The 144,179-nt window shown below is 38.8% G+C and overlaps 2 protein-coding genes and 1 non-coding gene across 3 annotated transcripts; all 3 read left to right on the forward strand.

The window, feature by feature from the left end:
• Window positions 1–18,520: 18,520 nt before the first annotated feature.
• On the forward strand, window positions 18,521–62,732 carry LOC140234240 (uncharacterized). The gene is made up of 10 exons (XM_072314302.1): window positions 18,521–18,825; window positions 24,028–24,138; window positions 48,970–49,068; window positions 51,953–52,051; window positions 53,877–53,975; window positions 55,690–55,788; window positions 57,356–57,454; window positions 59,333–59,428; window positions 60,844–60,942; window positions 62,299–62,732. The coding sequence occupies exons 1-10, from the start codon at window positions 18,814–18,816 to the stop codon at window positions 62,386–62,388; spliced, it is 903 nt and encodes a 300-aa protein (XP_072170403.1). The 5' UTR covers window positions 18,521–18,813; the 3' UTR covers window positions 62,389–62,732.
• Window positions 58,810–58,882, forward strand: Trnas-gga (transfer RNA serine (anticodon GGA)). The gene has a single exon. It is a non-coding gene; the product is annotated as a tRNA-Ser (tRNA).
• A 19,633-nt stretch (window positions 62,733–82,365) lies between the features above and the next one.
• On the forward strand, window positions 82,366–116,685 carry LOC140234309 (protein phosphatase 1G-like). Its single transcript, XM_072314371.1, has 9 exons — window positions 82,366–82,596; window positions 105,740–105,809; window positions 107,069–107,260; window positions 108,136–108,777; window positions 109,921–110,171; window positions 111,565–111,799; window positions 112,563–112,692; window positions 114,081–114,183; window positions 114,986–116,685. Exons 1-9 carry the CDS (start codon window positions 82,486–82,488, stop codon window positions 115,172–115,174), a joined length of 1,923 nt encoding a protein of 640 aa, XP_072170472.1. The 5' UTR covers window positions 82,366–82,485; the 3' UTR covers window positions 115,175–116,685.
• The last annotated feature ends 27,494 nt before the right edge of the window (window positions 116,686–144,179 follow it).

Below are 144,179 nucleotides of genomic sequence, written 5' to 3' on the forward strand. Positions count from 1 at the left end.
GAAATCAAAAGGGGAAATGAGTTACTCCATAGAGTTTGTGAATAATAGATGAAATTTGTGAAGGAATAATTGCCAACAATACTGATGAATAACCACACAAGAAAGAAAAAATCGATTGAAAAATAGACAAACAAACAAAAAGAATCAGCTAGTCTTGATAGCACATGTTTCAGGTCAAATAAAAAATGACCAATGTTTTACAAGATACTTCATCCCTTTATGAATAAAATAATCGTACTGAACCTTGAGATAAGACGCTTTGTACCAACTGATAAAACAATTATTTTGTTTCATGAGTATATGAATATAAGAACGACCCAAGTCCAATTTTTGGCCAAATTCAGTTTGACATGGGAAATTGTAGCTTATGCATGGACTCATCTTGAGTATAAATGATAAATCCTAATTACCCCCGGAAGTGTCTGAAATAAATGAATTAAATCTTAGCATGTAAGAATGAAGGACTTGGGTCATTCTCACATTCATATTATAGCGCCCTCTCTCGTCCTTCTCTCATCTCTATAGCAGAATATCATGTATATGAATCAAAGAACGACCCAAGTCCATCACACAAAATGGCCTCTCCACAATTAATGTTAATGTTAATTGTCATAATAATATATGAAGGGTTTGTTTGTAAAAACCGATAAGTCCATTTTTGAAGATTTTGAAGTACGATCATTGTAAGAAAATACAAAATAATACCTTTTAAATGATATATTGGTCACTACATATAAAGATATATCTTTTAAGTTATGGTCAAAAGAAGCAAACATTTTCTTATTATTCTCTTTATTTTTCTTGACCTTTAATCGCAAATATCTCCATTTGGCAAATATGGACTTATCGGTTTTTGCAAACAAACTCTTCATATGTTCTAATTTGTATATACAATGTTGCCTTCCCATCACAGTTAAATAGAATATTGTTGGACAAACAAAAAAGATATGAAGTTTTTTTTAGTTTACTCGAAATGGTCTTCCATGGACTTGGGTCGTTCTTATATTCATATACTCCTATTCTTATTCAGCATTTAAGATACAGTTGGGTAATGGGAGAAACAGAGTATGAAAAGCGCAGGCAAGATTTTAATAATAATAATAATAATAATACATACAATTTCTATAGCGCCGTTCTCCACTTTGATTAAATGCTCAAGGCGCTTTACAATAGGTACATCAAAGCAAACAGATTGAAAATACAAGTACATCACAGTAATAGAAGAAGATGAAGAAGCAGAAAAAAAAAAGACATGAAAGTCTGTCTTCAAAAGACACTGGTCTTCAAAATGCACTGCTAAACAGATAGGATTTTAAATTACTCCTGAAAGATGTTATAGAGCTTAAGTCTTTCAGCTCACGAGGAAGTGAATTCCACAGTGTTGGTCCAGCGTGAGCGAAAGCACGTTCCCCCCAAGATTTCCTAGAAAACGGAATATGTAAGAGACCTGAAGTTGAGGATCGAAGAGTTCGTGAAGGTTGGTATTGACGAAACAAACAAACATTGTAATCAGGAGCTGTTCCCTCAATAACATGATAAACCAAAAGAAGTATCTTAAACCGAATACGCTCCTGTACAGGCAACCAATGAAGACTCTTCAGGATAGGTGTGATATGACTGCGTTTACTTGACAAAGAAACAATACGTGCAGCGGCATTTTGTAGCTTTTGTAATTGGGCAATTTGTGAGTTTGGTAGATTGAAAAACAAACCATTACCAAAATCAAGGCGTGAAGAAATAAGTGCATGAACAAGTTTTTCCGTGGCAGAGCGAGTCAAATACTTGCGCGAATAAAACCAATATTGCGCAATTGATAACGGACTGATTTAGAAATGTTGGTGATTTGATCGGACATAGCCATGTGAGAGTCAAACATAACACCCAGATTGCGACATGACTTTGACAGAGGAATATCATTACCTACAATCGAAATACAATTAATATCCAACTTATTCAAGTGAGATTTAGAACCAAAAAGGATAAATTCACACTTGCTGTGGTTTAGAAACAATGAGTTAGACCTCATCCAAGCATCAATATCAATGATGCAATTTTCTAGACAGCGCAGTGCATGAGATGCTTGGATTTGATGTGGTGGAAAAGATACAAAAACTTGTATGTCGTCTGCATATAGATGATACCGAACAGAATGCCTTTGAAGTATTTTCCGCAGACCGATCAAATAGATAGAAAAAAGGGTGGGCCCGCCAACAGAGCCTTGAGGTACACCACAGCCTAATGGCTTTGAAGACCATTCAAAAGAACAGACTGTGAATGGTGTGATAGGTATGATTTAAACCATTCGAGAGCTTGTCCCTGGATACCCAAACTTCTAAGTGTATTGACAAGAATTCTGTGATCTACAGTGTCGAATTCTTTTATGAATGAGACATAATGATTGCAACATTCTGGAATAATGTGTACGACGTACCCGGCGGAGAGGTCGTCCTCAGTGGAGTGGTCGTTGCCTCTTTCGTCGTTCTTACAGCGTCCTCTGTAGTTCTTGGGTTGTCAGTTGTCGTTTCAGGAGCGCTTGGCGGCGTCGTTGTTGGTCGCCGTGTTGTCGTCTCCGCATCTGGCGTCTGCGCATCTGGCGTCTGCGTACTGGTGCGGGAAGCCGTGGTTGGGTCAGGGGGAGGTGTGGTCGTAGTTGGGTCGGGTGGTCTGACCGTGGTCGTCTGAGGAGGCGTGGTTCTTCTGGTTGTCGGTGGAGGGGGCGGCTGCGTGGTCGTGGCCCTGGGCGTCGTTTCAGGTCTCACGGTCGTGGTTGGTGGAAGGTCAACTGTGGTGCGTGATTTCAGCGCGATTTCAGTACAGGACAGTTACAACATTGCATGTCATCTTCTTCTACTTCTTCTTCTTCCTGGAAGCACTCTATAGGAGCTTTGTAAACTATTTTCTCGAACTGTGTGAATTGGCCTTGATTTAGATCAATCGTGGTTCGTAACTATTTAAATGAATTCACAATATAAAAAGCAAACAAAAGAAAGAAAATTGTAAATTTGAGGGCAAATGGATTTTGCCTTGAATTCCTCATCCTGATATTCAGTTTCTTGTTTCAAAATTCTCAGCCAATTTGTTTAGACTGAAAGCAAGGCTACGCAAAGAAAGGAGTTCATGAAGTGGAGTACATCTTGGTATGATATGAATATGTTGTTGGAATGATATGTTCAATGGAAATGATAAATAATTATGCATGTCATATATAAACTTAAATTTGAAGAGTTTTATCGCAAAACGAGCTAAACCTATCCTTGTTAAGTTGAGATATTTGTGAATAGAACAGCTAAAAAACAAAGAAAATAATAAGAAAATACATGATATTAGATCTAATCATAATTTCTAGAATATTCCTTGTTACGTTACAAGTAAGGTATTACTGGAAAGATCTAATTTTGCTCTATTTGACGAGGAACTTACTTTGAATTGTTTAAAAAATGGCGCTTAGCTCATTTTGCAATAAACTCTTCGTTTATATACATAATATATGATATAATGGAGAGAAAGAGTAAGAGAGAGGGAGAGAGAGAGAGAGAGAGAGAGAGGAGGGAAAGCGGGAGAGTGGTATTTTAAAGTCAATACCTTGATAGTTGAGGATAAATCCATTCCCGGCTGTTGACCCTGACCGGAAGTAAACAGTGAAGCCTGACACAGGAGCCTGAGTGACCCATGTCCTACCGGAAGTAAAAGTCTCGTTGACGGCATTAATCGAGATGACCACTTCGTCGCCGGCCTCGAGGTCGAACACGGGGAAGGAGAATACCATCGTCTGCGGAGAGGTCAATGACACCGTCCACTCCTCCTCAGAGTTGGTGTCGTACTGGTAGGGGTAGTTTGGTGACGTAATTGACCCCCTGTCGTCTGACGGGTTGGTTACGGAGAATCCTTCGGCTCCAAGAAGGGCTGTTCATTCATAATATGTAACAACATCAAATTAGATTTGAAATCCCGCAATATTCATGTAGAATTTAGACAATATCGGCTGTACTAACATTTTCTAAAAGGTTATCAAGTTGCCCAATTCATCATTCATCTCTACAGCTTATAATGAAAGAATCATAACTGCTCTTCAACATTCATTTCTGGCGGTGTCATTTTCCGTATCAAGGCGACTACCTCCGAGGATAGTCCCCCCCCCCCCCTTCCCGGCTAAATACTGGTTAGTGAAAAGGTTAAAGTAAAGATTAGGGTTAGGGTTAGGTTTTAGAATTGGGTTCAGGGCTAAGATTAGGTTCAGGATTATGATTATGGTTAGGGTGAGGAGAAGGGTCTGGGGTAATTGCCCAGGGGGTAATTGCCCTGGACCTGCCATTTTCATCTTGCAACTTTCATGAAAACCTGTTGCTGGAAGAGCTGGCGGACTTATGTAATTACTCGTAATACTCATTGCTAACTATACAATTCAAAACAGCATAATTATGTCTAATAAATACAATGTTTTCTGAGAAGTACCAGATTTAGCAGTGTGATTCTTACTCGAATACACGGCTCGGTTACTGCCCGTGCCACCGCATAGCTGGTTCGGGTCGGACGGACAGACTTCGGCGCAGAGCGAGTCGGCCACTCGGGAGCCGAAGGGCGCCCGAGTCCCGTAGCATCGGCCGTTGCTCCCACCGTCACCCAAGAAAGCGGCGAAGTTGAAATTAAAGGCTCTGCAGAATTTTAGCAACTCTCCCAACATACCACTACTCTCCGAGACGTATTGAACGTCTGCACTCGACGATGGATCGCCATCGTAACAACCTTCGTAGAACGGTACTGTGACAATGAATAGGTAGTATTGGATTTTATTAGTTATTCGATATCACAATGCATTTTTTTTTTTCGATATAAAGGCACTACGAGATTGATTATAGAGATATTAAAGCAAGTCGGCACGTCGATGACATTTGCGTTTACTGTTATTCATTTGGCTGCAGATATTCATATTATTGTTATGCATCAGATCACATTCCACAACATTCTTTTCAACATAGCAACTGGCAACCCCCCCCCCCAAAAAAAAAAAAATCCTATCTGATGTAGAAAGTACATTAACTTCTATCACTATTCTCTAATTATGAAGAGAAATGTGAAACAAGATATGTTAATTCATGACATCAAAATGCACTATGTAATTGAACGTCAAAATTCACACTAGTGGAAGATGCCACAGAAGAAGACGAAGTAGTAACTTAACAATAAATTTTGCTGAACGTTGTGATTAACATAATGATGAAAAAATAATGCAAAAACGGGTATTCTCGTAAATGTTCCATCTTTCCATCTCATCTAGTCATTCAAATTGGTCTGGTTTGCCAAACTCACGGGCGCAGTACACTGCAGCGTCCTTGGTGTGGCCACAAGCACTAATCCACGTGACCCCCGGACATGACGTCAGAGAGCTTTCGGTTCCCGCGCAGTCCACGCTGTTGAGATTCACGGGAATGCTCATGCTCAAAGTCGCGAAGTTGCTGGCGACGCTCGTACTGACCAGCTTGAGGGCGCCCCCCATAAAACCTTTTATCGATGGGAGAGAGGGAGAGAGAGAGAGAGAGAGAGAGAGAGGGGGGGGGGGGGAGAAAGGGGGAGAGTAAGCAGAAAGAGAGAAAAATCATGATGCGAATAACAAGAATCGCGTAAGGTGCTTGAAGAGATGCGCGTATAGATATTCGTATGTCCATTTCATGACAATTGTGCATAATCCATTACTCAAAAAATATGAATATGAATATACAGCATCAATAACGCACAAACATACAATTAACAATTAATCATAACTATTGCGATCATTATTCCAATTATCAAAAACACTAGGAAAATGTCACAGGAATGATTTATGTGTCCGTGACTGAAGATTATGACCCATTTTATTGAGTGTATTTTTCTCTGAAGGATGTACTAAGCTGTTCCCTTCTTCATGTTCTTGTAAATCCATAATTCCCTTCTTCAGAAATTGAATGACAAGCGTACAACAATCGATGTTCTAGCTCCCACTCAAAGAAGTGATCATCGACGAAAGAATGATATAAAAACTGGAGTGGAAGCTGTGGTTTCTAACCGAGGAGCAAAATCCGCGATGTGAAAGCCTAACAATGTCCAGTTATATCAATGAATGAAACCTGTCATGTATAATACCCGACTGGTACGTACTTGGATGAAAAGAGACCGGGATTACAAGAGCCACGAAGGATAGGGACAATTGCTCTCAAGGAAAGACTTGAGTTTTAAGGTTCTCATGAGAGATAATAGCATTAGGGATTATGCGCTCCGCAATGTATGTCAGAACCACAGATTCAAATCTCAACGTGACATTCCTGAGCCGATATGAGTCACCATTTAATCGATAAAAAAACATATATGTTTGTATGAGAAGAACAAATTATCCATTAAAGGTACTGTCATTACCATTGGGAGCAGTGAATTAGAAAAAAAAAAATGTTCGAGGTATCATATTTGAGGTATGTGTGTAGGTCAGTTGTGTCAAAAAACATCCTACGACGTAAACATTCCGCAATAAAGCCTTAAATATGAAGAGATTATCATTATTTTTCTCACTAAACCATAACTGTAGACCGTTTAGTTTAGAAACATATTTATTATAACCATTGTTCACATTTTATTTATTTAACAATATTGATTACACTGATTCAACGTCTAACTCACATTTTAGAACTATTTTGAAGCACTTAAGATGACTTTTTGTTTCATCTGCAAATGGTAAATTATGCCTTTAACAGTGATTAAAACCCTATTTCCAGTAGTATCAGATACACCGTTTGACACTAGGATGTAATCCTGCCTCGCACCCCATTAATGAAGTCCTGTTTAAGTGACTGGTCTGCATAGCCTCGTGTGACAAAACATACACTTGTAATATCATAACGCTGATGCTGATGATGTTCAAAACAAAATACCAATGGAGGAACATGTGCTATACTTTGACGACATTCATTGTATAGTGCACTATCCCTTGCTAACGGTTTATAATTTTTTTCATCGATAGCATATGTGAAGTGCTAGGGTTTTTGGTCTCAAAGACCACTGTATGTCGCATCCACCGTGGCACACGGGTAGTTTGCGCTGAAATATACAATATAATTTTACGTTCATTGAAGCAGTTCAATCAATGTTTTTGTTCAATTCATAGGAGGGATTAAAAAATAAATCGTACACTATTTCGAGCAAGTAGTGAAGTTGTGTAGTAGTATTTCTATCTGATCAAAAACCGCTATTTTCTTCCGGGCTGTCCTACTCAGAAGCCGGAATCCCTAATTTTAACTGAAGTCTCTCAGGGTATATTACTTTTTCCTTTGCTTGCTATGTCATACCTAGTTGGCGGCAAACTACGTTGGCATCTTCGATGTCGAACCCGTCAATGCACACGGTTCCCCACACGTTGTTGTACTCCACTTCGATGCGGCCGCTGTTTCCCCCACCTCCTCGCAACCTCACGTCGCCATCTGGAATAAGATAATACATGAGCAGTATTTTGTGAAAAATTCAAGAGGACGAAGGAATGTATACAAAGAAGTGACGATGAAAAGAAAGAAAAACAGAACAAAACATAGATCTTCAGTGGCAGGCACTGCTCGCCAGGGAACCCCACTGTCATAATCAAGCCAACACATGCAGGTACGTGTTCGTACCACAGGGTCAAGCATCATGTCTAGGGGCATAAACCCATAGCGAGATTCGAACCACAAAACTTTGGTTTATGAGTCAAGCTCCTCATCCAATATATCACACCATGGAGCCACACTGCATAGTCATGATAGTGCTCAGTTTTTTAGAACTACATTGTATGTGAATGTAGCTGTCCAAACTTCGGACAGAGCACCTACATGTTTGTTTTGCACAGACATCTATCACGTCTAAATTCGCTTCTTTTTTTTTTCTTTTTTGTCCGCACTATAAGCTACAAGAGTGATTCTTCTTCCTGCAATCAGTGATGCTAACAAGTAAAATGGTTAGCATAATTCAACTGGCATACAGGGCTAATCAAAACTATTTTTTGTATTTTTCTTTGAGTTTTGTTCCCCACCCCAACTAAATTACTGATAAACAGACATGGGACTGTCGCTTAAAAGGGATGGTAAAATTTTGTTTGAGATGGGGATTCAGATTTTAACTTTTTACAAGAAAATTAGAAACCACTTATGATATATTAAAAATCATAGAATTCTCATAGCTATTCAAAGTTTATTTGATGAAAAACGGGTTTGAAATGGCTTAAATATCAAAAAACAAAGAGAAGCAAAGATTATGATAAAATATGGGTCCTACCTTTTATCAGGACCTGATTATTCTTTAAAAAGTTAGATATCTCACGGATTTCAAAATCAATTTTTTTTTTCAAATAAATTCTGAATTCCTCTTAAAATAAACACATTTCATGAATAGGTTTCTCATTAGAAAGTTGGAAACCTGAAGCCCATCTCACCCAAAACTTTACCACCACTTCAATAGTATCTATCCTCAACTGATCATTTCATTTTAGGTAGGAAATATTGTTATCTGCCGATATGCATCAGGAGTGTCTTCCTATCATAGATAAACGTGAGAACTGCCATAGAGCAAAGACCACTGTAACTGATCATATAACAGAGTTGACCAAGAAATGCACCTTTATCATTGATTAAAGAGAACAAAGTATATAGTAAAGGAAAGAAAGAAAGAGATAAGTTTTAAATTTTAACCTCTTGTTCCCATTAGAGTGATAATCCCTATATACAATGTAGGTCCTCGTCTATAGGTTTTCCCCCTCTTCACGTCTCTCTTCCCCTCCCTTCAATCTCTCTCTCTCTCTCTCTCTCTCTCTCTCTCTCTCTGTCTCCCTTCTATCTATCTATCTATCTATCTATCTATCTATCTATCTATCTATTTATCTATCTATCTATCTATCTATCTATCTATCTATCTATCTATCTATATATCTATCTATCTATCTATTTACATCTATATTTCCGTCTGTTTCTTTCTCTCCTTAGCGTCAATCTGCTTTCTTAATCCCATTTTTTTCAGGTAGCCGGATATCTGTTTGGCACGCATTATCGCCTAAATCCCTTGCTCATCCCATCATGAATACAATGTAGATCAGTGTTAGCAATTATTATTATTGTGCGAGTAATTAAAACATGTGAACTGACACCGCTACCATTATTCAAAAATAAAATCTACATAACCATACATATTGGAATGTTAACATTGGCCATATCATATAAAGCAAAGTCACATTTATGATTAGGGTGAGAAAAATAAGTCAAATAATCAAACAATGAAACAATGTTTGTGGTTACGATTTAGTGATTTAGACCATCACCATTATCACTATCCTCTCTGTTATCGGTTTCAACTTTTCCATTATCAACAAGCAATCGATAATCATTATGACGTAAAATTCATGTTGTGTTCCAGACGCAAACCCATCTCATTTTATTTCATAGCTGTTTGATCGAAAAAAGGCCAAAAGACTCTTGCACTTTGGTGTTTTGAAAGTACTGCGCGATCCTACCAATCAGTAAGTACATACAAAATTGTATAGTCTGTTGAGATTCAATCCAAACCCTCTTCAGCACTTTAGCAGACATAACAATCTAAAGAGCTTTCCAGGACAGATATAACTTTGACATAAGAGGGTTAAGGAATTAGGCAACATTGACGAGAAAAAAAAAACACCACAACAACACCAACACCTTAGAATAAAAGAGAGACACAAAGAGGTAGAGATAGACAAAAGTTCGGTAACCTGGGATCGTGTACTTTGATTCCGTAAACATCCCAAGCATTTCAAAAGAACACTGCCCCGTGGAAAGAATGTCATGCAAAATAGATAAAAGAGAAAAACATCTCCACTGCAGCAGCGCAGTTTTTCTTGTACTTCCCCTAATCAGAAATCCTGTGTTTTTCTCACTTTGCTTTGTTCGATTTCGACAATATTCTAAAAGATAATTTCAAGAAAGTGTGAGGACCGTTGTACCTGGTTTGTTAAATTGGTAATGATATCATACGTGACAATATCATATTGTAGTACATAATACCGAGATATTTGTAATTGTGTCAAGAAGACGTATACATGTAAATTTAAAGACATGAAAACAAATACTATAGTAAAAGTGCTGAAAACCCTTCAATTTAAAGGGTACCAAAACAAAAATTATGTTAATTTGTATACATACAAACTAAATTATGTTCATGATTTCAAGCAAACAAACAAACAAACAAACAAACAAACACATGATTTTGTTTCAAATTAAATCGCTGAGTTGCTTTCTAAAGCAGCGACAATGTTTATCATTCTACATGCAGCGGGTGCCGTTTGGCGAATGTGTTTTCACAAAATATTTAATGTACATGTACGGTTCTTTTGATAAATGCAATTTCCATAGGGCAAATGCTTCACAAATGCACACATCCGTCCAAAGTCATAGATATTCGCATCTTACGCAGTGCCTATCATAATTATAGTTACACATAACCATTGGCGTTGTGTGATGATCGGGTCATGACTGTGATGTCACGGTTCATTGAAGTAAGGCCACAAGGAAGAAAAAATGGTTATCATGATTGCGATTTCTCAACAAATTCGCATTCCATAACTGCTCCCATGCATGTCATCCGGTGTGTGTGCATACTATACATATTGTACATGTGTGTGTACCTATTGAAGGCTTTTTGAGGAACACAGTACACGCCAGCGACAAAATGACAAAGAAAACAGAAATAACAAGCCAAGAGTGAAATATTCGGCCCTCCCACTACTGTGATGATACCTAACGCATCCTGCACGTATAGTGTAAAGAGTATTGTGAACCACAGATTGATGAAATGGGGTTGTAGAATTATTGGTCACGCAGGAGGGGTAGCCAGCAAACGCCTCCGTGTTAGTAACTGTGAGATGTTCTCCTTGCCTCATCTCTCCAGCCTCCTCCCCCTCCTCCTCCAATCCCTCCCCTCTCCTTCTCTTCTCCCTCTCTTTCTTTATCTGTCTGTCTGTATGTCTGTATGTATGTATGTATGTATGTCTGTCTGTATGTCTATCTCATCCGTTCTTTTCGTTATTCTCACACTTAAGAGAGTTCGGAAGCTATTTTCCAGGTACACCTGTAGACGTCTTTGGATATTTCACAACATCTTCATCCGAATTATGTATAGGGAATTGTTTTCGATGGTTTTTTCTTTTATTCTTAAATTTTTTATGCAATAGTTTGGTTGATTCTTTAAGTATCAATAACATGGACACCAACAAAACATGCTGAATACGAATGCATTGTCGTTCATTGCAAAACAGAGGAAAACAGTTCAAAGAATAAGGGATAATGATCATTATTATCAAATGTTGCTTCTGATGGTGATGATACGATATTGATATCCCTTTATCCTATATACAAACCACCTTTGATACCACACTAATAGCAGGAGATAGACAGAAAAAGAACAAGAAAAAAAAAATACACAACATAATAATGCAGCGGTTGAAGCAGGCTTACCAGTAGCAAAGGCAACAGTAGTAGAAGTAACGTTGAAGGAATTATTAGTGGAAATAGTAATACTAGAAATAGTGGTATAGAAGCAGTAGGAAAATTGGTAATGCTATAACAATTGTATCAATAGTAGTAATAGTAGTAGTAGTAGTAGTAGTAGTAGTAGTAGTAGTAGTAGTAGTAGTAGTAGCAGTAGCAGTAGAAATTGAAGTAGTAGTAATAGTAGTAGTTGTAGTAGTAGCAGTAGAAGCAGTAATATAGTAGTAAGTATAGTACATTTTAGTAGTAGTAGTAGTAGTATTAGTAGTAGTACATTAGTAGTAGAAGTACAATTGTAGTAATAGTGGCAGTAGTAGAAGTAGTAGTAGCACTAGTACTAGCTAGTATAAAGATTCTGATGCTACTTAACAGTAGCTCAATATAATCTATCAAATCTTATAGTATGGTAATATTGGTAGTAGTAGTATTAAGTCCTAACGAGTAGTAGTAGTAGTAGTAGTAGTAGTAGTAGTAGTAGTAGTAGTAGTAGTAGTAGTAGTAGTAGTAGTGTAGTAGTGCTTCTAGTTACGTTGCTGCTATCACTCTGAATGTAACGTCGAGGGGTAGTACAATACTAGTAGTTAAATTTTTAACAGTATAAGAAGATGAAATGTGAATGGTTGTGGTGGTGGTGGTGGTGGGGGCTGGGTAATGTTGGTGGCAGTATTTCATTCCAGAGGTAGCTGAAGTGCAGACACGTGTAGGAACAGTCGGATCGTAATAGAAATATCAGCTATCTTTCATGTTGGTACTAGCTTATCTATCATAAAAGTATATTGATGGTCTTACCTGCGGCGTATGTGAAAGCAAAACACCCAACCAGTGCACAAATGACAGATATCCACAACATCATGTCAGCCGATACGCAGGGTTTTTCTTTTCACGGCGACTTCTATTCTTATGGTATAGTCTATCTCTCCTTTCTGTGAGAATCCTCGAACGTGTTTACGTCGATGCTGCGATGAACATTGCAAATTACCGTCACTTTCTTTTCCTTCTGGTATACTTTGTAGATGAGACAGCAATGAGACACTCTTCTACCTGTACGCCATCGCAGTGTTCTTGATCCAGTCTCGGTGTTCAATTAGTTTTGGTTAATAACACCAGTCCGTTGTCAGCAGCGGATCGTTGACGAAACTTGAGCTTGAGCGCCGTCCCACCTGTTTTGAAAATAATTATGTATACCGTACTCGCTTCGGTCGTGGGTGTTGGTCCTCGCGCCGCGAACGCACCTCTCTGCAGCAGTTTACTCGTTCTGCCCTCTTTCTCATCCACTTCCCTCGTCTCTTAGCCACTCTCCTCGTCTTCTCCGCTCTCTCTATTTCTGTATGTTATTTTCTTGGACTACCACATTGGGCGGGACGACCCCCCTTTTGTGCTTGTCCACCGAACCACACCCGTGCTTTTAAAATGAGAACTTGTTTAGCATGACAATCGAACGACGAATTTTCCTCCACTCGAGTCATACAGTCATTGTCAGTGTTCAGTCAGGCAATTTGTGGACCAAGATCCTTGGGTATACGAACCGCACTGTGTCCCACTAGGGTTCATGATATAATTTCTCTTACACCTTTTCCTTCAAAAGAAACTAATCTGAATTCAATCTCCCCTCTGGGAAACGCCCATTTTTCCTCGATGAATTGTAATATTTCCTTTGGTATGAGGGGTTTCTGATGTTTGCAAAGATATAACTGATCAGTACTAATCACCGAATTATTGATTTGGAACTTTGCATGAGACCCAACACAGTTCATTCACCGGCGACATGGCTTTTGTGTATTTGTTTGTTTGATTGTGTGTTTGCGTGTGTATGTGTGTGTGTATGTGTATGTATGTATGATAGATAGATAGATAGATAGATAGATAGATAGATAGATAGATAGATAGATAGATAGATAGATAGATAGATAGATAAAGAGACAAGGATAGAAGGAGAGAGCGAGAAACAGACAGAAAGGTGAAGTACTTGAGCTTTCATTCATTTGAGCATTTATCATTCAGGAAAATGCAATATAGCAGAGGTTGTTTATTAGAGATTGTAGGATATTTTATTTGATTATCACACCCTTAATATTGATTGCTATCTTTCATACTAACAAACAAATAATTACTGCAAACATGAGGCATACTATTTGTTTCACAGCATTATACATTTCAAAAACAAACTTTGAAAACAAAGTGAAACAGCGGAGGTTAGAGCACGATCTTCACTGATCTTGTTTCTGCCGATACTCAACGTGCCTTAAGACAACAACAAAAATCAGTGGAAAAACATTAAAAAACAATCATCATTTTACTGCAAAATTAGTCCTACTGAACAGCTGATGCCATCTTCTTGCGCTAAATTTACTAAGCTGAGCAACATAATTATTATGAAGGGTTTAAATGCAAAAAACAAAACAAACAAAAACAAAACAAAACAACAACAAACAACCGGATATATCCATTTGTATCAATTTGAGATATTTGATATCAAAAATGCTGAGAAAAACAAAAACCAATAAAACAATGAAATATAAATTATGTGATGTTTATAAAATATGTTCAGGACTATTTTATTACGAAAAGAGTGTGAATATCATTGAATAGATTATATTTTTCTCTTTTTGATGATGATCTAACCATGCTAACTGTAAAATTTTGAGAAATTTGAAAATGGCGTTTGTCTGTTTTTACAACCAAACTTTTCATATTATGTCGCGCATATTGCTGTCACGTCATAACAAGCATGTTGTGCTTTTTTTTTTTAGGAAAATAGTTGCTTAGTCATCAGATAACTCTTTAACTTTCGTACATTATGGGTATGAGTGTTGACGAATTATGGATATATGAATGAGTAATACATTCTCAGAATATAAATTGATAACTTGCTGCTTAATGTCATCAGTAACATTCATCACGATTACCAAGACATGTATTTATTATCTAAATCATTTTCTTCATCGTTAACTCATACTATACACCATTATTATGAGAGTTTACTGTAATGGTACAATGAAATGGATAAAAAAAAATGCAAAAGTTTTATCGGAATCGGCACAAAAAAAAAGGAAAACTAAAATTCATGATTTACATGTTTTTATCTAATGGTGATAATGGTCACATATAGAAGAAATGACATCACCATAGCCTAACAGCTCTTACATTGGTCAATGAAACACACAAAAATATGACTTTCATGTTTTAGGTCAAAAAAAATTGCAGAACTTTTTTTTTTCAAATTTCTTACATGAATTGTTTCATAGGTTAATGAAAGGCATTTTGTGTGATTACACTATCCAGGGGCGGATCCAGGAATTTCGTAAAGGGGAGGGGGGGGGGGCGCAACTAATATTTCTAGTGCCACTTCCGGGGTTTTTTTTTTCTTTTGTTTTTAACTGGAAAAAAAAAAAGGCGTGCGCCGATTGCGCCCTCTGGGTCCGCCGCTGCTATCAACTTTTACAACTTGTACGTGCTGTTGAGACGAATAATATTGGTGAAACGCTCAAATTCCAGAGCTTTTCTATCTTAGGTCAGATTTTGATATTTCTACAATTCTGTTTGCCTGTATTATTATTCTTTTGGTCATTGCTAACTTGAAACGGTGTTGAATTACAAAGAAACTTTAAAAACGAACCCTTCAGGTAAAAATGAAATAGAGGCTAGTAATAAAAACTTAAACACACCAGGGTCCTGTTTCATAAAGCTGTTCGTAAAGTTATGAACGACTTAAGAACGACTGGTGATCAGTTCTGATGTGCTATACTTATCAGCATGATCAGAATTTCCACAACTGATCGCCAGTCGTTCTTAAGTCGTTCGCAACTTTACGAACGGCTTTATGAAACACCACCGGGTCATTGCGTCCTTATTGATGGATCCTATCCGTTCAGTGTCTGTGTCAGTCTGTTTTTACCTTTATATATATACTCTGAATTTGTAATGTTGTATTTTGTTGTTACATGTATATCCATGTTTTGGGATATCTACTCAATCATACTTCCAGGCGTATATGCAATACACAGGATAACGAGGTGAAGCTACGGAGCTACGGAGAAGCAAATAGGAGAATTTGCATGTCATTCGAGGTGACGATGTTCTCATGTTATAACAGTCAATTATTATCTCTGTGGATTTAGGATGGAATACAGAAGTATATAATGTAGAGTGGTAATGAACAACACTACTATATAGGTAGCTGAGGTATATTGTACAACAAACTGGACGAAAAGGAAATATTGGTTAGGTTGATTTCAGTTATTTTAATTTTTCAATTTCAATTTTATTTTCGTATTTCTCGATGAAGAATACATGATATAACAAAATATGATAATACAGAATGTCCAGCTTGGATACATACATAAAGAAATAGGAATACAAACATAATGCATAGCGGTCGATGTGTCATTTTGAATCAAAGTAAAGGATGCAAAGAGAAATACGATGGAACCTACTAAAAAGCAAAGCTTGTTGAGTGTAGGTCCCAACAAAAGCCTAGTGTGGGGTACAGGATGAGGAGCACGGGAAAAAATTAAAGACCAAAAGTAAGGATAAACAAAAGAGAATGACTATTGATATTCGGGGGTACAGAAGATTCTACATATATATTATATGTATGTGTGTGATAAAATGAGAACAAGTAACCACATGCTGCACACTATAGCAGTTGCTCTAATAGCAATTTTGACATGGGAGTGATATTGTGAATACGACATAATGTTAGGGTTTAAACATTCCGGCTTCCGTAGACACGGAATTGATATGAATTCAGAGATATAAATAATGCTGACTCACACGAGATGTAACCGACATGTGTAATGATGTATCGAATTGTTGCTTCTTTCTGTTTGACAGGGCTCTTTTCTCTGCTTCAGTATTCATCAAAATGAGCAGCAATTACAATTCACCATTGCCTGAATAAAGACTCTGATTGTTCCCACCCACGACAATGTTGTCAGCCTTTCTCTTTATTTTTTCTCTATTTCCATTTCTCTCTGTTCTCTCTCCCAATGTTATTGCATTTTCCACTAACATTTTCAACTGATGGCATATTCCGCTTTTTGAGCTGAATTCATGAATCATGGATCTATTCGCAATAAGCTTCCATACAAAGCCTAAGTCGGCGTGCCGAGTATTGTCTAGGAAAGGCGGAACTTCACCCAAATTATAATGTATGTCCCATTATAATCTTACCGTATGCAAGTGAAGGTGAAGCCTCGTTCTAGGGTTGATTCAAAGCTTGTTTCTAACGTGAAAACGTCATGTCCAACCAAGTATTAAACACATACAATTGGCACTGGGCTATCTTTGATCCATCAGACGGTCAAATTTCTGCATATAGGGTGGTTTTATTTCCCACCCTATTGTAACAGTTTCCGACGTTGGACCAAGAATTTGATGCCCGCCCTTTCATGCTTCAAACGATCAAGTTAGTGTGCTTAGCATTCGACAGTAGAAATATTGTGCTCGCTAGATGGCGCTGTTGATTTCGGTCCATCAGTGGTAACATGTCAAAGCAAGCTCGCCATCATTAAACTAATACTCCAAAGTGTCCATGTAGACTACTCTGTTCACTTATCCGTAAAACAATATATAGATGATGACTGGCGGGGGAGGGAACATACCGAATGTTCCACCCGAAGGGTTTGAAATGCTATTGAGGGAGGTTACAAGTCCCGAGACGAAGTCGAGGGACTTACAGCCTCCCGAAACAGCATTTCAAACCCTGATGGTAGAACATGTATGGTACATGTTCCCGACAACAAAAGTCATCATCATTCTGTTATATTACAAGGGTTAGTCAAATCACCAGCGTTTCACACCTCACATTGTATGGAAAAGGCAAATCCTATCGATTGCGTGAAAAATATGATCGTTCAATCGTTTTGGTATCGTTTGTCATTTGTTACGTGAAAATGTTTTCCCATGGGAGAACTTAACAAAATGTTCTGCCCATGGGCAAACATAGCCAAGGTGTCTCCATCACGTGACTGTGTTTAGCCAATCACTAAACGGTATTTGACTAACCCATTTGATATTAACAAATGTCGCTGTTTAATAAATAGGCCTGTGAACTACGCCGTCCAATTTCATCATCATTGCATTGTGTGAATTTCTCCCTTATAAAAAAGCAAAATACAGCTCCATGTTGACGATTAATTACGTAATAATCACTGTGTGATTATTCACCTTCTCTTCCTCTTGTTATTTCTACCCATAGCTTCTTTCTTTTCTTCTCGTTCCTTCCCTGCCATGTCTTCATCATCATTATTACTTTATTTACAGTCATTCTCTGTTAATTTCTTCACATTCACTCGATGTGGCATTTACATAGGCACACTGACTCACTGTGACCTTGCACCACACTAACATCAAACAGTCACAAGGTAAGAATTTGTGCATAAAATCATATTCTGAACGAGGAGATTTTCCACTGAAAACTTTCTCATCTCATTAGAATCGATGATGAGAAATCTGGTATCATGTAGGAATACTGCTTTTGTTTAAAGGGATCTATTCAAGTCCACCGAGTCCCCCTTTATTGAATGAAAAAAATAAATAAAGAAAGAAAGATTCAAAACTCCATGGGAACCATTGACAGTAGAGTCTATCGACCACTAAAATAATCTAAAATAATCTAATACTTGGCACATTCATTATAATTGTGACAATATGACTGCGGCAAAGTATCTAAGCTAGGACAGTTTTTATGATGTCTGTACCATTTTCACGCAAACTTCAACACACCATATAGGCCTAAATGAAAAACTTAAATTTTTCCTTTTTTTTAAGGAGGGGGGGGGGGGGGTCACGTTTAGTCGTAATGACTATGTAAAAGAAGCCAATCAATCAAATTCACATTTCAGTCTAGCCCCACCAACGGTAAGAGACACGACAGCCGCTATCCCGATCAATATTTATTTTCCCAGCGCCACAATGAGACGTTTGACCTCTGCGCTCGCATTTCATCACGCCGGTAGGTGCGGGCGAGGCGAAGCATAGGCGACGGCTGGATGTCATTCGGGCCAGAGCACGGAGAGCGCTGGAATACATACTTGAAATTCCGTCCTGAATTCCTCGACGCTTGCCAAAATAAGATGCTGCTCCTCCCTACCTCGTAACAAACTGTCAGGGCGGCCATGATGTAGACACCAGACATCACTGTGCGACTGGCCTAGGTAGAAGGGACTTGCCTTCAACAGCAAACCGATACCTTTGGATCTTACTTCTCACCAGCTTTGCGAATTGCACTGGGTGCCGCCGCGCTGCTGGATACGAGAGCCTCTTATCCGTCTCGCCGAAACTCTCCGCCCGAATCGCACCGGCAAGCATCATGTCATTGAAGGTACGTGCACGATTTTCGTTTACCCCTGGGACCTGAGCTTGTAATATCACCGTCATAATATACAATATAGATTAGTTTGTATGCATACAGTAAATAATCATGCAATGCTTACTGACAAGTTTTAAGATAAGACCAGATAAGACAAGACCGGCCTGCCCTGGGCTTTGCATCCCAGTGCTGCACTGAGCAGTACCATGATCGTCGGGCCCGGGGTCAACGGTGTGGTACAGTGCTAGTGGTATCTGCATTTATTTATTTATTTTTTTTTTTACGTAGCATGCACTCATGCTGTCAAGCTCTCGCTCAACTTGCCGTTCGTACGGAAACCCCTCTCGGCCTCGCCACTTATCTCTTTCGCGGCGACTTTCGACCATGCTTTCTGTCTGATGATGAGTCATGTCTCACTGACGGTGATGGCGAGCGAGGTTCGATATCGGGTTGTACATAATTAGCAGACGATAAATGCACAACGACTCAACGTGTTTTCCACTGGCGATTCTCACGGGTCGTCGGTCGTATTGAATTGACTGTGGCGGGAAAGGCAGCCGAAACTTTACCGCGTAGTCAGTGCAGTACCTCCTTTGCATTCAATCTGGTAGTACTGGGTCGGATGCAGTCGTCTGCTCGGTGTCAGATGTGTCAACGTTGAAGTGCATTCTCCCTTGAAATTCGCACGGTACCGATAATCAGGGTATCGTGATTTCTTTTGGTTTTGTTGTTACAAATGCTGGGATTGATCACCCAAGGTCACGTCTTGAAACCACCACTAGCCACCATCCATGCTGCATTCCGCTATCGGACAAACACCCCCACGACGCCACTGTCACCATGGCCACCACTAACGACAATGAAACAACGAGATTTGTCCCTATTTCATATCTAATCGATATCAGAGTGCGATGATATTGGTTTTATAAATTGCAATTGTAGCAAAGAGTATAAAGCAGAAAACTGATGGTTTCTCCTTAAATTGACGCCGTAAACATTTCTCGGAGATATGCGAAAAAAAATGTGTAGGGTGAGGCAAATGTTATGCGTGCTTAAGAATCGGGAGCCCCTTGGTACAACAGATAAACCTCTAAACTTGTTAAAAGAAAGAAGAAAAAGGCCATTTGGGGAATGATGATGACACGTTCCATTGGGTAAACATTACTCATACTGAAGAGGCTACATCGAATTAATCAAGGAGGTCAGTCAGGCGTGATGAAGGGCCTATTTGCATTTTGATGAGTTACAATATTCTGCAACCCTCCTAATCCTTCACCAAAAACAAAAGCTGCGCAAACACTACTAGACGTTGTAATGATAGTACAATATCTGCACCTCATATGATTTTCGGCCTTTTATTTGGGGGCTGGCTTGCGTTACAGACAGAAAAGATTAAATTCGTGCGTAGTGGTCATGTTTACCTAGACCGTAGCTAGACGTGGGATCGAGCTCTATCTCTTTTGTCGAATACTGAATAGTGCGTGGAATCGTCTTGCCGTGTGAATAAATATTGATAATGGAGTCAAAATAGTGCCACCATTTGCAATGTCCTCACTGAACATAATAGCAAGAATACGATGCGTGAGACTGTTGCGTGAAACATGTGTGCTGTGCATGTGATGATACCACAGGTCGTTTCAACTCCCTCCCATTCATGAGTTTGCAGAGCAAATTTTTGTCAATATGCGGTCGTTTTCAGCGTTTTTTCCCCGTATTTTTTCTTTCCGAGGGTAGTCTCGTACTCTTTTATGTCAGTAGCGAAGGAAGGTTACTTGTAGCTGAATGTTCACGCTCACGAAGGCTAGCAAAGTTTGTGTAGGTGTCGAAGTGTAACGACTCTACAACACTCTGTTTGATTACTTATCCGACGACACATCCGTGACGTCAGAAGGGTTGTACTAAAATGATGTCTGTGCGTGTCGGCACGCTTACATTGATCAGTCTCTTAAAGCAGATAGTAACTGCACTGAGGAATCGAATGCTGTTAGGCCCACACAAAGTACATTTTGAACCTTAATGCTGCAGCTATTACTGTCCCCCCTTTAAAGTGTCGTACCTTTTAAAAGTGAGATATTAAGAAAGCAAACACCGAAATAGGTAACTCATTCACTGTAATCATGTGTTAATTCCCGGGAACTAATCATGTGTTAATTCCCGGGAATTAATCATGTGCTAATTCCCGGGAACCAAACCTCGTGAGGTTTTCATTGTATGACATTTTGTTCCCGATGTTACTCGTACTCATCCTATCATTTCTGTTTATATGTTAGTAGGGGCTAGTAGGTGCGAATCATTTCTATTAGTCCTATCACTGTCATTGCTGTTCTTATAATCATGAAGTACTATCAATATACTATCTGTATTGTTATTATCATTAATTCCCATTTGACATTACCATTACTTTTTGACGGAGGGTTTATACAGCTGAGGGCTTATGACGATTTAACGACGATTACGTTGTTGAATTATGTGCTGGTATTTCATCGCAGTCTAGTGACAAACGGAACAGATATTTATATAGTCTTTATATGGTCTTAATATAGATCCTACGGCCCCGTCACAGACATGGGAGTCGCAATAGCTTACCTGAATGTATATACAGTACCGTCTAGGTTGTCGAAGAAATCTATACGCACACACAGAGAATGTAGCAAACTGAAAGTTAAGCACAGAAAGCTAGAAATTATTAATAAGATTAATAATAGGCGTCCGACTGGTAAGACTTGCCCCCCCCCCCACACACACACACACATGGGGGGGGGGGGTACCACAGACTAAGGTCAAAGTGATAAATTCCTTTCGTGCAGGTAATCAGAAATAAGTATTCTCTTGCATTAAGGAGACATACGTATTAGTAGAATGTCACTGGGAATACCTGAAGAAGTCTCCCTGTATATTACCAGAGGCATAAATGATACACAGCATGTTGGAATTTGACCCTTGTGCCACTTTTTTTCCTTCCGTCTCAATCCCAAGCCCATTATTATGTTTGTTCAATGAACGGGTGCTATGTTGATTCTTGTGGAACACACTGGAAGGGACCGTTCTTAATCCTTTCGCGTGGGCGTTTTTTTTTTTTTTAACGTCAAGTCTAGGATTCCAGAGTCATTAATGCATCGTTCGCTGCAGCATGAGGTTTTTCAAGTTCTCTCGAAAATGAGCGCATGAAATTTGATGAAAGGTGTGAAACGTAGCGGAGGTTTGACACACACTCGCAAACCCTCCTCGTTCTACACGTTCAGGGCGCATTGAAGCGTGCTGTTGTATGATATGGGTATTTTTTTTTTTGAGCACTTTTTAGCACTTCCCTAATTGTAAAGCTGAACGTCAATGAAAAAGCAATTTCAAGTGTGTGTTTTTCTTTGTTCTTTTTTTTTTTGTACTTCACTTCTGCATGTCTTTGTTATGATTCAGTCACATTTTGTCCATGTATTTCTTCAACTAGTATGTTTATTGATTCATGTAAACAAATGACGTATATCTAAATTTCATTTGGAAATGTAAAAGTTACAATGTACTTAATTTATTTATATGATATTGTCATATTATATGCTTTGGCCGGAAATGAAATAAAAATGAAATGAAAAATGAAATGTCAATTTTACTGCTACAAAAGTGGGTGCATGGTAATGCGAAGTCAGGTGGATTCCTTATTTCTTTCCCCTATCATGCCTAGCAACAAGATGCTGATCTCTTTTATTCAATGCTTGGGGTTTTTCTTTTTGTTTCCTCAAAGACATTAACGTCCGCAATTTTATTTTTTTTTTTAAATTCAAAGAAACATATCGTAGCTTTAATTCAGTTTTGCATTCTGTTATTCCTGTCATGGTGGTATAGAAGCGGCTTGACAGGCGGGCATTGGAGAAATGCCTTGATGCCCAATGACATTTGTGAATGTCATTTGCGATTTGTGAGAGAAGGATTACAATGGACACAATGGGCGAGAGAACAGTATGATCCATGGAATATACCACGCTATCGAGTTTTATGGAACTAATTATACCCGGCACGCCGAAGGCGTGTTGTCATTCTTTCGTTTCTTTGAGATGCATACTGCGTGATATTTTTTCCTTATTCCTTCCCTTTTGTTTTCTCTTTGTTCGTAATTCAGTATGCCTGTCCCACGTTTCCGTGATTTCTTTTGTCGCTTTCACATTACATATCAACCTGTCACGCTGTGTGTGTGTTTATTTTTTCCTCATTTGTTTTCTTTCTTCTCTTTGTGACGTTTGTTCCTCTTCACGTAGCGAGGGGTTTCCATTATTGAACACTTGTAGATTAGTCCTTTAACAATTGGAAGTGTCTGATATTTCAACATCTTTCTAGAATGAGAGTATAAGTTGCCCATATTTCTTTTTCAGCATACTGCTATCAAAAGTCAGTCGAAAGTTTAAAAGTTGCTTGGAAACATTATAAACGATCAAAATGCTGTCAATAGTGCCTAAATGAATAGGAACCTCCCCTTCTTTCCACCTCTGAGAGAGTTGGCGTTAATTCCCATCATACAGGACGCAGCTGGTACATATGAAAAACAAAAACAAAACAAAACAAAATTGATAATATGGCCTTCTTTATTCAGGTAGCCTATCAGTGTTGACATTGTTCTACCTGAGGGCCCTGCCATTATTATTACCCTAGCGTTGCCAGGTACCCATTTATACACCTCGGTCGAGAGGGACATGGTGGGTAAAAACATATTGTCCAAGGGTGTATGGACTCGACTGGACTCCAACTCGGGTCCTCCGATTTAAAGTCGGGAGTCTTATCCATTTTGTCACAGACCCCCCCCCCCTCCGCGATATTAATGGAAAAGGTTCAAGTGGTATTAACAATGATTATATTTATGTTATTGAATGAAATTAAGCTATTTTTTATGCCAAAAATATGAGGATATTCGTTAATTATTCCGTTTACAGTCCGGGTGTTTGCGTCTCAATTATGTTGTGAAGGACTCATAAGTTTGTTTTGTTGTTGTTGTTGTTGTTGTTGTTGTTGTTGTTGCTTGCACCTTTTGTAAATAGGGCACTCAGCACTCTACTTCCTTTGTGACACACACACACACACACACACACACACACACAAACACACACACTTGATCTGAAAGAATCTTCAGGAGTGAAGGAGCCAGATTTAGAAGAAGAAGAAGAAGAAGAAGAAGAAGGTGAAGGAGATATTTTTAATCATAAAACGCATGTTTTATTCTGATCTCCGCAGAAGGAGTCGATGACGGACCATCAGCTGCATCTGGCTGCTCTCCAGGGAGATCTCAACAAACTCAGACTCATCCTCGACTCGGGCAAGGTGCACGTCGACTGCAAGGACAAGGTAGGCCTGACAGCTAAGGTTGTCTCATCATGAGTACAGATATCACCTCACTCAAAGGAGATATCTCCCTCTTCATATCTCCCTCTCTCTTTCTATATGATTATGTTATATAATATACGATATGTATATATATATATATATATATATATATATATAGAGAGAGAGAGAGAGAGAGAGAGAGAGATAGAGAGATAAATGTATTATATATATATATATATATATATATATATATATATTTATATACAGGGCTTCACACTAAATTTTATTTTTGGTGGCCCAAAGGCAACCATCCGACCTTTTTTTGGTGGCCCGACGTGTGTTTTTGGTGGCCCCGGGCCACCGGGCCGCCGTTAATGTCGAGCCCTGATATATATATATATATATATATATATATATATATATATATATATATATATATATATATATATATATAATTCTCTCTCTTTCTCATAGTATATATCTCCCTTCCTTCGTCAATCTGTTTGTCTCGTCAGGAGTAGAGACACCATGCAGTCAGACGAGATATGTTTCTCTATTCTTCATATCTTCCTCTCTCTTTCTCTTCGTATACTTTTATCTCTCTCCCTTCGTCACCCTGTTTGTTTGTGTGTCCATCTGTCTGTTTAATTCTTTTTCTTACTTTTCTCGATGCATGCTTTACTTGACCTCGTATGGGAGGTCATCATGTCATCCAGTGGGTCACAACGCCTCCTCCGGGAGCAGAAGTTTAAAAAGCGCGACGCGCGAGCCTTAGTGATGCAGACCCGTAAACGGCTTGGTTGGGGTGCGCCAAGATTCATCCAAATAGACCTTCAAGTGGTGGCGAATCCACTTGATGAGGAAGGTGATTGGATATACACGTATTGTAACCTGTATACATCATGAGCGCTGTTTGTGAAGTACCGATGAGTATGTTGTGCTGTCAAACCAAGGGGTACCTTCCCAGTACCTCCGTGCTCACTCAGAGCCAGTGAGTCCTGCGGCGTCGTCAAACTAGATTCTGATGGGTATATAATCGTAAACCATGGAGCTACTAAAACAGGTAGCTCCAGACTGTGCCTCACAATTAAAGTATGTAGGTCACGGAACATAAACTTCGAGTCCGTGACGCGCTCACGACTACATGAAGATCTACAGCGTCGTGAAAGTAGTTCATAGTAGGCATGAAACTTATTCCTTTGCAATAAAAAGTAGATCACGCGCGGACCATTAAACTCTATGTCTGAACCACCAACGCACCCATGTCTCGATGTAGAAGACGATAAATCAACGATCACACCGTCGTTCAGTCCGTTACAGCTTGCAAAATGCCATTCCCTCTACTCAAGAATTCAATCAAATGTATAGAATTGTAACTCAAAGATGAGATTGGTTCTCCTTTAGACATTCATACAGCCACATATACTCGACACACACGCATACAAACACACACACGCACGCACACACACAGATACTTATTATATACTTATACACAATCATTTTTGCGATTTAGAGCAAAGCAACATTAGCATTAACAGGGTAACTATTCAGCCCATCTGTAGTCAACGGGTCGTGAAATAATATTCGTGTGAGCAGCATTGTTCCCGCTTTGTATTAAGCATTTTGTCAGGGGTGTACAGAGTCACATTTTGATGGCGCCTATATTAGCCTAGATGACTGTGTAAATGTCCTTTCTTATCACCACGGCGTTCTGTTTGATGTATTGGCGGCGAAAATGAGAGCAAGTGCTCACGGAATTTCCGGATAGCCGCCATGTCTTGGGAGCTAATTACGCAGATGTTGACGATGACACCGAATTTGCGATGAGTTACTTAAACTGGCATAACCTTCTCGTACAGCGGCCGTGGACTGGGCGAGGCATAACAGGCGCCGTTTATACTCCGTAGATTGGTGGTTATCAGCAGGACGTAGAAAGAGGGTCTTGTAGTTAGCCTCCGACCAAGGCGTTTCTCGGCAACACACTAAGCAGGGAAACGGAAACGAGCCCCCTTCACGCGTCAAGGAGAATGTGGCGGTCAGAAGACCAAGCTAGAAGGGATGAAACAAAAGCTTCTTTTCAAAGACTACCATCTCGGTATCCTGTAATTTGTGATGCCCACCCTTCTTGATGAACATCTGCTAACGCGTACAGATGGACCTCTTGATAATTCATTTGAAAAGGAAATTAAGTTATCAAATTAGGCGTTTATTCTCTTAGGGTTTTTTTTTTCTTTTAAAGCAGGAGACGCTACTGGATATTATTATCAGTTTCTTGATTAATACAATCTTGTAGATAAGAGAAGGGAAGATAAAATATATTTTTGTAAGACTGTCATTGCAAGCTATTGGGAACAGGGAAAAGGGAAGAGCATTGGTTTTTTTTTTTCCTAGGGCATTTCAAATGAATAGACACACACAAAAAAAGACCCAAGCAAAACAGAAGAATGTTTATGATGCTGAAATCGTAGGAAAGTATAATAAACATCTGGTTTGTCAAAAAATACGAATACCGTAGTACTATAAACAGGAGCCACACCCAAGCTTGTTGAGACACAGCCGCAAACATTATAATACTATGGTATTTCCCTCTACAGACATCAATACCGTGAATACTTTTCTACGTACTGTGATTTGTGGAAACGAGAAACATTCCTGCCATGAACATCCGTAGAGTTAGGTCGTGTATTGCTTTTTCACTGTCTGTCCGTTCGAGCGTAAATTTTTCTGGAAATCACTGTAGCCTTCGATTCATGCTAGGTCATTCGTAATGCGGAAGGGCATAATTTCATCTTGATGTAAACGTTATTCCTATAAGAATGTGACTTGACTTTGTTTTTTTTTTTCAGTCATCACTCTGAGAGCTAATCGCGTCGTATTGCTCGCGTGCGCGTGTTTTAACTGCCTTGGTCTGCACGTTGTGTTCCGTTTAGTGATCTTTGCGGATTGTGAAACACGTTGCGCATTCGCCCGCTTGTGCCAGGGTAGTTATTACAAACCTGCCAAGTTATATGTGACAAGAATGCTGGGTTTTCATAGTACTATCTGTTTATTTATCCCTCCCTAAATACACATGCTCATTCTCATATTATATATTATGCATTCTTGTATAGTGTGATCTTACATTCTTCCCTGTAGTCCATAAACTTATACATTACTTATAATGTTTTCATGTGTGTGTTTTTGTTTGTGTGTGCGTGTGCGTGTGTGGCTCGTTTCTATTTCTTCCCCCCCCCTCTCTATACTAAATAGCATTAACTTTGGAGAATCCGCAGAAATCATATCATGCACATGATATACTGTAATTGATTTTTGATGACTTGAGTGTATGGCCTTGAAATTCTCTAATAACGGTTGTATGCGTTTCCTGGAAGAGTGTGACATTTATATAACCTCGGAGAGAAATACGAATCAATTCTAGCTCTACAGAAGATGTGTGTACAAGCAGAAACATAATCAAATTGATTCCTTTAGCACATTGCCTGTAAAAGAAGGTCTCTGTATGGAGATTGCTAGAATACTGAGCAACCTGCCCTTTTCACATCCAGATAAGATAACGAGATACTGGGGTAGATATGCATGCCTACGGTCCAGAGTCCATGTCGGAAAACGAAGAATAACTGTCGCGCGGAAATGACGAATGATGAGTCGCTAAATGACTCCAGGCCTGTCGGGCTACCCATCATATTTTAAATTATGGACACGCACACACAGATGCCCCATATTATTATACTAACGTGCAAACACGTAAACACACAGGCACACCATACACAAACACACACACACACACATATATGCTTGCACTGAGGCTTATATGCACACAGGAACATGCGGGCTCACATGGATAATGCCCCACGTTGCGTCCCCCATACATGCACATGGCCATTAGTCAACCCACTCTTCCAAAAATCTCTCCTAGTCACGCATCGAGTATCGTAGAGACATCATTGTGGAACATTCAAAGTCGCACGCGACCAACGCCTCCGTAATCTTGTATCCACACAGAGTGACTCATGCCGTGTAGGCGGGACGTCTTCAGGCGCAGTTAACGGTCGGTCATTCACTACCACGTGCTTTGCAAAGACCTTAAACTCATAATTTTATTGCTAAATTTCCATTTTACCAGAACTTACGAAGCCGAAATCTTCCAATCTCTTAAGTCGCCCAATTATAATTTTCCCTGATAGCGTTTGAAATAATGATGTGGAGGGAAGTGGAGTATTTGTTGATGTCCCCGCTATTTATTAGCAGAGAAATTTTCCACAAACTTGACATCAACTACATGCTCATAGATTGCTTTACAATCTATGCTTTGAAAGACCGTCCACAAATAACATTATTGATTTGAAAAGACCAAGAAGGGTATAGTCTCTCATTATTTCGTTCTCCCTCTAACGACTGCTGGTATATAGTTAGAATCTTACCCCCTCAACGTCATTATCCATTACTCTTTTTAAAGCACACTGCTCAGTTTGAAAGTAGGGCCTGATAGTAGAGCTTTGTGACTCAGATTTACAATAAATCCGTGAGTATACTTGTGTAGATATCAATGACCTTGACAAAGACCGATTTGGCAAAGTATCCAGAAAATAACAGTTCTTTATGGATACTACCAATGCGCGCGTGTATGATTAAGTGTGTGTATGTGTGTGTGCGTGCGCGCTCGTGTGTATGACGCCCGCAATGTATACTAGATTTATGTACAGAAAGACAGGTAAATCTTGTAATTCTTAATACCTTTACTATGTTTGTGCTCGTGTTCGTGTAGTTGATTCCACGCACGAAATGAGCCACGCATCTATTCACTTAGTGTTTATATTTTTGCTTTTGTTTTGTTTTTATTTTGCTTTTTAATGATAATCGTTTCACATCTTGGTCGTTCGTTCCTCTCCAGTCATCAAACAAATAAGACGAGAAGGCCATACCTCTTTGGCGGAGGAGTCTCATAGCGATTTCCCGAGATAAGAGCTGCGGGTAAAGTGTCCTCGTAGCGCCACCATTGTTCGCGATTTTCTAACGCCTCGTTAAGCACAATCCAGCGAGCCGAGATTAACTCTGTAGCAGCAATCATCTGCCATTTCCTCCCATATTTTACTAATTAGTCTCATTAACCGTAATGACATGGTTAAAGGAAGTACAGTGAAGGCGGAGGAAATTATTTAGAGTTGTACAACACAGAGGGTGATGAAAACCAATAAATATTATAACTATTCCGGGTGTCGCATTTTAATGCTCGCTATAGTCTTGATTTACATTTAAATTCTGGTATGGGGCTCACTTGGTACATAATAAACTTTTATGTGTGTTGAATTCATCTTTGACTATCTAGCAGTTTATCACTCTTTTCGAGTGATCGTCCGATTAGGGGAAATCTCATTGTGTATTAATGCACGGAATCGAACTTCGCAGAGAGTAATGATAGCTTCATCAGGATTTTATACTGTTACACGGTTTGTTCCGATGGTTCGTAAATATAAAGGTTCACAATTATTCGCAAGTAATCGTTATTCCGAAGGTTTGTAATCCGAAATGATTAAGGGTCGTAATTCCGAGATGCCATAAATAAGAAAATGACAATAAAAAAGGTTCGTTATTCCAAAGATTTATAGCCTTATTTCACTTTCAGATACCCGATATAACGAACATTATGGTACTTCATTTCCGGAGTAAGGAACCTTCAGAATATGGCACAAGTAATGTTCGGACTAACGAACCTTTTTTCAACTTCGGACAAAAGAACATCTTTTCTGTACAAAGTACTCGGAATTTTTTCGAAATAACGAACGCTCCGGGATAACGAACGTCACCCATCTTTACTATCTGCACCGTATGGGACTTTACTGAACGGGAGGTATATTAATAAACATTGCTGCTATTATTGTTAGCCCCTGAGTCCGTTGACGGCTGAATGCAATGAGATGCTATAGACGAATGCCCAGACAAGGGCCATACCATTCAACAGAGACAGGCGGATGATACATTACATTTTGTTTGTACTATAGAATATGATCATATCCCAGCAGAAAATGAAATAGAGGTGCCTGGTTCTCCCATCACATTTTTTGACAGACAGGCTTTTGTCAAGAGATTGAGCTGTTTACGATTACGGTAATTCTTGGTATGAGAGTAATGGAGTATGACCGTAATGGATTCAGCGCATTAAATTATGGGACTGCGTCCCTCGCCCGTATATTAGTCTTCCCTGAAGTCCATCTATGGTTTTTGTCAAAGTGAGTGACACGAGGAGTCCATGTAGCAATAAGGGAAAATATATGAGACAAAACATTTTTTTTTTTTTTTAACGAAACTCCTGTAAGTAAGTCTAGAATAATTATATGATAGCTGCAAATGAAATGTCACGCGAATCCTCAGAGAGACATTACTAGTATTTTGAAAATTCCTCGTATAAGCGCTGGAGTCCGTCTTCCTAATATTATAGGATAGTCCAAATGATTATTCTTCTCATTTGAACATTTTTATATGTTCAAACCGTCATTACGTACTCCATATTCTCAGACTATGCTCAGGTATAGGTCGATACGTTTTAACATTATATTCCTCTTTTTGTTTTCATTTTTCATTCTTTCTTCAAGCCTGTGAGATCCCTGAAGAAGGGATGTCTTAAATAATTCCGCGAATCACAAAGAATACCAAGGAGAACAAAGAAAGGAAGAATGTATTTACCGCGATATTGGGATTTGTTTCCCTCTGTTAGTCAAGTCAATGTATAAATTAATTATCCATGTACAAAGCCGGGCAGCTTTGTCAGTTCGTATGCTCAGTGAAAAAAAAAAAAATCCATCATAAAGCCGTTCATTCGCTGGGGAAAATTATGATTTCTATCGTCGCAGGTTAACTGCTCTAGAAATCAAATGACTCTAATAGCACTAACAAGGATAATTGCTTATCTGATTTTCAATGAAGTTTCTTTTCCCGCACTAATATATGTGACCCTGTACCACAAAACCAACAAGAAGTCGCCAGATATGGATTCTTTGTGAAGGGTAGATTCTGAAAAGGCAAACGTTCAGTTCTAAATTGATATGCATCTCAATTCAAACGGACTCTGCTTACCTATGTAAACATGGTAAATATAGAAAGAAAGCACACACTCATGAAAAGTGGGGAGTGTAAAATATAGTCTGCTCAAGCGACTTTATCACGCAGGCCGTGTTCTGTGCAATAAATATGGGTTAAACAAAAAAGAGAAAAAAACCAGGTTGTAAATCTCCAGAGCAACAACAATAAAAGCATTATCATACTAATCTGAAGTTGATTATGCTCTATTAACATGATTAAAATATCATATCCCTGACTAATACCAACTTTCAGAGCAGAAGTATATTATCTTTAAAAAAAAAAGTTATTAGAGTTGAAAGTGAAGAATGTGTGAAGGTGTTTTAGAAATGAATGAGGGCCTCTAAGACATACCTTATCACACCATTCTACCCCCCAAAAAAAAGTGTTCAAGAAAAACTTTTTAAAAATCACAATTTCCCATTTGTTTTATGATTATAAACATTAGAATAATGCAGAAGAAGAATCGCTCTTTCAGAAAATGTGAAATGGTGAAGATTGACTAAGTTAACCCATTTCATCTATTTTGAATCCTCACATACAATCAGGGTAACACTTTGCGACTTTTCGTTGTGTGGGGCCCGATCATCAATTCGTGTGTAATATATCATAATTCTATGTACATATATTTATGTTTCTTGCCATCACCGTACCCTAGCCAAATTATACCGTAAGCCGCGTTTCTCTTCACCTACAGTAGAAAGTTTCGACATGCAGTTCGTATAGTTTACAGTACACCAGTGGTCTCTTCTCTTCCAAAGTTCCTTCTTCTTTTCGTCCTGTTCCTTCTTCTCCGTTCATTCTCATATTCCTTTTCCCAATTCTTTTTATCTGTGTGTGTCATCCTCCATTTTGGTTTATGATTCAAACAGTCGACGACGTCGTGCTGACATGACCTTTTACGTCCGAAGAATATTATTTTGATACACTTATTATACCCTTGTCCGATTTGCTTGTCTGACAGAATTGCGTATATCCTCACCATCGCGTGGGTACAAATGCTCGCATTATGCGCGCTGCTCGATGGCTACAATTACCTCAGATTTGTCACCGTTGTCGTGTCTCATTCCTCCGGAATCTGTTCCGTTCTCCGTTGATCGCTTCCTCCACCAAAGTAACCACATGATGAAAAACGAGAGGTCAGAATGGTCTATGTGTGTACTTCTGTGATATGTGTGTTTGTGTTTTGTGTGTCTGATCAAGGGGTTATCACAGAATACTGGTAACTTCTTAGTCTGATATAGTGTGTGAAGGTTTATATAAAGCGCGTATTTTGTGTCTATTCGTGAACCCCACCCGATTTGTTTTGCTTGTTTATTTGGGTTTTTTATGCTGATTTCAAGTATCTCTTCATGTTTGCGTTAATCTCTGCCTTTCCAGACGGTTGACCTTTTCTTGAATGCATGCACTGAAAAATGTTTAGATCAGAAAAGACTCCACCCTTTTCTTTTCCTCACCATTTTTTTTTTCCCTGCAGCTATAGAATAATGAGAGTACAGATTCATGAACACATTCATTCCACATTGGAGACGATTTCATGATAGAGCGCAAACAAAGAGAGGGAGGGGTCCACCGTATCGTATTCTCTTTCAAGATTGGCACAAGGACTTACAGCTGATTGGTAGTCTTCTTTACACGGAGGAGACTGCAATTAGGAAAAGTGTGCGTTTCTGTTTACAAACCACTTGTGTGACGTCATAAAGCAATTCATTGAGAGCGTGTTCCTATTTCGCGCCTATTAATCCCGCTCAAAATTAGATTTACCAACTATCTCTTTAGTACTATATACCTTTTTCGTGATAATGCGTGATTCCAAAGTCGCCTTTCCCATAATCTGTGATGTCGTTATCATCAGTCATGTCATCATCCTCACCGACTCCATCATCATTCAATTGCGTAAATTCTCTTACATTCTTAATGATATTCTCTTTTTGTTTTTCTTTTGCCCTCGCCCTGTCTTTTTCTCCATTTTCCTCGTCTTCACTCTCAATCTGAATGCAGCCCATTTTTTCCTTCTCCTTCTGGTCCTTGTTTTTATCAGTCATGACCTCATCGTTATTCTCCTCCTCTTCTTTTATCCCTTTCCTCTTGACTATATCTACTCCTCCTTATTTCCACCTATTAGAACTATCCATACTACTACTACTACTACTACTGCTGCTGCTGCTGCTGCTGCTACTACTACTACTACTGCTACTACTACTACTACTACTGCTACTACTGCTACTACTACTACTACTACTACTGCTACTACTACTACTACTACTACTACTACTACTACTACTACTACTACATTGTACTACTACTACTACTACTACTACTACTGCTACTACTACTACTTCTACTACTACTACTACTACTACTACTACTACTACTACTACTACTACTACTACTACTACCACCACCACTACTACTACTATACCTCTACTAGTACTATACTACTGCTGCTGCTGCTACTACTACTACTACTACTACTACTACTACTACTACTACTACTACTACTACTACGTATTAGTACTGCCATTATATCTAGAACTATATTATATAAGTGCAACTATACTACAATATGCTAATTGTCCTTCTTATCGACAGTGGATCATACCTTTCGGTTTTCCGTCCCCCCCCCCCTCGCTGTATCTGTGATTCCGTTGATCTGTCTCGATATGCAGGGAAAACGTTCATATTATATCACCAGTTATGTCCATTCTCTGGTATCTCACTTAAGGCTCACATCGACGACCGTGAAAGAAATCGAGCGGTCAAGTGCAAATGCAAATATCACTGACCCGCCTGATTAAATAGGCACCTCGTGGTGCAGTCAAGCAAGACCTAATCCAGAAAAGTGCGCCGCGCGACAATACGAAGATAAATGTGTAAATGATGGTGAGCGGTACTCCTTGAAAGAGAGAGAGAGAGAGAGAGAGAGAGAGAGGGGGGGGGGCAGACAGACAGATAGAGAGGGAGAGAGGGAGAAATCTTCAAGGGAAGAGAGAAAGAGCGGGGATAAGGAGAGATATATACACGGTGAGATAGATAGATAGATAGATAGATAGATAGATAGATAGATAGATAGATAGATAGATAGATTAGATAGATAGATAGACATGAAAGATAGATAGACAGACAGATAGATAGATAGATAGATAGATAGACATGATAGATAGATAGATAGATAGATAGATAGATAGATAGATAGATAGATAGATAGACAGATATATATTATTATGTAGACGGCGAGATGGGGGGGGGGGGGGGATAATTATGCATAACATATCAATCGAAACGCTTTTAACGCCCTGCGATATCTTACACATTTTTTTCCAGAATATTGTTGTATAATATTGTGATATGTTAATATTTCTGCGTACTGTTATGTGCTCATGTAGAAAAAAGAAATATGGAAAAAAAAAGCAGGAAATCTTTAGCCAGATTCAAAGTGACTCCGATATACCTCATCCATACATCGATGTTTGTTTGTTTGTTTGTTTGTTTGTTTGTTTATTTATTTTTGTTTTATTGTGCTCGGGTTAAATTTATGTCTATTAATGTCTCCGCAATATAACTTTCACAACTGCAATTTCGGAGTCTTTGGTAGATACAATCATCATGTGTGATGCTCCGAATACACTTCCTAATTTTACAAAATGTTCATGTTTATTTTGGTTCACAAACATACTTTGCGTTGGCACTTGGCAGTCAATAAACAAGAAAATGTGATAAACTGTAATAAAAATATGAAACGCTAAACAAGAATAGGATTAAGACGTGTTGCCTAGGAAAATTGATTCGTCGTCACCGGATTAACAAACACTTGATGGAACAAAAACTCCTCTGTTCATTGGGAAATCGTGTTGGTATATAAGCTATCATATGTCGTGTAATCACAGTTTTGTTAAAACGAATGGGTTTGATTTGAGTATTGATACGATACCGTCTTACGTTTAGAGGCTTTTTCCCATCTGAAAAATAAGCAGAAAAGTTAATACCTGAAAGCTCTTCGATTATGAAACAAAAAAAGAGTGTGCTGCGAGTGTAATGATACAGCAGCTCTGATTTCATATTATTGTTCGATTGCACTTATATTTTTAACGTAATCTGTAGTGGTTGCTAAATTGGTTTGTGGGGATATATTGATTGCTTTTGTGTGTTCTTGTGTGTCTTTGTGTACTTGTGTGTATGTATATGAGTGTTTTTGTGTTGTGTGAGAGAGCAATTGTTACACAGTACATACGCACATGTTACTGTTAATTGCGAACATTCAACGTCAGAACTGTGTTAACACGAAAGAGGTGAAACGAATGTTCTGAAAACAAAGGCCGGATGTACGACACGGAACACTTCTGGATTTTAATCGTTTCCATTTTTAGACTTCCGAACAAACATTATTCATATAGAAGGGGGTAGCGTATCCCTTGCCAAGTTATTCCCAGACTTTCCATCCGGTACATAAAAGTTCATTACAATTTTGAATTGATTTTAAAGCCCGTAATCAGAGCTCTGTTGTTTAACCTCCTCCAAATCTCATGATGACTTGACAGTCTTTTATGGGGTGATGTTTGCTGTTCCGAAGGTTCGTTAATCCGAAAATGAAATAAGGTTCGGTTTTCAAATAGTGTTTGTTGTTCCGAAAATGAAACATTATTCCCTAATGCAAACATTTGTCGCGTTTATCCAAAGGTTCGTCGTCCCGAAGGTGGGTTAATCTGAGAATGAAAAAAGGTTTGTTATTCCGAAAGTCATTAATCTTGAAATGAAATAATGTTCGTTATTTTCATGTTTGTTAATCTGAAAATGGAAAAAAAAAAGTGCGTGCTGACGAACCTTCTACAAACCTCATTCGTTTCCGGATTAACAAACCTGCGGAATAACGAACCTTTGGAATAACGAACTGCAACTTATTTTGTTGCGCCTCTAATGTTTAGTGTCAATTCAAGTTTTTGACCTCACAGAGACTCAGCAGATTTCCGCTGTCATTCATATAGTCCCCGTATTTTTGTTGTTGTTGTTGTTGTTGTAAGGATTCGGAAGATATTCCTTATTCTCTGCATGACGGAGTCACTGGAGTCGTTTTCGGGTATCAATACCGACTAGCAAAGACGGCAAAGCAAACGAGTTGATGTTCTGATCAGCAGGGAGAGAGTCCAGGAAGACCTATAGCCTATAGCACTAGAATTGATGAAAGATTTCTGTTTGATTTAACTGCAGCTGCATAATGGTTGTTTTCATTTTTCTTCACTCTGTGAAATGCAACATTCTCTAGAGTTTTCCAACCCCTCTGACTCGTTTCAAACAGAAAGAAAAACTTATTCAGTTGACTGGACTGTTGTCATGACGGCACAATGTGAAATTCTATTCCAAGATGACCTCACAGATTGATGGGAAGTGTAATGTTTTCTCTCGAACAGAGTAGCATATATTTGCGTACATTGGTCGTAGTGAGTGCAAAGCTTGACAACAGGACCTGGAATATGCAAGCCATTACTTTGTGTATAATCAAGAAAAAAGAAAGAAGAGCGACAGAAACAAAGTCGTACATATTATTACTACGTGAGAGAGAAAGAGAGAGGAAGAGAAAGGGAGAAAGAGAGAGAGGGAAAGAGAGATAGATAGATAGATAGATAGAGAGATAGAGAGAAAATAGATAGATTGGGGGTGGGTAGAGGTAGATCCATCTTCACTGTTCTAGACAAAGATCCTCCGGGTGTGTATGTGCTTTCTCTTTTTCGCGGCTTGAACGCAATCTGGGCGTCGACGATCCCGTTGGAGATAATGTTATTTTCACTCCGCTTGTCAGCACATTACAATCTGTTGCCACCAGCGGAGAAACATCCAAGGGACAAAACAGCCTTACGTCAATGCTGATGTTTGTTTATTTCACTGCAGGGGCTTCTTTGTCTTTATTATCTTCCTGTGTCCTTGCTTCTATCATCGGTTTTTGTTTTTTTTCTGTGCGTTCAAGTTTTTCCCTCTGAACAGTATTTCCACCTATACTCTTATCAGTCAATCAGATCTGGTCATTCATTCTTGTCGTCGATACTTTGGTTAACTCTTTCAGTCAAGTCAACAATCCCTTATGTTCAGAATCAATAAGACTTTAGATGGTGGTTCTGGAAGGGTTTAAGTCTGTCTCCTATTGACCGGCTTGACTGCAGCCGCCGAGTGAAAATCATAGCGAATGATGTTCGGTTTTTAAACAGCTGTCTACACGACTTTGACACTCAAACAGATTCTGTGAAAAAAAAAAAAACAAAACAAAACAAAACAAAAACAAACAAACAAACAAACAAAAAAACAACAACCTGAATGTACGTTTTGCCAATGACAGTTGTAGAAGAAGTTCTATGAGGCAAGAAATTTTTGATAATTTGCAAGATGATCCGATACATTCTTCAAGAATACTCGAAACGTGGTATCGCCAAACCAAAACAAAATAAAACAAAACAGCCAAAGACGATGATACATAAAATGACTATATCATTCGTGCTGCGCTGTTTTTGGGTCACTCCAGCTTAATTTCTGCATTCCATTGCCAATATAGTGATACAAAAGCTTACAAAGTGTAGGCATTAATGTCTACAACAATAAGAATTACATATAGAGCATTTAGTATATTCCTGAGAAAACTTTGAAGTGAAAATATAAAAAAGTGCGATATTGAATGTACACTCAACAAAGGGAATACTTCAGAGTGAAGTGTAAAAGAAAAAAAAAATCCATTAATCCACACCTCGTCACTTCACTTTACTTGTATATAGTATACTCTTCGACTCACCCGTCACGTTGGAATATCAAGTGTCTTGCTATCCATACGAACCATCATTATCATCCCTACCAACCTGGTTTTCCTCGCTCCGTTATCTTGTCATGAAAACTCCATGTGGCATGAAATTCAAGATCTGTGCCGGAAATGTATACAGACGTGCATATATGCCCGGGTAAGAGCAAGTCCCTGGAATTCGTTTCTGCAGTTAATGGTATGTCGTCTTGTTTGCCTGGATATGTGATCCCTTCGGAAGAGACGCAGCTCATCGCGGTCTAGAAACAGCTTTCTTCACTTTGATGAGGTTTTGAGAGTTGGCCTGGAATCCTGGTTAATCTCCATCTGGGAGCATCCCTTCCTCCTCCTCCTCCTCCTCCCTTGTCTTTCGTCTTCTGCTTCCTTCTCCTCCTCCTCCTCCTCCATTATTATCATCATCACTGACATCACCATTATCGTCATCAACGACATCAGCATCATCATATTTTCCGTATCCTTTCTTCTCCTTTCCAGCACTTCATCATCATTATTATTATCACCATTACTAACATCACCACCACCACTATCATCATCATCATCATCATCATCATCATCACCATCATAATCATCATCATCATCATCATCATCAACATCAGTATAATTATATTTTCCTTATCTTATTTCCTCCTTTCCGGCACTTCTTCTTCTTCATAATCATCATCATCATCATCACCACCATTATGTATGCAATCATCATATTTTTTTATTTTCCTCACTATCTCTGTTCTACTACCGCCTCATTCAGCAAAATGATGAGCTCGTCTGGCTTCATTACAGTGAATTATTAATTGGTATCAGAGGTAACTCTTAGCAGGGTTATTCTGCTCCCGTATACCGTTCTCTTCCTCAATCACCCACCCACTCTCTCCTTTACACTGACCAGACAGACAGACGGACAGCAAAAAAAAAAAAACAAACAAAAAAAAAACAGTAAGACATTATAATGGTATGTATTCCGCAATCAAGTGCGAGCAAGTAGTGGAAAGTGGTGTGGCGGAGAAAAATCGTTATTTTCTTGATCTCTGCCTTCGAATATCAGCAATACCGGTGGGGTTAGCGTAATTCGTTGGATGCAAACTATAACCTATCACCCAAGTCTTTTTCTTACTAAGATGTTTTGCAAGACAGTATTCTTTCTGTCTTCGTGGCTGCCGTCGCCTTACAGTTACATGAACGACGTTCGTATATAGATCATTTGTTGCTTCTTTTTAGAGCACCTACTGCTAAAATGCGATCTCGTAAAATACTTTCAAATCAAAACTAAAAGTGAACCTATTTATTTAAATGTATTTTCCAGCACCGCGGCATATTGGAAGTTATTGCAGCGCAGAACAGTGCATCATGTCTTCTTAGATTCCTGCTCTTTGTTAAAAAAAATCTACTGAAACGCTGAATATTTGCGTCGATGAAAAGAAATTTGTCAATCACTTGCAAAGAATTTTACTGTTATTCTCATTTATTACCAGAATCGTTACAATTGACTTTGAAGTTTATACTGTATACCATAAGTTGTACTTCTTGTCCTTTTCTCTTGTAAATTGGCCAGCACGCTTTCACGTGAGGAATATAAGCTTCGATTGTACAACTTACAGACTTAGTTGCCGTTGGCTTTGCGTATAAACAGTGTGTTGTGTATTTTCCCGCTTTGAATTTACCCATGTCACTGAAATGAATATAGGTAACAAAATAATCCCCTGAATGTCGATTTCTCGCTCCCTCTCGATTTTTGTATGATTTCTTTTCTTATAACTCTCTCTCTCTCTCTCTCCCACATGGAACACACATGCATACACACACACACACGCACGCACGCTTACACACTCTCTTTCTCTCTTTCTGTTGATTTCCATAATCTAATTCATTCAGCCACGTTTAATATTATATTTTTGAAGGTGCGTAAATCAGCCCTTTTGCAGAGAATTCAAATTGTTCAATGGCAAGTCCAGTGATAGTTAAAGTGGAAAATTCAGTGGATTTTGAAATTGAATAATGACGTCTGATATCTGTTTGTTTGTTTGTTTTTTTGGAATTGTATTCTATTCTGGAAAAGGTACGAGTGAGATTTTCTTGTCTGATGAGTGAGAGTTACGATAGTCCTGGGTTTGGAGAAAAATGAATCCTGTCGGGACATTCCTATATTTGACGAGATATTTTACTGTGTATGTCTCAAAAACCCACAAAACTGATACAACACTGAGGTTTGAAAAGTGGCGGATCCCCCAAGGTAGCAAAATGACCATATGGTTACGATTACCATTTTCATATTACTTCCATGACTCGTAGTAATATATTCCTATTGTTACGATTATTGTTGCTGCCAGTATTGCCACCACCGTACTAATATTTTAGTAGTAATAGTTGAGTAGCAGCAGCAGGGCGTTCATCATCACGTTCACTTGACTCCACGGACACGGAGGAGACATGTTTCACCTTAATACACTCGAAAATCGTCTGCGGCCGCGTTGGTTTTGCCACCATGTGTGTCCAAGATGCGTTTCGCGGCTTCCGCCCTGTATGACAGCTGTGATTAGCATTTTGCGACACGTTGACTTCCGTTTCACGCATCGGTGATGAAGCGTGACCGCTGACGCGCTCTGAGCGTGGGCGAGTCGCCCCTTCAATCTACGGTAGACGTGAAAATCTCGGAAGCAAAAAATCGTATCCACTCACTTTTCTCCTTCCTGTTTTTGCGTCTTAGCTTTTCCTTTCTCGATCGCCTTTCCAGCATGGATTCCACGGTCTTTATGATTCCAGAATGTCTGTCCGTCGTTCTGTTGATATTAGACTGCCTCTATAATAATTATTACAACAGCTATCGAGTACACTCTGCATCAAATTTGGCAAACGAGTTAGGAATGGCGTGGTTTAACATACGCTCTATAGGGGAAAAAACAACTGATCGTTTACTAACTGATGTGTTGAAGAATGAATGAATGTGATTGAATGTGTTTTTTTTTTGTTGTTGTCAGATTCGAGCAATCTAATAGTGTTAATCAAGGAGGTATCACACACACACACACACACACACACACATAATTTCATAGGATTATTTACCAATATTTTGTAATACAATATAATGTGGTAATGGAATGAAGGCACACACATATCTTTTCTCCTTTGAATTATCTATATATTGATGTTTTCTAAAGTATTACTGCAGTAAAAGAAAGAATTCTGATCCATATATGAAATTATGTTGGAAAAAATAAATCAAACAAACAAACACATACAGCACCTCCTTGCTGATATTAACGTATTACACTCACAACGAGTTTGCAACAAATTTGAATCATAATGATTATTTGAGTAGGTTTTAGATTAAGCTGTCAATGCATGCAAGCCGAGACAAGTGTTCAGACAACATTCGGCGTGAAGCTTTGCAAATATTACTAAATGTGAAATTGTCTCAATTTTCACTGCGGAGTATCTGATATGATTTTATACTTTCATGGTAAGTTACTGGTGGTATGATTTCACCGAAGCTGTTGATCTAATTCTCGCTACCCGGGGCATGCCTTACATTTGACGGGAAACGTTGTCCTTGTGTTTTGTTTTCGTAGATAAGTCACTCGCAACTCTGGTGACATCTTGACCAAGAACCCCCCCCCCCCCCACTAACATTGACAAACAAACAACACAAAGAACCAAAGGTGTGATTGTGTTCGCACCGGCGACGTTCTCACCTCACGATCTGATTGACCCGTGTCTCACGTTAGCGTATTTATAGCGTTGATCAAAACAAAAACTAATATTTTCCGACGTGTTGTCCGCCTTTTATCATAAAAGCACCCCCGGTCTTCGCGATCGATCGTCCTTCCGTCTCAATATTGTTTTCCCCTAGCCCTTTCAATTGGCGCGCTTGCTTGTAAGTTTAGTTGTACATGACTTTGTTCTTACATAGGAGCTTGGATTTTTCCAGGTCCAGGTTGTGCAACGAACGAATATTGCGATTGCTATTTTGTACAACGCCAGGCGCCCCAGTGGGGGATATTACACGCCATTTTACTCACAGGAGTGTGTTGGGGGGAAATTGTTCCATTTAGTCTAGATTGATTTCAACGAATGAAGGTTGACAGCCAGCACTACGCTCTCCAACAGAGACGAGGAAGAAATTGATTGAAATTCTGGGACAACAGCAATTTAGAGAGTAGGCCTATAGATAAGAGAGAGAGAGAGTGTGTGTGTGTGAGTGTGTGTGTGAGTGTGTGTGTGTGTGAGAGAGAGAGAAAGAGAGAGAGAGAGAGAGGGAGGGAGAGAGAATGAGATGGTGCGAGAGAGACAGATATATATATATATATATATATATATATATATATATATATATAATTTTATAATGTATGTGAGTGTGTGTGTGTGTGAGCGTTTTTAAGTGGTAGAAGGACGAAAAGTTGAGAAGAGTTTGGGTATTGAATTTGTCGGGTTTACATAAATGCAGAGATACACGCTTATTTCGAGTGCAGCAATATTACGATGTTTCCTTAAATTGTAGCATAAACTCGCAAATACGAAAGTAAAGTAAAGTAAAGTTTACACTGCCTCATGTTTGTATGCGTGTAATATAATTATACTTATGTTGATAGGCACAAACATGTCTATATACTATAGAAATGTACATGTAAATGTACAAAAGCCCTAGCCTCTATTAAAATTGAAACAAGTTTTCCCTTGACGTACGTTAAAATCAGCCAGCTTAATACTGGTGAGGACTCGCGCACAGGAATAGTTTACGCGTAATACGTGCATGTCATCAAATATTTAGAGCAGCCTGTGCTGTGCTACGAGTTTTAATTGCGTTTCCACGTTGGCTTTCTTTTACCTCATGAATAAATGAATCAGTGAAACAAATGCATCACAATGGAAGGCATAATTGCTGAAATATATGTTAATTAATGACGCAATTATTGTTCTCTCTCTCTATTCGTGTCTGTCTGTTTGCCTGTATCTTCATTTTCATGTTTTTTCTTGATGTTTTTGGTTCCAAGTTTAATACAACTTGCTTGTCAGTATCAACGAATGGGTAAGCCAATCGTAATCTTAGTTGATATTATTGTGATGTGGTACAATATTCAGCTATTTCCGTGCTGCTTCAAAGTGTGGTATACTTAATTCCGGTGTCACTGCGTCTTCTGCAACTGGTGAGTAAATAGTATTACTAAATAAAAGTATACCGTGCCTTTTGGTGAGGTTGCACGGTGTTACAGCTCCAACTGCTTTCATGGTTTGTGGCATTTATAAGCTCTTGATCTGAGAACATGCTTGCTCAAGAATTAATATTATCTCACTCCGAGTTGGCCCTTTAAAGGACGCATAGGTTGTATGGCACTGCGCCACGACGTATACGAGCGGAAGCTATAGTAATGAGCACGCCACTAACTATATGCATTCCATTAGTGGACTGAATTATGAGCAAGGCCCACGATCCCCCCTTGCTCTATTTTACCCCTCGCTTGCGCCACTGTGTAACAGGTCAGCAACCGTCGCCTCTTCCCCCAACTACAGGTCACCCGTCATGAATACCTTATTACAACCGATGTAGGGTAAAGACGCGGAGAAGAGATACGGGAGAGCAGATGAATTAAGAGAGACAAATAAATAGATAGATTGATAAACAGATAGATAGGTAGATAGGTAGAGAGATAGATAGATAGATAGATAGATAGATAGATAGATAGATAGATAGATAGATAGATAGGTAGATAGGTAGAGAGATAGATAGATGGATAGATAGATAGATTATATAGATAGGTAGATAGGTAGGGAGATAGATAGATAGGTATAGATAGATAGGTAGGTAGAGAGAGATAGATAGATATATAGATTAGATAGATAGGTAGATCGATATGTATATAGATAAATAAATAAATAGATTGATAGAGAGGGAGATAGAGAAAGAGATAGAGTGAGATATGGGAAGGATGAAAGCAGACAAGGAAGAAAAATCACGATAGACATAGTCTGTAATTCACAAGTATATATTAGTATGTTTATATGATACATAGTTATAGATACACCTATATGAAATGACATTTGATTACTGGACCTCGTTGGGAAACCTCGTGATTTCGACGCGTCGTCATTCTTGAAAACAAAGAAACACCTTGATATGTCACGTGATCAGGTGTCATTTACATAAACAGTCAGACGTCAGGAGGGTGTGGCATCCTTATTCATGTTATCATTGAGTTTTTAGCAGTGTAGAACCGTCAATTAGTCTTTATCATAGCTTTTCGTTTATCATGGGGTTGAGATGATTATTACTTAAAACTTTTATGCTTTACTAAGAATGTTTTATTTGTGTGTGTGTGTGTGTGTGTGTATGTGTGTGTGTGTGTGTGTGTGTCAAAATGTCAAAATGTCAAAATGTCAAAAGGAGAAGAAGGGAACGAGTATGATGTACAAAAACAAGGTTTTACTGTATGACAGTATTATATGTTGATCTGTGTATAGTACGAGATTTTTTCATAATATTTATCCAATATTAGTTACATAAACATCATGTTTCTGAAATGTTGTAAAATTATTTGACATTTTAAAAGGTTAAGAAATATAGATGCATTTTTTTTTTTTTACATAGATCAGAAGCATAACAATTTTACATACGTATACACAAAATTCCCCACACAATCAGATATAGGCTCTCTGCATCGTCAACCAAATAAAAAAAAAAAATGCAGTCGAGTTTTCACATGCGATGATAGGAAAATAATGTACAAGAGAGATGCAATCGATCACTCCCATTTGATCGAACGAACAGTGGGTGAATTATAGTGATGAGACTACATTCATGTTTGCAAATGGGATAAATGCACTCCCGTTACTGAATGGCATCTGATGATGTTGCGTTTATTGTGGCGTATCAGTCACGTGACATTGATAAATAATTGATGATGAATGATCATTCATCATGAAACAGGTGCATCACGCGTGCCACGATCCCATGATGGTGGTCGTATAGTCTGTTGAGAGATGATTCACCCATCTTCTCACAGACATGAATCTGGCTCGCACGAGCCGGGTTTCACCTTCCTTTGCTCACTCCACTGATACGATACTCCAAGAAATCAGATGCACGTCTACCTTTAATAGTTCTATAGAACATTAACTTATTTTACTTTCTAAGGCTCGGGAGAGTAAGATATTATATGTATTTATATTCAATATTTATACTGCAGTTATATGGGACATTTCTCGACATGGAGTCGAAATTTTGCAGGGTATATTGTATTTTCCAATGTTCATCTCTCCCTCTCTTTCTTTTTTGCTCGCTCGCTCTCTCTCCTCATTTAATGTATATAATAGCACAAACAAGAATTGTCCATGACAGCCATAGCCGTCTTTATCATGTGTGTGTGTGTGTGTGTGTGTGTGTGTGTGTGTGTGTGTGTGTGTGTGAGTGTGTTGTGTGTGTGTGTGTTGCGTGTGTGTGTTGTGTGTGTGTGTGTTCTCTGTCCTTGGGACACTGAAAAATCCCTCTACCAAAAGGTCAACACTTCCGTTCCGGTCTCTTCGCTGACATATCCGATTATACGACGCCACACAATGATGACGTTACTCTGAGCATACATGATTAATAGTAATTAGAAGATTGTAAGCTGATACACTGTTTGGGATGGTGGTTACAGTAGGTGTGCAGCGGATCATACACACACAGAAGGGTTATGGCACGGTTAGAAAAAGGAAAGTTTAATGGAAAGTCTTTAGAATATTTCGTCAATGACTGTTCGTAGCGTGCACAGATGATTTCCTATGTGTTTTTTCACAATCTAGTCACTCATAGATTTTCACTGTGATAATGCTCTAGAAGATGATGGATTTTTTTGAAAGTCCATCTTTTTTTTGGGTCGTTTTTTTTTCGACGTCTTATAACTATTAGTCATTGTTTCCTGGCATTGTATTAGGTTACAAACAATCCGTCAGCTTCGGTGCACGCTTGATATTTTGTTGGAGATGGACACAAAAATGGAGGGGAATTCATTTTTCTTGCTTTGAATATTCATTATTGCGAGTATGAAAGGGAGCAGTGTTGGTTATTTCATCGACGAGATTTTACAAAAACCTTCGTGTGTGCACACGCACACACACACACACACACACGCAACACGCACACAGAACACACGCACACGCGCGCGCACACACACACACACAGAATGTTTGTTTGAATCTTGTAAGATATGCCAGTGTGGAATGGGTGTTCGTTTAATCCATGTCTATGTATTCCCTTTGTGGCATATGAGTGCCATAGTGAAACACTACAGCGCCTAATGCATTGATGGCTAGCACATTATTCCATATTGTGGATTCCCTTTCGATGCACCAGCTTTTGACATCTCACATATTTGTTTGTAGCACAAGACATGCACTTTGTGTCTGGATGGTCAATGATCATGATAAAAAAAAGAAAAGAACAGCGACTGGAAAAAAAAAAACTGGACATAAAAGCCTAATGGAGTCTCGCGATATGCCATAGCACACAGAACATACTATTTTCTAAAAGGCATGTTATGTAGTCAAACCATTTGTGTGCCTCTGTGAGTATTATTTTCCAAACAAAGAAAGGGAGAGAGACGGGGGGGGGGGGGGCTTTTGAGTACACATACACAAACAGACACACGCACAAAAAGACACACACACAAGCACAATGTATACTGCAATGGTCTTCATGATTTGCAGTGAAAGAAGAAGAAGAAGAAGAAGAGAGAGAGGGGGGGGGGGGGGGAGGGAGAGAAGAGGTATACACAAAGTGAAAATCATAAACAATGATAATTATATGCTTTTTTCTGACTTCGTTATACACCGTAAGAAGTGCAGTGATTTAAGTTTTTAGCATGAACATAATGAACGGAGGTGGAAATTATGATATAACCAACGTCAATGACGCCAACCCACATACATACATTTTACATACTTGTACGCAGTGATATCTCATGCAGATGTGAAATTACTCAAAGGATCCAACGGGCGATTTAAGGGCAGAAGGTGGAAAATTGATGAAAATCGAAAGCCGACTAAAGACGTTACCAAATGAAATATCGTGGATAACGATGAGAATGAGCGACAATATTTCACTTTTATAGTGTATATTTTTTGTCATATGTTAACACAGAATTTTATTGATGCCCAGAAATCGACAAGAATGTGCATTGTGTGTGTGTGTTTGCGCTCGTCAATGTTTGGATTAAGTATATCGAGGTGCTAATGTGACTCGCCTTATACTCAGCGCCGTAGTAGATAAATGCAACATTCAGATGTGTGTGTAGACATGATTTTATCTCCAACATTGCGCATGTGGTGAGTCTGAATAAAACACAGCTACATGTATAATATACTGATTGAGTTTGACTTCGCAAACGTTATGTATAATGCTTACCATATTCAATAGGAGACGTATACATGTTTCACTTGACATATTCGTCAACGCGAAGAGATGTGATTTCAAGAAGACATTCGATGCGTCCGTGATTTTCCTGAAATCTATTTTCCCACGGGCTATCAATTTTGGATGCGAAACATCACGCATGCCAAGACGCTGACTGTAGTTTCCACAACCTTTCCACAACCCGGACATCGCGTGCGGTACAGTAACTAGCATCGATATACTAGTAATCTAATGTTGCGAGGGCGCTGTTTTGAGCATGTGCGCTTTCGCAGGTTTTGATTGGCAGATGACGTTATTGGGGATGTGGCTATAATGCATTTAAAGTATGTCAACTGGCGCGTGGTTTTTAGATCATGGGTATTACACGCCATTTGATGGTGAATTATCTGCCAATGAAGTGAATGCTGAAAGGCACAGTGGCCTTTTGCGTTTTCTGACTCGGCCACAACATGTGATACAAATTTTATGTTAATTTTAAACTCACCGATTGAACAAAGTCTCTGACATAATTCAATCAAGTGGATCCAGAAGCCAATAACCATAAAGTTGAACACCTTTTCGTTGCTTCCCAAAGTGACGACATAAAAGAACACGATTTTTTAAAGCAGTTCATAAACTTTAATTTTTAACAATGCCTTGTGAGCTGTATGTGCTTGTAGAAAGACAAACAATTAAATCAAAAGTAATTGATTTGAATTGAACTTCTTAAAAGTAAAAAAAAAAAATTAAAGAGTCTTATTCACAGTGCGTGTCCGCCCTTAAGGATGGAGCTCGAAGGTGGCTTCGCGCTTTGAATATTTGCACACCCTTCTGCAGAATCGCCGAGGGAACGTTAAAAAAAGTCGTGTACCGTATACCAACAGGTGAATTAGAATTCTCTATGACTCATTTCGCATGCCGCTTGTTCTCGAATTTTTACTTTTCCGCTGATGGCTCATTTGCATACGCCAAATTATACAACAGCCATTCTAAAATATATTGTTTCCTCACACACGCCGGAATTTGTCTCCTCACATGCCTACGCACTGCATGTATTGACCCCAATTTCTTCTTTGTAAAGAACATCGTTACCCAGTGAATTTCAAGAACCTGTTCGATTCAGTACAAAGTATACGGTAATTTCAGAATTCAGGAGTCATCAGAATAAGTTATAAATAATGATTGGACGATAATAATAATATTGCCAGTTAAGTTGTGAGTGCGCACCGTATTTATTCACTGCATTCATAAATGTTTTGATAATGTTACGATATGTTTTTAGACGGTTTAATTTTCTTCCTTTAATCAATGAAGTCAGTTTTAGTTTCATGTTCAAACCGTTTTATTTCATGATAGGTAATCAATAGTACATGTATTTGTGATTTGCAGATGCAAAACACTGATGCTGGTTATGCAATTATTCCTTTTCCTGTTTTCTTTAATGTTTGTACTTGTCTCTGTCCGAGGTTCCGAACATCTCGTGCTTTTGTCTCTTGTTTGTACAATATTAAAAACGTCATTGAATATAGATGGGAGGAAAATCGCCTAATTTTGTGGCCATAGACTCCTCGATACCAATTCTCAATATTTCGATGTTCTCTCTTCTCCGATCCCTTACCGCACTTAGGATGGAACGACGCCTTTGATCTTGGCAGCAGCGAACAACCATTTAGACTGTGTACGGGAGCTGCTCACTGAGGGTGCTGACCCGAACGAGAGGAGGATTGTAAGTTTCCCGCGGCATGTGCCGGCTTCATAGCTTATGCCCCAGTCACATAGACATCCCGGATCACCCCGGACCACCCCAGATCTGATCCGGGGTGATCCGGGGAGAGATCCGTGTTGACGCCTTGGACATCCTTGGACATCCGTGTATGTCCGTGTAGATCCGGGGACATCCGGGAGGGCAACACGGCAACTTTTGGAGGTCAAAAACATCCAGCGTCATCCGGGGATTGCCGTGTTGGTAGAGAAATCCGGGATGGTCCGTGTGCCTGCCGTGTAGCTTCTGTGTTGATCTGTGTAGATGCCGTGTTTGTCCGTGTAGACGCCACGCTCTTCCGGCCTTATCCATGTAGCTGCCGTGTTGATACCGTGTGTACAGTCATACCAACGCTCGTCGACACTCCATCGAGGTCGAAACTATCCCGGATCTCCCCCGGAACTTCCCGGACCTCCCCGGACCTCCCCGGATCTCCCCGGATCACCGTGTAGATCCTTGAGCATCCGTGTTTATATGTGACTGGGGCATTACCCTGCACTGTCACTCGGCAGTTATACAAGCTAAAGATACACGTTTTTGCCATATCAGACGGAATTTAGTGGTAAAGTGTATCTTGAGATACACCATTTTGGCCATTATATAACTAGTGCAGTACTCCCTGGATTCTTTTGGCAAAAGGTGTATCTATAGATACACATTTTGCCATATATGGATAGCTGCCGAGAGAAGAAATTTGCATAGTGTATCTTTAGATACATCATTCTGCATGTGAATACTGTCGCGGCTCTGGCAAAATTCTTTTGGCATACGGATGTATCTATATAGATTGAAATGTCTCTATTTCTGCTGATAAAGACTTTGAAAATAATTATAAGAAATGTCAGAAATTAATATTTGAAGTATATAGCAATGCCTAGGGCAAACTCCATCAGCAAGTGTCTATTTTTATGTCTCCTAACAGAGCAAGAGTGAATGCCCAAACTTTAGAGAGATTTTTCTCGACTTTATTTCTTCCCGTATGGAGCAAAGATGCACCCTTTCGCCATATGACGGCCGCCCAGTCTTGACATGAATTTGAATATATTTTCAAGCCAGCGTATACATTGGCAGAAAATCAGTTTTGAGGGCATCTCAAGTTTCAATTTATATGTTTGATTGCTTACTTCTTGTATGTCACATTAAAAGTAACAAACCTTTCTTTGCTAATCTGTTAACGCTTCACGCGAAGTATGAATCATGATTCATTCAAAATATGACTGGCAGAGCTGCACTGCGAGGAAAGTCATATTTCGTTGTGCTTGCTTGATGTCAACACTGATATTCTTACTATAACGATATTACTCCGATGAAAATCATCGCGAAAATATACAATGATTATTTCCATCGCAGATTAAAAGTTCGATAAAGGTTAAGCTTTTTGAAGATTTGAAGAATCACCAAAGGTTGTATTATTGTACTGCAGATTTGACACCCTTCAGTTTTGTCGACAGTGTAGCACCCAACACTATGCATATATTATCTGTATTCAGTGTGTCAATATTCAAGGCGTAAACAGTTTTATTTCTACATTGCTTTAAGTCCTTTTATCTCGAAGTTGGTGGTCCGGCAAAGTGGTTAATGTATAGACAGTAAGATAAGCAGAAGGATGACTTTTGCCCCATGGAAATTCTTGTGTGTGTTCGGGCGCTTTAAAACGATGTCCCCAGAGCTATCAGGAACAACGAGGACTATGATCGGTGGACCTTAACCTCACGACCACCACTTCAAAATGCTAAACAATTTTCTTGCATACACGAGTCACCGATGCTAAAGAAAGAGGTAAAATCAATACGAGATGACTCTATAGCAAAACATGTTGGCCTAATTGTGATTCGAGCCCGTGGCAAGCACGTATAGGTGTGTGATGTAGGGTCACCTTAGATCAATATCCGGATTAAGACACTACTGTCTCAGGTGAGTTTACTTTACACGCACTGCTCCTCTTGTATATCTATATAAAGCGTGTTCGCATGTACGTGCAGTCATGTACAAGCCGTGATGTGTGAATGTTCTTGACTTTGCCCATACACATGGGTAGCTAATGCTACTGTGCACGCGGTGTGAAAAATCAATACAGTCAAACCTGCCTTAGCGGCCACCTGTCTATAGCGGCCACTGAAAAATCCCCCCGAGAGAAAAGCCCTGTTAAAGACCCTGTGTATAGCGGCCACCTGTCTAACGCGGCCAGCGGCCACAAATTTTGTTTCCCGCGGTAGATTTTAACCTGTCTATAGCGGCCACAGAGCCGGTAATTCAGCGTGTTTTTCTGACATGTGGCCGTGCCAGACATTCATGGGCAACTTTCAGTGATCGCCACCGCTGCAATCGTCACTTATTCAGTCATAATAATGCACTAGTGTTAAGCTTTCTTCACGACTGTACAACATGCTACTATAATGTATATGCAACAATTCATGAACACCGGCATTGTTCAATGCATGAAACACACGTGTGCATACGAACGCATGTACATGTACACTAAGTACATTATACCTATGCGATGTATACAGCGATGATACATGTACATGCATAGGCAATGCACACATATAGTTGGATAACCTGTCTATAGCGGCCACCTGTCTATAACGGCCACTTTTTTCGTTTCCCTTGGGTGGCCGCTATAGACAGGTTTGACTGTATACTCAATCATTATGCAGACGCGCCGGTCAGGGAATCGGTGGAAAACGAGGTTAAGTCGTGGACGCATGAATCAAGGCTATTACTTAAGACTATTATAGTGGATAACATCCTTGGCTTGAACTGCTGCTAACTTCAAATGCTGCTATTGCTGTTGATGAGGATGATGTTAATGTCGATGTCGTTCTTTTTTCATCTTATCTCATCGCAGACCGGTACTACGGCCCTGTTCTTCGCTGCCCAGGGAGGCTTCCTCGATATCACGCAGGAGCTGCTGGAGCACGATGCACAAATTGATCTTCCCAGCCAGGTATACACAAATTCTGCAAGGAACACCAAGCAAATGAATGAATGACTGAATGAATAAATGAATAACTTAATAAATGAGTAAATGAACAAATAAATGAATAAATAAATAAATAAATAAATAAATAAATGAAAAAAATAAATGAATGAATGAATAAAATAAATAAATAAATAAATAAATAAGTGAATAAATGAATAAATGAATGAATGAATAAATAAATAAATAAGTGAATAAATGAATAAATGAATGAATAAATAAATGAATAAGTGAATAAATGAATAAATGAATGAATGAATGAATAAATAAATGAAGAAATGAATAAATGAATAAATGAATAAATAAACTAACAACCCCAGAAAACCACCACCTTCAACTACAAAACAAAACAAAGCAAACAAGACAATTAAATTATTAGTCTAGATCAAGACGCTGATGAGTCGGTCACATTTCAACTCGATGTCAATACGAAAGCAAATATAATTGTATTGTCGGGTAGAAGGAGAAAGTTGGCGCTGATTGAATGAAGGTTGATCGCACGTTGTTTTTATAGTTTGGTACATAAAAAGGAAGAGAAGACGTATATTTTCAAATTCCGAGGAGTATAATCTATGGGCATACATCTACGTACTGATTAATGTGCCAAAGCTGAAGGTACTGATATGATTCAAAGTAACCTAAATTCAAGTTGTTGTGTGGTCGGCTGTTAGAAAACAAAAACCAAACAAACAAACAAAAAGAGAATGATGAAACTTAATGTTCTTGAACCCAAAATGTTTAGAAGCTTGCAGATGAAAGGATACAGAAAATAGAGAGAATATGGTAATGAGGATAAGATCAGGAACAGCAGTCAAATTATATGCGTGTGTTGTCATGCAGTTCCACCAAGCGATTACATGACATGTACTGACAACGAAGTCGACGAGTGGTCGATTCGAACAGTGATTTGTTCGCAATCACGTTTATGACACTTTGACCTTCTAAAGACATTACCAGCCCGCCTGTCAGATCCAGAGAGAGAAAATATTCCTCACAGGGATTCTTACTGGCTACGGGTGCTGACAGCGCAGTTGAACCTGAATACACAAGTCAATGGAAAAGAAAGGAAATAACCAAACAGACAAACAAGATAATGTAACATCTGTATAAACAAATCCACGTTTTACATGACAGAGTACATTCACGGGTTGTATACCATGAACACGAATGGTACCGCTCTGTTTATAATCAGAATAACGGACGAGATCACGGAAAAATGTTCCATGATAAAAAGTCGCCTTTTTTATCGCCTTGGCTTTTTTTAAAGTTTTCATGTATTTAAATTTAATTTTCCGTCATCCATGAATCAAACGCAACACAGAGGATATAGTAATGAATATAAGGAGCATTCTTTTAAACTAGCGATCATTCAGGTCCCGTCAAGCAAGAAAAAGATAAAAACAGATTAAACGCATGTCATGTGTAAATTATCGTGAAATTTTCCTATGCCGTTTTCCTTTGATCTGTATCCATTCATCTTTTCGTCTCTCTTCTATCTTTAACCGCCTTACTGGCTCACTACCACACACTCTCTCTGTCTGTCTGTCTGACTGTCTATCTATTTCTGTCTATCTATCTATCTATCTATCTATCTATCTTATTTATCTATCTATCTATCTGTCTACCTCTATCTATCTATCAATCTATCTATCTACCTATCTATCTATCTATCTATCTATCTATCTATCTATCTATCTATCTATCTATCTATCTATCTGTCTATCTATATTTATATTTGCCAATGTTTTTCTCTCCTTCCTCCTCTTTTTGTCGTATCTCCAATCATTCACAGGATGGAGGAACCCCGCTGTTCGTGGCGTGTCAGTGCAACCATCTCGATGTTGTGAAAGAGCTGGTGCCCAGGGGCGCGAACATTCACAGAACAATGGAGGTGGGTTATACTCGTCCATTTATGTATCAATAACTAATGTGGAGTCCACCCCTCCGTATGTGATCCCTGATATACGGAGGATGCCTGGATGGGCTTTATAATATACCGTTTTTAGCTACGAGTGGAGAGTTATCCTCCAATATAATATTCACATGCAGTATGAGTCCCTTGCGCATAAAATCAGTTTCTTTTGGAGGAATGAATTGGCGGTTTAATTTTTTTTTTTCGCCTTTACAGGGTGTGATTCGGGGAGCAAAGCAATGTACCCGTTTGAAAAGACAGTAATGGGTCTTGTCTGATCTGTAGTAGGGCCTACTGGTCAATTAAGAAAAAACGAGAAAGAAATGAAATAACACAAAGGAATCATCTCACCATGTTATGTTTATGAATTCAGCTAAGACGGTGTTGCTCCAATTTCAAGCTTCAGTTATGTACCATGCTGTGTCACTCGTGAACAATATTGTATGCTGCCATTCGCGATTGTCTTGTTTAATCTCATATCGGTAGAGCTCATAAATTTATGTCTATCAAATTAGACTATAATAGATATCTCTATGCTGTGTGTTTATAGAGCCTATAGCCGCGACAATAGATTCAATGAACTCTTCATCGGTCTGGAAGGAAAAAAATATGCCTGAAATATAATACTGAATCGTCTGTCACCCGCTTACAAGAACAAAGAACTCGCATGTATCATTCACCATCACACTCCCTTACCCAAACATCCCCACCACCGTGCACACCCTTGGCAGGTCCCTAGGGTTGTGCGTTAGTTTTGATACCGACCAGATTGCATACGAGTATTATCGCTGAGGTGTTGATTAAAATACAGATGGCTTATCAAAAATGTAGAAATGTATCATGCATTGCAACGTAATAACCCCCTATAGCACCTAATATGCAATCACTGAGACGTTTTTGCTTGCCTGCTTGCATACATTAAGGACATACAAAGTGTACTAGTACATCATTGATACATGCAGCAACTTTGAGTCAAAACGCAGAACTTGGAAAAAGTGTGAAAATACAAGAACAATAACGTGCACACTGATGAAAAGAGATAATACTGTACAGATCAAGCAATAGTTGAAGTTGAATTTCATTCAGGGGTTATTTTGTGTATGGACATTGGCAACATAGTTACGAACAAATAATACAATTTAGTCTTGAAAAGATTTGCCGCTTTCTGTGAGTTCTTTTGAGAGTTATGTCTACAAATAGCTGAAATGGAGCATGAATATAAATGTACGAATGGTGTGATGACTTAAGTACTTAATGAGAAAGAACTATGCGTTAAGGGAAATTATGATGGGCACTTTGATCTTTACTTTCTGTTAATGAAGGTATGTACAAATTAGATGATGCTTTGTCCTATACTACACGCTTTTCTTCTGTAATATCCTCACACCCCTGTTTCATTCGGTACTCTGTGGTAAAGAAATCCCGGATTTCCCAGCAGCAATAAAGGGATAAATTTTGACTGGCTCCAATGCGCCAATGCATTATGAGTTTTAAGTCCATTAAACCGCGCAAGAATCCGTCGTGCGCTGCTCCGTAGCTCCATGTATTTTTGTGTGTTTGTGTTTCGTGTGTGTTTGTGTGTGTTTGTTTGTTTTAGTGTTGTTGTTGTTGTTGTTGTTTGTTGTTTGTTGTTTGTTGTTTTTGTTTTTGTTTTTTTGGTCACGGGCTTTCTTGTTTATGTGGTTACACCCAGGATGGAGCCACGCCTCTGTTCATCGCAGCACAAAACGGTCACTACAACATGCTGAAATACCTGATAGGTCAAGGGGCAAAGGCCGACCAGACGAGAAAGGTGAGACCGCTTATTAACGAACTCCCCCGCCGGGAAAACCCTGTTCCGTTTCTCCTCTCAGTCCAGGTGGGGAATAACTTTCCCTGACAGGCTGGGCTACCCAAATAATGACGAGAGGATTTCGCACTTGCCATAAGAAAGTTTAGTAATAACGTTTTGAGACGCGTTTCTAGAGTTTGGAGTTATTGAACGTTCATCAGACTAATTTTACTGGCGTTAACAGTACTGAACCTCTTCGCTGACATTGCATCCCGCAGTATTGTCGTACTGTGTGAAAAAAAAAACAAACAAAAACCGTGGCCTGACAATCAAGCATGTTACTCTGGATACATTCACATGCAAAAGAATGTATGTGTATACATACATAGCCTACTACACGTTTGTCATGTTTGTCGAAATGATTACCAGGTCGACCAAGGCTCAGCATCCTCAATCGGGTTTTAGTGCTCAGATTGTTCAGTCAAACCCAAACTAGGAAAAACTCGGTAGAGAGACATATCCAGACCACGATTTTTCCAAACTTGATTTTGGAAAGATGTTTGTATGAAATGTGAGTCAAGTTTTACATGTCTAACGTACAATCTGCTATGTGATTATAGCATGAATCGTGTTTAAAAAACAAGTTTACAGACGACTTTTTGGTAGGTATGAAAACCGTCAGAGTCTTCGGTGCTTCAATAATAATGTAAGTGCCTGTCAATTAGCTCGCTGAAATCATAACTCCAAGCAATGAAAACAGTCAACCCCTCTCTCCTTCAGCACATTTACAATAACAACGATAAGGCTGAAACTTTTCACATTTTCCCTCGTTTTCGACGAGTCTAATATTGACCATGTGTTTACAGTGGATGAAACAGTACAGCGTTGCGCTGCCAATGGCTGCGTATTTCGCAGTGTTTGAATGGATGATTATTTTGAATGTATTATTTTATGGTGTTAAAGGTAGTGGTCTATTCTGGTCTAAAATACCTCACTCATACATCTGTGCCTATCTTGGATGACCTCCTGCTATCAAAAAAAAAAAAAATGAAATCAATCAGACAAAAGATAGTTAGGAAATAATGGAAAAATAACAATTGCTTGAAATTATGGTTACAGCTCGTTATTCCGAAGGTTCGTTATTCCGAAGGCTCTGTATTCCTAAGATTCGTTATTCCGAAGGTTCATTGTTCCGAATTCCATTTTCGGATTAACCAATCTTCGGAGTGACGAACCTTCGGAATAACGCCACAAATTTTCGGATTAACGAACCCTTTTTCATTTTCGGATTAACGAACTTCTAGGTATAGGAAATTTGCGTGTTTCGGATTAACGACCCTTCGGAATAATGAACCTTCGGAATAGCGAACCTTCGGAATAACGAACAACGCCCGAAATGGTTTATTGTATATTGTTAAATAAAGAAGAAAAAAGTGATATCGGTGACACAAATAGTATTAAGTATATGACAGAAGTGAATCGAAATGAGGTATGGAATGAAATATGATCAAAACAAGATGAAAAGACATGAAATGAAATGATAATGCTTCATCGTGTACTGTTGTGTAATAATCTTCGTTGTCTACAGGACAAAGCGTCACCCCTCTGGATAGCCGCTCAGATGGGACACAGTGAGATCATCCGGGAACTTCTGGCGGCGGGGGCAAAGGTCGACGAGGCGCGGGAGGTGAGGCACCGACATGGTAGTGTAACTTTAGAAAACCAGAGTTTGATTCCCCTTAATTTGGAAATGGCCTTATGTCCAATGCTGTCATATCTAATCCAAAGATAACACAATACGTGATAGAAAGTGAAGTCATTAGACCGTAATTTTGAAAGGCACTTGTGATATAAGATTATAATAGGTGAGAATTTACCGCACGAGAGTTGCAGCTGTATAAACACAATAACACCATAATAAGTCATTGTTTTGGGTGGGGTAATTATTTCACCTAATAATCTTCAATTTGATGTGCCATATTATACTTCAATCTCTTCATTTGTCTTAATTTCTTACCCCATATTGGCCTATCTTTATTGTGTTTCGTCGTATCGCGGCATTCACCATCACACATTCAATTTTATCTGCAATTTGAACTTTGCATGTTTTAGGCCTACTATTTAAAAGTTGAAACTGAAGCGCGACTTTTTGATATGAGACTGAAGAGAACAAATGCGACTTTTATCAAGAAATCTATGATGAATTGATGAATGAGACAGCTGCGGCATGGAGTTAAAATCTGTTTTCCTTAATGCTGATATAATAGAGAATACGTGAAATACATGCTGTGTTGATATATGTAATGCTCACCTCGTGTGTGTGTGTGTGTTATCTTGGTTACATTGTTCAGTCACATGTTGATGGGTCTGGTAACGCACTACATTAATTCGTTACTGCTTCACGTTTTCTCATGTTGTGCATGTTTCTGGTTTAAGTTGTGTGATTTACTTATCATTGCCAGGGCATGTTGTTGACTGGGGGTAAATTATCACTCTTGATAATCTTTATAGGCAATAAACATGAAGAATGGTATAAATAGATGTCACCAAAGAGAAACCTGTGAATTTTGCGGCTTTCTATATCTTTCTTAGTTCTCTGTTTTATTGAAAGCGTAAAGTATATGCCAAAGAACCCCTCATTTATAAGAAATATGCATGATTAGAAAAGAAAAAATTGTCAATTTTTTAGTAGAAGTACTATTTTAGTATGTAAATTGATTGACGACGTGTGACCTATACCAGTCCATATAATTGGAAGATTTGTAAGGTCTTCACCTTGTAAAAGTAAATAAACAAACAGTGAAACAAGCCCCGCCCCAAAACAAAACAAAACAAAACAAAACAAAACAAAACAAACAAACAAAAAGGACAGTATCAAAATACAATGTATGTTATGAAAGATAAACAAGAATGAAATAGCAAACAAAACCGTATAAATTCAAATTCATGAAATTCTACCGTCGAGATGTTTTCATTGCAACTGATCGACAAATTGCCCTACATCGACATAAGGATTGGAACCAACGCTTGCTGTCGGGCGGGAGCTCGGTGGTCTAGTGGAGATGACGCCTGTCCGGAGATCAGGAGGTCGTAGGTTCGAATCCTGCTCGAGTATGCACGCCCATGATTTTTTTATTATGGCTACTACTATAACACTGAACAATTCAGTGCTTATTTACGTCGATGTAGGGCAGCTTGTCAATCAGTTGGAATAAAACTGTATAAACCAGTGCTGAAATAGAAGCAAAGCTCAACGCTGTGCCAAATTCACGTATTAATAGAGAGTTTAATCGCTGGTATGGATATGATGTGCGTTTATTTTGTTCATCATGTTTGCTATGCATTGCATGAGTTTGGAGTTTGGAGTTTGTTTTGTTTTTATGATTTTACCTGTCCTGCACGAAGTGAAAAACAAAGAATGGAAGAAAGGCAGAGACTGAGAGAGAGAGAGAGAGAGAGAGAGAGAGAGAGAGAGAGAAAAGCAATTCCCGCCTTTTTGTTTTTTGTGTGCTGCATGTCCTATTTATCGTCTGCACTCTCACGTTGCCTCTACTTCCCCAAGCAGGACGGAGCGACCCCGCTCTTCAAGGCGGCGCACAAGGGCTATGTGGAATGCGTCGCGGATCTCATCGCGAAGGGGGCTTCGCTGGGGCTGCTCGAGGTTGGTTTCTGCATCTGCTGCACTACGCATTTCTCATTTCGATTCGAATTCGATTCGACGGGCTCGTTCCAGTAATATTAGGATGGTGTTGTCCTCTTAAATACCTCTCTTACGTCTGCTATAACATGCAAACAAACGGAAGCAGACAAACACAAAGTAAACACAAGTGCAGTTACAGTGACGGCAAATGCATTTTTATCCATTTTTTCTATTCATTTCTATTCAATGCCCATTTATGTTCTGTGTGAGTATTCTGTGTTTTCCCCAAATATCTCATTGCAATGAACAAGCTTATGCCAGAACACTGTCGGAATCTGCTGCTATGATAGGCACTTCTCAATTCGATTCGAGTTCGATTCGACGGGCTCGTTCCAATACTACAGGCCTAATACCGTGGACTGTGTTGGTCCTCTGTATAATACCCCTCATACATTTGCCAGACAAGAAAACAAACTGAAAAAGACCAACACATTCGTACTAAACGCGATGGCAGATACAATGACGGCGAACACATGTTTACCTCGTAGCGGGAAGAGTAGAGTGCCCTTGGCATGAAGTTGTGTTTGGATTTTCTGTTTTCTCAAATATTTCGATGCAAAATAATAACAGATTTATGTCTGGACACTGATGGGAGAGTTCCCTACAAGCAGGGCGTCGAAATCGTGTCTGGCATGCATTTGTCTGCCGTTAACAGTGACTGTCAGTAAAACTTTGTGACTTGTGGAGAAAACCAAGCAACAACCAAACAAACGTCCCAGGTTATCAACTTTAAAAATGGAGGACAGTGCAGTTTGATCCGTACGATTTAGCATGCAACGGTAGAGGTACAATGCTCGCACACCACTATCCATCTCGACATTGGCACTTAAGACAGTGTCATCAACGCCGTGCACAGTTTAAAATGGAGGAGCAAAATTGACTCTCTGTAAATCTTTATTTCATGCATCTTACCAGCAAATCTACTGGTGTTTTGGCCACAATGTACTTTTCTTTGTTTGTTTCTTTGTATTATTTATTTCTTTCTTTATTTATTTATGTGTTTTTAGGGGGTGATTTTGACAAAATGCAGTGACACAGCAACGTACCGGTATAATGTGTTCCATTTGTATCTTGGTGGTATCTGTAGTTAGACAATGTCAGTCTTACCACAAAGTATCACCTGGACCCAGTTTCATAAAAGATGTTAGGATGGCAACTCTTGCTGGAATGACAACTTCCAATAGCAACAGCCAATCAGGAAGCTGGATTCTTGTCGTTACCATGACAATTGTCATTCCAGCAAGAGTTGTCATCGTATCAACCTTTTATGAAATGGAGCCCTGGACGGTATGCACAATCCAGTAGTTATCCATTTATTCATAGCACTGTTTTTACCTGTCAATACTTTCATTCTTTTATTCCACTTCACTGTGCAGAACGGGGAGAGCGCCCTCCACGCTGCTGCCCTCTTCGGTCATCTGAAAGTAGTGAAACAGCTGATTTCGGCGGGTTCGGATGTGACGTTAAAGAACAAGGTACACTGATTGAACTTTATTCTTACAAAATTTGCTAACGAAATCTGGGCCATGGTTTTAGGCATTAGGTCATTCCACGAGCTAGCTAGACAGCCTCCAGTCATGCAACACTTGAGCTGGACACCAAGTAAAATCACTAGCGCCATGGTAAAACAGACCCATATCCTATAATAGACACTACTGTAAAACGGGCTTAGAAGCTAGACACTATTCAAACAGTGTTTAGCCTGTGGATGATTATGCTCGAGGGCATATTTTACGTGATATGGTCGGGCTCCTGGGCTGTGTGATTTGCGAGCCATATGACTCGTGGACTGTATGACTCGTGAACAATAATTATGACTTGTGACCTGTATAACTCGTGGATAATATAACCCCAGGACTGTATGACTAGGCGGTGTGTAACTTTCGACTTGCCCCCATTGCCACCGCATGTGTGTAATTTAATAGTCTATCTCTCTTTCTGATTCTCATCCCGTTTTCATTCCTATAACAAGCTACTATCTCTGTGATGTTTTATCACATTTCATTAAATTCCCTTGAGTTCAGATTTCTTCAATGAGATGGCTAAAAAAACAAAAACAAAATGCAATACGACTAAAACTGTTATCAGCATGTGTGGACAAAATGTCCACTAAAGCAATCAAGTTGGAGTATTAGAGGGATTAAAGGGACTGTACAGTACTGGTTGAGGTGGGGATTCATGTTTTGAACATTCCTAAGTGAGATAATAAAAAGCCGCTTATGAAATATGAAGGAGCATGTAATTTTAAGAAGGATTCAATGTTTATTTGATGAAATTTGGTTTTCAAATGGCTGAGATATCAAAAAAAGTGCTGATAATAAAAGGCGACATGCCACTTTGTTTCACCTTGTTTTTGGATATCTCAGCCATTTCAAAACCGATTTTAATCGAATAAACTTTTGATACCCCTTAGAACTGCATGCTCTTTGGCATCTCATAGAGTGATTTCTGAATATCTCGCAAAACGTTAAAAGCTAAATCATCACCTCGACCAGAACTGTACACACATTTTAAGCGAGAATGATGGGGCCTGTCAGAGAGAAAAATCAAGCATGCGTGAAGAGAAAATCATTTGATATATTGTGTACTTCCAGTTGAAAGTTAATTATCCACCTGCCTGCTAATTAGTGGGTATTTGTACATAGTAAGAAAGATTCATTCATAAAACTGTCTTTCAGTCCGTTTGTATCACTTCTCACCTTTGGAATCAGTACACTACGCCATTAATCTGATTCAGTGGCTCATTTTCTTCAGAACAACTCGACATCATCACTTTGAATGTTTAAGTAAAAAAAAAAATGTCATTTTTCCCCCCTTACCCGCTCTTGCAGGACAACGTGACTGCGGCAGAGATGGCTAAAGACGCCGGTTTCGACGTAATCGCCGAATTTCTGACGAAATCAGCAACAGTTGCAAAATAGAAAAAAAAAGAAAAAAGAAAGACAAACCTTTCGTGTCCAGACTATTGATGACAGTGCGCCAAAGTACTGACCTGGCTTGCATGAGGCGTCACCCTGTCCAGCCAGGAATCGAGAGAGGGCGCTTTCCGACGAATGTTGCATAGTGTCCCTTTGTACAGGGACACAAAATGTTGCGTATAAGAGAGTTGCCGTTCGTAACTTGTCCTGTACTACGGTGAGCGCAAGACATGCTGTACTGATGCTGTGGCTAGAGCTTATACATGGGAGATGGAACTAGGTTGCTGTATATTATGAATATACTGGATACACATTCAATTTTAAAAGGCTGTTCTCCTATAAGGTTCATCGTGGACGTTGGGGCACTGTTTTGTTTTTGCCCTTTTCTCCCCTCATGTAGGGCGGAGTGTGCAAATTCTGCACAATAAGAAAACATTAACTTACATTATTATGAATCTTTAATCGCCTTGTAGGAATTGAAGATTCGGAAACAATCACATTTTGATTTTAACTTTCATATACCCATTAGTGACCCCTTGAAGTAATCTAAAAACGATTTTGATATACAAATATAAGCACATTGGCGACATGAACGGCTGGATTTTTGACTGACGTCACAGGGTCTTCCACCAATGAGAAGCCCAGAGGTTTACACGCCTACTTTGAGCAGCCAATGAGCTTGCTTCCCTGCTAATCTGTGGCATGATTACCGTGTGTGTGTGCGGGTTGACCACTTATCATCCATGTATTATCCATGGTGCCCGTAATGTTTGGTAAGAAAGACTTCACTAAGGCTGTTCATTCATGCCACTGTGAGCGAGTAAAGGGAGTCGAGTTAAGGGAATCTGTAGCATAATTTATACTTGTATCAATGATATTTTTGTCATAGTTTTGTTTTATGAGTATTAGTTTATTTACAGTAATGCCATTTCTTGTGTATTTGGTCATCAATATATTACCTCCTTTGAAGCCCTTTGAAATGAACAAAGCGAGCCAGAGAAAGGTGAAGATGTAAAAGAAAACAAAACACAAAGGCTATTTAGAGAAAAATCATCATTGCTTGTGAGATATTGTAGAATTCTAAAGCTGGTAGATAAGCCCTTTATGCCGAACATCAGAGAAAACGGGTGCTATGCAAAAACCCATCCAAATTATGCATTTTCCTGATATGGTGATTGTAATGTGTATACTAGACAATAATGTTTTGCTTTTCGTTTTTTGATCACTATAATTTTCCTAATTACTATTTCTCGATTTTGGTCTTATTATCTCGCTTTTCTCTGTTATCATTTCTCTCTCTCTCTCTCTCTTTCTCTTTGTGATTCTTTCTCTTTCTTTTGCTTTTCTTTTTCTCTCCGTCTTTTTCTTCTCTTTTTTGTTGTATTTTCTTGTTTTATTATTCTTCGTTTTCTCCCTTGTTTTACACTCAGTCCATTCTATAGGCCCAGTTTAGATCTACTAGTACACGTTCCGGATCAATACATAATGAATTATCTGATATATTTGCAATTTATGTCATACGCACATGTAGGACTACTAATACTATATCCGTTTCTTACTCTACCGGTCAATACGAGGAAGAGGAATAGGTAAATCACACTGTATTTTGTAAGAGCCTAAGTTGTACATGTACTATTATAAACTAGGGATACATGGTAATTTTCACAATCTAGTATGCACATGTGTGTTGCCAAATGCTCCTTAGCATTCATATCTCATCGATGTGCGTCGTTGTACAATATTGTATGAAAACATGCAGATTTATATCGCCATGAAATTTTCTTTAAATTAATATGCAACAATATAATTTATTCTTGATTGATTGTTTTGTGTGAATGCGCGATTTGAAGTGCCGTGCGTGGACAAAGGTGATGGAATTAAGGTACAATATTTCAGCTGAAAGCTGCGTAGATTGCTGTACTATCAGTGTGTCAATAGTGATATGTAACTCTATATTTTCTTCTACTGAAATTTTAATCAATGCATTTCTCGAAAATGTTTGGACCTTAAGCTGAAAAAAGATGACTTTATACTCCTCTTGAAATGAAGCGGAGAAAAAAATAGTCTTGCTTGGTTTGAATGAATCTTTGTGATAGCTAGAGTATATAAATCTTGTCAGTGGAGCTTCTTTCATTCTCATTTTGTCGTATTGACTTTGCTTTTCGTCTTTTTTTATTTTTTATTCTTTGCTACCTTTCAATAACGAATCGCAATAAATGCACGTTGATGGATGTATACCACCTCAGCCATTCTTGCCTGAGAATATCGAATTTCAAGCGAAAAAAAAGTACTCATTTTTTTTTTGTGTGTGTAAATAAGTTTTAATAGAAGATGGAGAAAATACTATTTTAAAAGTTGTCATGGGGACAATCAAAGAACGTATTCGCATATTCGAACGTTAGAAAAGATGCAGTAAATAATTATTCTTGTATCTATGATGGTGACAATGTTGTCATCTTGTGCTGTGTAATGTTTTTTTTCTTTTCAAACTAACGTATAAAACGTGCATACGTACGACCCTTAGCACTCTTTGTGTTTGTATGTGGTATGTTGCTTTAATGACGCATTTTCATGCCATGAGCAAATCGAATTCTTTTATCATTTTGATAATAGGAAATTCAGATTCATACTGTCCAAACGTCAATTACATGTACTATTTTAATATTAAATGTTTCAAACAGGCGAAATTGATTTTCGTCTTATTTGGTAGTAATGACCGCTATATGTTAAGGAAAAAAAAAAAAAAAAAGGAAGCGGGGGGGGGGGGGTCGGACATCAGACACGATCTGTCGGTGTGTCTTGTTATTAATTTTTCAGAATCGGCGATATGCTACAGTAAGATTGCTTCCTTGACTGTTCAGTGTCGCGCGATTTTGTACTTGTATGGCGCGGAGCGATCAAGTTCACTCGCCAAAACCATTTTAAAACATACTATGTAATATTATTTCAGAACCACTTCTTTGTACTGATCAATGACTCACAAATTTAGTGTTACCTATCACTGCTCACAGACGGTTGCCTACTTATTTTAGCAGTAATATTTCTTACATGCATGAATGTATTACCACAGTGGAACGATTAAAAACAATTTAGATTGTCGTGGTGGATGTATCTGAGCTATAACCTACCGCACTGCAATACAACATTATGTTTAGAAAACAGAACAGTAAAAGATTTTCAGTATTACCGTACAATACAATACAATACAATACAATACAATACAATACAATACAATACAATACATTGTAACAGAAGACAAACACCAGTTTGGAAGAGACAACAGTTCATATACAGTAACTACACAATCTGTCAAAGCAAAATGTTAACTTTTTTATATTCAAAATATTCATGTATTTTTTTTAAAGATGAAAATGGGATTTACATAAAACGGCCGATAAAGCAAAGTTGGAAAAAATCATGAAAGTTTCACTGTGCTACGCATGCATGAATAAGCATCTTGATAGCAAAATGTAAATGGAATATAACCTGCAGTTAATGTATTGTGTACGAATGAAAGACATTTCGATTTCACATAATGTCAAGCCGTAGTACAATCTGTGCCCATGATTGATTTTGTATGGGATGTTTCAGTATCACCGTGTGCAGTCTAACTGTTTTGTATTTATTTAACGAAAAAAGTGGAAATGGGATACTATTTTTTATGTTTTAACATTGTTGACCAATTATTGATTTGCCAAATTGTACCAGAGTTTGTTTGTTGTTTACGTCATAATACTGCGGTATTCTCTTAACGATGAAGATAAACTTACTCTTTCATTGCCTTGCAAATCATGTGATCATGTCAAAAATGTATTATAATGAATGATATTTAATGTGCTTTTGAAATGCGAAGGAAAATATTTTGATTGCTCGTGACCATTATTATTTTTTAGCATTTTGTGAGATGAATCATCCAAGATATCACGACTCTTTTTGTACTTCAGAGAGAAAGAGAAACCACCCGAAGTGGAAGTTTGCTTATCAGTTATATCAAAGTCTGATTGTTTTTGGAATTCACTTCCATCTTATAGTTGGTTAGAATAATAACCATCTTGTTAGTAATGCTGGTATGAAAAGCGTTAATTTCCCGGTTCTGTCATCAGTAATGTGAATGCAATCAATTATAATGCATAAATTACGTACAGAGTCTCACAATGTCAAAGAAATGTGTATGATCCTGCCGAATATAAAAGCTGGTATATGAGTATAATTATAGAGTTTGACATAGAAATTGCAAGAAAGATATTATTACTCCCTCTGGCCCTATATGAAAATTCATAGAATAACCGTATGTGTAGGAGTCCAGCTGCGTCTTTTATCAGAGTTGCAACAAATCGCTATCATACAACCGATCTTAAATAATATTTTGTTAGAAATTCAGACTTCAAAACACAATATTTACGCTAGAAACGAAGAATTCTATCAATTCACTTATTTAAAATCTATCCAGTGTTTTTCAAAAGCCTCTGATTTCGTTCATATGCAAAATACTGCTATATAAGAGGATACTTCACAAGCCTGACGTATAATGTATATGGATGTGTTCCCAGGCAGTCATACAGCGCGTATCAATATCTCTACTCTCGAAACAGATATCAGCTTTGTACCTTTGAATTGAGATAAATGTGGATGCACATTGTACATGCTTTTTTTATTTTTATTCAAAGCGATGGATTTTGTTTTATATTGGAAGAACGATTTTGCTTCCGTTCGTTTTCATGGTTATAAACACTTTTTGAGAAGTGCAGTCGTGCCGTTGTGCTGCATTAAGTAAACAGAAGCTCAAAATTCTAAACTAAGAATTTAGATACTGGTAGCTTTCGACATAATTATTTTTCTTGCATCTAATTTGATAATTTGAATGAGATAGGGAGCGATCTAATAAAATATTCGTTAGAAAAATAAAAATGGCCGTTCTTACAGTTCTTTCTGTCATTCATTTTCGTGAACTCACAAACCGCAAATTGTTTGACATAATATCTTCTGCATGTAAATGCAATTATTTTGTTCCTGTAAGTCTGTGGGAGCAGAGTCGCAGTGGGAAAGCTTAAAGGGATAGTTTAGTATCGGTGGAGATGAGAATTTGGCTTTTAACTTTTTTTTTTCGAGATACCAGGTAACCACTTATGAAATAGTACAGAGGGTATACCATTCTGGGTGCTGTTCGTTATTCCGAAGGTTCGCTGTTCCGAAGGTTCGTAATTCCGAAGGGTCGTTAATCCGAAACACGCAAATTCCCTATACCTAGAGGTTCGTTAATCCGAAAATAAAAAAGGGTTCGTTAATCCGAAAAATTGTGACGTTATTCTGAAGGTTCGTTATTCCGAAGATTGGTTAATCCGAAAATGAATTTCGGAACAATGAACCTTCGGAATAACGAATCTTAGGAATAAAGAGCCTTCGGAATAACGAACCTTCGGAATAACGAGCTGTAACCTACCATTCTAGGAGGAATTGAAAGTTTATTTGATGAAAATCGGTTTTGGAATGGCTGAGGCACCCAAAAAGAAAGTAAAACAAAGCGATCGTAATAAAAGCTAGGTCCCAATTTTTGTTAGGATCGCTCTTTTTTGGATATCTCGGCCATTTCAAAACCAAACCTCATCAAATAAACGCTGAATTCCTCATAAAATTACATGCTCTTTCATATTTCATAAAAAAAGTTTCTCATTATCTCACCAAAAGATGTTAGAAATCTGAAGTTAGGTCTCAACCGAAACTGTACAATCCCTTTAAGAGAAAGATGAATAGAGAAGGTGAAGGAAAAATGTGGAAAAGGAACGGGAGAGAGAGAGAGTAAGAGGGAGAGACAGGAAGAAAGAAATAGATAGATAGATGTTAATGAGAGAGAGAGAGAGAGAGAAAAAAAAAAAGAAAGAACGGGGTGGAGAGTAAGAAAGATTGTGACCAAGACCAAGTTATGTGAAGAATAGGCTTATACTTTCCAGAGGCGTAAAGATTCAGGTCTCATTGCTGAGCGTTTTTTTTCTTTTCCTTTTGTTTTTATAAATCGACTTCAAATTTGCAAACATCCCATGACTGAGGATATGCAACTTTTACCTCATCTCTGTAGCGATTTCTTGGAGATCAGACACACGATTGCGAATGCATTTCAATACTTTAGATCTTCATTCTTATGATAAAAATTCCACACACAAAAAAAAGAAATGAAGAAAGTGATGATTCGTATGGTGAAATCCGCAAAGATGTGCTGTGCTTGGAATATCGATTGTATTTAAAGGGGGCCCAAACCCAAAGAGCAATGTGGATTGAGTGAAAGCAGCAACATTAGTAGAACACATCAGTGAAAGTTTGAGGAAAATTGGACAATCGATGCAAAAGTTATGAATTTTTAAAGTTTTGTTGTCGGAACCGTTGGATGAAGAGACTATTATAGAGGTTATGACGTGTGCGAGGACCAGAATATAAAGAAAATATAAAGAGAATTCCACAAGAATTCATTTTTTTTTTAATGAAAATTACACATTCCATCATAGTTGGGGGCCTAAAGGCTCAAAATGGGTCGTTTGGTTCAGATTCTTCCAAAAGCACCAAATTTGGCTCATAGGTCCCTTGTACCATACTCTTTCGATTTTTAATGGGCGCCAAGACTAAAAACCCGTGGGGCCGCCATATTGGTGGAATCCAATATGGCCGCCATCCGGGTTAAAGGTCAACTGCAGTTACAAATTGAAAAGGTTGATTAATGTCATGAATCCCATGTGGAAGATTTTACGGGGTTACAGAATGTGATTCTAAACATTATTTCTGCAATTCAAGGTCACTATCACCTCTCAAGGTCACATTAAAGGTCAAATAAGGGTCAAATCAGGCATTTTGTGTATTTTTCGAAATGGCGTCTGTGAGCATTCAACTGCAATTCACTGATACCCCTATTTTGTACCATTTGTCATCTCTTCCATACTCCTTCAATGGTCAATTAGGGCCAAGAGGGGTTCCATATCAATAATGATTATGACAAATAAATGAAAAAAAAAATTATTTCAAAGATATATATATATATATATATATATATATATACATAATTATGTTGAAATTTTGATCACAGAAGATGGTCATCCATCGGTTTCGTTTTCTTTTCTCATTTTCTTTGCTCAAAGTTTTCACTATTTATCAATTGTTTCTGGTCAGTCTTTCCTTTCTTTGTTTATATATATATATATATATATATATATATATATATATATACATATACCTGCTTAAATACGGCCACCATCCTATTCCAAGGTACCGAATCAGGGTGCAATGGCAAAGAGGGTAATAAACATGCACGCCTAATCTTATTTTGTATTCGTTTTTCCTTCTGACGAGATAGCTGGATAGCCCGTATGCAACTAGCTGGTCAGTTGTATGTACTTCGGGTGGACCACTTTACCGGTTTATGCACCATGAGTTTTCCGATAACGGAATGCCAATTCGGGATCTTTTCATGTGTATGGGTTTGTGATTCTTTCACACAAGGGACTTCCACTTTTTATATCCAAGTGATGAGGTGCGAAGTGTTGTGCCTCTACTAGAGGGGACGGTATGACAACACACACCATTGCTCAGCTAGACTTGAGATAAGTGGGATTCGAACCCGCGCCGAACACAAGTCTTTAGACCGCAAGCCATACGCTACCGACTGAGCCACCTCGTCACCTTTCATGGTCAATTATATAACTTTCCAGCTGGCAAGCGATATGATTCTCCTCCTGCTGAAATTGATGTATGCCTTTTCTCCCTTGCTTACGGGGAATCGAGCTCCTCAATCCAGGTCAGACCAGTATTCTAGGGGCAGTTAACTAAATTCGATCATAAAAGTCCTTTAATGGCAGTATCGTATCAGAGTAGGTGAAGACAATTCAGCTGAAGGTTTTTTCTTATCTTTTTTAATTCTCTTTTTGTCAAACGAATCCGTTTCTTTACTGAAAGCGCAAATGACTAGGGAAACTGAACACCTATTGATGTTGTATGGGATACTGATCTTAAAGAAAATAATCTTAACATTTTTGCGCAGCAACACTGTGAAGTCCTCTGACAAGAGATGGTGATGGCACCACTCATATCTAAAATTATGATTGGGAGAGCGTAGCGGCTTCCTAAAAATTAAGATTGAAAAATAAAGAACTGCCCTCATTTATCAGCGCACAGATATCCAAGAATAAATGAGCACCTGATTCGAGACGGAAATATCCAACAGGAATTGTGATCTCACAACCCTTCAGCTTTCCAACAACTTAGATGCGATCTAAGCAAAGATATCCTTACAAAGGATGACATGATGTTTTCTGAAAGCATTTTCTGAAAACAGTATACAATCGCACGGATGAGCATAACATCACATTTTCGGTAGTGTGCTTTTTTTAATCCCTTTGATCTGAGGAAGTTACGGGTGGGTCGTGGTATTGAAAAGATAAAGGCCTTTTCAGTTCTTTCCTGTATAGCATACCTCTCTTCCAGAGCCCAACATCAGGCACTGACAGGGTGCGACATTACTTCAGACTTGCTTTGATGTGGCATGCAAAATGCCTAAGTAGTATGGGTCAGCAAAACAGAGCTCACTGACACATTAACTACTTAAATAATCGTGCTCATGTCCAGGAAGGACTGATGAGCAACAAGGTTTATAGGGCAGCCTGCGTCAACGAGGGTAGGCATTATCTCGTCATAACGTGGGAGCAGATCATCAGAAACCACCCTATCTGATGTGATCCCTGACTTTAGGGAGTGGAGTTGGAGGAAAGATGGCACAGGTACATGGCAATTACTAGTACTATCACCCACTCTCCGCAATGCTTCAGTAGCAAATTTCATTCTTCTGCACCACAGCTGTTTTAAGGCATGCATTGGGGGGGGGGGTGGAAAACATGGAAATGGAAAAAAATTAATGAAATGAATGAATGAATGAACGAATGAATGAAGCAATTAAAGTGAAAATGCACAATGTACAGCAGGTGTCAGACGAGCCATGGTCAGTAGTTTGATATTGCTGCAAACTTAAAGTAGGGGGGGGGGGGGGATTGAGGGCCTATCTGACGGGAGGAGACATTGTCGCAATGCCAGCGTCTCGAAGAAATTATTTTCGCTGTCACAACTAACGCGATTTCCAGGGTGACGTCCAAGATGTCTTCAAACAAAGGCACAACTTATTTTTGCTTGGAAGTCACGGGGATGTTGGCGCAGCTTTGGCAGTCGCAGGGACTTATCAGAGACGTCTTATCTCAGCGATTTCTCCCTTTCGTCGCCATTATGTTATTACGGTCTCCACAAGATGCTGGGACAAAGATGTTGCAGACAAATTTAATCCCCACGACATGGCCACAGTGATGGAGACTTCGCAGAGCCGTCTCGGAGACATGCTGGGAGACGGAAATAGTCTCTGCAAAATCGGAAATGTTCGATTCTCCTGCGAATCCTGGAGATTGGGCTCGTCTCCAGTACATGTGCGTCGTAGAGATGTTGCTGAGAGTAGAATTGCAACCTATAGTCTTCAGACTAACGAGATACCAACTTATAAAGTCTTGTGATATCATACCAATTTGCGTCCAAGCACTTTGGATAGAATCTTGATAGACCCTAGAAGGTGTCATGAAAGTTGTACTATAACATATCTAATCTGAACCCTGTTAATGGTGTCACTGTGGCACTGTGACTTGTTCCCTACATGACGTCACCAGGACCGTCATGTTCTCTGAACGGCATATTTAGCTGTGGAGGCACATAAATTTCCTATCGAAGGACTTTAGAATCGAACTTTCTTACACAAGTTCGAAAATAGCAAATTGATGCCAACCTGATGTACTAAAAACTCTCTTAAACACGACAGATTTTTTTTTTTTTCATCCAGATTAGGAGTGATCTTCATAATTATTATTCCATTGAATTTAAATCTGAATTATGAATATCTATTGTGATTGAGGATCCCTGAACTGCAACAGAGAAATAAAAACACTTCTCTTTTAAATTGCAACGTCAAGGACGCTGGTAATAATTCTAGAGAGTAGCCCCCCCCCCCCCCTTATTGCTAAACGATTAGTATATTAGGTAGCGATAGGATTCTATTTCTCATATATGTATGTTTTTATTGCATTCCTTGCAGATGAAGATGAAAATACTAATCTAATAATCAAATCTTGAAAAGTCTTTTAAATGGCATTACCCATAATTCTAACTAGCTCTTTTGGCTGTCAGTAAAGCAAATGCAAATATATTGAATTACGTAAATATGACCAGTCGGTGAGGACATTTCCTCTTAGCGCCTGTAATGTAAAAATGATTAATGGAATGATTGTGACACGAACTATGATATTCAATAGCTTTGTTCAGAACCTCACTTAAAAACTTGTGTAACCATATTATAACAGGCCATAATTTAAATGATGCAGAGAAAAAAAAAATTACCGTAAGTAACAATTAAAAATGAAATTGAAGGGTTACCAAGTCTTCAAATTTGATTGTGAAATAAGGATCTGAGTAAGATCCCTTAAACCTAATTACTCTCAGAAAGGGGTTCTTATTGATTCATGAGTGTATACCTAGTGTTTGAAAGCAGATATATTGATATTACTCGTGAGAAAGCCCACCTCTCCCTCTCCCATAGCCCTCAACAACTGTAATGATGTTAGCAGGGCTGACATTCCTCCTATATTGACTATAGGCAAGCTATTTTCTAAATTACCTATTGTGAATATAATGGTTTGACCCCAAATGACCTATAGGGAGACCTTATACGGAAAAGTTGACATCAGACCATAAAAACAACTTCAGAATCGAATTCCTTGACCCATAAAACCTCTAAAGCTGACTTTTCAAATTATTGTAACACTTTAAAGGTTTTTTGTTATGGACTGGCCTTTAAACGTAGGTGGCAGCCATATTGGATTTTGCAAATATGCCGCCCCGGAGGGCGCCCTTCACAAGAAATACGCCTTTTTTCAGCCGTCGACAACTGCAATTCTATTACTAAGGCTAGCATTCCAGGAATATTGACCATGGGCAAGCCATTTTTTCAATAAACTGTTATGAATATAATAGCTTGACCCCTAAATGACCTTTAGGTGACCTTATAAGGAAAATTGACTTGAGACCATAAAAACAACTTCAGATTCGAATTCCTTGACCCGGAAAACCTCTTTACCTGACTTTTCAAATGATTGTAACCCTTTTATGTTTTCAAATGCAAGTGACCTTTAAACCTATATGGCGGCCATATTGGATTTTGCCAATATGGCCGCCCCAGAGGGCGCCCTTCTTGGCGCCCATCAAATATCGAAATAGTATGGTTTGGGCTACATGTGTGCCAAATTTTGGTGCTTTTGGAAAATTTTGAACCAAAAATCCCTTGCGCCCCCCACTATCAACTTGATACTGACATAATACATTAAGGGTAGCAATTATTCCCTCTGCTTTCTGAAAGCGGTTAGTCAAGTGCTCTTTCATTATTCTAGAAAAGTGTATTTTTGTGGAATTTTCTTTATATATATTTTTTTTAAATTGTTGTCCACACATACGTCATAACCTCTAGCAGTATCCTCATCCAGCGGTTCCAACACCAAAACTTTAAAAATTCGTAACTTCTGCATCAATTGTCCGATTTTCCTCAAACTTTCATTGATGTGTTCTACTGATGTTGCTGATTTCACTTAATCCACATTACTCTTTGGGTTTGGGTTCCCCTTGAAATTGCTGAAAAAACAACGCAATTGGATTGCAAATGAGTGCAGAAATAAATGAATAATTGATGAATAGATAGATAGATAGATGAATGAATGGATAGATAGATAGATAGATAGATAGATAGATAGATAGATAGATAAATGAATAAAGAGATAAAGAAATAAGTAGATAAATACATGTAATTCCGGATAAATAAAAGCAATGTTTTTATAATGCAGCGTACTGTTGAGTAAGGTTTTCATTAAAATAATAATTTATGTCTGCAACATTAAACCATTTAAGTTGTCTTTCTCCTATCACAAAAGAAACAATAGTCAGTTTAAAAGTCACATTTTTGTCAAAAATGGCATTATGTAATATATTCCACAGTGGGAAAGAGTTTAAATTTCAACAATGCTCAGGTCCCTTAGCCATGTCAGCATAATCTATAGATCTTGTCGAAACAGTTAAAAGTTCTGTTTGAGCTCATAAGAGTGGTAGAGGAGCGGTATAGTCCATCGATCAATGAGTATGCCCCACGACTAGATCCTAAATACGCACCTATACGATACGGTGGATTAGAGAAACAAAACTACTGATTTATATCACAAATAAAATTAATAAAGTTGTATAGAAAGTAAAGGGAAAACAGAATGGAAATGACAGACAAGCATGCTCTGCAAATGCATGATATAATTTCAAGTTTCTAACATTTTTTTTTTTGTGAGATAATGAGAAAAATGAAAGAACATGTAATTCCATGAGGAATTCAACGGTTATTTGATGAAAATTGGTTTTGAAATGGCTGAGATGTCGAAAACAGAGAGATTCTAATAAAGTGTGGGACCCACACTTTATTACGATAGCTCTGTTTTACTATGTTTTTGGATGTTTCAGTCATTCCAAACCCGATTTTAATCAAATGAACTTTGATTTCCTCTTAAAATGGTATATGCTCTGAACTATTTTATAAGTGTTGTCTTGGTATCTTGCAAAAAGTTAAAAGCCCAATTCTGATCTCCACCAATACTGTACCATCCCTTTAAGCTGCTAAAAAACCAACAAAACACAACAAAGAAGATAAGTGAATTCAGTTGTCTATGTGACGTTTCATTAATATATTTATGTATATTTCTCTCTATATAACGAGTGCGATAAGACTGTAATGATATTCTCTATGATGCTGAATTTATTAAAAATGATTAAAACGGTGTTTTTCTGTTTTTTCCGTTCCAATAATTCTTCATGAGAGTGTTATGCTTATCTTGTTTACCTTCATTCGTCCGTATGGAATGAGATTCAAGGGGAAATAAAACACAATCATATTTTGACTGCTGTCATGTATGAAACATTGATACACATTCGAAATTCTTTCGCCAGCAATGAATTAGGTGATCCGAGTATCCTCTCGGATCACCTTCTGTATCTGTACTGATTCTTTGTTTTTCTTCTTCTTTTTCTTTTTTCTCCTCAAAAGTTGTGCAGAGGTTAGCTAAGAAAGTCCTCTTCCTATCAATGTCAAAATTATACCATGTATGTATCATGTCCCAAAGACGACAGCGCAAGTAAAATTATTGTGATCAGTCGACCGTGACGTCACTATGACGTCATTATATGAAAACATATTCTCATTCATATCTCATTGATGGAATGGAATTATTCAGTGAAATTTACATCACATATATTTCAAGTCAAGTGCATTCTACTCATATTCTCAAAATTCATATTTATCCTTAAAGCGTGCGCGTACGCGCGCGTTGAAATATTTGTATGCTCAAATCGAGCTCAAAATTTTTTTGCATACGTTTCAGACAATTTGGAGCATTTTTTGAAAAATTGAAAAAAATGGACGGACGCGTACGTGCGCGCACATATACGCACGCACAGCTCTTATGCAATAGAAATTTCCCATTTTTTCACACTTATCGGATGCCTGAAATGTCAAGGAATATTTCTACCAAGTTTCAAGTCAATCCGACTCAATATGACGTCATACGGGCCCGTCAAAGTTGAAATTCCGCGCGCGCGTCAATGGCGATATACAGTGCAACTATGCCAAAAAACCGCCAATTTTGATTCCGATTTTACTCGTCAGAATGGACGGTGACCCCCCATTTTCGTTACATATTCTGAAAGCTGATGAGTTGTAAATATCATTTCATGGGTTGACGATGCTGGAAAAGTGATTAAAAGATATCAAATCTCTTAATAAAATAAAAGAAGTAAATTTTCAAAATTACGTCATCAAATTTCAAGGTCACTCGAGCGTATCTCACTTATCCTTTGCCAAATTGTACCCAAATTTCAGTATGTTGTAGCTTACTAAATGCTCTTTCATTAATATAATAACAACATTTTGATTAGATGACGGCATCACCTCGTAAAAATGGATTGAAAGTAATCTTGTCAAATTTGACCAGTTTACGTGTTATCTCTATGGAAGTGCAGTTTTTCTGGAAATGAAAATTGACATGACTATCTTTTTCGAGCACTAGCTCACTTATGCTTCCGTGAATTTCTCCCAGATTTTAGTATGTTGTAGCTGAGACTGTGAGCTATCTTAAGTGTGACCTCCATTTTTTCATACGACGTCGGTATCACGTCGAAAAACTTGGTTGAAAATGACACGAGGCTTCGATGCAGCGTCATTTTGCTTAATACACAGGGCCTATGGAGAATGAAATAGGTCATTGCGTAGCGCATCCGACTCGTAATCCTAAGGTCCCTGGTTCGAGGCTCACCCCTGCCAATATTTTTTTTTATTTTTCTTAACACTTTTTTTCTTCTTTTTCTTTAGTTAATCTTAATCTCCCTTTCCTTACTTTATCTTTTTCTGATTTTTTTATGCTTCTCCTTCAAATTTCTATAAAATAACATGATTTTTTTCTTTATTTTTCTTTCTTTCTACTACTTTCTGTGCAATAGATGAACAACAACAATGGCTATCAGTCCCATATTTTGCACATGTTTAGTACATGTCACGTACATTATTTCATAATATAACAACTACTTGATCGGACACCATCTTGGGTATGTAAATTAGGGTCAAAGGTCATAAATGTTTCATCCTGTATCTTGGTGAATACATGCCCTATCTTTCCAATATTTTGCACACGCAAAGACCATGTTACAAGAATCATTTCATAAAATAATCACTTTTTGCTTAGACGCCATCTTAGGTGTGCAAAGTGAGGTCAAAGGTCAAACATACTTCATTCTGTATTTCCGTTAGTGTATACGGAATTCGGTACCAAAGATGGCAGGTCTCATTCCCTTTTCTAAATGAGAATCCAAACATCACACAGCCAATGTCCCGTCAACACAGATGAAACCTGTATGGTCATGAAGATTTGGATCAGGACTCAAATCATTGATTTTCGAAGAGATCGGATCACCTAATTTGTCAGTCTTGACAAATTCCGAGTCTAGTTTGTTTTGAATTTGGCGATTCTGACGTCACCTATAACATTTTTGGGGTCACTTTGCTTGACCCTTATTATTTTTAGCATGCCCCCTGTTGCTCGCGCGACAAACCCGAAGTTCGTGGTGGCGTTGTAAACGTCTGCAAAACTGCGACATGATTAGGTGATCCGAGTATCCTCTCGGATCACCTTCTGTATCTGTACTGATTCTTTGTTCTTCTTTTTAATCTTCTTTATTTCTGGACAAAATTTGTGCAGAGGTTAGCTCAGAAAGTGCATTGCCTCTCAATGTCAAACTTATACCATATATGTATCATGTCGCAAAGACGACAGCGCAAGTAAAATCATAGTGATCAGTCGACCGTGACGTCACTATGACGTCATTATATGAAAACACATTTTCATGCATATCTCATTAATAGAATGGAATTCTTCAATGAAATTTACGTCACACATATTTCAAGTCAAGTGAATTCTACTCATATTCTCAAAATTCATTTTTATCTCAAAACGCGCGCGTACGCGCGCGTTGAAATATTTGTATGCTCAAATCGAGCTCAAATTTTTTTTGCACACGTTTCAGACCATTTGGAGCATTTTTTGAAAAATTGAAAAAATTCGACGGACGCGTACGCGCGCGCACATATTCGCACACACAGCTCATATGCAATAGAAATTTCCCGTTTTTTTACATTTATCGGATGCCTGAAATGTCAAGGAATATTTCTACCAAGTTTCAAGTCAATCCGACTTAATATGACGTCATACGGGCCCGTCAAAGTTGAAATTCCGCGCGCGCGTCAATGGCGATATACAGTGCAACGATGCCAAAAAAACGCCAATTTTAAATCCGATTTTACTCGTCAGGATGGACGGTGACCCCCCATTTTCTTTACATATTCTGAAAGCTGATGAGTTGAATATGTTTTTTCATGAGTTGGCGATGCTGGAAAAATGATTAAAAGATATCAAATATCTTAATAAAGTAAAAAAAGTAAATTTTCAAAATGACGTCATTAAATTTCAAGTTCACTCAAGCGTATCTCACTCATCCTTTGCCAATTTACACCCAGATTTCAGTATGTTGTAGCTTATTATATGATCTTTCATTAATATAATTACAACATTTTGATTGGATGACGGCATCACCTCGTAAAAATGGATTGAAAGTAATATTGCCAAATTTGACCAGTTTACGTGTTATCTCTATGGGAGAGCAGTTTTTCTGGCAGTGAAAATTGACATGACTCTCTTTTTCGAGCACTAGCTCACTTATGCTTCGGTGAATTTCTCCCAGATTTTAGTATGTTGTAGCTGAGACTTTGGGCTATCGTAAGTGTGTCCTCCATTTTTTCATACGATGTCGGCATCACGTCAAAAAACTTGGTTGAAAATGGCAGGAGGCTTCGATGCAGCGTCATTTTGCTTAATACACAGGGCCTATGGAGAATGAAATAGGTCATTGCGTAGCGCATCCGACTCGTAATCCTAAGGTCCCTGGTTCGAGGCTCACCCCTGCCAATATTTTTTTAAATTTTTTTAACACTTTTTTTCTTCTTTTTCTTTAGTTAATCTCAATCTCCCTTTCCTTACTTTATCTTTTTCTGATTTTTTTATGCTTCTCCTTCAAATTTCTATAAAATAACAATTTTTTCTTTATTTTTCTTTCTTTCTACTTTCTGTGCAATAGATGAACAACAACAATGGCTATCAATCCCATATTTTGCACATGTTTAGTACATGTCACGTACATTATTTCATAAAATAACAACTACTTGATCGGACACCATCTTGGATATGTAAATTAGGGTCAAAGGTCATAAATGTTTCATCCAGTATCTTGGTGAATACATGTCCTATCTTTCCCATATTTTGCACACGCAAAGACCATGTTACAAGAATCATTTCATAAAATAATCACTTTTTGCTTAGACGCCATTTTGGGTGTGCAAAGTGAGGTCAAAGGTCAAATATACTTCATTCTGTATTTACGTTAGTGTATACGGAATTCGGTACCAAAGATGGCAGGTCTCACTCCCTTTTCTAAATGAGAATCCAAATATCACACGGCCAATGTCTCTAAACAAGGATGAAACCTTATGGTCATGCCTATTGTGATCAGGACTCGAGTCATTGATTAAAAAAAAAAAATCGGATCACCTAATTTGTCAGTCTTGACAAATTCCGGGTCTAGTTAGGTGATCCGAGTATCCTTCGGATCACCTTCTGTATCTGTACTGATTCTTTATTTCTGGACAAAAGTTGTGCAGAGGTTAACTCAGAAAGTCCTCTGCCTATCAATTTCAAAATTATACCATATATGTATCATGTCACAAAGACGACAGATTTTGTAAAATCATTGTGATCAATGGACCGTGACGTCACTATGACGTCATTATATGAAAGCACATTTTCATTAATATCTCATTAATGGAATGGAATTTTTCTATGAAATTTACGTCACACATAGTTCAAATCAGGCGCACTCTACACATTTTCTCAAATTTCAGTTTACACTTAAACCGTGCGCGTACGCGCACGTTAAAATGTTGACATGCTCCAATCGAGCTCAATTTTTTTTTGCACACGTTTCAGATCATTTGGAGCATTTTTTGAAAAATTGAAAAAATTGGACGGACGCGTACGCGCGCGCACATATACGCACGCACAGCTCATATGCAATAGAAATTTCCCGTTTTTTTACACTCATCGGATGACTGAAATGTCAAGGAATATTTCTACCAAGTTTCAAGTCAATCCGACTCAATATGACGTCATACGGGCCCGTCAAAGTTGAAATTCCGCGCGCGCGTCAATGGCGATATACAGTGCAACTATGCCAAAAAACTGCCAATTTTAAATCCGATTTTACTTGTCAGGATGGACGGTGACCCCCCATTTTCTGTACATATTTTGAAAGCTGATGAGTTGTACATGTCATTTCATGGGGTGGCAATGCTGACAAAATGATTAAAAGATATCAAATTTCTTAATAAAGTAAAAAAAGTAAATTTTCAAAATGACGTCATCAAATTTCAAGTTCATTCGAGCGTATCTCACTAATCCTTTGTCAATTTTCACCAAGATTTCAGTATGTTGTAGCTTATTAAATGCTCTTTCATTAACGTAATAACGGTATTTTGATTAGATGACGGCATCACCTCGTAAAAATGGATTGAATGTAATCTTGTCAAATTTGACCAGTTTACGTGTTAACTCTATGGGAGTGCAGTTTTTATGGAAATGAAAAATGACATGACTATCTTTATCGAGCACTAGCTCACTTATGCTTCGGTGAATTTCTCCCAGATTTTAATATGTTGTAGCTGAGACTTTGTGCTATCGTAAGTGTGCCCTTCGTTTTTTCATACGATGTCTGCATCACGTCAAAACACTTGGTTGAAATTAAAGCTTATCTTCGATGTATTGAAGTATTTCTTTCTTTCTGCAACTTTCTTTGCAATAACTCAAGAAAGACGGCCTCTATCACTTCCATATTTTGCACATGTTTAGTTCATGTGACGTGAATTATTTCATAAAATAACAACTACTTGATCGGACACCATCTTGGGTATGTAAATTAGGGTCAAAGGTCATAAGTGTTTCACCCAGTATCTTAGTGAATACATGTCCTATCTTTCCCATATTTTGCACACGCAAAGACCATGTTACAAGGATCGTTTCACAAAATAACTACTTTTTACTCAGATGCCATCTTGTCTGTACAAATTGAGGTCAAAGGTCATATGTACTTCTTTTTGTATCTTCGTTATGACGTGTTATCTCTATGGGAGGGAATTTTTTTTAATGTGAAAATTGACATGATTGTCTTTATCGAGCACTAGCTCACTTACCCTTCCGTGAATTTCTCCCAGATTTTAATATGTTGCTGCTGAGACTTTGCGCTATCGTTTTGTTTACTTCGTCTTTTCATACGATGTCGGGATTACGATAAAAACTTGGTTGAAATTAAAGCTTATCTTCTATGTATTGAGATATTTCTTTCTTTCTGCAACTTTCTTTGCAATAACTCAAGAAAAACACGCCCTATCACCCCCATATTTTGCACATGTTTAGTTCATGTCTCGTACATTATTTCATAAAATAACAACTACTAGATCGGACAACATCTTGGGTATGTAAATTAGGGTCAAAGGTCATAAATGTTTCATCATGTATCTTAGTAAATACCTGTCCTACCTTTCCCATATTTTTCACACGTATAGACGATGTCGCGAGAATCATTTCACAAAATAAACCACTATTTCATCAGATGCAATCTTGGGAGTGCAAAGGTGGGTCAAAGGTCATATGTACTTGTTGCTGTTTCTTCGTTATAGTGTATACAGAATTTGGTACCTAACATGGCAGATATGACTCCCTTTGCTAAATGAGAATGCAAACATCACACGGCCAATGTCTCTAAACACAGATGAAACTTGTATGGTCATGCCTATTGCGATCAGGACTCGAATCATTGATAAAAAAAAATCGGATCACCTTAATTTGTCAGTGATGACAAATTACAATCTCTAGTTTCTGAATGAGTCCGTAGTGGTGCAGCATGCTTCCTGCGAACACAAATGGACTGCCCAATGTGATACACATGCGTCCACGTACGACACGCGCACTATAATCATCTCCTCTCCGTAAACATCACACGTCGGGCTACGCGGCGATCTGCGATCGCGACCGACCGCAGCTGATACGGAGTAGTGCATAGTGTGTGGCGTGGACATGTACCATACGTACTTACGTACGTACGTTAACGTACGTGTCGCCGCTTTAGAAGCCACATACAAGTACACAGTTGTACATGTGCATGTGGAAATTGTACAAATTGGAAATCTACTGCACTCTACTCGTGCATACTTTGTGTGTACCGTACCCACGTGAAGAAATAGGGACCAAAGACGCACGTCGGTACTACAACTGCTAAAAATACCGGAACTTCAGTTTGATCCATTGTCTAACCGACTGCTTCTGTCGACAGCACGCTTCGTCTACCACCAGAAGTAAAATGGGGGCATATTTATCTGAACCAAACGTGGAAACGACCTCCGAAGATGGAAGTACCGATTGTCTGTCGTACGGGGCATCAGCCATGCAGGGTTGGCGAGTCGGAATGGAGGTTGGTTGAATGAAACGCCGCATTGCGTTGGTCTGTCCTTGCTAAGTGGTTGACGCGCGCTGCGTTTACACTGAAACCATTCTGGGGGCTAGCTCCGCTAACACGAATTAAACTTCAAGCGGTTTAAAACTTAGTGCATGATTACCAAGTTATCAATGGTCATGAGTAGTAGGAACACGGCTCAGGTACAGTCGGGAGGTCATCGTAAGGAGTGAGCCAGAACTGAGAAAAAGAGAAAGGGAGGGGAAAGGGTGATAATGCCAAATGCAATGCACATATTCTTACTAAAGAAAGTAATAGTTCCCGCGTGCAGGCAAGTGCTCGCCACTCCTTGACCTCAAACACAATAGAATCTAGGCAATCCAGGGCAGGGTCAGGCCAAGGGCCCAACAAGGCCAGGGTTTAGATCTGGGGGCCCACACACGACACAGTTTTGATCTCAAAATGATGCCAATTTTTATTGATGGTTTGGGTTTATACACAAATAGTTTCTTCTGTTATTAGTAGCTTCATGAGTCAACCTGATTGACAATAGTCAGGAGGGAGCTTTTAACAATTAGAAAGTTTAGATTTTCGTGACGGGGATGTTCAGAGGGGAAAAAAAACCTGTTCTGAGCATGCGCAATAATATCAAACTCGATCTTTATACAGTGTACAGCACTGTCCGCTGTAGCTTGCCTCGTCTGAGTTTCTCTATTTCTACGTGTTCTGGGTTATGACATAACTTATGTCTGCTTAATTCACGACACAGAGAGCTGTGTGGATCTAGGCCTACTTGATCCATGCACCATTCATACGAGGGCGCCATTTTATTTTTTTACAGGTTGCGTCTACGCATAATCTAAAAAGCTAAAAAGCTACTTTTCAGCATGATGCAGGGAGAGAAGTGAGGGTACTCATCTGATTGGACCTTTTCATCAACGAATGAAACGGCCCTTGCTGCAAATATACATGTAATTCTCGGTATCGCCACTACCTAGTTGCCGTGCACAGAGCAGCGTTTTACATGTAGATGCATTATGGGATAGCTCACAGGACAAACTTGCCTGGGTTTTGGCTGCACATACACTCGGATCATGCAGTCTTTATCCGGAGTAGCCCGACCAGACACTGTTACGCTATGCGAAAACAGCGTCTGACGCGCACGGCATGCAGCCTCGAAGTGAGGAACCTCAACACAACTACAAAACTTAGGAACATGTATACTTTTCTCCTTTAAACAAAATACTTTACTCACGTTAAATGCATGTTTCTATTACAGAAGAATAGTTCGCCACACTGGGTCCATGGAGACCACTTGCGATAAGTCCGTGGAACAAATAAATGACACTTTCTAGCGCAATTCCTGACCGTCGGGCTTCGTCGTTGCAGGATTCAAAATGGCGCCTTTACTTATGCGCATGCGTGACCGGATGTGCTCCAGAGCGAGCGCGTGTGCGTTGAAAGTGTCGAACAAACCAGTACAGTTTATAGCTGTATACTAGTAACCGTGCGTACGCTGCTTGAAAGGGCATTCACATCACGTGACCACCCGATATCTAAGCTTGGCCTGGCGTGAAAGATTGTGTACGGTGTGGACATGCTGGATATGATGATCAATTTCGGTAAGTTTCATTACGTACATTTGAATATATAGCATCAGATGTAGAGTAAATATTGAAGAGTATACTCGATGAGTTTGAGGTGACAAAAATGATCGTAAGTATCAAAAGTCAAAGCTATCGTGATACGATTACGTCGCTCTCCTAGTGATTGGTGGTCGCGCGCGTACAGCTCTGTCGCGACGTACCATGTACAGCGACTGGGCTGTGTATAGTTATATCCGGAGGTACTATTTTTTGTTGGAAGATTTCTTCGCTTTCCATCATGTGACCAGCACATTAAAGCCTTGTGCACATTAGTGAATGACTCTCGCGACCACAAATCAGTAAAACCTAGAAACTTTCAATTCTTTTAAGCTGAATTATAGCCAAGAAAAAAAAAAAAAAGGTTAACAATGGAAAAGCAGACGGATAATTCCATTGAATCCTATGGGAATTGCGACTCGCACGAGACAATCGGAAGCGAACAAGGGCACCGGGGAATCCCACAGTGCATCTGTGACAGAGCTCTTCAGCGCGCGCAGAAATTTTCTGCACATTGGCGATACCGAGAATTGTAGGCACCCTGCCACAAACAGGGATGATTACCAGTTTGAGACTCGCTCGCTCGCTACTCATCGCACATTAGTTTTCCTGGCAGAGAGGAGCATGTTCTGCTAAGACTAGCAATCAAATACTGTAGTTTAAAAGTGGATATTTTCGCGCGACTAATTTTCCGGGCGGGTTATTAGAGTTTTGCGTGTTTTTTAATTCCACGGAATCAAGACATCAACTACATGTAATGGAACTTATGGCAAGCCAAAATATTTGTGTGCTTTGTTTGATTTTAGCAGTAGTTTCTGGTTGCGTGAAATGCGCGAAAATTTCAACAATGCAAAAATGTCCACTTTCACAGTATTTCATGAATTGTTGGGGTATGCTGTATCTAATGTACAGTATGCTGGCTTCTGTAACTCTACTTGACCCCATTAATAGACACCGTGCACACTTTCGTTTCAGCTGCGAAATGTTGTAATCATCTTCGTGTTAACCTCGCTTCGTGAGACAATAGATTAGCTTAATTCTTTCAGTTTTACTACCACGATGATGAACATCTTCCATACTATTTTAATACACTGTCCGTCTGTACACATTGTATACATTTACATCTGTACACTGCACAATTTAAGTCATTGGAGAACTAGGGCTAGGGTAAAAATGTCAGACAATTGGTTAAATGCCAAAACATCAGGGTGAACAGCCAGTTTGTTGAAGTACACTGTACAAAGCAGGAAAGGCAAGAACAATATTTACTGTAAAGCCAGAAATATTCGTAGCATTAAATTTTTGCAAAGTGGAGCTGACGGCCTTTTTCGTGGCATGAAGTTTTTGCGAAGTGCCACTGGCATTCAGTGCAGTAGAGTGAAGACAAGAGCTTTTGCAAGCATTTTAATTTATTTGTATTTCTCTATCAAAGTACACATACATGTATGTTCATGTATTAAGAGAGAAAGGATACACAAGTTATTCCTGAACAGAATAGCCTTGGTCACATTGGCAAGACTTCTCAAAGTTGAACTCCATGAACTTTTGTGATGTTTGCTCCTCAGTTCACACCGGTGGCCAAACTTCTGGTAAATATCTGTCAGTTTAATTTCTCGATAGGGTCACTGGAGCGCATGTGCAACAAAGGAGAAAGTGTGTGCTGTCTGACAGTAATGATTGTTTTCATACAGTAGACAACACACGCACAATATACTGTATTAAACATACATCGTAGTGACCACCTGCTTCTGAGGCACCACAAACACCGCTGGTCACATGATAAACTTCGCAAAAGCTCAGCTGCAAGTGTTAAAGGATGGTGAACGAGACATTAAAATCAAGAAAATCATACAAAAGAAGGTGTCAAAGCAGAGGGAAATGTCTGTTAAAACAGATTTTTTATGTGACTTTTTGAAATATATTAGTACCACTGAAAAATCGCGAGTTAAAACTGACTGATTTACTTCACCGATTTTTGCTCCAGAACGGCCGTCTTTTTCGGGGCCCTGAAATATGATGTCACGACATGGACGAACGTACCCTTTACGATCGAGTGTGCAGCGCTAGCTAGCTCTACATCGAGTCCGCCATTCATAAAGCACGTAGTTCTTTGTGAGCGGATGCAATACAATACTGTACCTTGCCTGTCTTTAGTCGCATCTGCTTTATCGGCAGAAACAGCAGGGTAAAATGTACCATTATTTAAAAAAAGAAGAAGAGATGAGTGAATAAATAAATAAATGAATAAATAAATAAATAATAGCCATAATAATACTAATAATATAGTCTGAAGCAACATCAGTAGCGAACCGCCGAGTCCCCGCCGGAGAGCTAGTTTGGTGTGTATGGTAGCCCCACTACATATCGACCACATTCTTTTAAACCGACCGTGTATAATTCGCGCACTGAACACTTAGTACGCACTTCGTCTGCGCGCAAAGCACATAAAAATGGATCGGCTTTGAATGTAGATGAGGATGGTGTGGGAAAACGCGATAATTCACTGTTCATTAATGGTTTTAATCAAGGACAAAATTTCGAATGAATACTTTCACCGAATCGTAATGACAGCACAATGTAATGTCTATGGAAGTTCCTAAAAAGCTTCGTTGACGTTTTCTACAACACGGTGTTCAATACAACTCGGTTTGCGTGCATTGTCAATGCAAAAAACAGCGGTCGATCCTGATAACGCGATTTACCACGGGGAGCTGAAACGAGGCCACGCTAGTTCGTCGGCGACATTTTTGCACTGAAACTTCGAATCGAAAAGGGAACAACGGCATTTGATAGAGCTGGATTTTCTCAATCACGTAGGTCAAGTTTTTTACGTGAATTTCGGTGTTAAATATTCTTATCAAGCAAATAAACATTAGGCGGTCGATGAGTAGTAGGTCCAACCCTACATAGGCTACTCCACAACGTAGATCCTTACGTTAGCTAGGTCAGAGTTCTTGTTCTACCGTAACGTTAGGCTCTACTACTGTACTAACTAGGCCTATTAAACGGTTACTATAAGCCGTTTAAGAGTAGAGACTGAGGCGCGAAAGCGCAAGTAGAAATTTAAAAAGGTATACTTCATGGTAATTCGAAGGAAGATGGATTCAATAAGTGAAATTATAACTCACTTTTGCTTGATAGAGTAAACAAGACACGTACAGATACCTCGGTGCACTCAGGCCATCGCCCGCGGCGGCGTGATACAGAGCGTAGCTTGGGTGCAAAGTTAGCTAGCGGTAGCGTATCACATCAGCGAGCGCAGGGCTGATTCGTCCATGTCATGACGTCATAATTTTGGTCACCAAAATTTCGCCATCAGATCGGGTTCAGGTGGTCTAAAAAGGGCCTCAAAACACCATCTCTCAATCGTTCTAAAGACATTTTCACCTTCTGAAAGTTAACTATTCATATTCCTAGAGACTTAAGCTTTGCAGAAATATATAAATCACTTTGTTTATGAATACTGACATTTTTTTCTTGTTCACAATACTTTCATCGTTAACGATCGCCCCGTCACTGTACAGGCATGCTAACCTGGAAACATTAAACTGCACATTACTTGAATATGAGACCATTCTGAAGCAAATAATTTTCACACAACAATAGACATACATGTATAATGTACTCTTAAATGAATCCCACAAGGATTGGAACAATCATCCCCCAGCATTCCCACTGATTCCCACTGATCAGTTACTAGCCATCCCCTTTAAACTTCGCAAAGTTTTGCCAGTGTGACCGGAGCAGAAAAAAATTGTGTTATATTGCAGTGTACATGTACATTTGTATCTATAATGTACACTTGTGTACTAAAAGTAGTACAAATGTACAGTGTAAAGTCTGCATTGTTTCTGTCTCAAAGCAAAGGCAGGTGCACTTTTTACGTACACCATTGTACATGATAAACTGTCGTAGTTTGCATGCATTATCCCTCTCCCCTTGATCGCCCATCCCCCATCCCTAGAGCTCCCCTGTCCCCCAACCCCCAGCCCTTCATCGACAAAATGACCGCTTCGTTAACGAAATTATCATTTCATGGACGAAATGTTCATTTAGTTACAAAATGTTGCTATTTCGTTACAAAATAATCATTTCATCGACGAAATGACTGAGTTCGTAACGAAATATTCCGTGCGACACCTGGCGTTCCATGGTTTTTGTCCATGGTTTAAACCATGGTTTCATTTGTACCACCTTCGTGAATTCGGGCCAAACTGTGTAGGCCTACACACACACACACACACACACACACATTGTAGAGTATGTTTACAAACCCACTCAGATCTTGTAGCAATGTGCCTCAGTCTAGTTGGAAGGCCATGATGACACAATGGGGATTTTAATACAAAAAGAGGAGTAAAATAATCTCTTACATTGACAATTAGTTTCCAGAAATCTGTACTATCAGTGTGTGAGACAGTCGGTGAACAAAGCGTAGTTAGATTTAAATTCCCATACAATGTGTACAATGTTTGTACAGTACGATGTATAAGTGTACATGTATGCCCCCCCCCCCCCCCAAAAAAAAAAAAAAAAATACAAAAAAAAAAAATACAAAAAAACCAAAAAAAAACAAAACCAAAAAACTTGCAAGTTTAATATTGTGCAAATACATGTATGGTATTCAAAGTGTAGTTTATGAGAGCGAGTTTTTGATAAACATCACTTGAAAATGGAAATTTTGATACATGATATGATGTACATTGTACAAGTATTGTGAGAGTGCAAATGTGAGGAGGTTGTACTTGTACATGTACAAGTATGTGCACAAGTGTATGTGCACAAGTGTACATGTACACATGTGCATTTGTACAGTATGTGTGGGCAGTGGTTACCCTAATGTAATTGTCCAGATTTAATGTATATAATGTACACAATGTATTATAGTGTAGGTTTTGGATGATACAGATAATACATGTACCAGTATACTGTACGTTACAGTATGTACAAGTTTGTACAATGTTGTACATCGTACGTACAGTACAACGTACAAGTGTATGTCAACATGCAAGGGTACTGTACTTTTGTATCGACCTGCATGTGTAAATTGTGCTTTTAATAGCTTATGGCTGATCACTCTATTATAATATTCCTGCAAGGTTTGTGTAATCAAAATATTTGAATACCCTCGCCATGGGGGGGGGGGGGGGGGGGGGAGAGGGAGGAGGAGAAAGGGGGATTCACCAGTGTACACTGTGACTATAAAGGCAACCCTGTCCTTGCTTTTTCATTTTCAATTTTTTATTTTTGTCCCTCGATGCGTGGCAATTACAAGGCGATTGCCTATTTGATGTGTCACTCTGGTGCCTGGTGATGAAAGTAGCATTGTACCTTGGTTGACCTACAGATTACGTTATGTGTTTATAGCCGTTGTCGTGGTAGCAGGAAGTGGCAACGCTGTGAGACTTTTTTTTTCGGGAAAAAAAAAATTGTACGAGACTTCCATGTTTGCGGCTTCTGTCTAGACAGAAATTGGAGTGCCAATTTTAGCATGCATTCCTTTGAGTGTTATGACTCTGTGAAAACCCTTGGCTTCCAATTCCAAAGGACAAAGGAGTGAATGCCAAGGCTAATTCTGTGTATCCATAGAAGCAAGTGAAATGAATACAGTTATTTAATCGGAAAAAAGTTATGGGAAAGTCATAAAGAACTGATGTTTACTGTACAAATTTGTGGATGTTTTGGTATTTAGAGCAGTCTGTCGTATTGTTCAGTGAGCTCCAAAGAAATACAAAGGGGTACACTGTACAAAGATAAAAGCAAAGAGTAATATAGATACAAAGATACGTATAATGAGTACAAGTGTACCTTGAGACTATGTACAGGTGTAATGAAGTGAATAGGGTTATTAACACGTCTGCGAACAAAGAAGCTACATGATGTAGGAAGGCTGAGCTTTTCGAATTAGAGTTACACTGTAACAACATCCAGGTAGCGTCCAGGTATTAAATCTTTTGTACCCTGCCTGGACATGGTAAAACAGTCCCTGCAAATTGTCTTTATGGAGAAGCTCATAATTTCCACTTGTTTTGATACTCAGTATTAAAATTGGCAGGACAGAGGTACTAGAGTGCTGATTTCAAGTGAAAAGTACAATGTACATGGTACATTGTACAGCCACATTGTTCATTTGTACTGTGTGTTGCTCAGTACTTTAATAAACCAGAAACATCAGGTAGGCTGTTTTGAAACAAAGAATTTTCATCTACATTTCTCAGACTTTTACTGTATGAATTTTATGTACTATACGTAATGCAATACATTTCCGTGAATAATCTTGAATAGGCCTACATGTAGTTTCTATTGCCTTTGTATACAGTGTCAGGATATGACATATTTTGTATTTGTCACGTAATAATTTGTCTCACTGTACTACTGTTTATTAGGTAGCTCATGTAAGAAATTGATGTTATCGCAATGGTTACAAAAGAAGTGCAGCTTTAAAGACAAAAGCTTGCATCAAAATAACCATATAAGGAGATGTTGCGATGCACAATCAAAGTAAAAGAGAGTGATTTGGAATTAACTGTTTTGGGGATGAGTAAACCCTACATGACGTCAAAATACGAGGAAAGGGTATCCCTGGTAGTATGCCTCATACTAACTGGTATGTGGACGTCATTCACGACGTCAAACACAAGTTTCTAGCTAGGTCAAAACAGGACCACTTCAAAGAATTTTGGTTTCTGTAGACAGGAAGTGGTGACGTCAAGCAGAGGCTGACCAATGCAAAATGAGATACTCAGGAAAGTTTTGACAGACAGAAAACGCCAACCAATGAGAAAAGGGGGCAGGACTTCTGTGAAAACTTTCTAGGAAGTCACTTCATTTAATTAATTTTACATGGAGACCTATGGTCCAACAAATGTATAAATATGCAGTGTTTGGGCATAAAATTCAGATGCCACATATTTTGCGGAACACTCAGGACCAGGCTACGGTACTTCGAGATTGCGAAGTTAGAGAGTAGCAGAGTGTTATTGGAATCAGTGTGATTCAGGGATTGTTGCATTTCGGCTTGGACAGCCTGACCGTCCAGCAGAGAATCTAGGAGGATTCGAGTGTAAACACCAACAACTGTTGTAAGTACACGATCATTTAATTGAAGTTGTTTATGCCTTGTAAGTTCCTATGTAATTCCCGATATTGTATTGTATGTGTGATGTTTGTATGTCAAACCGAATTTTAATTGCATTGTTAAAATAGAGAATTAGAACAACGCTTAGATTTTAATGGGCTGATTAATCACCCCTATTCAACAATGAAAGATAATGATCCATGGTGAAACATTATTATGGAAATTATGTGTGGCTAATCAATGTTAATATGATGGAATATACAATCATATGTTTTGTTGAAGTTATATGAATAGAATCAGGAATAACCAAAGACCACAAATTATAAGGGAGGTATCATGTTATCAAATTAACAGGGTGTTTAGGGTTCCGGGGAGAGAGCCATCGTTTAGGGTTCCAGCGAGGACCAAGTTTAGGGTTCCACAGAGGACCAGAAGAAAGGGGAGACGACCCGCTACCTCAGGCAGGGCATCGTCGACAACCTAGAGCAACCAAGCACGGGAGCTTCTAGAATAAACCAACGAGCAGAGCAACCAAGCTCAAGATCAAGTGGAATTGGATATCTGTATTCAAGTTTGTACACTGTACTATGTTATTATTGTAAACTACCACAATTTGAGACGAGTATAATAAATCTTATTGCTTGTTACATTGTAAGAACACTGTGTGATTGGCTACTTCTTTCGAGGCACTGTAGTTGCACAAGTCGAAAGAGTTGATTGAGTGAATGGTCTGCTAACAATCTGCTGCATTTAGAGAAAGTCAACCTTTGACTATAGAAAAGATCCCAGTCGCAGGGAGGACTTTCGTTCCCCACATTCAGAGGAAAGTCCCCTGTGACAAGAATTGGTGGAGAATCCGGGCAGCAATTGTTAAAAGTTAATAACTAGACCAGTCAACTAATGTGCAACTGACAACTCGAAACAAGAAGCCAAAGGTTAGACCGCCAGTGGCCACTTGCCTGGCCAGTGAGAGTTAGGCTCAAGGTCCAGCGTCTTAAGGTCAGATTACATTGAGTGATTGTTGCTATAGTAACGTGACTGTACATTGCAATGGATGTGTATTCCCAACTCATAAAACTGGGGAAGGAGGCAGGGCTGACAGGCAGGGAATTGGTCGATTTTGCTAGGGATGAAAAGGAGAAACTAGACTTGAAGGAAGAAAAGCTCAGAGAGGAGCAACAAAAGGAAAGAGAGGAACGACAAAAGGAAAGAGAGGAACGACAAAAGGAAAGAGAACATTTGAAAGAAATGAAAGAGCTGGAGCTGCAAATTGCAGCAGCCAGACCTAGGAATGATTCTCCTTGTAATGGCATGAAAAAGGTGAAATTACCTCTTTTCAATGAGAAAACAGATGACTTAGATTCCTATCTATGCAGATTTGAGAGATACGCTGAGAGTATGGGATGGGCCAGAACTCAGTGGGCCCTACCCCTCAGTACACTGTTGACGGGCAAAGGCCTGGAAGTGTATTCCCGAATGCCGTCAGAACTTGCAAATGATTACGATGAATTAAAGGCCGCCTTACTCCAAAGGTATGAGTTGAACGAAGAGGGATTTAGAGCCAAATTCCGGAGCTCGCAGGTAGAGCCTGGCGAGACTCACAGTCAGTTAGCCGAGAGGCTGAAGCGCTATCTCTTGCGTTGGTTAGAGTTAGCTGGTTTTAGGGCTGAGTTTGATGACCTAATTCAACTGATGATAATGGATCAAATTTATGCCAGGAGCTCGAAAGAGCTAAAGCAGTTTGTCCGCGAGAGACATCCGGCAAACTTAAATGAAATGACGAAGCTAGCGGATCAATACAGTCAGGCCCATCCCCATAAGGAACAAAAGAACCACTCCTACAAAGACCAAAAGCGACCTGACAAGGGCCAAAGTCAGGGTCATTTGGTTTCCAAATTCAGTGGCCCACAAGGAAATAAGGGGTCAAGTGGTTGTTATGTTTGTGGGAAGGCAGGTCATTTGGCTCGAAACTGCCAGGCCAAAACGAATAGTCCGAGACCAAACCGGGCTGCTGCTTTGGATGAAATGAAGGGGTCTGAGGAGAAGACTAGTCGGGACCGAAAGGGGGCTGCCTGTATTGAGGCTAACACCGTTAGATATGAAACGGCAAGACAGCCGGGCTCGTATGTGAAGCTAGCTTCGGGGGATGAAATACCCCTTCTCGAGGCAGGATGCTCTTCGGGAGTCAGACCATCAGGTGTGAACATGCCTGTTCTTCAGGGAAAAGTAGGAGGGCATGTAGTGTCCGTTCTAAGGGACAGTGGCTGTAGTACAGCCGTGGTAAAGTCAGTGTTTGTTAGAACCCCTCAGATTGTTGCAGGGCAGAAGAAGAGGGTGGTTTTGATAGACGGGACTGTCAGAGAATTCCCCATTGCTAGGGTATGGGTAGACACGCCTTTCTACACTGGGGAAGTGGAAGCTCTGGTTATGGAAGACCCAATGTATGAGCTTATTTTGGGGAATATTCCCGGGGTCAGGGACCAAAGTAATCCCGATCCACAGTGGTCACTTGATAGTGACGAGGTAGTGGTAAAGGAGGAAGAGATGGTTGAATCATCCGAGGGAGGGGCGGTAGAGACACGTGGCCAGAAAGCGCAAAGTGCGAAACCCCTCAAACCACTGCCGACAGCAAGTGCACTCTCACTCGCGACGAGTAAAGGTGAGTATGAAGCAGCGCAAAAGGCTGACCCGACGCTTGCGAAGGCTTGGCGAGCAGCAGAGAGTGGTCAGAAAACGACCACAAGCAAAGGAAATGAGAGCAAGTTTCTCGTGCATCGAGGCCTGCTCTATCGCGAATTCCAATCTACAAAATTGGAATATGGCAAGCCAGTTCGACAATTGGCCGTACCGAGCGCATACCGTGATGGATTAATGGCGCTTGCCCATGATGGCATAATGTCTGGGCACCTAAAAACACAGAAAACACTCGACCGATTACAGCAAAGCTTCTATTGGCCAGGTATGGGAGATGACGTCCGGCGATATTGCATATCGTGTGATATCTGTCAGCGCACCGTGAATAAGGGGAGTGTGGGTCGCGTGCCGCTCGCGAGCATGCCGCTCATTGATACTCCGTTCAAGCGCGTGGCGATTGACCTCGTAGGACCTTTTGACCCCAAGACCGATCGTGGGAATCGGTATGTTTTGACGCTGGTCGATTACGCAACTCGCTATCCCGAAGCTATTGCATTACCGAGCATTGAAACCGAGCGAGTGGCTGAGGCGCTTGTCGAGATGTTTAGCCGCTTAGGTTTGCCAGACGAGATTCTCTCTGATAGAGGGGCGCAGTTCACTTCTGAGCTAATGAGGGAGTTAGGGCGTTTGCTGTCCGTAAAGCAGCTTAACACAACTCCGTACCATCCCATGTGCAATGGGTTGGTTGAGAGATTCAATGGAACTCTCAAAGCCATGCTGCGACGAATGAGTGCAGAGCGACCGAAAGATTGGGACCGTTATTTACCGGCATTGTTGTTCGCGTATAGGGAGGTACCACAAGCTAGCCTTAGCTTTAGTCCGTTTGAGCTGCTGTATGGTAGGACTGTACGTGGACCTCTCTCCCTGATTAAGACAATCTGGGAAGCGGAAACAGTCGACGAAGAGGTCAAAACAACATACGAGTATGTTGTGGACCTACGAGCGAGACTCGAGGAGACTTGCAAAGTGGCGCATGAGGAGCTCAAGCGCGCATCGAAAAGATATGCCAAGTACTATGACGCAAAGGCGCGTGACAGGAAGTTTGAGGTTGGCGATAAAGTGCTCATTATGAGGCCAACGAGCGCAAGCAAACTCCTGATGCAATGGCAGGGACCGTATACGGTCACAGGCACACTAGGGCGATGTGATGTGAGAGTGGAGGTCAATGGCAAGGTCAAGACCTACCATGTTAACCTCTTGAAGAAGTATGTTGACCGTGCGCGAAGTAGGGACAATGAAGTCCAAGCGAATGCCATCTCCGTAGTCGAAGAAGAGGTCGAATCCGATCTCGATCGACCGTGCATAGGACTGCCCGCCTTATCGCAGAATGAGAGCGTGGCCGACGTGGTGATAGATGCGGAACTTACTGAGTCACAAGCAGCGCAGGTAGCCGATCTGCTAAATCAGTTCGATGCACAATTAACCGATGTACCAGGGCGAACAAACGCGATGGAATGCTCAGTGACACTCACTACCGCTGACCCCGTGGTAAGCAAGCCGTATCCCCTACCACAATCTATGCAAGCTGCGGTAAAAGCAGAATTGAGCGAAATGCTAAAGATGGGCGGGATAGAGAAATCACGATCCAAGTACGCGTCACCGATCGTACTAGTGAAAAAGAAGGACGGAAGTAACAGATTTTGCGTCGACTACCGCAAATTGAATGCTATAACTGTGTTCGATCCAGAACCTATTCCGATTGCTGACACTCTCCTGGCGAAGCTGTCAAGAGGTAAGTACTTTTCGAAGTTCGACCTCAGCAAGGGGTATTGGCAGATACCCATGGCCGAGTCTGATAAGGAGAAAACAGCATTCGTCACCGCTGAAGGCCTGTTTCACTTCACCGTGCTGCCGTTTGGTATGGTGAATGCACCAGCTACCTTCTCACGGCTGATGCGAGAAGTGCTGTTTGGACTCGACAATGTAGTGAACTACATCGACGATATCCTTGTGTTCTCCGAGACCTGGGAAGAACACTTGGATTCCTTGCAAGCTGTACTCTCGAGGCTTGCAGATGCTGGGTTGACCGCGAAGCCAAGTAAATGTCATGTGGGCTTCAAGACTCTCGACTTTCTAGGGCATGTCGTAGGTGGCGGCACGCTGAAGCCTCACCCTGAGAAAGTAGAGCAGATCTTACAGGCGGAAGTGCCGCAAACAAAGCGGGAGGTACGCGCGTTTCTAGGGCTAGCTGGGTATTACCGCAAGTTCATACCCAACTTCGCAGCTATCGCCGCACCGCTGTCGGACTTAACAAAGAAAGACAGAGCCAACCGCGTAGACTGGGGACCCCTGGAAGAGCAGGCGTTCAACACGCTGAAGTCCCGACTGACTTCATCCCCCATACTCCATCTTCCAGACCATGAATCCCCGTTCATACTGGCGACCGACGCGTCTGACGTAGGCATCGGCGCAGTACTAATGCAGCGCGTAGAGGGAGAGAAGTTCCCTATCGCATACATCAGCCGGAAGTTGTCAGACACAGAGCGACGGTATGCCGTCATAGAGCGAGAGTGCCTCGCAATTGCATGGGCAGTAAAAAAGTTCGATGTTTACCTATATGGGAGAGAGTTTGAACTTGAGGTGGATCATCGTCCCCTCATGTACATTGCCAAGGCTAAGTTGCAAAACAACCGAGTCTTGCGCTGGGCACTTGCCCTCCAATCCTACCGCTACCACGTGACCGCTGTCAAGGGAACAGATAACGTTGGGGCAGACTTCCTTAGCCGATGTCCAGAGTAAGAGGGGCATGTTTACCCATAGCGAGGGGATTATCGAATGTTGATATTGTCATGTGTATGTACGGACAAATTAGTTTCATACGTGAAAATACTATTGTAGATAGCAGTACTATCTTGAAATGGGGGGTCGTGTCAGGATATGACATATTTTGTATTTGTCACGTAATAATTTGTCTCACTGTACTACTGTTTATTAGGTAGCTCATGTAAGAAATTGATGTTATCGCAATGGTTACAAAAGAAGTGCAGCTTTAAAGACAAAAGCTTGCATCAAAATAACCATATAAGGAGATGTTGCGATGCACAATCAAAGTAAAAGAGAGTGATTTGGAATTAACTGTTTTGGGGATGAGTAAACCCTACATGACGTCAAAATACGAGGAAAGGGTATCCCTGGTAGTATGCCTCATACTAACTGGTATGTGGACGTCATTCACGACGTCAAACACAAGTTTCTAGCTAGGTCAAAACAGGACCACTTCAAAGAATTTTGGTTTCTGTAGACAGGAAGTGGTGACGTCAAGCAGAGGCTGACCAATGCAAAATGAGATACTCAGGAAAGTTTTGACAGACAGAAAACGCCAACCAATGAGAAAAGGGGGCAGGACTTCTGTGAAAACTTTCTAGGAAGTCACTTCATTTAATTAATTTTACATGGAGACCTATGGTCCAACAAATGTATAAATATGCAGTGTTTGGGCATAAAATTCAGATGCCACATATTTTGCGGAACACTCAGGACCAGGCTACGGTACTTCGAGATTGCGAAGTTAGAGAGTAGCAGAGTGTTATTGGAATCAGTGTGATTCAGGGATTGTTGCATTTCGGCTTGGACAGCCTGACCGTCCAGCAGAGAATCTAGGAGGATTCGAGTGTAAACACCAACAACTGTTGTAAGTACACGATCATTTAATTGAAGTTGTTTATGCCTTGTAAGTTCCTATGTAATTCCCGATATTGTATTGTATGTGTGATGTTTGTATGTCAAACCGAATTTTAATTGCATTGTTAAAATAGAGAATTAGAACAACGCTTAGATTTTAATGGGCTGATTAATCACCCCTATTCAACAATGAAAGATAATGATCCATGGTGAAACATTATTATGGAAATTATGTGTGGCTAATCAATGTTAATATGATGGAATATACAATCATATGTTTTGTTGAAGTTATATGAATAGAATCAGGAATAACCAAAGACCACAAATTATAAGGGAGGTATCATGTTATCAAATTAACAGGGTGTTTAGGGTTCCGGGGAGAGAGCCATCGTTTAGGGTTCCAGCGAGGACCAAGTTTAGGGTTCCACAGAGGACCAGAAGAAAGGGGAGACGACCCGCTACCTCAGGCAGGGCATCGTCGACAACCTAGAGCAACCAAGCACGGGAGCTTCTAGAATAAACCAACGAGCAGAGCAACCAAGCTCAAGATCAAGTGGAATTGGATATCTGTATTCAAGTTTGTACACTGTACTATGTTATTATTGTAAACTACCACAATTTGAGACGAGTATAATAAATCTTATTGCTTGTTACATTGTAAGAACACTGTGTGATTGGCTACTTCTTTCGAGGCACTGTAGTTGCACAAGTCGAAAGAGTTGATTGAGTGAATGGTCTGCTAACAATCTGCTGCATTTAGAGAAAGTCAACCTTTGACTATAGAAAAGATCCCAGTCGCAGGGAGGACTTTCGTTCCCCACATTCAGAGGAAAGTCCCCTGTGACATACAGTACATGTACAATGTACTTTACATGTACATGTAGTTCATGCATACTCACTTTGGGTGTAAGGTACTGTGTACACGTATGTCTGAATCATGATACATGTATGTACTGTAGGATACAGGTAAGAAAACAAAACAAAACCAATTGTAATTCACACTTTCAATATCTTTCATGTGACATTCATTCCAGACTGGTGTTTGGCCAGTAGTTTGTTCCTGTTTGCCTAGACTAGAAAAAATAATACAACACATATTGTACTGTATCAGTAGAGCTGTGTGTATTGGTAGTGGTACAGCTGTACTATACTATAGGGTAATTATGGTGCATGCTTTTTGACAGCAATATAACAGTTGTATGGGCCTACTGTAAAAGTGAATATCTTCGCGCGACTAATTTTTTTGCGCTCTGTGGGGTTAGAAGATCTTCACGTGTCTTTAATTCCATGGAATCAAGACATCCACTACTGGAACATCATGGCAAGCAAAAATATTTGCGTGCTGTTATTTTCGCACTAGTTTCTGGTTGCGCGAAATGCACGAAAATTTCAACACCGCAAAAATTTATACTTTTATAGTAGGCCTATATCTTTTTTTTTTTACACAATGTACATTTTTTCATGAAGGAAAGAGACACAAGTGGAAGATGTAGAGATGCTCTCTTTTTGCACTCTGCAATGTGATCTTCAAATTGATCTCATTTACAGCTGTAATACCTAAAATACTGTAGTAAAGGAATTTAGAAAGCTGCAACTCTTGTTGATTTTTTCTTTTGTGTCATAGGTTATGAACAGTACTGGTTGTACAATGTGATTTACAACATTTCATCTTGTCTGGAGATGGGCAGTACATTGTAGTATCACTAGCACTGTGTAAAATTCAATTCGTGTGAGCAACTTTGGTAGTGTTGGAAATATTTTATGCTGTGTAAACAATGTCCGTTGCAGGTCTGTCTGTTGACTGTTACAAAGGGAAGGGCCTGAGATGCTGTAGCGTATTTGAGGACAATGTTACCATGGCAACATGTGATGTAATGCACTGCATTCTTTACTGTAACATATGTATGATTTCACATAGAGCTACAATGTATTAAATAAAATTGTGGCTATTTCAGTACAAAGACCTTGGCAATGGCTTGGACAAAAACTAAAACAACAAATCAACAAAACAGACAGAAAAAAAAAACCCCATTAACAAACAAAGATACATTACCTGGTATGTAGGAAAATACACTTTGTACACATTGTATAGACAAGTGACTGACAACTGGGGTCTCAAGTTTATGAAAGTATCCTTCAATGGCAGATGGCTTCAGTGCTACATTTTGTATACTGTACATAAATACACTTTACTGTAGGATGGAAATGGTCCAAATGGGTCACTACATTTACACATGTATAATGGGAGCAGGGGTCAAAGTCTGGCCGTGGAAGGGCAGAGAAGTTTGATGGTTTGCATTGTGTGTTTATATGTTTTGTTCGTTAGCAGTGATGCAGTTTAATAGGAACTGTATTAAGTGAGTTTCAGTACACTGCAGTATTTTTTTTTCTCAGTTTTTGTTGGTGTGTAATTTCTTCTGGGATGGACATTTCAAAGGGCTCTGTTGCAGTTTGCTGGCATGTGTTTTGACTACCCCCTTCATGTTTATTGCTGGATGGAAGTGGGCATGATATCACTGCTTGGCTTGTGCATAGATATTTGAGAGGTGTGAGGTACACATGTACACTGTACCAGTAATTACCTCCACCATGGAGGTTTTGTTTTTGCCGGCATTGGTCTATCTGTCTGTCTGTCTGTGAAATGACTCAAAAAGTTGTGAACAGATTTAGATGAAACTTTCAGGGAAAGTCAATGATGACATACAAAGTACATGTACTGTAAAGGTACTGGTGATTTAATTTTGGTAGTGATCCAGGATTTTTTTTTTTTTTTTTTGTGCCATTTTTGATGGATTCTTTAGCTTTGGCAATACAAGTGTAAGGTCAATGGACTTGGGATTAGAAGCTGCATGTACAATATTGAGGTTTGCATACAACACGCTCACTGAGTGCACGCTCCATGCGCAGAGGCAATTGTACATGTACATTTGTACATGATTGATAGTAATGATACAGGGAGCAGGAAGCTGATGAGAGTAAACAAGACTTCTTTCGCTGGGAAATAGGGCAATTTACAGCATGTGTGAATGGGTGTATCATACTGTGATGCTTTGTGGAGGTCTGCACTCAAAGTGCTTTTCTACGTACAGTGTAGTTCACTGTCTTTTTATACATTGTATCATGATGTGATTGTACATTGATAGCCCGTACAGCAATTATACAGCTGTACATAATATTTATAATGTTTGGTTTTCCAAAACAGCATATAATCTATGTGGAATAGTGTACATCAACATTTGTACACGTACTGCCGGGCAAATCAAGGTACAGATGTACAGTTGTAGGGCAGAAAAGTTACAATATACAGTGTACTACAGGACAACTGTACTGTGCACATGAAAAAGCAATTACATGGTGTACATGTACAGTAGTGTGCATTGAGGCACAAACAAAAGTACAATACCTGTATATTAAAAGTGTAGTTTACAATGTAGTTTTCAGACTGCAAATCTACAAAAAGTGACATTCTCTGCTCATGTACAATGTAAAAGGAAAAATAAAAGATGTCTAGCATTCTTGATTGACGGACAAACGGTGCAATGATGAAATAACACAGGCAAGAAGGAAGTGATGATGTGGTTGTTGCAGCAGAGAATACAGCTGTGAGTGTGGCAGTTAACCTCTTTTTTTTTAATACCCGCCCCTCCCTTCTTTGTGTCTGTGGGCTCGGGGGAGCTTTTGGGAATGAACATGCTCCAGTTCATGGTGGCAGTTGACGGGTCTTTTAATAAAACACCCCCATTCACACTGAATGTATTTGACAGGCAGTTGCAGGTCAAGATGGCAAATTTATTCATGGGATCTGTCTGGTGCTGGGGAAATGGAACATCCATTTGAGCACAGGTGTTGTAGTGAAAATGAGCAAAGGTTTGAAGATCATCAGCCTTGTGGACTTGTAACGGACCGTGACGTTTCCAGGAAGAGAGGACTAAAATTTGTCTGGGGGAGAGGAGGGGTATTAAAAGGAGAAGGGAGATGATATGGGACAGTGTTTGTTTTAATGAGGGTGTCTTCTGTACCTATTCTCCCTATAATAGGGCCCATTTTGTTTTGTTTTTGCACATCAAATCTAATCATATCCGTGTAGGGGGCATACATACTACACATACATGTACAGTACGTGTACACATGTACGGCTGTATGTACAGTACTGATACATGTGTAGACAGAGTTGGTTGACAGTAAATGCAGAAATTTTCACATTGGTGAGCATTTGTACCAGCATTAACATGCAAATACAACTAGTGTGTCATTTGATGCTACAGAACCCAGTAGTTTTTGTGTGGACAAATTTTTAATGCTATTCCTGCTAATTCATTCGGACTTTTATTGTACAGTTGTAACAGTGAACAAAAGTATGAAAAAAAGAAAGAAACAACAATAAGTTTGCCTTTTGAATTCTTGACCAAGCATCAGCAGTCAGTTGTGGGAAAATATCCACTTGACCATGATCTTTCACCTAGCACATGTTGGACTACAGAGTGTGTGGTGTACAATAATGTATTGTTCGTTTTTGAAGTGTTTTGAAAGTACAGTGTATGTGTTCATAGGACTTTGTATTTTTGTTCGGCCCCTCCTAATGCTTTTTATACAGTACATGTACATTGTACTTTATAGTACACAAATATCCTCTCTGTTTAAGTACATTTTGTATGTACATGTACTGTATGAGCACACACACACAAGCATTTACAGTTATTTATACATGTACAAATCTGTACATGTACATTGTACATTGTACATGTGCTGGACTACTGTATGTACAGAGTGTACATGTGACCCGCTACAACAAAAGGATCCGTAAGTCGGTGGAGGACAATTTTCTGAAAATGGCATGACATTATTCCCTTACTCTTCTACTTTAATTTCATATATAGCACAACTCCTAAGAGTACTCGGTTGCAGAGATATCGATGTTTTTATTTGCGCATGTTAAGTGGTTGTGGAAATTAGAGTGTCAAGAAAAACGCCTTCAAAGTTTTCCCTCTGAAGCTATCGTGGTCAAGGGCTGGCGAGACATTTTTCACCGCTTAACAATAGAAGGTATGCTCCTACTAGTCTTAGCACCTCTGCGATGTTCATTCAAGCTTAGCACCAGCGGTCTACACACGACCAATCAGTAATCATGGTGCCACGCATTGACCAATAAGATCACTCCCTCGTTGCTAGGGGCTGAGTCTTGGTACAGCGCTAAATCCAAATCTTCGGACACGTTTCTGTTACATTGAAAGTCCGAAAATCATGGCCCAGAAAAATGCTGATTTCTTGCCTTTCCTTTGATCATTTAGCTTCGAAATTTCGGCAAATGATAGACAGAACATTAGACTACAAAGTTATGCCAAAAACAGAAATCCGATTGTTTTGACCAATTTTGATGATGTGACTTCAAGCTCGATTTTCTCGGCTCAGCCGTCAGCGACTTTAGGATCCTTTTGTTGTAGTGGGTCACATATATTTTTGCTTTGTTTTCAGTGGGACAGGGGGGGGGGGGTAAAGTGTCTTAAATACAATTGTCTGCAGGCTTTTGCATTCAAGATGTTTCTGCAGTGTTGACGACATTACATACACTAGAGTCATGCTCTGTGTGGTATTCAATGGGAGTGTGAGTGAGTGTGTGTGATCATTTTCATGAATAACGTACACGTACTCTACTGTACTCTATTATTGAGACTACTTCAATCATTGTTTATCTCTCTACCTGTGCATTGTGTAGGTTCGTTGAATCTCAAAGACTAAAGAGGATAATGAATCCAACCCAAGGCCAGATCTGTATTAGGAGACAGGATTTACATGCTTTTTAAAGAACCCAGACAAAATTTGTTTGTCCTTTAATTCTCTGTCTCTCTTTTGCTCTCTGTCTATTTCTTCCCCAATCTGTAGATCTGTTTTCTCTGAAATTCTCTCTCCCTCTATACAGTACTGCAGGCCTTTGCGTACCGTGCACGGTAATGGCAACAGTTCAATATTTTTTTTTGCTACCAGGTGCACCAAAAGAAACCATGTCTGGTTCTGTTTCATACAATATCACTTCCCAGCTTTATTATTTTGTTGCAAAATACATCTTGCAACTGGTGGTTTTACTGAGGTTTGATTTTGACATACAAGTAGGAGTAAAATTTTTGGTGATTTTGTGCCAAAATTATTGATATTTTTTGAAAAGCAAACCAGACATGATGCTTCCTTTTGGCATGCCATACACGTAGCAAAAAATAAGGCTGTTTCCATTTTGATACCATGCTTGGTATTCGGAGGCCTTTTAGTGTGTTTTTGTGTGTGTCCACAGCAGTACTACAAAGTGGATATCTCTCTCTCTCTCTGTCTCTCCTCCTCCCTTGCCCCGTCTCCACCCACATCCTTCCCTGCTTAATTTCTCAGTGACACCGTACATCCTTCATTTACAAGCGGTCACACACTGACACAGTTCGCTCTCCCGATCTATGGGCTACAGCTGTACTTACAATACCTCAAAATAGTACAAAACAATGTCCCCAAAGGTGTCATACACAGTGTCATTACATTGTACACTGTATTCATACTATAGATTAGTCTCATCTGTGTAATGAACATTTTTTCACAGGGTTTATTATCACAGATTTTGATAATCAACTGAAATTCCCATGATTAATAACTTGCAAAAATATCGTCTCCATTAAAACAAATGTTCTGAATAAATTGTGTCCAAGAATGAAAAATCGCAGTTTCCTCCCATCAAAGAACAGGCAATGTACGTGTTTCTCATTTTGCCATTGCACGATTACAAATTCAATTGCTTGAACATTATATTGTCTTTTAGTCCCAATTCGTGAAACATAGTATGCAGCGTACTGTAAAATGAGGAATGTTAGCGTGCATTTGAATTTTGCGAATTTCGCGAGAGCCAAGATTCGCGAAAATCAAAATGCATGTGAAAGTTCTTGTCTACACTATACGCATTGAATGTTAGGGGCAACTCGCGAAAATGTCATGCCGCAAAACAGGCAGTCGGCTCCAATTAGCAAAAATTTCATGCCATGAAAATATTGTGTATTACAGTAGACCTGCTTTAACATTGGGATCATTTTGTATGGGAAAACGGCATCCAAAAGCATTCATTCCTGTCCACAAAAAAGTAAAAAACAATACCAACAACAAACAAGGATTACTATTAAATCATTGTTAGCAGAAGAAGGGGAAAGCCAACATTTATGGGATTCACACCAATGTGAATTAGCAGTATAAATCTCAAAGGTTTGCATCACAATCGAAATCTCAAGCTTTTTCCCTTTGTGGACATTAAAATCCCATGGAATAGTGCGCAATCAGTATTGTGATTAAAATCCCAAGAAATCTTGGGATTAGCCCAGAATTGTTGCATCGATTTGAGAAATAGCGCAATAATTCGCACTGCTGTGAGTGTTGTATGAATACTTGAGCAAAAGATCTCAGTATTTTTTTTCTCCCATCAGTCAAAACACACATGACGACAGTGCATGAACACAAGGGCAAAGGGTTATACCATTCCAGTAGATTTTGATCAGCTTGGTTAACACATTATCGCAATCAGCAACTAATGAAACATTCGTTGTATGTTCCTCTGAACGTGCGCAAAATATCTCGGTATTTGGATCACGATTGCTATCCTGCTATTTTGTCGGTGTGACTGCGACTTTTGCATTGTGTGGGATTACTGGAACAAAGAAGGCACTGTGTGTACGCATGGTTCTTTTGATGATAGGCTCAACTTTCTGTCATAGTTTCATGGTGTAAAGTACTTTATATCCCATCATGCACCCACTATGTCCATTGTGATTGGTCTGTGATGGCTATGAATATAGTAAAGGGCAACTGTTAGTGGTGTGTTTTATAGTGTGTTCAAAGAATATGATACCAGTTAATGCATCATTTACCAGGAAGTTCTTGTACAACTTTAATAGTACATTGACTTCAATTACATGTAATTTGGTTTCTGATGACAGCTTGCCGAGTAATAAATTGAAAGTGAATTTGGAACTTGAGAGAAAATCAAACTAAATGAAGCATATCTTTTCCAAGTTTGTCACATCAAATATGTGAATACACTGTAAATCTTGAATTATTTGCCTTGTTGAGATGTTTTCCCTAATAATTTTTCCCCCTTCTGCCACAGGACGCTCACAACTGCATCACAAAATTGGCTGAGGACACATCTCTGTTTGCTGTCTATGATGGGCATGGAGGTGAGTCATCTACAACTATAAAACCCATCATCTCAGTCTTTGGACAAAAAGGCGCTATTATAAACCCATTGAGGATTTAAGCTGATTTTGGTATTCAAAGCACACGTTTCCCATAGACACCTGTCAGAGTATACAGACCTGTATATTGTACTTGAGACTAGTCTTCACTGGGTATAAAAGAAAAAAGATTACATAAAAAGCCACAAGCAGTGTCTCATTATTAGAGTCCAGTACTAGGTGGTACGTTGTACTAATGATAAATGATGAAATCCCACTTTTTGTGCGAAAAACACACAGTGCAGTCAGGGTCAATCTATGTGGAACAGATTCCTGTATCGCCTATATTGAAATGTGTGATGTGGGCTGCAGAAATGGGGGGGGGGGGGGTGGGGATAGCTGCAACCCCCTCCCATGTTTCTACAACAGATGTGCTATACAAATGCTGTTGATCATCATCATCGTCGCATGCACATTTTAGAAAGTCCAAGGAAAAAAGATGTTTGTTTCAATTGCAAGTAATTAGTACAAATTCACTGCACATCTAGACACAAAACTTTTGAGCTGTAGAGTAGGTTAAACCCTACAGGTGTAGATTTCTCCCCAGTGAGAGTGGTATCATTGATTTTCTTGAAATTAATAGTTTGTTTGCTTGTTGGTTTGTGGGTGTGTTTTATGTTGGAGAACTTTGGGTAAAGTAATGTGCTCTCGTCCTTTTTATCATCTTGCTTATATGATTTGAATGTACTGTACAAATTTTGTATTTGGAGAATTTAACCACACATGAGCAACTAAAGCTCTGTCTGAGAAAGGGTTAATGCCACAGTCTTTTTTTACTTTTATAAAAGAAAAATAAAATAGTACAAACCTTGTGTTGTCCCCAACTCAAAAGAGAACAACTGTTTTGAAAGTTTATGCAGGCCTCAACACTTTATCCAGGATGAGATGCTTCATGTAATTTTTTGTTTGTGTATAGAATGTATATTTAAAATGATGCAAACACTTAGAAAGCAAATGTCAAACTGCAAGTCAATGTTCTGGTTATGTAGCATGGTATGACTGTTTGTGGTTTCATGGCCAACAGTTTGTGACATGAAGTTAAGATGAAACACCATTCTCCGTTGCTTTAGTATGCAGACACATTTCCCCTGTGGCATTGATATTTAGACCTGTCATTAATTACCTGATCCCTTGTTGACTTTTTTCCACCCCACCTTGGCATCTACACCCCCTATCTCTGTTGCTTGGTCATCACCCCCAAGGAGCCGAAGTGGCGATCTACACGGCACAGCAGCTGCCTAAGCTACTGACAGACCTGGAGTTGTTCAAAAACGGGGACCACTCGGCGGCTCTGAAGGAGGCCTTTATGCTGTTCGACGCCTCGCTCAAACAGAAGGCCATCGTGGAGAAGCTCCGGAGGATATCGGGAATGGAGGAGGACGAGGAGAAGGAGGGTGAGGAGTGGTGTGGTCAGTCACATGATCATTGCAATGGCTTACAAATCCTTTCAGTGCCAGTGACTTTGGACAGTGTGTACATCGCTGTGGGGTTTTCTGTGCCAATCAACACTCAAAGCACACAGTGGGTTAATCTATCAGGGGAGTCCTGGAGGGTAAAAATTATAAACGCTATTGTCATGGACTCGCTTCCACACTGCAGATCCATCTCTAAAAAAACTAGCCTCGTCATGAACCTCAAAACTTTGGAGACCAGTCATCTGTTTCATTCTTCAAGTTTGATCTGATTTCTGGCTTTTTATTCTGCCCAAACCCCACTTCTCAGACTTGTTTTGTCACTTCAAAGGCAATGAAATGGTCACAGTTGACTGCACTTCAGACCTTTTTTTTTTAACAAGTTTTAGATTTTTAGTCTTTTTACTTTGAAACCCAGGTACTATCACAGCCCTGTAAAAGAGAACAATATGAGATTAATTTTGTAAGAAGTCTTCCCTCTGATCTGTGACATATCATAATTAAGGATAAATATTTTCTATAAAGACAATCTTATTGTCAGACCACTTTGTAGTGATTATATGTGTGTCATTTCCTATCCTTCACTCCAACTCCTGTCACTACAAAGTAAAAAGAACCATGACCAGATAGGTTTGATGGCAGTCTCTCAAACTGTACATGGTTGAGAAATCTTGGAAGCTTTTAAATTTTTGCAAGGTAGTTGAGTATTGACTTGTTTATATCCTTTCATTATTGCCGAGAAGATTATTTGAGCTTGCACTTTATTTCACTCGCTAAAATTTCGCTGGTGTTTGTGATATGCATCAGCAGTGATGCCAATCTTTAATATGAAGACACTGTAAATATTTTTCTTCCAGAGGACAATGAGACAGAAACACTTCTCGAAGAGGCCAACCTTCCGATAGAACAACTGGTTGCCCGCTACTGCTCACATCCGTCTAAGAGCAAACGATCCAAACTGAAACAGTCACACAAAAACGACTTGTTGTCGCCAATGATACAGAAGAAACAACCAAGGTTTCCCCTCACGGCAGTGAATGGAACGCTCCTAGACGGTGAGGGACCAGTGCCAAACAAGACCGTTCCATTCGACGACGAGGTAGATGTTGTGCCAAAGAAGGAAGCAGACTGTAGGGACAGCTCAAATGTCGGGAGCAGGAATGGAACGGGCAGTGACAGCAAGCAAGAGAAGGAGAACGGGATTGACAGTGATGATGGAGAGGGGGAGGAGCCCGGTGGGAAAGAGGCAGTGCCTAGCATTAAAAAGGCGGAGCCAGTGGAGAATGGGGCGGAGTCTGCAGAGGTGATTGCAAAGAGTGATGGGGATGAGAACACTCAGTGCAAAGAGGAGGCAGCAGGTGCTGCTGTAAAGGAAGAGTTAACGAGTAAAACAGAAGAGGAGGAGCCTGTTGAAATGGACCAATCAGAAGCCGGTACTTCTGGAACCTCAGGGAGCTGTAATGGCGATACGGCGGATCACAGGGACACTGAAGCTGGTGGTAAGACATGTAAATCACATGGAAGTGTGTCGTAAAGGAAATTTGCTCTGATATTGGAGAATCGGCAAGATCCTCTTTGTGATTCATAGAAAGCTATCCACTCATATTTGTTCCGTAACTGTAGTCATCAGCTTCATATACTTCAGTAAGTATTTGCTTGTTTGACATTTTCTCCTGCAACAATTGCTCCCAATTGCATGCTGAAGAAAGCCAATCATAATACCTACCCACAAACATAACCCTAACCCTAATCCTAATCCTCACATCATACTAAGCCTAAAACCCTATCACAGCTCTAACCCTAAGTCCTAGGAAGAAATAAGACCGGAGCAATTGTTGCAGGAGCAAATGTCGCATCACCTTCCTTGACATGGTGAAGAGTGCAATAGTCACGTTAGTGCAGTAGTCACAGTATTGTTAAGTTTTCAAAAAGGAAGATAATCTGATGTACATGTACTTCTTTCAAGCACATTTGAAGCGAGCTATCATATGAACATGTTTCTTAACCATCAATTACACTGTATATCGGTATCATGCAGTCTATATTACTGTTTCTATTATGTAATGAACCCCATATGACGTTGTGACAAGCGTGAAGATTTCTGTTAAGTTTTCACTTGGAACAATTCATATTTTGATGCATCAGAAGAAATTTCTGTTCAATGTACACCTTCGTCACATGCGCCGAAAAACAGTGGATTTGGTGAAAGAGAAAGGCGTTAGAGAGAATACATAAAACGTTTTTTGTTATATCTAGATAAGAATGATGTTCTCAAACGTATCCCATAATAGCAGAAGAGGGACATGTCTTGGTTGTTGTTGTTGTTGTTTTTTTTAGACTATTGATGTCAAAAATGTTACAGGATTTGATAGGCTGATTTTTGTAATACTAATCAACATGTAAAGGTATTCCCTACATGTACAGTAGATGTCCGTTGACAAGGCGCACAGAGCGACATATGACTTTTGATGATAAATATTGCTAGTCAGTCGTAAGATGTATTTCCCATTTTGTTGTGTCGCCTCTGCTGGAGTCAAATTCCTTCGTTTCATGCTACAAGTGTGTATGTGACTCCTGAAACTTTTCATCAGAATTATAATAGGAGTCCTGTTGTTTTTCCCACATGTCTCTTTGTTACTTAGGCTCAAGCTCAAGAAGCAGTAGTTCTATCATGCAACACATAAAGATCTTGACACCAGCCTCCGATGACGAAGACGACGACAGTGATGAAGATGATGCTGATTACCAATCTGGGGAGGACGATGAAGAAGATGAGGATGACGACGACGATGATGACGACGACGATGAAGAGGATGATGATGAGGAAGATCGAGGGGATTATGATGAGGAGGAGGAAGACTTTGTATCTCTGCAGCAGAGCGGCAGGGAAGAGGTATAGTCGATTGTGATCGTATTCTGGTCTTTAGCTAGCCAGTATACAGATAGGGACCATTTTTCAGGATGTCGTTGAGAGTGTTGTCCCGCCCCATTTATCTAAACTCCATGCTCTGACCCGAGGAGATTACACCTAGAGTCAAAGCATGAAGTTGAGGTCCTGGGGACAGTAATATTAACCATACCCCAAATAAAAGCAGTCAATATATCTGTTTTATTCACCGAATAGAATTGCATTTAATTTTACTTTTGTCTATCGTTATTGCGCTAGTTAGTTCACATATCAGGTGCTGCCATAGATGTGTGCATTGCCATTTCATCAGACAAGGTTCACCTCCCAAGCTATCGAAGCCAAATGTTTACTGTAAACGCCCAAATTTTCACAGCGCAAAAATTTCACACTACTTTTGGCTAGCACAAATTCTAAAACCCATGAAAATATCTTCACCATTTTCTCTGCACATTTTGTAATGGGTTGACAGTCGTACAGCACAAATTCAAGAACCCTTGAATATGTTTTTGAGCTGCTCAGCGCAAAAATATGGACATTTACAGTATATATAGTACATGTACAATATGGTGTACCTACCAAATGAAGGCAGTTTGATACTTTGGAGTGATTTCAACCAGTTTAAAATAAGGATTCATCAGCTGAAGAATATGATAGATATAGTGCCATCTTTTGTGATGCTTTTGAGGCCTCTCGGGTTCTAAAGTATACAAAATTATGGGAGTTGTGGTTTTTGTAATGAGACTATGGAGAATGAGCTCCACTTCACAGAGATGAGTTTCTAGATTTTGCAATTGTTGGCCAGTATCTGTACGTTTGTGGTTGTTTTTTTGAAGCAGTGGATTACTGTTGTTTTTAAAGGGACATTCCGGTCGATTTTCATAATTTGACATCATGTAGTACATAAATCAACAACTCCATGTATAGATTCGTGGAATTTGTTGTGGTCCTTGAGCAGAGAAGCCAATAAATTGAAAATCTTAAACAAATTACACTGAACAGTGTTGATGACATCAGAGCCTCATATATTTCAGAAATGTAGCAGTGCAATTCCATTACAAGACCACTTGCTCAAGAAGTTCACCTGTGAAGAATCTATGCATGCCTTCTTCTTTTGTTCTGCTTCCGTGAGCCCCGACTCATGCATTCTTATGGTGAGGCTGCCATGTCATCATCCTTGTTCATTGCACTTTGTCATAAATTTTGAAAACATTCTCATTCCTCATCCCAATCACTATAATTTCTGAAACTCTGTACTCAGTTTAGCTGATTTATAGCTGTTCAAATGTAAAAGTCTGAAAATCACCCGGAGGTACCCTTTAAGGACCAAAGAGGGACCATCACCTAAGTTTTCAACTTGTGTATTGCCACTATTTCTCAGCCCGGTAGCGACAGCGGATCTACGGCCGTAGTGGCAGTGCTCAAGGGCAAGCACCTGACAGTGGCAAACATCGGAGACTCGCGCTGCGTCCTCTCCAGAGGAGGCACGGCTGTGGACATGTCCTACGACCACAAGCCCGAGGACTTCGTGGAGCTGCGGCGGATCGAGAAGGCGGGAGGCAAGGTGACGCAGGATGGGCGAGTGAATGGCGGCCTCAACCTGTCAAGAGCTTTTGGTAAGTGGCCTCTCGGCGGACAGCAGTAGGATGGGCGACTGGTACGTCAAAGGTGACCGTACTTCCTGATTATGATGATGATCATAATAATAGTAAAGGACATTTATATTGCGCAGCTTCTATAATGATTTACTCTCCTGTGCGTGACAAAGTATAAATCATAACATGCATGATTTAAACGTCAACATTATTCAGAAGATGAGTTTGTAACCTGATCTTAAACTCATGAACTGGAGGTGATACGACTTTTACACTTAATGTGGACTTGCGCAAGGGGTTGAATTTGTGAATGATATCCACAGTTACTGATGATATTAGAATAAATATTATCTCTTTCAGGAGAAAAGTTCCTGTTTTCCCCACCTTGGAGATGGTATATGTAATGTTTTCATTATGAATGTATAATATACATTTATAATGTAAAATTAGACATATTATGTCTAATTTTTTGCAAATCGGGACTTTGCAACAATTTCTTGAATGGTTAAATTCGTGATCGTGGAGTGCAGTGCTGAACGGAGAAATGTATGAGTGCACATGCATTTTTATGTCAGGATCAGAGTTAATATTTTTGTGTGTTTTTAAATTCGCGATTAGCACCCGACTTATGAAAACAAAAACCTCGCGAAATATTTGGTGTATAAAATGCAACATATAATTTGTATAACGAGAAGCAATATTTTTAGTTGCAAATTTTGTGAATGGTCGACCTCGGGTGATTTTGTTGTGATCATTTTGCACATTTTGCTATTTCCCTCACCAGGTGACCATTGCTACAAACTGAATACATCTCTACCTCCAGAGGAACAAATGATAAGTGCCTACCCCGACATCCAGACGGCGACGATCAACGACGACGTTAATTTCATGGTCATAGCCTGTGATGGCATATGGTAAGAAACATGTCATGATTGGAGGTCATTTTAGTTTTGTCATCACAAAGCTAGGTTCCAGGATTTGGAGGGAGGGGTGGGAGAGGGGCTAGCTCTGTACAGTATGTCCCGAAAAATTACAATCAAATTTTCGCATTGATAAAACCCAATATGATTAAACTGTGTATAAAATGCTACTTCAGGGTCTTAAAACATATAACATCTTAGCTCTGTTTTGCAGAAAACTCTATTCAATTTGGTTAAGCAGTCACAGAGAAATGTGAAAAGTTGTAAAGCATGTCATGAGTCTGATTCTTCCAAGTTTAGCACTTCGATGCTTTTGTGTGTGAATACAATAGGCAGAACTTGGAGGGAAGAGATTCTTGACATCCTCTACAAAATTCCTCATTTCTCTTTGGCCACTGAAGCAAATCGAATGGGGATTTGTGTAAGACGTGGGCAATGAGTTATAGTTTCATAGCCTGAATTTGTATTTTGATTGATTCACTATTTTTAAAGATATCATTGCGGAGGGTCCCGTTGTAATTTTTTTTTTTTGGACATATGGTAGTGTTTTCAGCACATGTAGTCTACCCAGAGAGGTGAGTGTCCTTTCTCTGCCACCTTCCTGGTTTTAATAGCACATTATTATGTACTTCATTCAAGGGTATGGCACAATGTGCCTGGTTGATACAGTTTGCTGACTATTGCTAGTCACCTGGGGCAAACCACGAGGGGTCGGCGTCATTCACCTGTTTTCTTGTGTGGGTGGGTAGGGGGACCACTTCACCGGGTTGGCACCCTGCTCTTTGCAATGGATGAATGAAGTGGGATCTTTGACATTTGTGAATCGTGGCTAGCTCACACAGAGAACCGTAATTTAATGTCCTATCCGTGGTACAGATTGTTTTGCCTCTTACTAGAGGGCATGGAACGCTTACACACAATTGCTCATTGAGAGTCAGAAATAGAACCTGGTACCTGAAGTCACTTGCACTCCCGACTGAGCCATATTACCGCCCTGCCTCCAAAGTAGCTGGATTACAAGCGCTCACCACAACGCCCGGCCGAGCACATTTACTGTGAGAATCGATCTATACATTGTAGGTATCCGAAACAACTGCACGAATGCACACTGGAATTGGGCATTTTAATTATTTTATTGGGAAGGCATATCATAAAAAAGAAAAGAAATATTCAATAATGAACACAAAAAGTACAGTTTAAACTCTCAAACTTTGTACTGATGAAAGTTGTACTAGTTGTGCAGTTGTGGTACATTCCTCCTGTGTGGGAAATAAAGTTGAGCTTGTTCTCAGTTTTATCATGCTTCTCTTTTTTTCTCCTTTCTCTTGTGCCTGTCTGTCTGTCTGTCTCTGCACATTCTCTCTTCCTCTTCCTGATCTCAGGAATGCCATGACAAGCCAAGAGGTCGTTGACTTTGTGGAGGAAAGACTCAAGCAGTCAGCGAGGTTGGATCAGCCGAACAAATTGTCCAAGATCTGTGAAGAGGTGAGAATGTCTTTCTTGCATATACTTAGCAACATCTAGAAAAAGGAAAAAGTATAAGAGTAACCCCATCCTATTCTTTGTTCTGCTGATGTGTCTTTAAGAAGCACTTTGAAGTATTATGATGTAACTTTGTGTTATGTAGAATTACACTGTATTTGTTTTTTTCTCTCTCTTTTGGCAACCTGCTTTATCGTCTTCGTGATGAAAATCAACAATTATACCCCTTCCTCCCTTCCCCCTTCTTTGATTGAAGGCACAGCAGCAGCAGTTCTTATAACTATAATGTGTTCAAGTATATACCCACTTCCCTTTTGTTCATTTTATTTATTTATTTTTTTTGGGGGGGGGGTTGGAAAGGGAGTATGTTGGTGAAATTTGGTGGCATAGCACAAACAAGGGCATTGGAGAGTATTTGGAGGTTGTATTTTATCAGTATTTCATAAATTGTTAATTTGCCATGTGGACCTGTGTAGGTCCATCTGGTTAAAGAACAGTCAAGGTGTAGTGAATTTATTATGGTGACTACCATGGTATATAGTGGATGTAGCAGTCAGCAGGATGTGGCAACAATATCGTATTCATCATGATGTAAAAGATATGTTTCTTTCTTTTACGTTGTACTTGCTGATAAGGTTGAGCAATAACTCTTCAAATTCATGAAAATCTTTCTTCGAGTTGTCCTTACCGCAACTGATTGACAAATTGCTCTACATTTACGTAAATAAAGCACCAAACTAATTTGATGCTCACTTACGCCTGTTGCAATAAACCCCAAACTTTGTTTGACCGATTTCTTCTGCAGCTATTTGACTTCTGTCTCGCTCCGGACACATCGGGCGATGGCACGGGGTGCGACAACATGACATGTATCATTGTGGAGTTCCACCAAGGTGAGAGCGGCGCCGCGGTGAGCGCATCGGTTGGAGCAAAACGGAAGTCCACCGAGGACGGAAGCAGTGCGGAAGTGGAGAGCAAGAAACCCCGGCACTAGTCACCGCAATCTCCAGAAAGAATTCTCACCAGTCTCCCTTCGTACGATACAGGCTTCCTCCGTGCAAATTTCTAAAGAGAGATTTTTTCCGTGCTCAACTGGAGGACTGAACTCGATTCAGAAGAGACGAATGTTGTCCGGAATGCTCTACTCGTAGTGCACTCACTGACGCGCAATTCCTACTCTGTGACCTTTGACATTGACACTTGACATTGATGAAATGAAATTCCAAATATGCCTTAAGATGTTCAATTTCCTACATTGCTGACTCTTCCCCCTTTTTTTGGGGAAGGAAATTTTCCAACATTGTGGTTATGATGATGTTTGCTATGAATGTGGTGTTTTGTCATCAGTGTGATGTTTATACCAGTAGAAAATATATTTGCATATTGTAGCGAGGTAGACTCCATTGGGTGTCCGCGGTTAAACTTCTATGCCTTCAAGGACAACTCTTCAAGGACAACCGAAAGTTAGCAGACTTGTTGTAGTTTTACCACTGTTGTTGTACAATTGGTCTGTAGAGAGTTGGGTGTGTGACGTAGGTAGCATCATCAATGCAACGACAGCGACAGCAATGCGTATTTATGCAACTACGGTTGGTATTTCCATCCATGCGCTTCTTCCCACACACCCACCACGTAAAGACAGAGTGACTAGGAGCACACAAGCAAGATTGGAAAAATGAGCTCGGGTCCAGCTGGTTCCCAGTCAAACTGTAGTTGTTTCGATGTGCTACATGACAGCCAGGTTTGGAACAAAGAGCTGCAGCTCGTGAACTTCTCTACAGCGTGGCTGGGTTTGTCACCGTAATGTACAGTACTGTCTTCTTGCAGTCCTTTGTTAACATTGCTTCGTAGAGGGAAATGGTGATGCAGGAAAACACGTGAATTACCACTTTGGTATCGCAGTGCCACGTATTCCTGTAACATTGGTAGTATACAGTGATGGCTACACAGACTCACTGGGCAAATTTCATGCAGTGGTCAGTTATCATTGTAACCAAGTGTAATTGGACTTTAATACTGCAGTGACACATTACCCTGTTGCTTCTTGGAAGCAATTGTACAAAATCTTAAACACGGGGGGCATACCCGTACATTAGAAGCGGCTTGTGAAATACACTAAGATTGTTGGTTATTGCCTTTCTGACACGAAATGTGGGTTGATGACTTCAACTCTCGAAGCTGTGCAACTGAACTATGAGCTGGTAAGAATGATTTTGTACCCGAGACATATGTGCTTGGTTTTGCTAGGCATCACATTTGAAAAGTTACTGTGGCATAGTGGAGGGCCATTTGAGGGCAGCAAAAAGTTCAATACACATACAGCACCAGCTCCAGTGGAGTGTTTGGTTACTATGTTCTCATTGCTGTACAGAGCATCATTTTCTCATAGATTTGCTTTCCTACTGGTCATGTGTAAGTACCAAAGTCCCTTCATGCACACTTTTTGTTTTGTAAGTTGCTGCTTCAGTCTAGAGAGAAAAGATTTACAGTTGTCTTCTGTGGGAGCAGGAGCGTGTTTGACTTTCAACAGTCATGGTTTAAAATTACAATGCTTATTGTTGCCGTAGCAACAACCAAATTCTAATTTTTGATTGGCTGCTGTTTGGTTGCTTCCTTGGCGGGAAGTGGGAAAACAACTCTCTCACAGCGATCGGTCTGAAGAAGCCTACAGATCCAGTAGGCGAAAGTCTAATCGAACAGGTAGTTTGCAAGTGATAAGTGACAAAATGAATTTTTATCCAGTTGACATTTCAATCAGATGAATCTTTTCAGCGAGTTGATGAGGTTGATAGCATTTGAAGTGTGCCAGTTACGTTGTATGTAACATGTCATTCATTTTGGACACCGCATAGCAATTGTTTCATCATGCAGGACAAAAGGAAACGATACGTGTTGTAAATTTTGAAGAAGAAACAAAATCTGCCCTTTTTACATGTGAGCCTAACTGTAATTTGCATACCATCAGTGCAGTGGTTTTATATCCAAGACGGCTATCGTAAGATTTCCCATCGGGCATGAGATGACATGTAGAGAAATGGACACTTTCCTAAGACTTTCATAAGACTTCTGCAAAGTGTGCTGCTTTCACTACTTTGGTGTTTCTTTGTCCTCGGGCTTCATGGAGGGGTACAGTTGGAAGTTGTAGCAAACAAATGCAGTGGAACCTCATTATGAGAAGGTTGGATATTGTGTGATGCCTTATATACTGAAATAATTTTGCTGGTCCCCATTCCTTTCATATTCTTGTTTTTATTCCCAATGTCATGAGTTACCTGATGTAACGCAGGATATTTGGATGTTCCAAGCAGCTCATTGTAACACGGTTCCCCTTAATACCAATTTGTGAACTTATGCTAAAAGGCTAACAATTGAGGTAGAAGCAAGAATGTCATGGTTTCTGACCGTTATCCCTTTGCAGTGATGAGTCATTTTAAATTGTGTGATAAGCTAGAGTTTGTCTTGCTACCATAAGATTTTGGAAGTCAGGATCACCTCAAAAAGGGCCTAAGCTTGTCCTGTAGAATTTACAACTCCAAATGAACCCATGTGTGTCAAAGTTATGCCGCATCTTTGCTTCCATGAGTAAATGTGGAGCATGTACCAACTCGTTAATGGATTGTCTTAAACAATGGGTTGAAATTAATGGCTTATTACTGTTGGAATATGTGGACTTATCTCGAGCGTAACTACATAATTTGCTCATTGCGCCTTAGTTAGGTCAGATATTGGAAATGTGCGAATTTTAGAAGTGTCATTGTTTGTTGACCCTTTGGTATACTCACAAATGAAAAGAAGAGAAAATCAATTTGGCGTAACAATATCTCGAGTTCCAGAAATCCAACAATCAAATCATAAGACTACATGCATTCTTTACTCGAACTGAATTTAGCCATTTCTCAATGCAATTTACCATGAAGGATTTCTTGTCCTACTTCAAAAAACCCTGAAAAGTAGTAACTTCTGTCCGTTATGAGAGTATTGTCTGTGTTGAAGCAACATGAAAAATGTACCTTAATATGCCAAGTGCTTGGTTGAATGTACTGATCATTGAATGAAGTCCTGTTATAATATCCTCAGTGGGACCAATGATGATGAAATTTGTGCTGCGACTTGGTAAATTTCTAGGTGTGATTTTTAGAGGTATTGGCTTGATTGTACATTTGTGTTTTCCAGTTATTCTCTTTGTATTCCATGATACTTTGGGCAATTTTGCTTGTCCATGGGGACCACATGTCTTCATGATTCTATGATTGTGAGCTAGCGGCAACTTGTATAGATATCCTACTTACAAATCATCTGTCTAAGGCTGCGTTTATCATCTTTCCCCTGTTTGAAATGGCTTTCGAAAGCCATTTCCAAAGCCCTTTCGAAAGCCGTTTCCAAAGCCCTTTAGAAATGGCTTCCAAAATAGTTGCGTTTATCAACTCATCGCAAACACGAAAACTGACCTTGTCACTGCGAAGCTGCATTGCGCATTTTAACCGCAGTACAAAGCCGTTTCAAAACAGCTTTGCATTTATCTCGCTTCAAAGGGCTTCTAGAAACAGGTTTCTGGAAACAGGTTTCTGGAAACCTGTTTCAGAAACCCGTTTCAGAAAGAACAAATTTGCATTTTTCGAAAAGACTTTCCTAACCCCATAATCAAAACAGCTTTGCGTTTTTCATCTTGTAAAAACTCCCTGAAAGCCGTTTGGAAAACCTGTTTCTGCTGAGAAAAAGAAGCTGAATATTATCAAGTCATCAAAGGGGAGGCGGGGGTAGGGGGGATTAGCTGAACAGAGTTTGCCTCCTTCCCTTAGAAAAAATAGCAGAATCTGCCATATCATGAATGAATTTTTCACTGTCACAAGTCAAGACATTATCCCCAATAAGATGCCCTTAATGCTTCCCTCTCTGTATCTTATTATCACTTCAAAGTAGATACGAATAGTAAAACAACTCAAGTTCTCCATCAATTCAACATATTATTATTATAAACAGCACTCTCAAAATTGGTATCTAAGTCTATCCATGCAAGTAAGGTCAATTTCATTTTTTGATACTCTTTCTCTTCAAGTTTCGTCTTGAAAATGCACCTCTTGCAGGATAGACGTTCATGTGTTTTCTTGAAACAGTATAAGGTGTATTAACCCGTTGAGGACGAGTCCGGAGTATATTCGCGCAGGTGTCTATGGCAAATGCGTGTTGTAGCAAAGTCAGTCTGTCCTCAACGGGTAAATGTAAGTCAGGCCCAAATCAAATTTCTGTAGGTTGTGCCAGCCCCATGCATAATAATTTGAAAACTGTCAGTCTTGAAGGCATAATTTACCATTTGTGGATGAAACAAAAACCCAGCATTAGTGCTTCAAATTACATGTAGTTCTAAAATGTGAGTTAGGGATAGAAACAGCCAATGTAAAAATTTGAACCAGTATAATTGATGTTAAGTATTGTTTAATATACAAAATGTGAACAATAGTTATAATACATGCTTGTAAAAATGTTTCTAGACAAAACCATCAACAGTTATGTTTTAATGAGAAAACTGGTGATATCTCCTTATGTTTTAGGCTTTATTGCAAAAATTTTATATGGAAGGATGTTCTGTGATACAACTGACTGACCTACACATTTGCATCAGAAGTGATATCTTGAACATTTTTTAAATACAAAAAGTAACTGCTCCAAAAGGTAAACAGGACCATTGCTACTAAGTGTAGCTCGCATGATGTTGGCAGTGTAACTTACTACTGTGCGGAGCCAGTCCCCCCCCCCCCCTCCCCTTTTGCTAATGAGAGAAGTGGCAGAAAAGCCCCTGATACCTGTGGTGTACATTTGTGTGTTTGTGGGGAGTAGAGTAGCTTCCCTCTGAGAACAGAATGTCCAGTGCATTCCTGACACCGGTGATCCATGGAAAGTATTCCAAGAAGCTTGTGTCTCATTACAAATTTGTCAGATGTTTCAGGAGGCAGAACTACACAGGTACAGGAGGAGTTCAACGGTGTGAGGGTGTGTCTTGTGTGCTTCAGTGTGTGTGTGTGTGTGTGCTGATGTGAGCAGCCCGGATGTGAGTGTTAGATTGTGCATGTTTTGGTGTTGGTAGTGTGTGTATATGTGTGTGTGAGAGAGAGAGAGAGAGAGTTGGTGTGTATTGTCTGTGTGTGTACGGTGTATGTGCCAGTGTTGGCTCTACGTCATGCGTGTGTAGAAGTGTCATGCTCAATGTGTGTGGGTATACATAGGAGTGCATGTTTTGGTGTGTATGTGGTTGAAATGGGTGTAACTCTTGTGCTATTGCCAAGAGATGTGTACCAGATCTAGGATAGGGCCCATTGTATTGTATAAACATCAAGGTACTAAAATGGGACTTAGGAAAGTTGTCACTATTTCTCTTTTCAATTTCAAATATTCATATTTTTATACCTAATTTTGTCAATTTGTGTTATGTTAACTTCCAAGTCTTGTTTTCTTTCTTTCATGAATATTTGTAATGACGGTCCAAGCAAGGTGCTTGTCCAAAACAGATTAATTCTGAGACTGTGAGAAAAAAAGATTTTGTATTCTGATGTATTTGTATAATAAATGCGTATTTTGAACGATTTGTTCAGATGCCAGTCATTCTTTTCCCAGAATTTAGTTGTGGACACTGATTTTTTTTTTTTTATCTCGGACGTGTACCTTGCCTTTATCAAGGATATTTCAAAGTGGAAGCCTGTCACATGACTATTTTTTAGAGAGAGAGAGGGAGAGAGAGAGGAAATAGAAAAGAAAGGGTTTTTACTGTGGTCATATGAATGCTTGATAGTCTGTGTTTTTACACATGTATTGCATTAGTCTTTGTGCCAGAGGCTGAACCTTGTGGTACCGTCCTTCCTATGTTTTTTGATGGTTTTACCCTATTTCGAGGGTGCTGAATCCAAATCTGGATGATGCAACTCTTGCATCCCTGAGGGTTTTGAGGTATTCAAGATGGCCTCCAAAATGGTCGCCAAAATCTACAGATTGATTTCTTTATATTCCTTTAATGAATGGTGAACATTTGGAGGAAAAAAAAAAATGAAGGTTTTACTTTATTTCGAGGGTGCGGAATCCGAGTCTGGATGGTGCAACTCCTTCATCCTTGAGGTTTTGAAATATTCAAGATGGCCGCCAAACTTAAAGGGTGTGTACAGTAACTGTTATGCTCCAGGTGAGGATTTAGCTTTTAACATTTTGCGAGATATTCAGGAACCACTCTATGAGATGTCAAAGAGCATGCAATTCTAAGGGGTATCAAAAGTTTTTTTGATGAAAATCGGTTTTGAAATGGCCGAGATATCCAAAAACAAGGTGAAACAAACTGATCCTAATAAAAGGCGTCGCCTGTCGCCTTTTATTATTATCAATTTTTTGGATATTTCAGCCATTTGAAAATCAATTTTCGTAAAATAACGTTGAATCCTTCTTAAAATTACATGCTATTTCATATTTCATAAGAGGTTTCTCATTATCTCACTTAGGAATGTTCAAAACATGAATGCCCACCTCAACCAGTACTGTACAGTCCCTTTAAAATGCCATATATATCGGTCCAAATAGTAACAAAATAGCCTACACTAAAAATTGAGTTGTTTCACTCTCTTTCGAGGATGCTGAATCAGAATCACCGTGGTTGATGCAACTCTTGCTTCCTTGGAAGGTTTTGAAAAATGGACATAAAAAATCTAGTATCTGAGAACTCTCAAGATGCCAGACTTGCTTCAAGTAGATTCAGCACCATTGGAAGATAGTAAAATGTATTTATTTTCATGTTTGTTTGTTTTGTTTTGTTTTGTTTTTTCACCAAATACATATATTAGAATTCAAATTTTTCTGAGACCACTTTGGGTTATTTCAAAAGTCCTGGGGGAGCAATAGTTGCATTATCCAGATTCGGTTTCAGCGTCCTCGAAATATGGTACAACTATCAAAATCTTCATGAAGTTTCACCATTGAGAAGGAAATATATGGGATATTAAAGGGGAATTTACCTGAAACACACATGTGGATTGAGTGAATGCTGCAGCAATATTGATAGAACACATCAGTGAACTTTTGAAGTTTTGGTGACAAGATCAGAAGATTGCTACAAGTCATGACATCACATGAACTACGATGTAAAGAAAATAGAAATAAAATCCAGCATAGCTTCACTTTTTTAACATGTAGACTTCCCTCTTTCAGAAAGCAGGGGGAATATTACCCTTGACATATGTTAGTAGCAAGTCCAGGGAATGTGTACTTATCATATGAAGTGATATTTTGTATTATACTAAAATTAATATTCCTACTTATTACATCAGTGCTAACTAAATAGACGGGTGGTTTTTCTGTTACTAGTAGTTTACAAATGCCCATGGATGTTTAGACATATTTTTATCAAATTCCTCTGTATTTGACACAAACGTGCTATTAAAGCATCACTGTCTCACTGGTCCTGCAAGTCGGGCTGAATGCGGCGACCGTCCGCAGTCGTACATGATTGCGCGGAGTTTATGGAGCAAAGTACATAATAACATGCGTCGGATTTGGGGGATTCCGTTGTAACAAGAAAATTTCATTGTCCAGTGTAACTCGTTGTAACGTGCTCACTTTTACATCTTGGAACTGCATATTAATGTGTAAACACAGTAGACAGAATTTGGAGGGAAGGGATTCCTGACATGCTCTACAGAAATCCTCATTTCTCTCTGTCCACTGAAGCAAACTGAATGTGGTTTTCTGTAAGATGTGGGCACTGATTTATATTTTCATACCCTTAAATCGTGTTTGGATTGATTCACAATTGTTAAAGTTATCGTTGCAGAGGGTACCGCTGATTTTTTTTTTTTTTTTTTTGAGGGGGGGGGGGGGAGGACATACGGTATTTCCCACTGGCAATGGCAGACCGTTGGGGCGTATTGCCATAAACCAGCAGCTATCTGCATAAACCAGCGGCTATCTGCATAAACCAGCAGCTATCTGTATTTCTCTGGCATTTCTCTCACTTCCTCTTGGCAAGCACTGATGACCTCGTGAATCTGACACGTGCTATGATCACATAATGTAGTTTCAAAAGTCATAATATGTATTTTGGAAGTAGGGGAAACAAAACTCTTTTTTTTTGTTCGTGTTTCATTTATCACTTACAATTTTAACAATGATGATAACAGACTAACAAGACTGACAAGAACGCAGAAAGTGAAAATAGACAGTTATAGGGCTACACATACGAATAAAAAAACAAAAAAACAAACATGGATTGGAAAGGTCAAACTTTCAAATTTAGGTCAATTATAATTAGGTATCCATTGTACTTGTGCTATTCAACGTACCATTCCCCAAAATTTGCAGAGGGAATTTTAAACTGGACAATAAAAGAGTCAAATTCAATGCCCTACAAAATGTATCATTGTAATGTAATTAAATATATAATACAATTATATAAAATAATTATGAATTTATATTGCGCAGTTTCTATGAAGATATACTCAACTGCGCATAACAATAAGATATAATCAAAGAAAAACATCAGATTCACAAGGAAGTAACACAATCTAATTCTTAACTGAAATTCATACAATACAAAGAAAAATTCAATTAAAGGACTGATAATTGCATAATCATAATTCATAAAAAATATCTGATATCTGGGAACCGTGTAGATAATCAAAAGCTCATATAAGGAATGTAGTCGAGTAAGAGAGTTTCAAAATGTATTCAGACCTTTCGCACATCATGACTTGGTTCGTAATTCTCTTTTGTTTCTATTGGTTTCCTGCAAAGAGGGATAGGAATTGTGCATTGAGTTGACCGACTTAGAAGGATAACCAGACAAATGGATTTAACTCAGATAGTTACTAACTTTGTCAGATCATCGAACAAATCAAAGAAGCGTCTATTGTGGAAAATTCATGACACTCAATAACTGTTCTTTTTTCTTTTCTTTTATGTTTTGTTTTTGGTGGTGTGGTGGTGGTAATCTTTCCGTTCTGACGGATCATGCAGTTCATCGTAAATTTCTCCCTTTTTTTAATCATGATCTTTAACCCTAAAAAGGGGCAGGGGACATTTTTCACGACTATTCCGCTCGAATGTTTCTGACTGCGCTGTTCGCTGACTTTTTACTTTCAAGTCTCGCACATCTTTTGACACCATTTTCGCGAAAATCGCGCATACCGTTACGACGCTGCACGACCTTTTATACATGCCTGTCAGACTGAAAATAATTAAAACTAGAAATGTCGCTATGGCGACTGGTATGCCTCCGCCATACATTAATGCATGGTTCTCCTAATAGGTCTACAGTACATGTGGACTATGTGTGATTACATTTTCACAAAATTGGCAAAATATTAAAATGACAAGTTTGTCACAAGTGTGTTGAATGTTCATCTTCCTTGACCTAGGTTTAATTGGATGAGTAGGAGAGCATGTATTTGGAGATTTAAGAACTTTAACTTGACTTTGATCCATTCATAAGTTTATGCACTGAGTAATTTTCAAGGTATGGAGAAAAAGTGCAATTTCTGTATTGAATAGTAAATTGTTGTCATTTTCATCTGGGATTTGACCCTTAAATTCATATCAAGATAATCATTGTCAGGCAGAACATGCAAAAATATGTAGCAAGTTTCAAGATAACTTGAACCCTTTACTAGATATGGAGGAAACAGTTAGTTCAGCACTTTCACTTCATCTTTGACCTTTTGACCTTTCAGGCAAAAAAAAGAGAGAAAAAAAAACTTAACAGAGAATCTCTATTGGGTTATACATGCATATACCAAGTGTAAAATAAAGAAAAACATAATCCTGCTGGCATTGCATAAATATGAGGGAAATAGTAAAATTTTGAAGTGTTGCCCGTGACCTTTGACCCCTGACCTTTGACCCCATCAACCCTAAATTCTCTAGATAATCACTGCCAGTCAGTACATGTATATATACTATATTCCATGAAGATACCTTGAACAATTTCCAAGGTACAGAGAAAAAAGTGAAATTTTAATATTTTTACTTTACCTTTTCACCTTTCACCTTTGACCTCATGACCCCAAACTTTTACCAGAGAATATTAATTGGGTAATACATGCATACACTAAGTTTCAAGAAAATATCTTCAGCCAATGCATGATATGGAGGAAATAGTGAAATTTTACATATTTGACCTTGACCTTTTGACCTTTGACCTTTAGCATGTGCACCCAAAAGTTGATAGGCACAACTTCACCCCCTAATACACATACATACCAAGTTTCATTAGGATACCTCAAAAGGTTTTTTTAGTTACGCTTGCCACAAAATTCATTACGGACGGACGGACGGAAGGACGGATGGACGGACGGACAACCCGAAAACATAATGCCTCCGGCACCACTTCGTGGCGGAGGCATAAAAAACGTGATCTTGTGTACAAAGTCTATGTAAATGAAGTTTTCTCATCTTATTCATAAAGATATGATTATCATCACTTTCATAGGCTGAAATCAATCAATTTTAGCATGATTATGCTTGAAATATGTTTTGTCATAAATTTTACGGGAAAAAAATGATAGAACAAGAGGTCAGAAAACAAGGATATACATAAGAAATTCATAAAACAATAAGATACATAGGAAATTAATTGGGATACCAGGTTTTTTTTTAGTACATTGTTAGGAATGCTACAAAGAATGTTATCACCAAAATTAGGATTTTTAGGAGCTTTACTTTCTGATTTAGAGCAAAATGTCTGATTTTATGCATATATTAGCATAATTAATTAATATAATGAAAATTTTCATTTCTTTTTGTATAGTTCGGTAGATTTCGCCACAGATAATTCATGGGCCAATTTTCATGGCGATTGCGCGATCGACGGCCGAGATCTCAAGGGGGGGGGGGGGCCTTGAATCAACCCTCCCCCGGAAGCGTGTTTTTTTTAGACGGCACAGATTGGGGAAACTAAAAATTTATCGGGGACCCTATCCCTAAACCTAACCCTAATCCTAATCCTAACCCTAACCCTAACCCTAACCCCAACCCCAACCCTAACCCTAACCCTAACCCTAACCATAACCAAAAACCCTAGCCCAACGTTTTTCCCATAGGTTTAACATGCGCCATGCCCCAATCTGTGCCGTCTTTAAAAAAAACAGAACACCCCAAAAATCCCGGCCTGGTTAGGGTTAACATTGAGGATAAATTCGATTCAATACAATTATTACGTGAAGTATTCGTAAAACAATGTGAAAATATTAAAGGACAAAAAATTTACCTCAAATGAATGCCAGAATGCAGCTGGAGCACATCAGTGAATATAAATTTGAAGTAAATTGAACAATCCGTTCAAAAGTTATGAAATTTTGTAGTTTCAATGCCGCCATGGCTAGATGAGAAGACTACTACGGATATGTATGGCTTGTGATGTCACATGCGTAGAACGGTATAAAGAAATTACAAAGCAAAATTCAACATAATATTCACTTTTCTCGCATAATTATGAGCACTTTTCTTGCTTCTTTCATTGAAGGAAGGGGTAGTAATATTACCGTCAACATACGTCAGTTACGACGCGAGGGAATGTCTTGATTTGTTTCGTTTTCAAAAAATGACATTTTGAAGTATTCTCTTTATTGCTTAATTCTATATCGTTCTTTACGCATGTGACATCACATGCAATAGTAGTCTTCTCAACCAGCAGTGATTGCGCAGAAACGGTTAACAATTCATAACTTTTGAACGGATTGCCCGATTTTCCTCGAACTTTCATTTAATGTGTTCCGTACCAATATTGCTATATACATTATAGCGATGAGATAACAACGCGAAAACGAGACAAAACCCGGACCGCTTCCTATTTTCCTATTCCCTTCCCGGGTATAATAAGCTGATCCTACAGTGACGCAGGCAAGTGAATTGAACACGGCACTGACTGCAATAGGCTTATATTAATATGCATTTCGCAATAAGGCATGTAACACGCTGAGTCAGGGGTCCTTCCCAAGCCCTTCCTTACCACTGATGTCCAGACCATGGTTGCGTGGTCCAGCTCACTCCGGGAAGAAAGCAAGACAACACAATAGAGAATGAATAAAATGACGTGGAAACTAAACTTGCTGGAAATTTCTCTACTTCTGTTTACTCACGGCATCATAATATCATTCATCGTAACAGCAGACGGGTCGTCATTATCTTGCCTCGATCAACATGAAGACATCAATCTTGTAGCAAAAGGTGAGATGGCACTTCAGGGGCGTCACCAGCTTTTTTTCAAGGGGGGTGCGTTTTGACACTAAAAGTAACCTGTGAGATTATTATTTTTTTTTTAATTTGGTTTATTGGCTCCTGTGTCATGTACATTTACATAATTATACACTATACAGTGTGATTGTATACATACACCAATCTTCGCTATGAAGGACTATACGGGGGTACATTATGTGATGGTGTGAGATCCTCGGCGAGGGAGCGAAGAGACTGAGCGGGGGAGGGTGTGGGAGGGGGATACCCCCTGCCACGGTAGGGACTTTTGGTAAAAACAAGAGTGTAAAAGTCGCGTTTACAAAGCATTTTAGATAAAATTTCTGGGGAATTTAACAGTAAAAACAAATCGCTGTGAAGGACTAAATGATTATATTATAATATACGGGGTACATTATGTGACGGCGTGAGATCCTCGGAGAGGGAGCGAAGCGACCGAGTGTGGGAGGGTGTGGGAGGGGGATACCCCCTCCCACGGTAGGGAATTTTTGTAAAACAAAAGTGTAAAAGTCGCGTTTATAGAGCATTTTAAATCAAATTTCATTAGGGAATAAAACATAGTAAAAAAATCAGTGCGAAGGACTATGATCATAATTTATGAAAACTATTCATTTTACTAAGTACGGGCAGGGGGGGGGGGGACGAGCTACTTTTACTTTGCCATTCGTCTGAAATGTATTCATTAAAAGCTTAAACGTGATCGCATTGTTCGAGTAATACAGTTTGTTCTTATTATGAGCATAGAAGCACAGAAGAAAAGGAAAAATGTAAGGTTTACTAAAGGTATGTTTCAGGGGGCACACTCGAAGACGCGTGACTACCATCTATACACTCAATTAAATATTAGTGTATAGATGCAATAATGTATTGTTAGTGTATCATTCACCCTGTTATGTGCGAAAAATTTCGCATTTTCAGTTATGAAATTGCAACTTTAGGCGAGAAAAGTGCCTTTATTGTTCATTTTGGTCTTTAAATAATTGATGAATTATTTGTTACAGGGGGCACAAAAAAATATTGGGGGGGGGGGGGTGGGGGGCAAGTGCCCCTTCTGCCCCCCCCCCTTCGCGCTTCCAATTAAACAACACACCCACACACATACACAAACTGGATGGAGATTTAAGGGAATTTGACTTTTGAACGAACATATACAACGAAGAAACAAAACAAAACAAATCAATATGATTTTTTTTTTTTAAACCGTGCAGGTTCTGGGGACAAGATGAATACGCTAATGTAAAGGGCACCCTATATCATGCATATAATACATGTACTGCCCTTACAAATTGACTAACAAGAAACTATTGATTATATATCTTATCATTATATGCCCTTTATACATCTATATCTTATAATTATTGATGATATATCAGTTTGTTCCTAAAATCCCCCACACATACGCCCACACACACATTACTAAAGATAGATAACATAAACTGATCATCCTAAAGTCGCGAAATCACTGTCTCTCGTATTCTTCTCAACCAACTTCAATGGACAACACTATCAAATATACCGTTCTGATTTTTTTTTTTGCTACAGAAAATTATTCATATTCATTTGTTTTGATTATCAATAGATTGTAATAATCAGATATAGATATATGATATAATATATATATATATATATATATATATATATATATATATATATATATATATATATATATAACACATAATCCTATATTGACATGATTAACTAGGACTTCACATTTTCATAAGAAAAATTATGTAATGTATTGCGGTCGATCGTGAAGCACAAGAAGCCGTGTAGAAATGAGTCAATTTAAGCAAGTCTCAATGAACTTTAGTTGGTATGTTTCCAGACACAGAGTATAAGTGGCTGCTAATTGGTATCGTGATTTTTAGTTAATAGGGATCGCTCTTTAAAAGTTATTTCTCTAATGATAATTATTGTTACAATAATCAATGATGAACCTTTCATTTTAACACATTTTTTTTTAGCCCGTGACTTTCTCTGCATAATCCACTCCAGCGGCATCGATCCGTTTTCATGATGGGGGGGGGGGGGGGGAGGCAAAGACTTAAGGTGGAATATAGCATTATTATGTGCGAGGGAGCGGAGCGACCGAGCGGGGGAGGGTGTGGGAGGGGAGGTGGCAGGGAGATTTTGCATTTTCAGACCTGAAATTCAACGTTCTAGTGCACACTTCTGGTGAAATTTGTTTTTTTTTTCCCTATTCAAAAAAAAAAAAGAGGAAAAAGATAACTGCTTTACTAACTCGCGGCATATCAGCCCTTGTTTCCACGTGTGCAACATCACTGTGTAGGCATATAGTAATACATGGAAGGTGACAGGGGGAGGGTGTTGCAGGGGTAGCCCCTTCCCAGACGGCGGAGCTTTTGCATTTTTTTAATTGAAATAGAACAATCTGATGCACACTTCTTTGAAGTACTCCAAAAAATTGTCAGTCCCCAAATGTGTCTTGATATAGTCTGTGGGTGTGGAACCAAGCGGGAGAAACAAAAATCAAAGAGATTAGGGAACTTTTTAATGTATTTGATTTCAAGTGACAGATATCAAACTTGCTTTCTGATAAAATATTCTGAAATTTGTCAATTCCCCTCCGACGCGACGGAGCTTTTGCATTTTCAGAATTGAAATTCAGTAATCCGTTGCACAATGAGTGAAATACCGCACGGATGCAGTACGGTCGATAGATAGTAAACACTGTAAAGGAACATCAGTGCTGCCAGAGCCCGGGGTGCGATTTCTTTTTGTCCCTGGTGCAAAATAAAAAAAAGAAATGATAAAGATAATGAAAAAAAGAACAATTATCTAGAGTCCAGCGTTGAGGTCGCTCGCAGACTGATTTTTTTTTTTTTTTTTAAAGGGTCTGAAGGGGGGTGCGTTCGCACCCAGCGCAACCCCCGCCCGTGACGCCCATGCACTTCATAACTAAAGAGCGGCATCTTTGCTTCTTGCCGCAGATTCGCATCAATTTGGTATTGATCGGTGTTTTACTTTCCAGCTTTAGATCCACCAACATTTTCTACAGAATTTTCTAGTAGTGCCGCAATAATTTCTTCTCAAATCATAATGTGCATTGTCAGCATCTCTTCTATAGGTTAACTCGAATAAACCTGACATACAATAAGTTTACTCTCTCAAATAAGGAAAAGGCTATGAATAGGGTTCACTTTTAGACGTATTGTTAGCGAAGGATAATAAGGATAGCTGAAAAGAAACAGACGTGTTTTTTTCATGTTCTATGCAGTAAGTATAGAGCTGCCCTATATAAGGTAAGGGAAGGGAATTAGTTCCAGTCGTGCTGCATGTAGTAGCCTTACAACGAAATACAGGACAGAATGATCGACGTTGAAAGTAATACGGGGAATCACTTAGCATTTTGGAGTCTATACTGTACACCCCAATATCTGTAGACAGACTGAAAATGTTTGGTTTAATAGGTATTCCTTCTTTCTCTTTAGACGCTATTATTATGTCATACCCAGCTTGGAAGAAGTCTTTTCAATGGTAGGTAAAATAGATACATCACATTCAGTATTACTTTCGGGTCTTCATCTAAACGGCATAGTGAGGTGAATATTTTGTTTGTAAAAAAATTACCCCCGCATCCTTTTTGTTTGTTTGTGTATATTGTGTGTGTGTGTTTGTGTGTTTGTTTGTAGCGTCAGCCTGTCTTGGGTGCTTCAACACCAGTTGCTATCGGGGCCACTTCGTTTTTCAAGACAAGAACACGACAATCGTAACCTGTGTCAACGAATGTAGAAAAGGAGGATTCCAGTATGCTGGGCTTGCTTACGGGAACATGTGCAGTTGCGGTGTATCGGAGTGTCACATGACAGACAGAGCACCAGCCAGATTCTGTGGCGTGCCATGCTACGGAAATCGGCAGTTACTGTGCGGTGGCATTTATTTTATCTCCGTTTACAGTGGTAAGAGTTTCCTCTTCATTCCCACGTGATGTACGGACTTTGCTTTGTTTGTTTGTTTGTTTGCTTGATTTTTTTTAAATTTTTGAGTGAGATACTTTAATGTGGACTATGCCTGATTGATAAGTATCAAAACAGCTTGACCACACTTCTAGTCGGCAAACGATAACTGTCAACCTCAATGCGCACTCTTTTAATAGAAAATGATTATTATATAGTCTTTTTGATTGTGTAGAATAAGGTGTGACTTTTGTCGTTGAGTAAGAGGGTATGGTCCTCTTTCAGACCTGGGGACCCCACTGGGAGAGCCACTCTCCCTGGGTGTGCTATGAGACGGGGGTCTTTGAGGAAGCTTTGCCTTACTACTTATTGATGAATCATGGTGGTTCTCTTTTTATATTATCTCTGAATTGCTCTTGTCACTTTTTTCTTCTTTTTTTCTTTTTCTCGTTTTTGCTGATTGATGATTATTTGTAAATATTGTGATTTCATGTGATTTCGAAATAAAACATATAAATAATAAAAAAAAATATTATATAGTCTATGTTCAAAGCGATATACAGCAATTCGCTCAAGATTATTTCTGGTGTGTTTGCATCTCCGCGACTTCTTTGATCTATGATCTGTGGGCACATACTGCTCTGTCACGCTGACATGAAAAGGTGCTCACCCTCAATCACTCGTCCTGACCAGAACTGAATGTTTGTATTCAAGAGGAAGGGATCCCAACATTTTTTGTTAGTCGTAAAACACATCAGGGAAGTTTGAGGAAAATTGGACAATCCGTTCACAAGTAATGAATTTTTAAAGTTTCGTTGCTGCTGTTGCTGAATAAAACACTGCAACTCGTGATGTCACAGCCGACAGCGATGATTATAAAGAAGATAGTAAAAGAACTCCACAAAAAATAGAAATTTAAAGAAAAGCTTGCATTTTTTTGGTTCACTGACATTATGATTATAATAAAAATCACTTTTCAAAGCGCAAAGCTTATGGTCAGTTTCACAGTAAAGGGTGTAACTTTGATGTGGCAAGGGTCAAAAATTAAAGTTGTGTTTCCATTTCTATCTTTGCCTTTATTCTATATAGGAATGTCTACATTTTCAATATTTTGTCATTCCAGAGCTTAATTCTTAGGCTAAATATGAAAAATAAAGTGACTATTATGGAATTTTAGATAAATTTAGGTAAAAACAACAAAAATGTTTTGGTCACCCACAGCAACCAAATGAAGATAAAAGGTGGATGTAATGCAACTTTTCATTTGCTGTGAACATATATTTGAAATATCAAAACACTTTTCCCCCAACAGATATTCACTCTTGCAATTATTTGGATGTGAACTTTAAATTCCAAGGTAAAAATGGTACCTGACAAACTATTTTTAAGTTAAAAGAATGTTCTAGAAGCAAGAGCCACTCTAAACATAGCCCTAAATTATATCTTGGCAACAAACATTTATCAACCCAAATCCCAAAGAAATTGGATTATTTTTGACAAAGTTGAAATTTTCAGACTTGTGAGTTTCGGAGGCTTCAGTTAACAACCTAGTGTGTTTCGGAGGCTTCAAAACTGCTAACACAAAGTTCTAGTCCTGTATTCACTTAAAATAATAAAACTACAGTAAGCAACTATCACTACATGCTAGAATAACAAAAGGGCATCAATAAAATGTGAATAACAGTAAACAGATGTACATTTTATGGCAGTGCATAATGTTTACCCTTCATACAAATTGTACTAACGTGACACTGTATTATTATAAGGAAATTGGCCTCCACAAAAGTGAATAACAAACTGTGTACACTTTGAGCAATGCTCAGTTCAAATTTATGACATTACATGAGGCAATATGATTCTAAAGGAAACTGCAACAGTAGCAATAAAAGTATACTGATGAGGTACATCTTTTTTTTTGTGGCTGAAAGTTAGCAGCAACACATGTTTCGGAGGCTTCATCATGACTGTTAACATGCAAAAATGGTCCATTTTAAAGTGATATGAAGTACATTAATGCAGCTGATTGTTTCCAAATAACTAACAATGTTGTAGCACATAAAATAGTATTTATTTGTATGCAGAAAAAAGACTTTCCAACATATATGTTAAGAGACAAAGAAAATATCTAAATCTTTATGCTCAGTTGTATACATACACTGTATTTGCATATCCATGACTTTGGCAATGCAGAACATGATTAGGCTACACACATGTACAGCTGCATGCATTTGTCAAACTTTTCATCATAATGCAGTAAGAATTACTTTCAATGAGTTAGAACTGTAGCTATAGACTTAATGCAAAGATTATGTTTGCTTGCTTTATAAGTGCAGTTTGTGGGATGTATATTGACATAAACCACCCATCATAATTGTTTTATATACATGTGAAATCAATTTCAACTGTTGATGAGAAAGGGATAGAAAATAGACTATGTGATGGCATGACGGTTAGATTACAACATCGCATTGTAAAATATAGAAAGGGGAAAAAAGGCTTATAAACATTCTTTTGCATAATGGACCATGCCTGATATCCCCTACTATAGCTATCAAATGCAGTGATAGATGGTCATTGAACAGCAATCTTAAACACTGATCAGCCATTCCATGTAAGGGTCATCATCAAACTGTCATCATCAAAATGGAGTTGGAATAATCAATATATTGGTGATATTATCATGGAGCTCAATAGAAATTGAAATGGTCAAGATCCCATTCATCTTTTGGAATCACCTGTTGAAAAGATAAATGTACATACCCTACCCATGACTGTGTATGAATTTGAATTAAAAAAAAAAAAATGTTCACCAAATGTATAGTTCCCTATAATATATGATAGTTAGAATTTTACTTTCTTTTTCTGTGGTATACAAGTCACCCCTGTTTCATATCATTTTATTTTTTATTTTTCTTTTAATTCTTCAAAGGCTTTTTTTTTATAGTTATTCATTCTTCAAAGGTTTCTTTTTTTATAGTTATTTTATAAAATTCCAGTTTGTGTGACTCCTGTGACAGCTAGGAGGCCTGTTTTTGAAGGTACGCATTGAGAAATTGCTAACAGAACTTTTACTTTTCTAAAAATGACAACCTTTTTAGCAAAAAATTAAAAAGCAGCAAATGTGTTTAAATATCTAAGTTTGTTAGAAACCCACAAGTTTGTTTTAAATAGTATAAACCCACAGACTACAGTTTTAACCCTTTGAATTTCAAAATAGTTAGGGGCTTGTAACTTTTTCCAGAAAAGCCAGGACTAAACAGATTATAAAGATTTCAATCATTTCAATATTGTTCTTCATGAACATTACTTCTCCAGTCACCCACCCATGTAAACTACATGTGCCCCATGGCAACAGGCTATTTATAAGTAGAGGTCTATATGTCATTTATAAACAATCCTATCCCAACCATTACTGTCCATTTACTGCACTAAGAATTACATTCGCAAACATTTCATAGAGTCTCACACATGTTTGCGAAGAGATGTTTCATAACACAAGTTACATTTTGTTTAATCAAAAATAGTCAAGTGGTCACTGCCAGCATAATAAAGTATGGAAAATAGGGTATAGTATCAAGATTGTGTTGCACCTAGCATGCATCAAATCTGACATACAGATTGACATGAAAACCTGTCTGAATGAAGTAATCAAATTAATGTCAAAATTCCAAAACAGTACCCTGTGATCCAAGTTACACCACAGAAATGATAATCTGCAAGATGTTAGCTATTTTCAAATCCAATCACAAATTTATTGATTAATTACTTTCCTCCAAATTAGTATTGTAAATGAAAGCCCAAGAACTTGTTAAGAAATGGAAAGCTGAAAAAGTCAAGATTTTAGTATGGCAAAAACAAATGCCATGTGAGTAACAATGGAATGGATTTGTCAATGGGTTATAAATGGACATGTAAAAGATTGTGTTTCGAAACTACAATGTATTACACTCAGATGATAGTGAGGCGAAAGTGTAAAAATCCAAAAAGTATATTCCACCATTTGCTCTTGATCATGCATAAAAGATACAACCTTAAATTCAAAAGTAATATATTTCTTAGTTAAGTGTATGCTTCCCTCTTGAATAACCATCTATTAAAGTCCTGGAATCTTCAGGACAGGAATAGTGTTCAGTTCTTTAAAAAAAAAGTGTATTTAACACTAAATAATCAAGTAATTGTTTGGTCTTCATTAACAAAGTCTAACCAGTCAAAAGAGTGACAACAAATAATGATCACATCACTTCAACTTCTCTCAAGAGTAAAAATGAGTTATCCAACTTAAGAACATTGATGTTTCCACAACTACTTGCTTTGTTGCACTACTGTTGCATGATATGGGCATGCACGCAAGCTGGAAGTCACTTTCATTACTCACAATATCTAGCCTGTTCCATTGTTTCAAAAGGAAACCTACAAAATAAATGCTTTTCATACATTTAAACAACTATCTACACCTTGCTTGGGGAATCATTAAGTCTCATTCAGTCCAAACAGTTATTTGATAGACTTAGAATTACAAAATTGTAATCAAAACATTCCATTTACATGCTGTTAACATAAAATGAAGCCTCCGAAACATCTGGAAAATTAATTTGGTATGCCGTATGTTTTAATGAAAATCATGTATGTTATGTAGAAAGTGATGGGTAAATTGTGTCTTTTTTGGTTGATATACACTGTTTAAACATATTTGTGGGGCAACATCCTCATCTGCCAATATTTCATTGCTGAATGAAAAGATGAGTTATGTGTGATGCGTCTGCACTGTTTAAGAAAAATAGGTAAATCGTATAGTAAATCTATATTGGTGAGTAAACAAAGCCGCCAGAAAACTGAATGTGATTAAATATCTTTAGATATGTCATAAGCGATCATTGGGTGGGTGAACAATAAATCTAATTTGATTTTGTCCAGAGAAAATCACAAAAATGCAGTGTTAACATCCTTTTGAAGCCTCCGAAACCACTTTTTCTCTATAAAGTGTATTGGCTCAAAAAATTACTGCAGTATCATGATGTTTTTATTATTTTTGTTGTCTGTCCATGTCTGTTGATGATTTCATGGCATAATTTGGGGCAGACACTCAAAGAATTTATCAGCAATGTCAAATAGATGTTTTTGCTGTTTCGGAGGCTTCAATGCGTCTCGGAGGCTTCACGTGTTAACGGAAAATTTGTATTGTCTCCTATTTTCAGAGAGTTTGGCGGATCTTAATTATTTTTGGTCTATTAGGTTAGGGCCCCATATCCTACATTTTGACATATAGATTAGGTCGCTTCTCTTATCTATATTCATATTATTTGACTAAACTCTTTGTTTCGGAGGCTTCAAAACTGCTAACGGAAATTTCACTTGATGGAATAAAATTATCACAAAATTTCAAATAGCCCTGGAATCAAGTAAACTTTGATGTAAGTCTAAAGTTTAGCTGTACCTTACTATTTTCAGCATAAAAGAAAGTAACCAAAACACATCCACTGATCATTACTGTCCATCAAAGTTTGTAAACAATTGTTAACGGAAAATGAAGCCTCCGAAACCTCAAATTTGAAGTCAGAGTATTCTAAAACAAAGGGCCAGATACACACCAAACTAATTTGGTCATATCAATTGACCATACAACTATGCTTTTAACATAAAAAATTAGATCTCTGCAGTTGCTGTAGAAAATTATAAACATTTCAAAAATGTTATATAAATTTCAATGCAACAAAATAGTCATTTTTAGGGTACATATGTGACTGTCAAAACAAAACGCATCAATACCTGGACCTGATTATGCTACCCAAGGTGGCTACTCATAAGGTGACTCACATGGGAAAAAATCTTTGAGATCTGTAAATCTATGTGTTCAGGGTGGGCCAAAAGGCTAAAAATTGAAAGTTACACCCTTTACCGTGAAACTGACCTTATACGTTGAGTATAGTATTCCCTTGCCTAATTCTACAACAGGTAAAGCAAGTAATCTTTCAATATTGAGAGAAATTAGAGTATCTTGACTTCTCTGTATGTACGTCAAGATTTGTTGCAGTTCGGCGGTACCAAAACTTATCAGATTCATATATTTTAATAGTTCGAGTTTTCTCATACTTCACTAATATGTTCTATACTGATATTTTGTGCATGCATGCACTCATCATTCATATTTTGATGGCAAACTGCCCTGTTATTACCTTGTTCAATACTTACGTTGATAGAAGTTGAAAATATTCTCGATTATCTTTATATTATTTTTGTAATCGTTGCTCTATACTGTAGCATCACGAATTGTTGTTGTCTTCTATGACATGGATTTTACGTAAACTGCAAAGCTTCCTAACTTTTCACAAATAGTCCAACTTTTATCAAACGATATCAACTCCAACAAAATGTACGTTGTTACTGATATTTCTGTATTCAATGAATGTTTTATATAGTTTGGATAAACCGCCCTTTAAAGGGACTGTACAGTACTGGTTGAGGTAGGGATTCATGTTTTGAACATTCGTAAGTGAGATAATGAAAAGCCTCCTATGAAATATGAAAGAGCATGTAATTTTAAGAAGGATTCAACGTTTATTTGATGAAAATTGGTTTTCAAATGGCTGAGATATCCAAAAAAGTGCTAATAATAAAAGGCGACATGCCCCAACTTTATTAGTATCTCTTTGTTTCACCTTGTTTTTGGATATCTCAGCCATTTCAAAACCCATTTTCATCGAATAAACTTTTGATACCCCTTAGAACTGCATGCTCTTTGACATCACATAGAGTGGTTTTTGAATATCTCACAAAATGTTTAAAGCTAAATCTTCACCTCGACCAGAACTGTACACACCCTAAAGGTAGGGGATACCTTTTACAGACCTCCCAAAATGCAGCAAAACATTAAATATGAACCTCAGGGGACTTGTTTAGGCCACTGCTGAGAAATTTGGAAGTCAACAGTTATCTACAATTTGAATAATGCACAAAACTCAACTACTCAGTAGTTCTGTACATGTGTCAGCTACACTTAAGCCTTTTTGTTGCAGTCTTCTGTATATTTTCATCTATAAACACAAATCTAAAAGTATAAGAGCTGATGTAATAACATATAGAGTGTGTGGCAATAATGTATATAGAAATGTTTGTGAGTTTTGATGAACTTTCTTCACAAAATATACATGATGGACACACATGCAGTGCATGGGTCTGCAAAGGTAGCCTATAGTCATGTACTGGAATTTACGGTGAGCCCCGAAAAAAAAATTCAATTCAAAATCTAACGATCAAAAAATGTACTAAATGTTACCTTCCACTTTCAACACTTTATGGGAGTTTCTAAAAATGATACTCTCTTCAACATACCACTGTATTTATACAACTTTTCATTTGAGGCATGCAAATGGGATTCCCTACCTTTAAGTAATTATGTGCTTGTTTAACGCCTTAGTGTTTTAACATTCCTTTCAATGAATGATAAATCAATTGCATTTGTTTCTATGACAGGATAAAGTGATAAATCTTGCTAGATTTCTTATGCTCTCGCAATCAAACAACAATGAGAAATCTTGTCAAGGACCGGATCATTACTTCGGATCCATTAAGACCATCTACTTTGTTGTGCTTGTCGATAGACACTGTATTCACGTATTGTCGTTTTCAGTTTCGAAAGTATCAGTACAAGACTTGTAATAAGAATAAAGAAGAATGCCTGTTTATTACCTGAGAATTGGGGAGACATGGTCTGGTTGTTACACGGCTAATGTGTTGCGTAATCATTTTCTCAACGTCCATAATAGAAAGATATTGCGGTTCAAGCTTATATCACATCAAAACATATATCCAACAATCTCTGTGTGCGAAATGTGATTATATCAAAGCATCATATGGAGAAATTAGAGGTCTCTTTTGAGTGAAATTTCAAAATAATTACTAGATAGTCTCATTTTCTCAGAATGTTTTATCTAAGATAGTTTGATAAAACATTAGAATGATAACATAATGAACGATGATAACTATAAATTGAATGTTGTGATAAAGTAATTCAAATACCACCTATACTGTCGGTATGTTTACTATATCGTATCCCCCCCCCCCCAAAAAAAAAAAAAAAAGATAGATAAATAAAAACATAATGGGACCCTCCGCAACGACAAGTTTAAAGATAGTAAATCAATCCACATACAATTTCGGGAAATGTATTTTGAACTAATTACCCGCATCTTACAGAAAACCCCATCCGATTTGCTTCAGTTGTTAAAGGGAAATGAGGATTTTTATAGAGCATGTTAGATGTTATATCTTTATACCCTGAAATATCATTCGGACAGTTCAATCATATTGGAAGCTATCAATGCGAAAAGCCGATTGTATATATATATATATATATATATATATATATATATATATATTTTTTTTTTTTTTTTTTGGGGGGGGGGGGACATACTGTATATTGTGAGTCATGTGCATGATTTTCTAATACATTTCAAACATTCATGAACTTACATGTATGACATCTAAGTTATGTGTATACCTACTTCCATTATTATACAATATAGCAGCAAAATTTAACAGTGAGAAAAGAAATTGCTAATGCTGTGTGTCTCATTAGAATTCTCTGATACTTTCATTTTGACTTTCTTCCTGTGAATTATGTTCAGTAAATGATAAAAGCAAGAAGGAAATCTCTGGAGGACACCCATCAGGTAAGTAAAAGCCGACGCACAGGTTCGTACTTTTGTTTACTTATGTATAACTCTTACTTTAGCTCGGTAACTTTTTAGAAAAAGAAGAAAGAAATGACAACCAAAGAACACAGAGCAATGTTCGACAGTGTTGTTAAAACAGCGTGATCATTAATGTGTATGATAACTTTTATCGTAGCATAGGCCTACAAGACTTTTAATCTAGAAGAGCCCTGCCCGTTCATCATTGTGTTTATAGGGACCAATCGTATTTTCCAGGAACCTGTATGTGATTCATTCTATGGCGCCGAACATCAGGGAGAACTGCTGTTGCCCAATGGATCGATTCTCGATAACCGATTACAGTATATATAAAAGAATAAGTATATAGCAACCACAATTGGGTTTACTCTTAGATTTTCTTTCGGCAGTCAAACAATTTTTTTTTTTTGGCTAATATTTTGCGTTTTCGTCACTACCAGACTGAAATCATGTTACTACAGCGTAATTCTATGCATTTCTTATGAATAATCTATTGGAGCACATAATATGTCCAGTCACATGAGAACGATGCTTAGGCTTCAAACTTGAAAACTATATATATATTTTTTTTTTTCTTTCCGACATCAGAAAAACACGGTGGCAGCGTCGACAATAAGCCTGACAATATACTTGTCATCGTGCTTACCGTTGCCATGGTATCGTTATTCGTCCTTCCTCTGCTGGTCTTGATAAGATATCAATGGTTGAAGCGCCGGAGAGGCCAGCTGTGTAGCTCGGTCAATAGAGACGAACCAGTGGGTGCTGAGGGCGTTCACGTCCAACTGACTAGCCACACAGATCAGGCCCTCCAAGCCGAGCCCAAACTGGCCGCTAAGGGGAGCATGTTCACGAGCCGAGAAAGCTTGGCACCACCATTGATCGTCTCAACGCCCTGCATACATCCAGCGGAAATCGTCCCTTCCGCTTCCCCTTGCCAGGACACTGATCATGAATACGTAGAAATGAAATCCATTTCTGTGGTTCACCTGAGATGCCCAATGGCAGAGTTCGATACCTATGGCGTTTCCCGGTGCTCACCCAATGCTGAAGACACTTATTCCATTACTCTGTCACGTCTGAAAAACAATGAAAGATTTTATCAGAACTATCCTTCCAACAGAGTTTAAGGCGTTTGATATACCTAGCTCACAAGCATTTTATCTGTTGGAAAATAAGTAGGTTTTTCCCTGGAAGGTAAAAAGAAAAGCAAGACTGCTGCATTTGACCCTTACAGTGCCAGGGTCTGCCTTCTGACAGAGTGTACAATTCTTTTGGTTTTCTGTGGCTATCGGTACTCAAATCGCACAAAGGATATTAATAACTACAATTGTCTCATTTCTGTATCAGGAATTCCTTCTCGGATCTCTGCTCTCACTATTGCAACCCCTTTTAATCCAATCTGTCAACCAATTGTGATTAAATATCAAATCAGTCAGCATGTAGTGTCGATTAGGGAAATCAGAACTACACTGGAAAGCAATCACAACAGTTTTATGGAGATGATCCCGAGGTCATTATATAAAATAATGATTGAAAAAAGCAAATTAACCATACAGCATCATGTATGATATTATACTAATGGGTGCCAGCATATATATGTAGGACAGTTGTTTTCAGGCAACTAGTAGTTCGTGCAGTCACTATGTTTGTAGAACCTTGTCAATAAGCTGAAGAGACAAATTGAGATACTTCCAATTCTTTACATCTCATCCGAGTCGATAGTCGATCAAATTAGAAATTGGACGCCCCAGTCAAGCATTATATAGCTTATGACGAACCACATGTAACATATTCCATGACGAAACTATTCCGTATTTCTACGGTATATTAATTTCGTGTATATTGTATGTATGTGGCCCAATTCATTTAAAATGTTTCAAATGGGGGTTAAAACACGTTTTAAATGTTTCAAATACAATAAAAAAGCCTTGAAAATGTTCAAAAGGCTTTAGGACGTTACAGACGTCAGAAAACCTTTCAAGAATATTCAAAACTTTCTGCGGACGTCCAGAAAACCGTTAAAAACCGTCTAAAATGTTCAACAAACTTTTTATAAGAATGTCTACAACAAGTCTTATGACCCTTTCCAGAACGTGTAAAGAACCTTTCATATCCGTCTAGAACGCCCAGAAAACCTTTAAAAACGTCCTAATGTGTAATTTTATTGGGCATTAAAAAAAGTGTAGTTATGGGATTATACAAACACAATCTGGGACTAATGTAACCTTACCCTAATCCTATATAACCCTTACCTAACCTGTTCCTAATGTCCTGCCTCTTAAAACTATTACATCCTATTTCCACCTCATGTATCTGAATCACATGCTTTTATATACAGGCAAAAATGTTGTAATGCGTGAAGACATGGTCACTTTACTTAAATCACACATACCTTAATTAGGCCTATGAAAATAAAAAATCCCTCTTCATAACACAATTTGAAATTGTGAAGAACTGAACAATAACATAAGTACAATTTTTAACACAGTTAGAAATTTTGAACTCGGCGTAAATACTTTAGATTTCAATGTCTCTTATCTATTATTTCCATTGGTTTTCAAATTTCAGATTTTCTTATTTGAATATTCAAAAATATGCATAAATATTCATGATATGGAAACCAATGACGAAGACATAGCGGACCAAATAAGAGCGTTTTTTAAAACTTTAATTAAAGATGAAGTCGACGTGGCAGACCTAATAAAAACTATGTACGTTTTAAAGACGTCCGTTTTAGACGAAGACGTATAAGGAACCTAAGCAAAGTTATGAAAACATTACGTGTTTGCTGGGCAGTCAGCTATCAATATCACCATCATCATTAAAGGGGATGGCTAGTAACCGATCAGTGGGAATAGGTGGGAATGCTAAGGGATGATTGTTCCAATCCTTGTGGGATTTATTTAAGAGTACATTATATATCTACTGTTGTGTGAAAATTATTTGCTTCAGAACGGTCTCATATCCAAGTAATGTGCAGATTAATGCCCCGTCACTGACCAGGGACGCTTACCTGGAAACATTAAACTGCACATTACTTGAATATGAGACCATTCTGATGCAAATAATTTTCACACAAGAATAGATATATAGTGTACTCTTAAATGAATCCCACAAGGATTGGAACAATCATCCCTCAGCATTCCCACTGATTCCCACTGATCAGTTACTAGCCATCCCCTTTAATTACAGTAGTTGGTAACATCATCATGCAATCATAATTACAAATTGTATAATATTATGCAGCTTGCCGGCTTGCAGTTTTGATCCATACAACTTGGCAGTACTCTGACTTTACAATACTAGTACGTGTACATCCATCACATTGGATAGTAGGGAAAACACTTACTGCTTTTCACAGGGATGTTATTAATAATTGTAATAATCATTTATTACTTTCCAGATCACGGAGACTAACCTGTATATGAAATAAGTTATGCGTCTGTATATTATCATGTTACAAAGTAATTATGGACTATTATTTCGTTGTTTGTAATATGCATGTAGGCCTATATTGTTTGGAAAAGAAATTAGAGGTGATATTAAATGAAAATAAGACAAAATGAAATGAAGGTCATTTTGTCATGTGGTATGCGTTGTTTTCTGATGTATCGTCTGTTGTGTCGTAATTACCTCTATATTGATTTAATATCTTTGAAAAGAAATTCAAATAAATGATTGAATTAGTTAATATCAGCATTTTGTCCGTTCGGGATGCTTCGCGAGATGTCGATTTTTTTTTTTTTTTAAGATTTCATGCACTAACAAAAGTTCAAGGAGTGAAAACCTTTGGCCGTAAAATAATAATGATCATCCTATCCCGTCATTACTAGTTGACAGCCATAATCATACTCAATGATTCTATATGCACACGCAGAGGACTGAAATGTAAAGAAAAGTATTATTTTTGAAGAAATAGAGTAAAAGATCAATTTTGCGAAGAAATCTTGCGGAATTTGTGGAAATTAGACAGCTTATTCCAGTTACACCTTGATCTAGAATGTCTAGTGAATTATTTAAAGAGAAAGGAGTAGATAAGAAATGGAAGACAGTCACAATGTCAAAGGTCATGGAACTGATGTTAAAGCAAATATTTCGCAGTCATACTTGCTGCTGAACGTGTCTAATCGGAAGGTAATTCCACGAAGAATAAGAACAAATGCGAATAGATAGA

Source organism: Diadema setosum, chromosome 10, assembly GCF_964275005.1.
Source record: "Diadema setosum chromosome 10, eeDiaSeto1, whole genome shotgun sequence".
In the NCBI taxonomy this organism is placed as follows: Eukaryota; Metazoa; Echinodermata; class Echinoidea; order Diadematoida; family Diadematidae; genus Diadema; species Diadema setosum.

Coding starts and splice junctions, on each gene's coding strand:
- LOC140234309 (XM_072314371.1), top strand. CDS start 82,486: ATGGGGGCATATTTATCTGAACCAAACGTGGAAACGACCTCCGAAGAT. Junction 108,778..109,920: donor CAGGGACACTGAAGCTGGTG/GTAAGACATGTA, acceptor TTTGTTACTTAG/GCTCAAGCTCAAGAAGCAGT. Junction 112,693..114,080: donor ATAGCCTGTGATGGCATATG/GTAAGAAACATG, acceptor TCCTGATCTCAG/GAATGCCATGACAAGCCAAG.
- LOC140234240 (XM_072314302.1), top strand. Junction 57,455..59,332: donor AGGTCGACGAGGCGCGGGAG/GTGAGGCACCGA, acceptor TTCCCCAAGCAG/GACGGAGCGACCCCGCTCTT. Junction 59,429..60,843: donor CTTCGCTGGGGCTGCTCGAG/GTTGGTTTCTGC, acceptor TTCACTGTGCAG/AACGGGGAGAGCGCCCTCCA.